The 144179-nt window shown below is 41.5% G+C and overlaps 3 protein-coding genes across 8 annotated transcripts in view; 2 read left to right on the forward strand and 1 right to left on the reverse strand.

Annotated features, from left to right (window-relative positions):
- Positions 1-5690: 5690 nt before the first annotated feature.
- On the forward strand, positions 5691-93153 carry LOC116045006 (protein TANC2-like). Of its 3 annotated transcripts, XM_031292500.2 has the most exons (29): positions 5691-6006; positions 23571-23676; positions 27740-27847; positions 39622-39761; positions 41581-41749; positions 43407-43727; positions 46861-46986; positions 49766-50032; positions 52833-52969; positions 53959-54190; positions 55309-55481; positions 59698-59778; positions 59864-60064; positions 62810-62944; positions 63872-64068; positions 64157-64265; positions 65531-65653; positions 68514-68651; positions 68798-68896; positions 72539-72730; positions 73153-73246; positions 74365-74498; positions 76783-76906; positions 77450-77625; positions 79913-80045; positions 82052-82143; positions 82590-82724; positions 83434-83534; positions 88932-93153. In XM_031292500.2, exons 2-29 carry the CDS (start codon positions 23616-23618, stop codon positions 90787-90789), a joined length of 5856 nt encoding a protein of 1951 aa, XP_031148360.1. In that variant the 5' UTR covers positions 5691-6006; positions 23571-23615; the 3' UTR covers positions 90790-93153. The 3 variants fall into 3 exon arrangements, with proteins under 3 accessions (XP_031148360.1, XP_035850591.1, XP_035850600.1); XM_035994698.1 differs by lacking the exons at positions 5691-6006; positions 23571-23676; positions 27740-27847 and adding an exon at positions 33158-34328; XM_035994707.1 differs by lacking the exons at positions 5691-6006; positions 23571-23676; positions 27740-27847; ... (1 more) ...; positions 41581-41749; positions 43407-43727 and adding an exon at positions 45017-45111.
- Positions 93154-98711: 5558 nt separating this feature from the next.
- Positions 98712-111986, reverse strand: LOC116045012 (cytochrome b561). 4 transcript variants are annotated; one of them, XR_004103831.2, is made up of 7 exons: positions 111793-111986; positions 107945-108152; positions 101593-101691; positions 101355-101458; positions 100673-100830; positions 99094-99340; positions 98712-98995 (listed from the first exon to the last, which is right to left on the reverse strand). XR_004103831.2 is itself a non-coding variant. In XM_031292514.2 (6 exons), exons 1-6 carry the CDS (start codon positions 111841-111843, stop codon positions 99148-99150), a joined length of 813 nt encoding a protein of 270 aa, XP_031148374.1. In that variant the 5' UTR covers positions 111844-111986; the 3' UTR covers positions 99002-99147. The 4 variants fall into 4 exon arrangements, 3 of the variants coding, with proteins under 3 accessions (XP_031148374.1, XP_031148375.1, XP_035850606.1); XM_031292514.2 differs by lacking the exon at positions 98712-98995 and having other exon boundaries at positions 99002-99340; XM_031292515.2 differs by lacking the exons at positions 98712-98995; positions 111793-111986 and adding an exon at positions 111265-111379 and having other exon boundaries at positions 99002-99340.
- An 11124-nt stretch (positions 111987-123110) lies between these two features.
- Positions 123111-144179, forward strand: part of hdac5 (histone deacetylase 5) — a 73152-nt gene continuing 52083 nt past the window's right edge. Inside the window, exons 1-2 of the mRNA XM_035994719.1 lie at positions 123111-123426; positions 136008-136190. Of these exons, the coding sequence (XP_035850612.1) occupies positions 136169-136190 (22 nt within the window). The 5' untranslated portion in view covers positions 123111-123426; positions 136008-136168. The remainder of the gene's footprint in view (positions 123427-136007; positions 136191-144179) is intronic.

Below are 144179 nucleotides of genomic sequence, written 5' to 3' on the forward strand. Positions count from 1 at the left end.
GATACACCGTATCATTTACCTTTTTGTGGATCTACTGATCGCTGTGGATTACTTTTTTTTCGTGTCATTGGATTACGACAAAATGCGGATATCATCCGATCATTTGTTTTTGTTTTCACATATGAAAACGAAAAAACGAAATTATGACTTGATTTTTGGTTTTCCCGTTCTTGCACAGAAATCAGAAAAACCACTTGATATTCTGATTTCCCCTGTGGGTGGTGCTAAATCTGATTGGCAGGATATGCATTCATTGTTTTTCAAATTAAGAGTTTACCCACACTGTATTTGTTAGCCTGTAAAATTAATAGTCTATATGTAAAATGAATAGTCTATATGCATGCTTTTTGTCACCCAATTATTTGGCTTAACTCACTGAAAAAATCTATTGAAATAGCCTAAATGTAAACATGTTCACGCATTGACAGACAAACGGCACGATCTGTTTTTGTAGGAGAGGGGAAGACCCATCTCATCGTTTAATCCTGTTGTGTTCAAAGTCATGTTAAACCATTTTTTGTTCCCAGTCAAAAATAGATAGTACTTTGGTCCTGCTATATACATACATATATAGCTATATACTCCGCTATGTCGCGTTAGCATACAGCTACATAATAATTATACTAGAGTATGCTAACGTTAGATTGTAGTGGAACGAAGCAGCACTTTCTAAGGTCAAAAAACGCAGATAAAGGCTTCTGAACCAAACACTACACAATCGGATATGTTTCAGCAGGAATGTGACCCGGAATTGGGGAGAATTTAACTACAGTGGCAGCTAAGATGACATGTTTACTGCCGTTAGCATGTAGCTACTATAGTGTTTACTGCCGTTAGCATGTAGCTACTATAGTGGTATACAGCAGTGGTGGCTGGAAGAGCTGTCATCCCGTCTTCGAAAGGACACTTATGTACGTTTACACTTCATCGCATTAATAATATACAGTCTATGGTTATTAGTCTTGATTGTTTGTATGACTATTGTATAATAAAGATTTAATACAAAAAAAAAAGTTGTGATGTTTGGTCGCTGTTGGTCGTCAAGTGTTTCAACGCATGCGTGGTACAAATCGCACAGGGACTGAGCCCTGTTCCACGCGAGCCCAACACAGTCCAACTTTTTCCTGAATGCAGATACTTTATCATGTACCAAAAAGACATGGCACTCCTTTCCATAGATCATTTTATTATTTTTTAAATATTTCCCTGCTTTTTTCACGCCTACTACTCTAACCTTTTCTCAGAGTCTCTCTCTTTTTCCAAAGTGACAGATAAAATCTCTTACTTTTGACCCAAACAGGTGTTACTTTATGTGAATGTATACATTTTTAAATGGTTTCTTAAAAATGTCCATGGTAACTTTGGCCCAAAGTAATCTATGATAAACAGTATACTATGTTTCATCTGATTATTTATTATCGTCAAAATAATCCAGCATTTATGTTTTTTAGTACTCGATCGAATTCAAGATGTATAAGCTCAGATCAATGAGGCATACAGGCCATAAATAACAAATATACAAAAAAATGGTATTATTCATAAGAATTTAAGTTAATAAAAACACCTAAAACAAAGAATTAATGTATTATTTAAATTTGTATGATGAGTATTAATGGAACGGTCATTTTGTCAGTCATGACAGACTGAGAAAGTAATTTGTCCCCAGGGCCATACAACTCTACAATGCTTCATTAAAGAGAAGAGGAGAGAGAGACTTCTTTGCATAGTCTGTCTGCCTCTCCTCCCTCTCCACCACTTCCACTACCTCCTATAATAACAGTTATGTACTGACTGTCCACTGGCCCACTGTATACTGTTTACACTGTTTACACTGTTTACTGGCTATATTAGCCCATATATGCACAATCCCTCCCTCCCTCCACCCGCCAGCCTGGACTGAGGTCTAACATAACTTAATACTTGAACAATGGCTGTAACACTATTACTTCAAACCTCTAATATTGACTTCTGATCTCTTATATTGTCCATATTTAATGCTGGTCTCTAGACTTTATCCTTGCACTATTGGACCTATTTGCACTACCACCATGACGCACAATCTCATCCTGAATCACAGGGTCAGTCCCTGTCCTGTCACTGCAAGCGTCTCATACTTATACATCCCTTAGTACATTCATGTGGATTTTTTATTGGAGTATTTTTTCTTTTATTGTCCATGCTATTCATGTGAATTTGCTTTTTTTTATGAGCCTGTTTATGATGTATGTGTATGTTGTGTGTGATGTCTTAAGCTATTGGGACTATTGGGTCTATCTATCTATTTTTGACTGGGAACAAAAAATGGTTTAACATGACTTTGAACACAACAGGATTAAACGATGAGATGGGTCTTCCCCTCTCCTACAAAAACAGATCGTGCCTTTTGTCTGTCAATGCGTGAACATGTTTATATTTAGGCTATTTCAATAGATTTTTTCAGTGAGTTAAGCCAAATAATTGGGTGACAAAAAGCATGCATATAGACTATTAATTTTACAGGCTAACAAATACAGTGTGGGTAAAATCTTAATTTGAAAAACAATGAATGCATATCCTGCCAATCAGATTTAGCACCACCCACAGGGGAACATCGGAATATCAAGTGTTTTTTCTGATTTCAGTGCAAGAACGGGAAAACCAAAAATCAAGTCATAATTAATAATAAAATAATAAAAAGGAGTTGTTTTCTCGTTTTTTCGTTTTCATATGTGAAAACAAAAACAAATGATCGGATGATACACGGACCCTTAACGTTTTATGGTGTGACTGCGCTTGGTTTCTGCATTTGGAGAGGCATCTCAACAGACTGTAGGTCCAACACTGATTATTCACCGTTACATTTTAGTTGAATTTAAGCGTCTGTCTATTGCGTTCCAAGACAGCCGTGCCGCGATTGGATTTCATAAGGGCAAATTGTTAAATTGTTACAATGTATGTTATAATGTTAAAATCTGCTTTAAAAATAAACATATGTGTTTTGGAATATAATGTTCAGCTTCGGCAGCTTTACCTATGTGCTAAAATATACAATGACGATAGTGACAAGTCCATAGTAACCAGTGTTGAATTGGTTATATCTCAGCGTCCTTTGCTGAATGGTCTCAATGTTTTATTGTTTTATTTCATATGAATACTAGTTTACTAGAGGAGTAACTTAGTATTTGAAGTAATGCAGTAATGCATGAAGTGTGCATTTAGTTTCCATGCTTATTGTGTTTCCACAACAATGTTAGTGAGTAAATCTACTGAAATGGCCACCACACCATAACAGAGGAGTGGGATGTGTAAGATGAGAATGCAGAGATTAACTCTTGTACATCATGGCTGTAAAAATCAAATGGTATCTGTACTTCTTTGCTAAGTGCAAACTTGCACGTGAGGGGAGGGTCATGCCTCTTTTTCAAATCATTTTGGAGAGTCATAGGAAAATTATTACTGATGAGGGGAGGGTCACGTTTTTTTAGGTTAGAGGCCACAAAACTCCTCCGGTGGCCCCTTAATTAAATAACGAACAGTCCCTTAGTATAAATATTTTTTTCCAACAGGTCCCTTTGTATGCTTACGTAATAGTCAAATACAATATGAATTTTGCTTGTTCAGAAATGCAGTAAATAGTGGCAGGGTTGGATCAGTGGGTAGAGCAGGTGCACATAAACATATAGGTTTATGCCTCGACGCAGAGGTCCAGGGTTCGAATCTGACCTGTGATGATTTCCTGCATGTCTTCCCCCTCTCTCTCCCCTTTCTCACCTAGCTGTCCTATCCATTAAAGGTGGAAAAGCCCAAAAAAAATAATCTTAAAAAAAAGAAATGCAGTAAATGAGCTCCATTAAAAGAAAAGATTCTGGGCCTCCCTCATGTCTAAACCCCAGCTATACGGCGGTGGGTCTTTAGCTTTATAATAAAGTAAATAAATAATAATCAGCATTGTCTCAGGTCTAAGCTCTTCTGGCAATTTGTTCCACAGTTTATTAACCATACTATTAACCTTGTAACAGTGCTTGTATAGGCCATTTCTAAATGAATGTCACAGTTTGAACTAGCAACATACTGAACATACTGAACATATACTAAACTCAAGGCATTCAGAAATGGCTCTGAACATCATTGCGGCATGAATGGTGATGCGTTCTGTTAATGATGTATAGTACTGAAGTTCATTTGAATGATGATGCGATCATTTATCTTGGAAAAAAGCAACCAAACTACATAGTCAGTGACGAGAAATCTTTAAACTGAACTAAACAAAACTATTTTAATCAGCAAAGTAAGTTCCACCTCTAATTGCTCAATTTTAAATAAATATTAGGTGCCTCACTGAGTATATTGCACCAAAGTGCTTCACAAAGACAAAAACATATGCATACAAGCATTGACACACATACAGTAAATATAATGTACATGTATACATAGATGAGGTTGAAATATAACAAGATTAACCCTTGTGTGTTGTTCGGGTCTGTGGGACTCGTTTTCAATGTTTGCTAAAAGAAAAATTATGCTATTTATTATTTCTTCTAACTCAAACTCATTGGCCTTGGTTCATTTTCTGTGAAGAACATAAAAAATAACTTATTTTCAATGACTGCACACGACCCCCCCCTTACACGTAACTATTACATATGAGGTGTTTGGGTCTACTGAACCTACTTTACCTTTTTTATAATTGAATTTCCTTGTTTTCTCACAAAAACCGAAATTGATCATATGATCAAAAATGTGATCGCACAGGGGTAAATGGCAAATATGAACCATAAATGATAGCATTGATAATCGAGCTAAAGTAAACATCTAGTAAGTATTTTTACATACATTGTTATGGCTGTATTGATTAAAAAGGCTAATAATGTGGTGGGTCCACCAGACCCGGGAACATTGGCTGTGTAACAAAAATATGAACACCACACAAGGGTTAAAGTAGAAACAGTTGAACCACAAATGAAATCAGACAAAAACAGAACATTTGTGTTTATGTTTTCCTACATAGGCTAATACAGTATACTTATACTGTACAGCAGGGGTCACCAACACGGTGCCCACGGGCACCAGGTAGCCCCCAAGGACCACATGAGTAGCCCTCAGGCCTGTTCTAAAAATGAAAATTGAAAATTGACATTATCTGTTTCCCACCTTGTTAAGTCATTGTTGATAATTATTGATAATGAGAAATCATTAACGTGATCAGTGTCTTCACATAGATGACATCATTAATCATCATTAATCATATATAACTAAAGGCAGACTGAGCAAATTTGTTATTTCAGAATTTTTTATTCAAACTGGTAGCCCTTCATATGACTCAGTACCCATGAAGTAGCTCTCAGTTTCAGAAAGGTTGGTGACCCCTGCATGGATGTATTAAGAGAATGGACCCCTGCTGTACAGTATATTCTTGCTGTGATTGTGATGTTTCTAGGTTAGGTTCTCATTTGACCACTAGATGTCCTCCTTCATTTAATGACCGCTTCATCGCGACAGCTGCTGGTTCAACTGTAGACTGGGATTGTTGTCTGTTGCACACACACACACACACACACACACACACACACACACACACACACACACACACACACACACACACACACACACACACACACACACACACACACACACACACACACACTCTCTCTCTATCAGACAGCACATTGAGCTTAATGGCCACGCCCCTCTCGTGAATAACGCATCACCTCCCGCCGACCAGAGGAGACTCGTGCAACCGGAGCTCTTCAGACGTCAGCTCGTGCTCACCGGAGGAAGCAGAATAATGCTCGTAATATCACCAGTCGTGTATTGATACGCTGATACTACTAACCGGTAATGAATGGGGAATTAGAAAGGGTGGGAATCCGCCTCACGCACAACACCTCGTTTGGTTTCTACCGGGGATTTTACGGAGGAGTACACACACCGAGGGGTTTGATATTAACCCGGCCGTGACCGACCTATTATCTGCGGGGCTGGCATTCTTCTTATCGCCGGTGATTTAAGGGAAAACAAACAGCCAAGGTAGGTGTATTGTATTTCGCGTGCTTTTGTGTGTATACGTGTGTGTGTGTGTGTGTGTGTGTGTGTGCGCGCGCGCGTGTGTGTGTGTCAGCGAGGGAAGGAGAGATAATGTAGTAAGATTGTGTTGTGTGTGTGTGTGTGTGTGTGTGTGTGTGTGGCTCACATCATACCAGCACAGCAATAATAAAGAAATCAATAACTATATATAGGCCCATATATATATATATATATGTGTGTAATATAATATGAATATTAATACTAATAGCCTAATAATCTTCAGACCTATTATAAATATAACTGTCTATTGTTGTTTTATATTCATAATGTGCCTATGCTGCCACCTCTTAGTCGATTAGTCGACTAATCGGTCGTTTTGGTCTTAGTTGACTAAGATTTCTTTAGTTGATGACGCATTTTTTATGCTTATTCATGCTTAATTACTCATTTCCAAGAAACTTATGAGCACATTTCTGGTAAACACAAGATTTAAAGTGGTGCTTTTGCAGGATTAATTGTGGAGAAAGTCAGTTTTACAGATGGTTCATTAACTACATTTATATTGTGCTTTTCTAGTCTTAACCACCTCTCAAAGAGCACAGCTGTCGATTACATCAACTAATCGATTAATCCACAAAATCATATAAGTGTTAGTCGACTAAGAATTTCTTTAGTCGAGGACAGCCTTACTATACTGGATGTGATCTTATATTGACTTTAGTTATTGTGGTGAGAGTATAAAACATCACTTTAAAATCCTCCTTACACACCACAGAAACACATTTCCCTCTTGTCTTGATGGCGTTACAGGCACCCCTGTGTAATGGCCTACAACCTGCAGCTGATCCTGTTTCTGATGATTTCACTAGTGCTTGTAAGCCAGACACCAGCACAACATTGTGGTTGTAGCTACTGAAGAGTGGAAAAAGTAGCACATACATAACAATACAGGCTAAAATTAGTGTGGTTGTAGACTGGAACAGATAACCCTCAGGAGGATGTGTGTGTGTGTGTGTGTGTGTGAGAGAGAGAGAGAGAGAGAGAGAGAGACTTTTCCCGCTCTTCTCTACCTGTCTCCCCTTTTCATTTCTGTCCCTGTTTTTCTCCCACATTTACGTCATATTTAACAATGCCCATTGCTTGTTCTGGGCTGGACGTCTGTTTGAGCCAGCTGGTGGTTAACAGTTGTTTTGGCACAAAACTGACATTTATTGTGTGTAAATGACAGGATTATCTCTCACAGTACTATGTCCATTATTAATGTACATCATTCTGCTGGCTCTGAGTGTGTGTGTGTCGTGGCTGCACAGGAAGAGTTCATTCTATCTATCTATCTAGCTATCTAGCTATCTAGCTATGTATCTGCATCTGTGTTTTACTGTCTTGTCTTTTCAGGACATAATTACACTAGCTGTAAATAAAAATATCAACTGAAAAACTGCGCTGGAAATTGTACAAGCAAGAAGCAGCCCTAAAATATTTTTTATAACGCACCATGTTAATGTTTATATGAAGAATTGACCCCCAAAAAGTGTGTGGTGGGTTATACATCCATGGTAAAAAAAAAAAAAAAAAAAGGCATATACTAAATGGTCGTGTTCAGGATTTTATTAATCTATATCAGATCACTCAAACAAATAACGATTTTAATTGGAGAATTGATTAGTTGAACCCAGCCCTGGTTAGCAGTATCTATCTATCTATCTATCTATCTATCTATCTATCTATTGTTTCTTCTGAAAACTTTGAACATGTTCATACAGAAGTGGATCACTCTGACCAAGTTGTGTCTTTGTCATATTTTGACAAAGACCCCCCTACCCCGTGGCTTCTTTTCCTAGACAGTGGCGGTGCAGATGGGTGTAATCCCATGTTAATCTGCCTAACCCTGTACTCATAGTAGGTCATAGTCTGGGTTTAACTCTGCTCTGATTAAAAGCCCCCCCCCCCCCCACCCACCCACCATGTCAGTCATTAGTTTAATGCGATCACTCACACAGCGTCACTAGTGCTAATTAAAGGAAGATATAAAAACCTGAGGACTTGGTTGTCAAGTGCCACCTTTTGCTCAAAACCCTCCTCAAATTCTTAAACCTTAATTCTGACACTTAATACATTCAGTTTCCAAAATAAATATATTCTTACCTGCTTTCACAGATGTAGTTTGGTTCATACATTGTAGCATTTTTCAGCTGTTTGAGTTCCTTTTCACACTACACTGTTTGCTCTGGTCCGAATCAGTTGATGAGTTGGTGAAACAAAGTGCAGCAACGCAAGTCACGTGACAACATTCACATCATTGGCCAGATGTGTCTTTGAACGCATTTCCTAAACTGCTCTTCGATTGTTCAGAATTAATATGCAGGAATATTCCAACGGAAAGATAGTTATGTATTGTAACTCCAGATTCTATGAGTGTAGGCGTAACCCTCTAAGGGCTGGAATGGGGGTGGAATATTGCACCGATCAGCTGCGACAGTGCGTCCCCTTTCCACGGCAGATGCCATGGGGACCCCGCCAGTAGTTGAACCAGGGTAGGGAACCAGGATGCGCTCGCGCGTTCCGGTGCCACCATAATGACCGATAGGCTCTCCTCCTGGACACGTGCCAGGAGGCGAGGAATCAGAGGGACCGGGGGAAAAGCATATAGGAGAGCCCTGGGCCATGGTCGGTGAGAAAAGGCGTCGACCCCGAGAGGTGGGTTGTCCCGTGTGTTCATAGAAAAACCACAGTGTGCACTGTGTATTTTCTTGTGAGGCGAACAGATCCACCTTTGCTCTCCTGAACCTGCTCCACAGCCGTGTGTTGTATGTTGCCATAGCAACAAATGGCTGAGCCTTACCGCGCTGTGAGAAGCGAGTGCCCGGTCATCACAGCCTATGGTAGAGCGTGACCGAGAAAGCAGCACGCGCATGCCTGTGTGTCGGCTGTTTACACAGCAGTGAGTATCGCCCCCCCCTTCCCCCGGACCTGGTTTCGGGAAGACAGCGGTGTGGGCTTCCGTCGGCCGAAAAAAGGGGCCATCGGAAGCGGGATGGAGGCCAAGCTCTGCCGCCGTGGTGGGACTGCTGTCCATCTCCCGGGTTAGGGGAATGCTACTCGGCATTCACGCAGGTTGAGAACAAGAACCTTAGCGGTGGGTAGGGAGCCCGCCCACTGCGGAGGAGAAAGCCGCTGGTGTGGTGCCCCTCTCCTGGAACGGAGACAGTTACCGAAGCTCCAGTCCTCCCAACGGGGAGGAGGGAGAGCCGGCAAGGGAACCGTCATCGGGGGATTGAGTCAGCGGACTCGTGCCCGCCAAAGAGGTCCCCTTCCCGGCTGTGTGGGTGTCCCAGCTGGTGGTATCCTTACCTTACTCGACTGTCCGCTCGGCTGCCATCGTCTGCCGCTTCACTTCCTCCTGCGGTAAACAACCGCAGAACTGCCGGTGGCCGGTGGCGGTGAACGAGGTTGAAGGCACACCTCGCGGCTCGAGTGGAGGGCCAGCGGGAGGATGTAGCTGGTCGGTGGTCGGTACACGACGGACACCGCTGTTCTTCAAACAGCTCGTCGCTGAAGAAAAAATGGGGGAGCAGATCTCTGGTCGCGCCACTGTAATATACAGTATCTGCGGCCGTAAGAGAGGCCCGTGCGGAGCACAGGGCGCAAACGAAATATTCACGACTGCGCATGCGCGAAGGGATTAACCCAATAGCGACAGCCCTTAGATGGCGAAGCCTATACGAAATAGAACTCCCGGTCGTAAACAAATAGAGTAGGAAAAGCCAGCAGACAACACGCCGCTTTTGCAAGTCCTACTATGGAGAGACAACTGCATGGGTTGACTGTAGACCTGATCATCACAGCACAGCGCAGCTGACTACAGCAGCTGGTTTAGGCTAAAAGTGCACAGCTCTTCCAGCAGTTGGGGTGGTTTGAAGTCAGATCACACAACAAATGAACCGCTCCAGAGTTCGTTTGAAAGCATACCGCTTGTTTAGTCGCTTTTGGTGCGCATCCGAGTGCGTTTGATTTTTTTTTTTTACACTTTTTTTGACGTTTCTTTTTGAAGTTTGACTTTTTTTTTCATTTTTCCAAGCCTTTTTGATGCTTTTCCTGATGTCTGAAAATCATTTTAATGAAATGAGCTGGTTTGACCATGGAGATGTGAAAAATATGCACTAGTCCAGAACGCAATTTTTTTTTTTTTTTTTTTTTTTTGCAGGATGGTAGGGGAAGACTCATGAATATTCATTAGGGAACTCATCCCTGATTGGCTAACCCTGACATTCTTACCCTAACCATAACCAATCCCACTCCTCTTGCCTAAACATAACCAATCCCACCAGAGCAGGCAACGAGTACTAGCCATTCAGAGGGAGAGTAGGGTGGGTTTTTCCCCTACCATCCTGCAAAAAACAATTTCGCGTCCAGAACACAGGACCTTCTTCCTGTATTTACTTTCTTGCTCCCGCCCCCAGACACATCTGACCAATAAGAGGAGTGAACGTTCTTGTGTGGTTTGTAGTGATGCATTTTGATTCGCTTGGATTTTTCTCTGTGTGAAACGAAACCGAACCAAGGGGAAAACGCTCCAAGTTTACAAATCATCAACTGATTCGGACCAGAGCAAATTACCCATAGATGTGAAAACGCCCTAAGTAAGGCAGGTGTGAAAGCCCTCCTTAAATACATTTTTCCAAACCTGATTCACCCCCATCTTGGCCCCAGTGCGTTTAAAAATAGGTGATAGGATCTTTATCACAAAATAGTGTGATAAATACTAGAAATTATTCCATAGTGTTAATGTGCAGTGCCTGTGTGAGTGCAGTTCATCATTCTGACTTCCTGTGGGAATAAAAGTGCCTCAGAAATGGGCAGTGCATGATTTAATGCGGTGGTATCATTTTCCATAGGGCGAGAGTGAGAACAGAGATTGTGGACCACCTGACTGGTGTCCTTGATGATCTTTAGAGCTTTCCATATTGCACAGGCTAATGTACCTATCATGGGGTCTTGTGTGCCACATGGTTTTGGAAGCTGGCCTTCAGCAGTTTGCAGTCCTGCCTTAAGCAGTCCAGTGGCCATGCACTAGTGTAATGCACGCTGCGAGAACGCTCCCAGTGTGGCAGTGCTAAAGGTTACAGGCACAACTGGAAATAGTATACTGCTTCACAACATCGCATTACATTGAGGTTTTATATCTTATTTGCTTTTTTGTAATAAATCCTTCTTTTTTTGTGTCTCAATTCATATAGTTCCGTGAGTGCACTTACATGTATTTCACTGTCCACCATTGTGTAGTGCGTACTAGGGCTGAACGATTTAAGGAAAGAATCTAGTTGCAATTTTTCTGCCAGATATTGCGATTAAGATTTGATTATTATTTTTTAAAGTTTGGCTAAAGTTCAATATTGTCTGTCTAATAGATCAAACATGTCATGAAACGCTATAACATGAGACACCATCAAAACCACTCTATGTCTTTATGCGAGGAACATAGATATGAATTTCCAGCGCGATATCACCACCGTTCCAAGTGATATGTAACATTTTTCCAGCATTTAGCTCATGAAAAACAGATAATAATAATAATAATAATAATAATAATAATAAAAAGAGGAACAGATAATGTTATTCAATCCTGGCTGAAACACAGTGGTGATTTCCACTCGCAGCCATTAGGTGCCGCCAGTGTGAGGTGGCCCTTATGAGGCTTTGAATGAAGAGTGTAAAAGTGAAAACAAGTTTACAGCACGAAGAAAGGGGTAAAAGGGGAGCATATCAGCTGGCCCTTTGTTTGTAAAAGTTTTTTTGATACACACACACACACACACACACACACACTCTCTCCCTTCCTGTATATGGGCAAACTGGGGTAGTCCTGAGCGATTACAGGAAGTCAGCAATTGCTTGGGGAAGAGAGATAAGAGTCTGATTGTGCATGTGTGCACACATAAAAGCAAGGCCATCTGCACTCAGCTATTGCTAATAACAAACACACCTACCGTCACACAACCAAGCCCAGTCACACAAACCAGTGACAGTCCTGTGTGTGTGTGTGTGTGTGTGTGTTCTTTCTACGTTGTGTGTATGATACTGGCCATTTCCTTTGGTCATAGTAAGCAGCAACTCTGTGTGTGGTTTGTTAAAAGGGGAAATCCCTCTGAGGTATTGAGGGAGAGGGGGCAATCAGTGTGCAGGGTGGACAGTATCTCCCAGCAAGCCTTGGATTTTCTGGGAATTTCAATGAGGAACTAGTGAAGTTGCTGGAGAAAAAGAAGTCTGCTCTGCTTCACAAACACACACAGATGATACATTTTATGTGGGAGCAGGTAGAACAGGTAGAATCATTTGAATGAAATTTGTATGTTTGGTAATATCTAAGGTAGTACTGCAGATTATAGTCTTTACAGTTACACATTCACTTCCTTTTACAGCCATACTTGGGGGGGGGGGTTCTGTGAGGCTGCACTTAGGCACAGTGGTGCTTTGAGCTAAATGTTACATCAGCATTTAGCGTAAACATCAGTAACATCAACATGCTAACATGCTCACAATACCAATGTTAAAGGTCTCATATGCTCATTTTCAGACAATTCTACAATAACATGTTTACATGCTTTATTGTTCAAAAACATAATTTTTCTCATACTCTCTGTCTGAAGATAACTGTATTTATATTTTTATTTACGTACCTCTGTGCCTGTCTCTTTAAGCCCGCCTCCCTAAAAGCCCAGTCTGCTCTGATTGGCCAGCCTTTCCGGCTCTTCCTCGGAGTCTCTGCACCGTCATTGAGCTCAACAGTGTGGTTCCGGAAGTAAAATCCCATTCATTTTCTCCATAACGATTCTGATTATCAGTTACAATGTCTAAACCATCTGAGGTAGACTGACCATGATCTCCGAGGTTGTGAAAGGAAGGTTTCTGCTCCTGTAGAAGCTAGAAGTCCGTATAAAATCAACCTTGTTTTAAAGAAAAACACGTTTTATTCGCGGGCAGTCGGACTCAATGGCCAATCTAATTGGTGGAGTGCTAATCTGGAAATGACGAGTGGGATGAGCCTGACTGACGCCTCTCAAAATCTGACAAAAATCTTTTAAATTGACCTTGAAGTCAAGTCTGAAATGAAGACAGATTCAGCATGGCTATTTCTCGCTTAAAAAGTTTTCAGAAACACATTTCGGTGAACTATCTTCGTAAAATATGAGATCGTATTCCGAACGAGCCGCCATTATGCTCGGTTGTAAAATCCGTGAGCAGCCAGACCCATGTGACGCGTTCGTCATTTTTTGGGCGACAATACAGATTAGCGCCCCCGCTGTTATGGAGACGTATTACGTCTCGCGCACGGGCAGAACGTACGCTCAAGTCGGCGTCGTTCGGTGTGATCAGAGGCACTTTTTTGACCAACTCGGGGAGGCAGTCAGTCCGACTGCCTTTTCTGCTGAAGGTCGGCCGTCGGGTTGGTGTGTCAGAGCCTTGAGACCTGTTTCTGTCTCAGGACCGAACTCTCGCGAGATCTGGCAACACAGAGAAGCTAACGTCAGCTAACGTTCGTTTACGCCCTAGCAAAACTAATCTCTGTAATGCTAAATGTCTTTTAGCTTTGTAAATATCTAATGTTAGCAATTTAACATTAATAATATAAATTCAAATATAACTCTTCATCCATCCACACGACGTTCACTACACGTTCAAACAAGGTTAATTTACTGTTTATCAGACCCCAGATGAGACAAGAAGCTAACATTATAGAGATGCTGTATTCCACCGACACGCTGTATTAACGTTACTGTTTTAAAGGAACACGCCGACTTATTGGGAATTTAGCTTATTCACCGTAACCCCAAGAGTTAGAGAAGTCCATACATACCCTTCTCATCTCCGTGCGTTCTGTAAGGCTGTCTGACAGCTCCAGAGGCAGCAGCCCATCACAGTACATGCAGGTAAATGGTTCCAGTAATCCTACTGCTCCCACTAAGTGACAAAAACGTCACCATGTTCCTATTTACATGTTGTGATTTGTATAGTCACAGCGTGTACAAAAAACAACGTAACATGAGACACAGCCATCTTATAACCGTAAACAAACTGGGAACTATATTCTCAGACAGGTTTGCTGCAAAGCAAATCATTCCGCCCAAGTACTATATTCTTCCGCCTGAGAATATAGTTCCCGGTTTGTTTAAAATATGTGTCAAACCATTCTGGATGAAGTATTGTGATGCTGCAGAGACGTCCCGGCCTACACATCCTATCGTACAGACTAAAGAAATGAGAGCCTCGCCAAAAATCGCACTGTAATCATTTTAATTTCTTTTAATTTTAATAATTTTCAATGAAAATGAGAATAATAATCGCAATCGCAATATCAGTCAAACTAATCGCAATTAGATATTTTCCTCGTATCGTGCAGCTCTAGACAAGAGACTCAGCTCACGACACGATACACGATATTGGTTTCACAAGAACGAGACGAGATTTTAACACGAAATATGAATGGAAAAATAGCATTTTAGTCAATCGAAAGTCACAAAATGAAAAATGAGCACTGTGAAAGGTTCTTGCCTCAAACTGAAAGGACTGGCTTCTGTCCTGTATAACGAACCTCTTCAGACCCAATAACTGCGGCGTGAGTGAAGCTGTGTATGACCTTCTAATAGGGTTGTACGATATTGACAAAATGCGATATTGCGATATCGATTATTAATATTGCGATATCGATATTAATTTCGATATTTTTAAACATATGTAAAATTACAAACGTTACGGGAAAACGCATCAAAATAGATTCATAACAAATTAAACAAGTTTTCTTAGAACACAAGGTTTATTTCATATTGGAGTGGTACAACATGAATAAATAAATAAGGACCATGTCTACAGAACAGGACATGTTTTACTGGCTGGACAGTATAAAATAAATAAATAAAAAGAACAGGACACAACTTTTCTTTCGCTTCTCTGATTCGTTCCGTTTTGTTGTCTCTATCTATTTCTTCACTTACACTGTCACTCTGTCGAAATATGCACACGTGGTACGCTCCATAGGGTTTGTCACGTAGTGGACCCGTGCGCTGACGTGCACTAACGTGCAAGTGGCACGGTAACTGGCCAATGAAACATGATCATTATAGCCTTTCAAGCTCTAAATCAAACACACACGACTAAGCCACACAGCCAACGGACGGGACGGAGCACTCCACAAAATAGACTAAATATTGCATACTTATTGCAACAATTTTGATATATTGCGATAACGATATTGAGTCGATATATCTTGCACCCCTAGATATAATATTGCACACAGTGATATTGCGATCACGATATTGTGTCGATATATCTTGCACCCCTACCTTCTACCTGAACTACTTTAGTTTACTCAAAAAAACAAAACCAAAAAACCCGAATGACTACGTTTCTTTAGTCTTATTTTAAGTGTAAACCATAATCAAAGTAGTACTCTCTCAATAATCAAAGTGCAAACAGAGACTGACCAATTTCTCCAAGCATGATACACTGCTCAGCCTAAAGCCGCCTACACACAATAAGCGATTTGCCCTCCGTGCACCGCTAGGTAGGGCGCAGAGCAAAGCGCAGAGAGCAAAGCGCAGCTCAGGTATTCGTCATCAAGGGAGGCAAGGAAGCTATTTCCCGTTGCTAGGTAATGACAGCTGTTATCTGTAGGTCATCATTGGTTGCGCTTTCGAAAGGTCAGCGGCAACTAGGTCAAAGTTGAAATAATTTGAACTTTGAGTGCAGCACAAAGCGGCAAATCCGAGCGGCGCACAACGCCAGGGGTAGCGCATAGCTCTCCCCACAGGAAATCAATGGAGCGGCCAGCACAAAGCGGTTTGCCGCCTGTCATGTGTAGGCGGCTTAATGTATGGTCATGTTTCACAGTGATTAAGTTCTAAATGCACAAACAAATAACCATCAAAAACTCAACAGATGATTTTGTGTAGACAGGAGACAGATTTCTCTGTTTAATGTCAATACCATATCAAGTTACAAACAAAAAGTTAGAGGATGGAGCAGTAATTGGTGACAGATTGTGTGTGTGTGTGTGTGTGTGTGTGTGTGTGTGTGTGTGTGTGTGTGTGTGTGAGAAGTGAACAGCACACTTACTGTATCTCTCTCTCTCTCTTTCACACACAGACAAACAGTCACATGAATGAGGTTCTCATGTCAGCGCTGAGTCACATTTACCGGCTGCAGACTGCCATGAGTCAGATTCTTCATTTCACACATCTCTACTTCATTTTGTATGTTTGACGATTTGTTATGTCCTGTGTTCGGGTCATACATTTATGCTTTTTTCCCCTTTTGTTTCATACGTTAGTGTGAAAGAAAGTTATACATACACAAGTTAAAATTCCAGTTGCTTATAATGCATACTTTTGACATACAATCAGTGGGGGGGGTCAAAGACACAAACACAAAAACACGTGGACAAAAACACACGTCTGCTGTCTATGAATGGGCAGTTGTTTGCTAACTTGCCATAAAACGTTACTATATGGTGATACAGGGCTTGACATGAACGTTTTGTGGCACTACAAGTGCATTTACGTTTCATTTGTCCATGCACAAAAGTCACTTTTATAATTCTTTTTTTGTGTTTTGCTAATACAGAATTCAAACAAACCGTTGAAAGCATCCAAACACTATCAACATTAATAAAATGCAGTAGAAACAAATGTGTCCCAACAATAGATTTCCCCTTCAACAAGAAAAAAGGATCTCCAGACTCCTTAATACAAAGTAGTACGTTGCACGCCAGTGTGCAGTGTATCACCAGAGGTAGTGGTGACTTGAACTTGAACTTAAACTATATCTAAAATCATTTTGTAGACATGGATTTTGCCTCTAAATGTTGGTGTTAACTTTTTTTTTTCCTTTCTACAATTTCACTTTCTACCCGGCAGAGGCTGATTACCAAGGGATCCTTTAAAAGGTGTAGCTACTTTACAGTTGATTATTAGCTGATATTGAATCCACTCTGATGGATATGGCTCACCCAGGAGGCATCGGAGGCTAGTCTACTCCTCTTCTCCCTCAGAGAGAAAAGGCCAGCTGGGCTCAGCTGTAGGTTAACCATCTTCTGTCTTTCTACTTGTCCTCTCTTCTGCCTCTCATGGGTCTACCTCAGTATATCTAGCTATCCATCTCCGGGCAAGCAATTATTTATTTAGAAAATATGTTTCGGTCTTAGACCTTCATCAGGTAAAATTACAACAATAACTGACAGATAAACGAGCAGTGGAGTAGTAACGCTACAAGGCAGAGAGCCAGTCGTTAAAGAGTCAGATTTACTTAAAGCTTCATCCACACAAGCACATTGCTATCGCTGTTGTGGAGATAATAGGTAGACGCTCAGTCTAGGTGCTGGTTAAATCAAACATGTATACTCATTCCTCCTTAAACAGTAATATACATTACCAAACATAATATAAACAATAGTCAGAATATGGCTATATATCATTTAAACTCCCAATAATGCAAGCAGAGAAAAAGGATTCAAACACTTATTATATGGGATTCTCAGACATTTTCTCCCATCCGTAGACAGCACTTCCTGTTATCTATGATATGCTTTAAAGCCTCCAACTAACTAAACGGCTGGATGCTTTTATTGTGAAAACGCCGGACCGGATGCTATGTTCCGTTCGAACTAGCAAAGCCTCGCAAGAGAAGCCTTGACAGCGGTACAGAAAACAATATTTAACACCACTTAGTTCTTATTTAACTCAACCACAACGTACTTAACAATCCTAACAACAAGTAGTAAAAGTATAAACACGAGTGACAACTGTATTCGGCTCGTTGTCTGTGAACGATGTGGCGACGGGGTAACGTTAAGGCGGAGTTAGCAAGCTAACTAACACCGGCTGGCTTGCTGGTTCCGCCGTGCTTTCATGCTGCATCGCTTACAGAGAATGAGCTGAACAGCGGGCTGGGTCTAACGTTAGTTAATGTATTCGTTTCAAATCGGTAAAATAAAATCGGTAACATAGACGTAATGAGTGGCACATAACGTGAAGTAACATGATATTTTATTTTGTTTGAGTTTTAACTTGTCCAGTGGGTCAAGTAAATTTCTCTTTCACTTGCCCTACAAAAAAATACACTTGTCCCGGACAAGCCTTAATGTCAAACCCTGGTGATATGTCAGCGTTGTGTTTGACATTTGACTTATTCTGATGCGCCAAAGTAGCAAGAAAATAAATGACTTCAACTTTAATTAATAACTTTATATTCTTTAGTTTTGATTTTATTGTTTGGTTTTATTAATTAAGGGTATTAATATACCCTCTCTCTCTCTCTCTCTCTCTCTCTCTCTCTCTCTCTCTCTCTCTCTCCTCTATTGTCCCAGCCTCTATCTAATTCGTCTTCAGTCCATTTACATAAAAAGCAAACATTTGTCTTTTCCGGACATGTGCTGTCAAATCAATGTATGTGTTGCTGTTCAGTTGTGTGTGTGTGTGTGTGTGTGTGTGTGTGTGTGTGTGTGTGTGTGTGTGTGTGTGTGTGTGTGTCTGTGTGTGTGGGTGTGTGTGTCTGTGTGTGTGGGTGTGTGTGTCTGTGTGTGTCTGGATGCAGCCTTGGTTTTTAGACTTAGTCAATCCCATCATTCCTGCTCACTTGTCAACAAGGATTAGCACACTGACACACATTATGCACATTATACACACACACAGCAGTGGCTGTGTGTGTGTGTGTGTGTGTGTGTGTGTGTGTGTGTGTGTGTGTGTGTGTGTGTGTGTGTGTGTGTGTGTGTGTGTGTGTGTGGGTGTGGTGTTTTAACTACATGCAACAAAGACTTCATATATGGCTTGTGTGTGTGTGTCACATCTAAAGAACGAGGTGACATCTAACTGCTGCAACTAGAAGCTTTCTCGGACAGAAATTAGACTTGTTCTGACATTAGTTAGATAGTATTGAGATATCTTCTGCAGAGACAGGATGTCCTGGGAATAAATATCTGTTCTGTTAAATGAGTTTTGATACTATTTTCTTCGGGAATAAGTTTAAACACAGATATGAAGTCATGTTTACTGACAGCTATGTCTTATCTGACCCGTAAGTGTGTGTGTGTGTGTGTGTGTGTGTGTGTGTGTGTGACTCAAACCAGCAGCACAAGGTTGCAGTAGAAGTGGATTTTGCTCATATATGACACAGCATTTCATTTAAGTCCAAGGCACAACAGAGTGTTGTTGTCATGATTTGGGGCATGCCAAGACCACTATAAAAAGACCTTATGTTAACTCTTAGACCATGGCGCCACCAGCTGGAGGGAGCACCAATGAGCAGAAGGAATTTCTTGTAATTCATTTCAAACACCTACAGTGGCACGCATACGTTTATGAACCCATGCTAAAGTTGACTAAAAATTGGATTTAAAAAATCATCTTTTGGAAATTGATCTTAATGCCTTAATTAAAAAAGGAGGAAAAATCCAACCTTTAAGGACACCAATTTTCTTTGTGAATGAATAAAGTATCGTAAATAAATAAAATAAATGTTCTTCCTTAAAGTGCCCATATTATGAAAAAAATCACTTTTTCTGGGATTTGGGGTGTTATGTTGTGTCTCTGGTGCTTCCACACACATACAAACTTTGAAAAAAATCCATCCATGCTGTTTAGAGTGAGATACGGTTTCTGAATGTGTCCTGTCTTCAGTCTCTGGGTGAGCTGTTCAAAATCGGCACGGCTTTCTACGTCACAAGCCGAAACGAGCAGGCTAACCGCAACCATTAGCTCGTAGTTAGCATGCTAACGCTAATGCTAACACTAGCATGCTACCTCGTTCTCAATAGCAAAGCACTGCTACAACACACACAAGTTCACCATAATCTACAAAAGAACTACTTCCATGTGCGCCCTCATTTAGAAGTCTCCCAGCTAATCCTGCCTTACCGAAGTTGTAGAAACAGCCTTTCTTTTACTGTCTATGGAGCTAGCTAGCTGACATGATCTACATCTCAGCTACTGCGTATGCGCAAGTGCAATCAAAGATAGTACAGAAGAAGAAAAGAGGTCTCACTCTGTAGCTAAAACAGAGACCAGCTGAAAAGAGGAGCTGCAGCAGTGAGAGAGAGCGGTGCAGTACAACAAAAATATGGTGTTTTTTGAAAAGTAAACCATGTAAACCTATTCTGGTACAACCTTAAAATACAATTATGAACCTGAAAATGAACATAATATGGCTGCTTTAAAATACAGGGGGCATAAGTAAGTACACCCCTATGTTAAATTCCCATAGAGATATTTTTCAAATCATCTCTCAATGCAAATCAAACCAGCTATTAGGCTAACTGAAATAAAACCATGCCAATCTCTAGTTTGTCTGTCTGTTTGTTAAGGGGTTTCGCCAATTTCACTGATTGGGTTATTTTTTCCGGCTGCAGCTTTTCTATAAAATTTCAATCTTAGGCACATTTTATTTTGAATCATTATATTTGAGTTATGAATTTTATCACACCTTTTATTTGCCTTTGATCCATTGTGTTGATGATTTCATCCGATTCCGATACCAGTTGCGTAGGAACCGCTTCCATAGTGGAAGCGGGATTCTGTGTTTTTATGCCCATTTGTGCCCCAGTCCTGGGAATGAACGTGCGCGCGTGCATGCTGTGTGTGTGTGTGCGTGCGTGTGGGGTGACATCTCCCTGTGTGAATCAGAAACAATGCCGTGTCTGTAGTCCTTTTAATCTGCCATCTGCTCCCTACTCAAACTGATCGTTTCAACATTTTAATATCAGCCTATGTAACAGACGAGTAGGTAGACAGTAGGGGTGTCTGGATCGATATTAGAGGTCGACCGATTCATCGGTTTTGCAGATTAATCGGCACCGATAGTTGATTGGTGGAACTATCGTTATCGGCAAAAATCCATACCGATAGTTTTTCCTGGTTGCGTCCGTTGCTGGAGCGCCTGAGAAGCGCGCGCTGTCATTCATTACACAGTACGCGAGAGCTGAGAAGGGTCTGCTGGCATCATGCATTACAGAGGCAAAATAAAAACTATCACTGATGCCTCGTGTTGTTTATTTTCGACACGTGTTACTGCACGCTGCACGGAGAGCACATGCTGTGCGGAGAAGGCTGACATCAGATGCGCGTTTAAAGCATCGACAGCAAAAAGGTATGTATACAGTACATTTTGTCATATCATTATAAAGTTATTAATTTGTTGAATAGATTCTGCATTAGTAGAGAAAGAACAGCACAACAGTATGTTTGTTTGCTTTCGAGGCGGAGATGACACTAAACATTAGTAGTAGGCTAACTTACCTCAAGCGGTTAAAACACTGACAAAAATAAACGCAAGTCCGACCCAAATGTCAGAATCAGAACCCTAAAGGATCGCCCACGATCCCAAACGGCACCTCTGATTCATATTTAGATCATTTAATAACAGTTAAACGTAGAGACTTACTGATTGCTGCAGCTAAAAGCTAACGAGTTAGCCGTCACGGGGGTGTCTTTGGTGTCTTTCTAGCCTCTACAGGTGATTTTCTATCCAGCCTGGAACTTGTGCCTTTTTTTGGGGTTGTTGAGCATTAAATCCAAACTGTTACATCCAAGATTTATCCACTTGATGTCCATAATTCATCACGTTTTCGGTCATTTCTGCTGCTAACTCCGTGCTACCCATAGACAGTAGGTGCTACCGACAAGGGGATCTCCCATGATGCCTTTGTTTATGTTTTCAACCAATGGGAAGGCAGGTCCGTCACACATTACGCCTTATATGGGCATCCAAGCGAGAACAAAGAGTACCGGTATAAAGTGGGAAAGATAGATCCTTCCAGGTCAGAGATCGTCTGTTACCGTTCTACAGAGAAGAACGGCGTCAGTGTTTTGAGATTTGGCATACATTTCGGCCTTTGTCCTTTATATGAATTATAATGCTCATTATGTTTATTTTTGCACTGGATGACTCCAGATATGTAGGAGAACTGTTTTAGACAACACACATGCTTGTGTAGCATTGCTGTGCAGTTAAACAGTTACATGTTGAGGTTTTTATTTATTTATTACTTTTTGTTTCAGTTTGAATGAATGTCTTTTATTGACTTCAATATTTATATTTATATATTTATTTCATTTAGCATGTTTTCATGGTTCAATACAGTTTTTTTTATTTTTTATAATAAAGTTCAGTACTGTTTTACTTGGAGTGTCATGTTTGTTTTTATCCAGTATCAATTCTAAATACTATCGATCGATTAATCGGTTATCGGCAAATACGGCCCAACCTAGCTATCGGTATCGGTAAAATCCACTATCGGTCGACCTCTAATCGATATGTCTATTAAATCCTCAACAATCCAATATTATCGATGCAAAGTGAAAATATCGATATATATTGTGAAGATGCCCACTTTATATTTATTCTTTAGCATTAGAAAGAGCAGTTTGTCTTTGATTGAAATGTCTGGAAGAGCTTAGTGATGAAATTGTGAAATCATATTTTGGTTGTTTTTTGCAAATAAATATGACTCTCACTAATGGTGTTAAATGATCCTGTGTATCGTCTCGTATCGGTCGAAATCTAAATGGGTATCATTGCAGACTTTGTGATATCAGTAAATGTTGTATTGTTGTCCAAAGCATAAATATAATATATTGCGATCAAACGTGTGATTTACCCCCCTAGTAGACAGAGCAGCATAGAATATCAGTTACAGACACATACATAATAATATCACTCTGTGTGTGTGTGTGTGTGTGTGTGTGTGTGTGTGTGTGTTAGATATACCGTCTAACTGAAATGTTTTTTTGACAGCTCATTGTTTCTCCAATCAAATCACATTTTGGTCAGCTGTTGTTACACCAAGCCATATATGAAGTCTTTGTTGCGTGTAGTTAAAACACCACACACACACACACACACACACACAGCAGCATACACCAGCAGGCAAACGGGTTTATATTCTAATACGCATACTCATTAATGGATCGCTAAGCAACAGCAGACGGTTGCCTAGCAACAACATTACCAGCCAGCAAGATGGGTGTGTTCAAAAGTCACCCGTGTGTGTGTGTGTGTGTGTGTGTGTGTGTGTGTGTGTGTGTGTGTGTGTGTGCGCGCGCGTGTGTGCGCGCGTGCGTGCGCGTCGAAATACGAGACTAGATATTGTCTTAAATTTTGGATATAGTAATATTGTGATATGACCCAAGTGTTGTCTTTTCCTGGTTTTAACGGCTGCATTACAGTAAAGTGATGTCACTTTCTGAACTTACCAGACTGTTCTAACTGTTCTATGTTTTGCCTTTCACCATTTAGATATTGCATCCATGGTACTGATGATTATTTATCAGAACTCTCATTGTGTTAATAATTTGTGAAAGCACCACGAGTCAGTCCTACAATATCGCCGCAATATCGACTATCGCGGTGAATTTGGTCAAAAATATTGTAATATTTGATTTTCTCCATACCGCCCTGCTCTAACCTGAATGGATATGATTGGACGTTACTAGTCAGCTGGAATGAAAGTAATCAATTCTAATAGCTCTCTCTCTCTCTCTCTCTCTCTCTCTCTCTCTCTCTCTCTCTCTCTCCATCCCCAGGAAGTGTTGACAGTGTGTGTGGGACCTCTGTCGTCGTGAGCTATCATGTTCCGAAACAGCCTGAAGATGTTGCTGGGAGGCAAACCCCGCAAGAACAACAACAGTGGTCAGTACCTCTCCGTGTTATAACATTAGTGTTATTATATTATCTTGTGGACCCTATCATCTTGTGCGTTTATATATAATAAGGATTAGTCTTTGATCCAGACTAATCGAAAAAAGTACTGTACATTTCCAGGATAAAGCCTGACATCCTCACGCACCTTGTCAGGCTTTGCCCCTCGCCTTCCACTCTCCCTCAAAATCCCCTCGCTTCAGGAAACAACAACAAACTCGGAACTAGCAAGCTACACGCTGAAAATGGCAAGTTTAGAAGAAAATTTGGATGGTGCAACAAGGCAGGCCTGATTCATTCTTTCGGGGAATGATTGTAAAGATTTACAGAGAATATGTTTACAGCATTTCCTCTCTAACTGAGACGTTTTGGGACCGATTGGTGGGATTTGCTGTGGACGAATGTATAGCCAGCTAATTTAAATGACTCACGTTACTGTATTGTGTGCAGTGTTGGGCAAACTACTTCCAAAATGTAATACATTATAGATTACTAGTTACTGTCATTTGACAGTAATTAGTTATATTACAATATTACTGTCTCTGAATTGTAATGCTTTACACCACTTTTGCATTACTTTTAAGTTACTTAAACCAAAATAACAGCGGAAGTTTGACTTGACAGGTAGTTTGTGAATTTCACCACCGGATCAATAAAGTCTCATCTTTATCCACTTTAATACATCATTGATTATTTATAATATTTTGTATAATTAATATGAATATGCAAATTAACTAAAGTTATTAAAATAGTAAAAAAAAAAGTAAAACGTACAATATGCAAGTAGGAGAAACTGAAAATACTCAAATAAAAGTACCTTACAGTTGTATTGAAGTACGGCCTAGTTAATTTCCACGGCTGATAAAATGCAATGGTTTTTACGTGCAGCAAGCCTAAACATTAATTCAACATGTTTATAGCTGTTCTTACGAGAGCACAGTTTGAATTTGCTCAGCGAGTCACACTGGCATTGAGTAATGATGCTCAGTAACTATGCCCTTGTAGCCGAGTTGCACCAATCACATCGGTGTATCTGATATAGGTGGGCCAGAGGCGAGCTAAACAGATGACGACAGCGCTGCGACGTCAAAGTCATTAATAAACATTGCAAGATGGCTACGGATGAACACCAGTGGTTTGAAATGGCTTTGGCCGCTACAATGAACAAGATAGACTTGGCTTTTTATCTAAAAGAGGAACAGAAGACAACCCTCGAATCGTTCCTTTGCAAGAAGGACGTTTTTGCTGTTTTGCTGACCGGATACGGCAAGAGTTTAATCTAGCGTATGGGTACATTCTGGATATGTCACCTTGTGTATAATAATGTAAAATAATGTCCATCTCGCAAATGTATCTGTCTCTGCAGTCATATCAACCATCGAAAACAGCAACAGGAAATAATACTCACGGCTTTTTATTTTCCTGTGAAGAAATGTTTCGTGGTGTTGGTGAATTCTTAGAAAAACAAAACGCTAAATGTTGCGTTGTAACGGGTATAATATTACCGAAATGTAATTAGTAATGCGTTATATTACTGCGTTACAGCAAAAAGGAATACATTACTGTAAGTGTGTTACTTTTGTAACGCATTACTCCCAACACTGATTGTGTGTAACAGTTAACTTCAGGGACAAGCGGGGTCTTAAAAAGTAAAAAAAAAGTCTGAAATTTCAAGATTACAATTTTAGGCCTAAAAGTCTGAAATATCTGTTGTGTTCTAGGTCTTAAATAATTTTAAACAGGTCTTAATTTTTCTGCGTCCATGTAACGCTACCTCTAATGCTTAGAATGTTGTTGTTTTTTATTCCATGGTGTTGTAGTTCTTTCTCTTGTAGTCCAAATATAATTCTCTGTATTACGACTACAAGTGAGACAAACATGCAACTTATATTGCAGCCAATCAGCTTTCGTATTATTGGCACGAGTCTATTTCGGATGGCTTTGGGAAAGTGCAAGTTTAGGGATACTTGGCTTGGAAAAGACTAAACTAGGGATTGAGTTTAAGTCAGTTACTAACAGTGTATTTGAAGGCTACTGCTTTTATGCAAGAAAGCAATTCATTTTGTGACTGCATGTTCTTTTCTTTTTATGGTGTTGTGATATACGTCCTAAATTTAATTCATAATGGTCTTGAAAAGTCTTGAATTTGACTTGGTGAAACCTGCAGAAACCCTGATAAAGATCGCCTCTAGTCTGATTGTACAAACACAGTCACGTCAGAAGCTCCGTATGTGTTTATTTTACAGAGAAAATGTATCCCCTATTCTGACGTCTAGTTGTCAGTTTGCAGATACTAGTGATGTGGTGGTTCAGAATGTGCCAATATTAGTTTATTTCAATAAATCTGAGAACATGACATGGCAGAAATAAAAGCCAAATTAGTAAGTAAAATAATTAGGGCTGTCAAATGATTAAATTTTCTTAATCGAGATTAATCGTTGAATTTCTGTAGTTAATCGCGATTAATCGTATGTTTTATCACATGATTAAAATTCTATTATTTTGCATTTCAGAACTGTTTTTAAGTACATATTAACAATGGAAAGCAATTCTTACCAGTGTATCTTGATTGGGAATCAAATGAATGCAAAGAAAGTTACTCTATGAACTTGATTTTAAGATTTGTATTTGTTTATGATATATTTAATCTAGTCACACATTTGAATCTAGAGTCAATATTAGGGTTGGGTATTGTTTGGTCTGGATACCGGTGCTAAAGCGGTACTTTTAAAACAGTACCGGTGCCTTAACGGTGCCTGAACCAATACTTTTTAAGAAAGTAAAAAAAAAAGAAGGGTACTAAACAGTTGGCGACATTAAAGAACGGCTTGTTTATTGCTAAGGCCATATCATCAAAATTAAATGTTTAATAATAATGTAATCACTATTACAATAACTTATTTCACCAGTAAATAGCTGTTGAATGACAAAAACAACCACCAGATGGGAAAAGGGCATTTAACAACAACTTTGAATGCACCACGAAGCTGTAAATTACCAGTTTCATTGAACGCATCTCAGCAGCTGCAGATTGTTACATCCCGGTGTCGGAATCCTCTACAGTGAAATACAGTCAAACTTTACACCGTTTAGCGTTAGCTCTCAGCATTTTAACAGTGTTTAATCCAGCTACTAGCTAGCGGTAGGCTAACGTTGTTGTTGTAGCTGCTGTTGAGTATAGTGTTAACTAGCGTCACGTGCAGCGATGTTTCTGCTGCCTGTAACGTCTGTTTCAGAGCATCAGAGAGAAGTGCAGGCATATCAGTGGCACCAGAATGAGGCACCGAAATCCGCGTTGCTATTCCTGCAGCAGCAGGATGTGTTACGAGGAAGTACTGCAAAATAGTAGCCTGTTAGGCACGACGCAAAGCCGAGTGAAGTGAAAATAAATTAATAATGCGATTAATACGATTAAAAAAAAATTAACGCATTATGCTCTGCCCTTAATCGCATTGCGATTAACGCGTTAATGCTGACAGCCCTAAAAATAATCCAAATAACTTAAAAAAATTAATATTAAAAAGAATATATATGAAGAAAGGATAGGCTGTCTTATAAAAGTGTCTTACGTATGTAAACAACACTAGATCTGTTCTGGGTTTCCACCGCAGACACTTCTACTAAATGTAGGCAGGGGATGTTACCGGATGGTAAGAGCTAAAAAAAAAGGGGGGTTTAAACCTTTTTATTCCTCACTGCTCTATCCAGCTCTCGCTGTATTTCCTCTTCACCGACGATGCAGAGGAACGTCTGCACCAATCACGGACTGCAGTGTTTCTAGCTCCACCTTTTAGTATCGGACCAGCGTGCTAGGTACCTCAACAGAGCGGTAACGGAAAAAACGGGGACGAAATGGAGCAGTTCTGTTGGTACCATCCACAACTTTTGACGATGGAAACGCAAAAACTAACCGCTCTAGTTTGTGACAAACTGAACTGAACCGGACTGCTCGGTGGAAACGAGGATTTAGATGTTCTTCTGGTGGTTTCCTTTTCATACAGCAGCCTCTTTCGGTCTCCAAACTCTCTCTGATTCTCCGTCTCCTGTTCACCAGGTGGCAGTGGCCTAGAGTCAGAGGGGTCAGAGGGCAGGATGATGGAGGGATTCACTCGTTCGCTTCCCTCGTCTCCCCTCCTCAACCTTCGCCTGGTAAAAAGAACTGGTAGGTCTGTGTGTCTGTCTGTCTGTTAGGGCTGCACGATATGAGGAAGATATGAGATAACGTTGTTGAATATTGCGATAACGATGTTACTTGCGATACATCAACAGATATTGAAGTGTACCCAGTTCTGCTGCTTTCAGTATTCTGCTAAAATACAACTTGCTAGGAAATCATTTCCAACATTCTTTTATTGAACAAATTGAACATTGAATTCAATATAAAAGGGGCACCACTAAAAAAATAGTGTCAGTTACATTTTAAAGTGCAGTTTTCTACTCCTTTCACAATGTGTCGCAGCCCTTCACGATGTGTTTATTGTGCCAGTTGAATTCGCAATGACGATTTAAAAAAAACAAAAAAAAACGATATACAGTATTGTACAGCCATTCTGTCTGTCTATCTATCTATCTATCTATCTATCTATAGATCTCTATGTATATGAACATATTCCCGGTCAAATTCACAAAGAATGGATTGCGGCTGCTGATGGCTCAATGAATTGTGCATCACGTGCAACTGCTATCTGCCCAGTCTCGAGGTCCAATTCACAAAAGATACTGATGATGATATTTGATGATATAAAAGCACAACCACGGTCATAAGTTGTTTGTTTTTTTTGCTGCTGAGTGCAATGTGTCCCTTTTTGCGCCTGATTGCAATTGTCCACGTGGCAATGTATAAATGTTCAGACCGACGAGGTGCAGTGGCGTTCCTCAAGACTTCAGGAACAGAACAGATTGAAAAGATGGTGGGGTGTGTTTTGGTAATTGACTGGATGCTTTCACTGTTTGACTTCCTGCCCGGCTGTCTAAACGCCCCGCGGCTCGCGTGAAAATAGACCTGGCGCGCTTCTGGGACGCACAGTGACGCGGGTGGTGGAATATCAAGCATTGACTTGAATCACTGCGATTGCACGCCTAGGGTCACAGCGCCTCTAAAACGCAGCGCAGACGTGCCAGTGGAAAATAGGGGTAACCGTGTGTGGCTATTAGCGCTGATCTAGGCTCATTTGCATAAAAAAGGAGCTTTGGCAACAAATGTATTCATATTACCTCATTTAAATACGTGCAAATTGCACAGGAGCACCGAGACGCTATTTGCGTGGTCGTGCACTTACGGCTGCACTTCACACTTTGGGAAAACTTTGAGAATGAAGCGGTTCCTTTTTGTCTTATTTTTGCAGGTTTAGCGGCCGCAAATGCCGCAAAATCCTTTTGTGAATGTGCCTGTCTGTCAGTGCGGTGCACATACATTATACAGCATAATAACAATCTGTCATACAGTAAGTCAAATACAGGAATACACATTCACACATTCTAGACGACACACACACAGTCATCACACAGAGGGAGAAACAGATGGCAATCCCCCGCGGAACTGTTGGTAGCTACGACGCTAACGTTAGCAAAACAAACATGGCTGCGTGCCAGTGTCACACTGTGTTCTGTGAAAAAGGTGATGTCACACATTTCTGTGCACCAATCAGGATTTAGATACATTTGAAATTCAGATTTTTTTGATTGTTAAACTCATTCATATCAGATCAAAGATGTCAGCTTATGAAACATATTTTGAACCAGATAGTGTACACAGAAAGGTTATATGTTAGGAGTTTTGGGCAATAGACTACATTGTGATGCAATCATTTTATGTGCTAGTCAAGCCATAACCCATACAGGAATTACACCCCTATGGAGTCTAGCCACTGTTTCTAAGTACAGACAGAATCAAGGAGAAACCACAACCAGGGCTAGAATAGTTTCTTTGTTTTTCCTCTCTCTCTCGCTGTGTCTCCTATTTGGTCATAAACACACACACAGCTGTGACCTGTTACTCTGTGTCTGGCAGCTGAATTGGGGGGGGGGGGTGTTGACCTTTGACCCTGCATTTGATCGTCTCTCTGTGCCTTTTGTGAGAGACAAAACAGAGAAATGTAACCCAAGCTGCTGCCAACCTCTCTCCTCTAGTCTCCTCTTTTTTTCCTCACCTCTTCTTGTCTCCTCTTCTCTAGTCTCCTTTACTTTCCTCACCTCCTCTAGTCCCCTTTCTCCTCTCCTCTGGTCTCCTTTACTTTCCTCACCTCCTCTTGTCTCCTCTCTCCTCCTCTCCTCTAGTCTCCTTTACATTCCTCACCTCCTCTATTCTCCTCCTCTCCTCTAGTCTCCTTTACTTTCCTCACCTCCTCTAGTCTCCTCTCTCCGCCTCTCCTCTCCTCCCCTCTCAGGGATTTTTGTCTGCGTTAGCAAAGTTGGCCATCTGGCTAACATGCAGGAACCGGGCTCAGGGTACCGACTGTGTAGAGCCGGTGCTGGTTCTGGAAGGACTGGTCAATGTTTGATTGAGGGTGGAGCATTCCTATTACTGGATGATGGATGGTGTTATGCTCTGTGGGGGAGGGTGGTGAGTTGGTGGTTAATTTTTCATTAAGAAAGCACATTTAATATGTTTGACAGGTTTTATTTTTTTTAATTTTAATTAGGGTTTCCTTCTCCTGACTTGATTTAGATTTTTGTGATTGCAATTCTTCCCTGAAAATGGTCCCATAAAGGGACTTTGAAAAGCTCTCCTCCTCTCCTCTCCTCTGATTTGACATTTTTCCTAATCATTACCATGTGGAGTCTCGCTCCGACTCTCTTTCTGTGTCTCTGCCACTCGCTCTCTGTCAAAACAGACACAATATGAGCCAAGACAACTTCTTAAAGTCAGAACACCATGCCCACATACACACACAGCAGTAACTACAAACGAGAACTAAAAACCAAACCACAGTAACTGCACTCTGGTTACCGCATAGTTACTGCATTCTTGTTTTATAATGCTACATGCTGAAGTAACTGCACTCTGGTTTGGTCATATGTGAGGACGTTTTCACACCTATAGTTTGTTTGCTCTGGTCCGAATCACTTAATGAGTTTGTAAACTTGGCGTTTTCCTCTTGGTTCAGTTTCGTTTCACACAGACAAAAATCAAGTGAACCAAAATGCAAACCACGCAAGAACGTTCACTCGTCTTATTAATCAGATGTGAGCAAGAAAGTAAATACAGGAAGAAGGTCCTGTGTTCTGGACTAGTGCACATTTCTCTCATCAAAAAAAAAAATCCAGACATTGTTTCACAAGCGTCGTTACCACGTCCCAACTTTAACTGACTGTAGATGAGATGGGATCAGCAGGTGAAACAAACAGAATAGGCTATTTGCATGTTTTCCATTTTACCGTTTTACATTTAGCTTTACTGTTCATTTAACAATTAGATTTCACATTTAGATTTTGATTTAACCGTTACAGAGCAACATTAGCATTCATTTGGGGTCATGTTTTTGGCCACCTGGTGAATCTAAGGCCATTATTAACTCACTTTTAGCTCTGTTTTTGGTCTCCACCAACTCCTGAGAAGGATGGGCACAGTTTTTTTAACAGTTCTGATTCCAATTCAGATTCTTTCCTTTCTATTCCGTTTGTTATCGATTCTCGGTTCGGATTTTTTCAGGGGTGGAGTTGAAACGGGTCACATGCTTATTTCACAGACAATAGGAACATTTTATTTCGATTCAATGGTGATAAACAGTTTTACCGGGCTTTTTCAATGTAAAATAAAGCCACACTTCAGAGCGCCGCTTACTGTGCTCCATGGCTGCAACACAACAAGCACCTTGAAGTACGGTTGCCGCTACGGTAACCCAGACTTGCACGTGTTAAATTTGGAACCGATGATCGGATTAAAAACCAAATTATCCAAACGATTCCATTTAAAAAAAAAAACAGTTCCATTGGAATCGTAATTTTTGAAACGATTCCAAGTTGGAACCGGTTCTCGATAGCCAATCCAACTCCTGAGAGAAATATCTGTCTCTTAGCTGCGAAATGCTCCACTGTGTTCACCAGCTAGTAGCTAACTGTGTCTGTCTGCGGTTTGGTGCTGAGTACAGTGGTTTCTTAGAGCTTTGCATCTGAAAACATCACTTGAGAGCGGTGAGAGTAAACCAAAACAGTAAAGTTGTGGGTCAGACAGCCAAACAATAAAACTGTTGAAAGTGACTATAAAGCTCCGTAAGGCCAAGGGGAGCTGCAGATTCAGGTGATACTTTATTGTAGGTTCATCAATCAACCTCTTTCATATTGTCACATTGTTTTCACGGTGTCATTTGATACATTATGATTGCAAAAATAGGGTTTAAAGTTGCTTTATGTATTAAAAATGCAAATGGATTTATTATATTGGTTCCGATTTGAATATTAACAGTTGGCAGACTAGTCTCGCATTTAGTCGTGCAACAGAAAACTCCGATTGGACAGATAGTCTAGCTAGCTGTCTGGATTTACCCTGCAGAGATCTGAGGAGAAGTTAACCATAGTCCAGAAATCCACCGGAGTTTAGAATGCCAACACAAAGAAAGAGGAAGGTGACGGACATCCGGCCGAAAGGAGGGACATCTGGGGGAATTTTCGGCGGCACTGGAACAATACTGGAAGTGGAACATCGTGGATATAGACTAAAGGCAGACAGACACCTAGCACAACTGAGATACAAGAAAGCTGAAAGACCACATTTTGATATTGCATGTTCCACTTCCTTTTCTGAATATTATCCAAAGGCAGAGTGCATTTCTCATAGTCCATGGTAATATGAAGGTTCTATGGCTTGATGATGATTTTTTTGGTAAAATAATGAAGTGAAATGAAGGCATTACAACCTTTCTATTTAGCCTGAAAACTTTTTTTCCTCACCTCTTTTGTTACTGCTCTCCTTATTGTTTTTTTTTTTTTTTATGTTCAACAGGAAGACCCTGTAAATCTCAGCTCAACTATTTCTTTAAGTCTTCATCCTAACCCTATTTTTCTCCCTTTCCGCTTTTCATTGAAAAGATCTTTGTTGATTGAAAACAACTCCAGAGTTCAAAAAAAAAAAGCAGTTTTAGAGAGATCAGAGAGGCAAACATTGAAGCATCATACTGATGTTTCATTCAATCCAACTCTTTATTTATTACTTTTCTGTCTACATCTTTCACATTTTCCGGACTAAAGTGGATTACAGCCTTCCATCTTCACTTTGCTTTGTGGTCAGACGCTCCTCTGTTCTTGGAAAAGGAGTTCCACTGTAATTTCAGCATTTCTTTGGTCTGCCGACCTACATGCAAGTCTCCCTTCCAGATTCTCTCTCTGGCTGTGTTTTCCTTCTGTTAGAAGAAAGAAGTATGGACTGTCTTTCCAGACTTTCCTTGCACTTCTCGACCTATATCTCTTCACTCAGCTCCTCCTGCAGTCCTTCCCTTTCTCTCCTGTGTGTGTGGGTTTGTGGGTGTGTGTGTGTGTATGTGGGTGTGCGTGTGTGCGTGCATGCGTGTGTGTGTGTGTGTGTGTGGTTTCTTTTGGGTTGGAGGAGGGGAGGTTTTGATTTGCTGTGCAGTCAGACGAGGGAGGTCGTCTTTCAGACCAGATATGGGGGCTGAAAGAAAAACTCTTAAACACTTGGAAACTTTTACTTCTTGTGCTTCCGAGGATATCATCTGGAGAGATTTACTCTTTCCACCTCATGCTTTAGTTGTTTGTTTGCTCTTTCTGTATGGTTTTGAGAAAGGCTCTACCTGTGAATGAGAAGGATTGCATTTTTTTTGGGCTACAAAGGACAATACCCAGTGGGATTACATCGTCCAGGTCTGCTGGGAGTTGTGGCCAAGTTTTCAAAGCGCATGTGGATTCCGGTTTCCCCTCTGAAAGTAGCAACGTACCTATACTGAACCTATGAGGAGTTTGGCTATTATGTTTGCATGTTTGACTATCCTGCTTATTAACCGCAGTCATTCTGCTTTAGAAGTTGGAGTACCTCTAGGGTTTTTTATTTTTAATTTTCCTGGAGAGTCTCGTCCTCCTCTTATCTTTTCTTCCCTACCTCCTTCATCTTTCTCTCCCTCTCTCCTTTGTGTGCTCTGGAGAAGGAGGAGCTCAGGACCAAAAAGAAGAGGACTGGATAGTGATGTCATGTGTATTCACATTTTCACCAAGAAAGCTTAATGGAGAGGACGCACGGCACAACAGCAGTTCAACAAACTACGCTAACTGCTGAGATAAAGAACCTCGCTTTCATTCGTCTTGGTAACTGTTGTTTTTTGGGGGCAATAACAGCCCCTCTGAATTGCTGACTCCGCCCCCTCTCCATGGAACCACTCTGAACCCATCAGAACCCCACTGCCAGCTAGTTATGGACTGCACGGCGGCTATTTTGAAAGCATGCGCCCGCTCGAGAACCAAGTGGTGTCGCCATGAGCGGTCCTCTGTGCATCGCCCGTGGAGACCGGCGGACGGCTGCAGTTGTGGAGCGGACGTCACAGCCGTCACTGGCCATGCCTCTTCCCTCCTGCGGCGCTTGCTGTTTTACGCCTGCTGTTGTCAGTCCCATGAGGACAGCTCTGAGCTGTGTCGGGAATGGGTGGATCATCCCGGCGAAGCACAGAGAGGAGGAAGAGGAAGGAGTGAGGAAGAAGGTGAGAGTGAAGGACTCTCGCTGTACCGATGTTCTTGTTTCAGGTAGACAGGTTTCTAACCAGGGTCAAAACCTGTAATAATAGTGTCAGTCTTTGGGGCTTTTTCATATTTACTAATGAGAATGAATGCTATTTTGTGTTTTTATATTTTATAGAAGAAGAAGAGATACTTGATTGATCCCCAGGGGGGAAATTACATTTTTACACTCTGTTGATAGCCTATATATTACACATTACACACAGGCCCGAAATACACACACATGGACAAACAGGACCTTTAACATGCACTAATGGAGAGATTATTAAAGGCCTGAGCAGTTGGGGGGTTTGGTGCCTTGCACAATGGCACCTCAGCAGTGCCCATGAGGTGAACTGGGACCTCTCCAGCTACCAGTCCACAGTCCGTACGGGGACTTGAACTGGCGACCCTCCAGTTTCCAAGCCAAGTCCCTATGGAATGAGCTACTGCTAATTGTATTGATATTGTGTTTTATGTTTCAGGGAAAATGTGTGTTGAGAGTATGGACAGAAAGAATCCAGAGAAAGCTGAAGTCCTCTGTTAGCCTCTGTTTCATTAGCCTTTCTTGCTCCAATTCATAGCGGACCTCTTAGTTCATCAGTCTCTTTGAATAGCTGAAACATATTCCTCATGGGAGGGCCAAATTCTCTGGGTGGGCAAAGCAGAGAAAGGGTAACCTTGCTCCTTATGACCTCATAAGGAGAAGATTCCAGATTGGCCCATCTGAGCTTTCATTTTCTCAAAGGCAGAGCAGGATACCCAGGGCTCGGTTTACACCTATCACCATTTCTAGCCACTGGGGGACCATAGGCAGGCTGGGGGAACGCATATTAATGTTAAAAAACCTCATAAATTGTATGTGGCCTTTTCTTTTACTGGGTGCAAATATTCCACCAAAACAAGTTCCTTTCCAAGACTATATTGCAGAGCCACTGTCTTTCTGCGTCCCAAGACAGTTGTGATTGGTTTAAATAAATGCAAACCACCCAGAGAGTTTTTTTTCTCCTATCCCAGAATGTGTGTGTGGTGTAGCCAGACCTTACTCCACAGCGCTGTGGAAATGCGAGACTAGTCAAAAATGAATGTAGATGATTGCTGGCAGCATGAGTTGACTTGAGACGACAGTAGGGCTGGACGATTTTGGCTAAAATCATAATCACGATTAATCGAACAAGTTACCTCGATTACGATTATTAAACGATTATTTAAAAAAAAAAAATCTTTTCCTATACTGTAAATATGTTCACGGTTATTTTTTCTAATGAAAGAGTGCATAATCCTATCTTTGTGATTCTAAAATAAGGAAACAGCACACAGATAGCAATTAAGGCTTATTTATTAAATATTTCAAACAACTGAACTGAAATCTACAACAGTAGATTTTACAATGAAATAAAAACGTCTTATAAAAAAAGTAATTTAAGTTTTAATGTAAAAAAAAAAAAGTTTCCTAAAAATGTAGAAAATAAATAATAAATGTCCATCATAAGATTAACGGGAACCTGTGGTTAACTGTCTTTTCGGAGTTAAACTCCACAAGCGTGTCCTGCGGCTCGCCAGCCGTCTCACACACACACGCACGCACGCACACGCACACAGCGCTGCAGGCAGAGGCGGGGTCTGTTCCGAGTATAATAAAGCCCCGTCCGTGTTGAGCAAAACATTACGTGAATTACTACAAGAATGGACGTGCATTTAATATAGGAAAAGTCATGGGAAAAGTGCACAAGTATTAGCATCATTTGTTGTTGTTGTACGTGACGCTAAGGTCTAGTGACGATGCTATAAAGACCGTTGCCGTGCTTGCGTCACTCCCTTACCCCTCCTACCAGTCCTTATGGCCACTCGGTCAGTGGGAATGCAAACAGGAAAAAAGATTTTGGGGGAGAGTAGTTCTTAGAACTGCTTAGAAGTGTACTTTTCCTCTAAAAAGTAAAAGTACTATCCGATCGGAAAGCACCTATGGTCGCAGACTGGACGGGGCGGCGTCACGTGACTACACACGTGGCGGCAGTAATATGTTTTAAGGGGAAAGTACATTAACACACAGTGGGCGGCCGCGGAATTTTAATAGGATTAAAAGACCGAAATAACCGACTTGGTAAAATTACGTCGGTTATAGGCTCTGAATTCGGTTACGGTTATTTTTCGATTAATCATCCAGCCCTAGACGACAGTCCCCTAAACTATGATCTGAATAGTTAAACTAGATGCACACCCGCCGCAGTGGACTCTTGCTAATTCGTAGCGAATCTAACATTCTCGTTTATGAGAGGAATTGAGTGATGTCTCCTTCTCTGCTTTTGTCTCTTGAAGGGGTATCATCTCTGGTTACGAGAGGTGAAGCCATGGGAGTTGAGTAAACAATGTGTGGATTCTACTTTGTTCACTCTGTCCTTATTAAGCTTTAACCTTTCAGTTTCTGTCTGCCAATGCTCAAACTGATGTCGGATAAGTTAAGGAATCTAAATGAATTCTGTTTTTCCTGTAGTCTTGTATAGCAGAGGCGAGCCGCCTCATCTGTACAACACTACAGAAAAATATTTCCTGAACCTATCCAAAAATCTCTACAAAGCTCGACGTCTTTAACTCTAATTAGAACTGAGCAAATACTTACTGGCAGCCCAATAGGATGAACTCAACACAAGCAGAACAGAAGAAAGCAACTGACACTGTGCTGTTGCTAGCTCTTCCACTGCAGTACACAGTGGAGAAATCATGTGTTTCTTACAGTAATGGCTACTTCAAAATTCCGGCCAATCACTCTGGTAAAAATCTGCAAGGGAGTGTAGTCACGGTATCTTTGTAAATCAGTGACAACATTTTTTAAATAAATCATCTCTGTTTAAAGTTACAATTAGACGTGAGGTTTCCTGTAGGGTGAATCATGGGGTTAAGGCAAAGATTTGATTAATAGACAATTGGAGACAACTGAGCATCTTTGTTACTGTACATGTCTTTTAGCTAGAAAGTAGGACACAACAATATTCATTTGCGCATCCTCATGAAATATGGTGCTGAAGGTTTGGTGACTTACTGATTACTTAAGAAACTACTATGGTTAGCAGGCTAAACAGTATCTTACTTTTGGCAGCCTGTCACAAAGGGTTAGGGTTAGGTGAACCTAGCAGCGTTTAGGTCTGGCAAGCCCATCTAGCTTGACTCACCTGCCAAAGCCAGCTGGCTTACCAGACCTAAACGCTGCTAGGTTCACTCACCTTTCCTCCCTTCTCTCTAAGGTCAGCAGTGCACTTCAGCTTAGCAAGAAGGCTTTGCGAACAAATTGATGAGCACATTTACTAAATCTGGCGATTTCAGAGTTTTTTTAGCGTGGCCTATGTGTGTGTTATAATTGTTTGTTTTTTTTTTGCTTTTTTTGTTTAGCTGGTTTTAGAGTTTAGAGTCCACCACATCTGTTATTTTTCTTATTTAAAACCCATACCTTCGTCCCAGCCGTGGTTTGATTCCACATTTTTTATGTTTTCACTCTGTGTTACTCTGCGGTGCTCTTTCCCGCTCAACTTGTATATTCAGAGCTGAAAACATCCAGAGAGAAAGAGGATCAAGGCAGATATGCTTGAAACAAAGAAGTTTGTCCAACCATGTCTATGGCCAAACTCGATGCAGGGTGCTTTAAGAGAGAAGAACGGGATGTAATAATAGTTCAGATATAGGTATAAATGGCACACATTCTTTCCTCTAAGTCTAAGGCACTGAAAAGAGAGCTCTACAGAGAAGTTTAAACCCTGCTTACTTTGTCTCTGCACACCTAGCCAATCGCCATGTGAGGTGGGGAAGGAAGCGAAAAATGGAAGGAAGAAAGGAAAGCGAGATGACAGAAGGAATCAGAAGCTACAGTAGATAATGCGACAGGAATGGAAAAGGCTGTGCTCCCTGTAGCTGATCTTTCCATTTTATTTTTCTTCTTCTAAAAATGACTCGCACACCCTGTCATTGACTGACCACACACACACGCATGAATGTGCGTGTATATGCACACAGTCTTCCCAGTGTGTTTTGTGTTTGTTTGGTTTTATTTCTGTGTGTGTATATGTGTGCGCGTGTGCTTGCTTGTGTGCGTGTGTGTCTGCGATGCTTAAATAGTATATAATCCAACAGTCAGCAATTTATAGCCTGTAATTATAGACTGTCAGAGAAAGAGACACAGTATGAGCTTTCATGCTGTGGCTTGTGTGTGTGTGTGTGTGTGTGTGTGTGTACTCTTGGCATATTTATGTCATGATAGTGAATATATTAATATTGAGATCAATTACTGTTCCGCACACAGTATTCTCAGTGGGCTTTGCGTTGGAGTTCATGCTTTTATGTGTTTTGTCTGTTTTAAGTTCTTTTACAATTTGTTCTATTTTTATAATCTCCTCTGATTGGACAGTGCATACCAATTTCTCATCCTGATTGGACAGATCCAATTTCATAGTATGAAGAGGTGTGCTTCCAGGGCAACAGAATAGATGGGTAGAGCTTATATCCCACTGAGGTCTCTACTTTCTGGCTTGTTCCAGTGCTCAGTCTGTGTTTCTGTCAGTGTGTTTCCATAACTGCAAATTCAATATGTGTGACTTCATTTGTATTTGACAATGCTGTTACTTGGCAGCAAGGCTTTCTTGAACATTAATACATTGGCAAAATTTATATTAAAGGGATAGTTCGCTTGAAGAGGTATTTTGCTGATTTAATCCAGCTCTGTGTCATGTCAGTGTGGTCAATGTTGAGCTCAGATTCCCTCCGTGGCGCCAGTGCACGGAGCTCCATGTGGAGCAGGGCAACGGAGGTCTGCCAATATCAGCAACCATCCGCTGCCCTGCTCCTTCGTGCACTGGGGTCACGGAGGAAAGCCAAACATTGTTCATTCCAACACTTCCCACACAAAGATGACAAAGAGCTGCTTTAAAATCGGCAAAGTATTCCTTTTAAGAGTTACAGTAAATGAGAAGACTGATACCACTCTCATGCCTGTGCAATAAATATGAAGCTGCTGCAACCAACCAACTGGTTAGCTTAGCTGAGCTTAACATAAAGACTGGAACCAGCTAGCCTGGCTTTGTCCAAAGGTAACAAAATATTTTTCTTTTAAATTAGTTATTACACAAAACTGATTTGGTGCGTGGTCCGTTTTTAAAGCTGCTCTCTCAATTTCCTCTAGCTGTCGTGGTAGAGTGCTTGAGATGTTTTTTTGCCGGTCAATTTGTTAGGACAAATAAAAAAACCTAATGAAAAACCATTTCCCCTTTTCTTCACTCTCTCACTCTCCAGGCGAGGATGAGGAGTTAGGACCCCCACCCTCAGTAGACGAGGCGGCTGATGCTCTGATGACCAGGCTGGGCTTCCTGCTTGGGGAAAAGATAATCGGTGGAGAGCCGGGGTCCCCTTACCATGCCCAGCATGATAGACAGGTAATCAACCCACACACAGATGCACACTTCCACACTTTGTTTTAGGGCTCCATAACTAACTAACTAAAACATTTTAAACAGAAAAGGTTGGGGTACCCTTACTTGGGTGCCTAAATTCAGATTTCAGAAGTATATTCCAATCATGTTGTAATTTTTCAGTAATTGGGGGTGTTGTTTTATTATATATAGGTAAAGTGTTACTGTTATTTTATCTCTGTCCTTCACATATTGTATATTTATTCCCAAAATCTGAATTCAGCATTTGGCAATGCGCAAATAATAATAATTAAGCGTATTTTTTGATTTGTATTATTTGTATTTTGGAAACCTATGAAAACACAAAATAGTCTGAGACTCTGAACTGAGAATCACAATTTTTGGACTTACAATACCAAAGTGTACAATAGTACAGTAGTTTTAGAATGTTCAGATTATTTTTGTCACCTCTAAGGCTGCCATAGGTTTCCATTCATTTCAATATACTTATACTCACGTACAAGTAGGCTCTTCTGTACAGTACTTAAATGACGTAAATGCACGTAGTTTGGATGGCAGTTCTGACCCAGAGCACAGAGATTAACCACAAGACAGAGGGTTTAACAAAGAGTTTTAATGGAATCGGTACTTAGGAACAACAGCCTGGAGGGAACAGGGCTGAGGCTGGATGCCGGCCAGGCAGAGGTGGATCCCAAAAATCCCTCTTAGATCCAAGCGTGGAGGAGACGCAGTAGAGCACAGAGGAGCAGTCTTGAGGTGGGGTGTGGACAAAAAGCAGGAATTAGCTGAAGCACAAAAAAAAAACACAAACAGGACTAGGAATTATCTTGGAAAGATCAAACGGAGCCAAGTTACCACACTGGTGGACGTAACAATCTGGCAACGATTGAACAGTGAGAACAACCGGGGCTTAAGTACTGGTGAGGTGAGTAGGTGATTGGCAGAAGCTGCGCAGGATGAATGGCAGCGCCCTGGAGAGAGAAGGGCCCCGTCCCGTGACCTACATACATACTGGGAGAAGACAGGGGAAATGGGAAAACACACACTAGGACAGGGAAAGCCAGCAGACCCAATAATACTAAGAGTAAAGGCCAATTTATGCTTCTGCGTTAAATCGACGCCATGGGTACGTATGTACGTACGTACGTGGAGTTACGGACCCTACGCCGTAGCCTGACGTGCACCTCTCAAAAAATGTAACCACACATTGCGGCGACGCAGACAGCAACAACTGTGATTGGTCCGCTCGGCCGTGGCTTGGTAGCGTTGCATTTCCCCACGACTCGTTTCCTGGTTCTCCTTCTCCATAAACAACATGAAATCAAGGAGAGGGTTAACTTTTCCTGCTACAGATTTCCCACCGTGGTCAGAAAGAACAGGGGAGACACTTTGGTTTTTTTTCCACTTTTTTTCACTCACTCTCTCACTCGCTCTTCCACACACTCCCCACGCACACACATGCCGGCCCTGCTATGCTCTTAAAGACATCGACGCACACACCAACGCACGAGTATAAACTTCAGGCCACTTACATAGGCTACAGCTAAAGCTCTGCGTGGAGCCTCCGCCGAACCATAAATCACGCTTAAGTCTACAAATGGCAAAAAAAACTTTCAAAAACCTTATGTGTCTCTGTATATAAGATACTGTTTATAGGATACTCGTAACACTGTGTAAATACATAGTTTTTACATTTTGTATCACATAACTTGGATATTAAGTGGAACGTTTTTTTTGTTTGCGACATTTCATATATATTCCTGCTGTTTCTGTCTCCATTCAAATCTAAACATGCTTTATCTCTCTCTCCTCTTTTCCGCAGAGGATCTCTCCTTCCTCCAGTCTGGCCAGTAGCTGCACCTCCCCCTGCTCCACACTGCAACCTCCTGCTGGAGGGGAGGGCGACGACGACAACAAGCACGCCTCGTCCAACCACGCCTCCGTCACCTCCCCCACCTCCACCCTGGAGAGCAGAGACAGCGGCATCATAGGTGACATACTGCACTGTCCATTAGGGCTGAACGATTCATCGTTTTCGAATTGAAATCGCGATTAATCGAATGTGAACATTTAGTTGGATGTTTGCAAAATGTTAAACATTTTGTTTAACATTTTTTATTCCTCTTTTTATTGTTGAATTTCAGTTTACACGAAAGTACTGATATTTTTTTATTGGAATTGTTTATTATTATAACTTTAGCTTTTGTGATAAATGTTCTGTTTGTTCCACGCTTATTAAAAGAGAAACACTTATTGCTGGGAGTTCATATCTATGCTCTCATCCTTGCATAAGAATATGGAGCAGTTTTGATAGTGTTTAATGGTATGTATGCTCCATGACATGTTGTATCTGTTACTCAGTGAATATTGAACTTTTGCTATACTTAAAAAAAAAAATCGCGAATCGTAATCGCAATATCTGGCTGAAAAATCGCAATACGATTTTTTTCCCCCAAATCGTTCAGCCTTACTGTCCATACAGCTTTTTCAAAAAGAAACCCTTAAACTGCTAAAGTCAGGGTTTCCACGGGCTCTTAAAAAGTCTTACATTTCAAAATCAAAATGAAAAGGCCTTTAAAAGTCTTAAATCAGCTGAAGTATTGTGTCTAGGTCTTAAATACTTTTAAACACAGGTCTTAATTTTTCTGCGGCCATGTAACGCTACCTCTAATGCTCAGTCTAACACTCCCGCAGCGCTTTAGAATATTTGTTTTTTTTATTCTGTGGTGTTGTAGTTCTTTCTTTCGCTAGTGCAAATACAATATGTATTACGACTACAAATGTGACCAACATGCAACTTAAATTGCAGCCAATCAGCTTTCGTTGACTGGTATAAGTACTTGTTATTACATTTTAAACAAATCATTTTAATTTGACCACATGGCCTTAGCAATACACAAGCCGTGCTCTTCTTTATTTCAATGTATCGATTCAGGCACCGCTTAGGCACCGACACCATTTTAAAAGTATTGTTTTTAGGACCGGTATCGGAAAAAACCCTAACCCTAACCTAACCCTACTCTGGGTCCTCCACAGGGTGACTAGACACCAGTCCTATAATGTAAATGAGGAAATCGGAGAATTGTTTCAGATGATGTTTCCCGACTCTGACATCTGACGTTTTTTGTTTTGTTTTTAATGTCGTGATATAGGTCTTAAATTTAATTCATGGTGGTCTTAAAAAGGTCTTAAACGGTCTTAAAGGTGCTGTTGGTAGGATTGGGAAGATCTAGGACTTAGCCAAAAAATTTGAACATCAACAAACTTCTCAGTCCCTCCCCTCCTTTCTGCTAAAGCCCAAAACGTTCTCCTAATCCCCTCCCCCCACAAGGGAGAATGAATGTGTGTGCATGAGCAGTGATTGACACGCAGTTAGACACCCCCCCGGCCCTGATTGGTGCATCTGAACAGGGAGCTGTGGATTTTTGCAAATCGCACTACAGGCTGTAGGTGGTGCCAGAGGAGCCAGATTTTTTTTAAATGACCTGCTTCATGTAGTTCTACTGGAACATAGGGTCAGTTTCAGCAAATATGACAGAAAGTTAGTTTTATAAGTCTTACCTACTGCACCTTTAAGGTTGACTTGGTGAAATCTGCAGAAACCCTGAAAGCAATAACTTTTTCTCTTTCCCTTGCTCTCTCTTTCAGCCACATTGACCAGCTATTCTGCTGAGTCAGCAGCAGAACGGGACGACAGCAGCAAGGATCCCGGTGACGGTTACCGTGGCAGCAGCCTGAATCTGTGGCAGCAGGGGGGCCGGCCGGTGGTGGCCTCCAGCTCCTCCTCCTGTATGGCAGCGGTAGGAAGCGCCAACGACGGCTCCCTCTACAGGGTGGAGGACATCATGGCCGCCTCCACCTACAGCCTCAACAAACTCCACCCAGACCGAGGCCCTGGCTCCGCCCTCTCATCAGGCTCCACCCACTCCATCCCTCTCTACCTCATGCCCCGGCCCAATTCGGTTGCCGGTAAGATAGTCTATCTCGACGACGGTCCATTTACGGGATAGTTCCGGTGCCGCAGGAAATTCCTCCGGATGACCCACACTTTCCGCTTTCTTTGAGTTAACTTTAAACTCCAGTCGCATCGAGCAACATTAACCGGAACCTCTGAGCAACAGAACAGACTGAAAATGGCAAATTTGGATCATGCAAAAAGGCAGGCCTGCTTGTCCCGTTGCCTATTGATTCTGCATTCACATGCAGATATCTGTAAATAGAGATTAACAAATGGATAATCTCGCATTGCCAGACCCACAGTAGCTCCAACGTGCTGCGGAGTAAGGTCTGGCTCCTCCACACATACATTCCAGGGTAGCAGATAAAAACGCTCTGGGTCGTTTGCATTTCTTTAGTGGGAGGCACTAAGCTCTGGACACAAAACGTCTCAGTTAGAGAGTAAATGCTGTAAACATATTCTTTGTAAATCTTTACAATCATTCCCCTTCAAAACTCAGCGTGTAGCTTGCTAGCTCGAAGTTTGTTGTTGTTTCCCGAAGCGAACAGAGTTTGAGAACGGCAACACACAGAGATTGGAAGGTGAGGGACATCAGGCAATTATCCTGGAAATGTGCTTCCATAGATCCAGACTAACAAATGGATGATGTGTGTGTATGTGTGACTCTAGTGGTTTTCAGGCCTGCAGGACACTCCCACACACTCTTTTCCTGTTAGGAAGGAAATACATCACTCTTTCTCTACTATAGTGACTTCACTGGTAATGGTGAACAAACAAAGACTTGCTTCCATGATTATAATGTATGTGTCCACTCTGGGTTTAAACAGGGCTTCCTAACAGGCAGAGGCATATGTAGTTTGCCACAGTAACTATATGGATGACAGTTATACACAAGTTGCATACTTCAACATTTAAAAAAATACACTTTCTTTCCAAGAAGGAGATAAGAAGATTGATAGCAATCCCACGTCTGTTTAAGTGCGGTGCTGGAGACACGAGGTGGTTAGCCTAGCTAGCTAGCATTAAGACTGAAAGCAGGGGGAAAACATTAAGCTTGGCTTTGTCCAAATGTTAGGGAATGCATACCAACACCTCTAAAAACGAGGTGATAATGAGCTCCATGTTTGTAGTTTGTTATGTGTGGATACAAAAACAAACAGACTGAAAAACAGAGACAACGCCTGGGCAACACGTTCCCATCGCATCCTCCCTTTCCTCTTTTCCTCTCTCTCTGTGTCTCCATAAAAACTAAAAAGGAAGGAAGTGACATGTATGACTTTTCTCAAAACACGAAACACACACACAGACATACACACAGGATACGCGGCACAGCCAGTGCTGGCATTCTCTGTGGCGTTAAAGGATTGTATATGGATTGATTGGATCACACTTTGGGTAGGTTTCTGTCCGTTTTTGTCTAGACAAGTTACATTTGTCCATGCTTTGTTAGCTTTCTAATCAGCTTTATAGTGGCTGCAGTAGAAGTCTCGACACTGTACTCTTCGGACAATATCCTACTAATGCCTGTTCTTCTCATCTGCATGACCACTGTGGGTCTTCACACAGTTTTGAAACAGACTTTTTAGTTTTTTAAACTCTGGATTTAGTTTGTGTTTTAGATAGTGGCATGCAGGTTGTGGATTTATTTGTTGTGGGCGACCCCTGGACACTGAAGCAATAGGATCAGCAAATTGCCAAGATATGCGTCATTTAGAAACATTAGTCGACAACGTGATGTTGCCAGGCAACCAGCAGAGAATCCTGGAGTTCACCGCTCAAGGCTTAACAACTAGTCTGGCACATAACCCCTCGTAAAATCACATTTTTTGTTCCTTTCCTTACCTTTTTGTTACCGTTACCTAACATTTGGACAGAACCAAGCTAGCTGTTTTCCCCTGTTTCCAGTCTTTGTGCTAAGCTAACTACTAGCAAATGAGTCACACTCAAATACCAGTGTAGGGACTTTGAGAGAGAGAGAGAGAGAGAGAGAGAGAGAGACTGTAACCATAGGTTTACAAAAACGTACAAAGAGAACAGTTACACTAATGGATAGTCAAAAGGCAACCAGATGAACTAGTTACTGCGTCACACATCAGGTCAGGTGTGTGTGTGTGTGTGTGTGGGGGGGGGTGTTTAAGAGGTGCTGGATTATTTAAACAATATTATCAAATTTGATTATTAACACAATATCAATATTTTACTTTTTAAATATCAGTGTTATTGTCAGTGATGGAGTACTCGCTACTCTCTGGACTCGTGACTCGAATTGGACTCAAACGCTGATGACTTGGACTCGTGCTTGGACTCATGGATTTATAATATCGAACTCGGAAGTTGGATGAGGTTTCTGACTATTATGTGTAATAGGCAGTGCGTACTCAAGTCCTGGACTCGAGTCCAACTCATCTATGCTGTGGTCTGACGAGTCCACATTTCAAATTGTTTTTGGAAATTATGGACGTCAAGTCCTCCGGGCCAAAAAGGAAAAGGAACGTCCAGATTGTTATCAGCGCAAAGTTCAAAAGCCAGCATCTGTGATGGTATGGGGGTGTGTTAGTGCCCATGGCGTGGGTAACTTGCACATCTGTGAAGGCACCATTAATGCTGAAAGGTACATATAGGTTTTGGAGCAACATATGCTGCCATCCCAGCAATGTCTTTTTCAGGGACGTACCTGCTTGTTTCAGCAAGACAATGCCAAGCCACATTCTGCGTGTGTCACAACAGCGTGGCTTTGTAGTAAAAGAGTGCGGGTACTAGACTGGCCTGCCTGCAGTCCACACCTGTCTCCCATTGAAAATGTGGGGCGCATTAGGAAGCGCATAGCTTCAACAATAAGTGTCCTCATAAGTGTGAGGGTTGTTAAAAGGAAAGGTGATGTAACAGTGTTCAACATGCCCCTGACCCAGCTTTTTTGGAATGTGAACAAAAACAATAACATTAATCAGTTTGAACATTAATCAGTTTTAACATTAAATATCTTGTGTTTGTAGTGTATTCAATTGAACATAGGTTGCAAATCATTGTATTCTGTTTTTATTTATGTTTCACATAACGTCCCAACTTCATTGAATTCATCATTCTCTCTCTCTCTCTCTCTCTCTCTCTCTCTCTCTCTCTCTCTCTCTCTCTCTCTCTCTCTAGCCACTAGTTCTGCCCACCTTGAGGATCTAGCCTATCTGGATGATCAGCAGAGACACATCCCTTCAAGGACGTCCCTCAGAATGCCCAGACAGAATTCTGGGAGTCGTAGTCAACAGGACCAAAGAGGTAAAGGAATACAAAAACACACATGAATGTTCTTTCAAACATACCATACTATTTGTTATACCATGGTATGGGTGAATACTCGATTCTGATTGGCTGCAGGGTGTCCATAAAAAAGTGTTATAGGACACCTACTAAAGGAGTTTCGGTGAAACTGACTCTTTACCGTTCAAAATGATTGCGCTACAATAAAATTAAAAGAAAGAGAAAATGTGAATCTGTTATTTCCAACACTGTAGCTAGTTCTTCAGTGCCTAGTCCTCTGAACACCATAGGATGGCGCTAACACATAGGTTTCAGGTGTTAAGTAGGTTACACTGCCCCTCTAAACTAACTTTGCTTCACAGCAAATTACGTTATCTCACATCCCGTTCATTGTTTAGGTTGCTACTTTAGGCTGCGGCCGATGGTAACGTGGCGGAAAATTTGTTCGTGAAAATCTTTGGTTGCGTCCATACTCTGCACTACATACTCAATATGTATACTATCGTTCAACATACTTTTGTGTAAATAGACAGTAGTGTGTATCTTTTTCGGACGCACTATGAGCCTCCTTGCCGTTGGAGGCACGTAACCATGGTAACCCCTGTCGACTTTAGCTTTAGCGGCATCACCAGATAATGTTTAAATTACTGAAACAGGTAAATAACCACAACAACAGTCGCAGGTGACAAAATCACAGATTTAAATATGTTGAAATGTCAATTAGACAGAGCTCCTTGGTTGCTCTCCGTTTGTCTGTTATGAAAGTTGTTGTTACTACCGCATTGCATTGTGGGATACGTATGCCGGCGTAGTGTCCAGTATTGCATGCTGTAATAATTTTTTCCCAGAAATACAAAGTAGTATGCAATTCACATACTATTGGTTTCATACAAAGGTTTCAGACATACAAAAAAATCTCACACACTGTTTTAGTGTACTAAATAGCATGTTAATATGGAATTTTGGACACAATACAAATATTGTTTTGGGGACAATGACGTGGCTGGATAGCTAGCTTGTCTTGTTATTAAACATACTGTCACATTATATTTATTGATTGCCAACCGTACACATTGTTATTGACTTTGAATCTTGCTAGCATAGCGTTAGCTTTCTGGCTCGTAGCTGTCTGAGCTGAAGGGTTCTCTGAGCTGAGTGGACTATATAGGCCTACATATCTCCCGCTGCTAAAATATAAAGTAATGGTTTAAAAAAAAAAATTTGGCAAGTAGCCTGGCATTGCCAGACCTTCCTCCACAGCGCTGCAGAGGAGGTTCTGGCTAGTCCACACAGCATTCCAGGATGGGAGAAAAACGTGCTCTGGTTTATTAGCATTTCTTTAAAGTGCCCATATTATGAACAAAACACTTTTTCTGGGATTTGGGGTGTTATTTTGTGTCTCTGGTGCTTCCACACTCATACAAACTTGGAAAAAAAAAAACCATCCATGCTGTTTTGAGTGAGATACTGGTTTCTGAATGTGTCCTGCCTTCAGTCTCCGGGTGAGCTGTTCAAAATCTGCACAGCTTTCTACGTCACTAGCCGAAACGAGCTGGCTAACCACAACCGTTAGCATGCTAGCGCTAGCATGCTACCTCGTTCTCAATGGCAAAGCACTGCTACAACACCCACAAGTTCACCATAATCTACAAAAGAACTACTTACATGTGCAACCTCGTTTAGAAGAAGTCTCCCAGCTAATCCTGCCTTATAACTGACCAAAGTTGGAGAAACAGCCTTTCTTTTACTGTCTATGGAGCTAGCTAGCTGACATGATCTATAATCTGAGCTACTGCGCATGTGCGAGTGCAAACAAAGATAGTACAGAAGAAAAGATGTCTCACTCTGTAGCTAAAACAGAGACCTGAACACAAGGTGAAAAGAAGAGCTGCAGCAGTGAGAGAGAGCTGTGCAGTACAACAAAAATATGGTGTTTTTTGAAAATTAAACCATGTAAACCTATTCTTGTACAACATTAAAATACAATTATGAACCTGAAAATGAGCATAATATGGGAGCTTTAAACCAATCACAATTAGGGTTGGGTACCAGAACCTGGTTCCACTACCGGTTCCTACGCAAACTGTAGTATTCTGACTGGATTAGAAGGCAAATTTCGGTTGCTCATTTCGGTTCTGACTGAAATATTTTCCCTCTGTTGATCCGGACAGTGGCAGAATCTTTTTTTCTTTCTCCCTTTTCCGCCGAGTGGTGCACGTGCCCGCGCACGGTGTGAAGCCCGTGTCCGTGCTATTCTCCGACATGCACTCTATTATCACTGCTGCTAGACGGCTTTTTGTACACGCTCCGAAACTGACGTAAAAATATCACACTTTCTTTGTAGTCTACCATTAGCTAGCTATCATAAATGTAGGCTACTTTTAAAATGCCGTATTTTCCCTCTGGGCTCACCAAAACGGACATAAAAGCATATTAACCATTCACTGCACGTGATCGCTACTAAACATATTACACTTGCTCTGCTAGTCTATCATTCAGGAAAAGTAGATAGTCTAGCTAGCTGTCTGGATTTACCCTGCAGAGATCTGAGGAGCAGTTAACCATAGTCCTCAGAAATCCACCAGAGTTTAGAACGCCAACACAAAGAAAGTGGAAAATGACGGACATCTGGGCGAAAATGAGGGACATCCGGAGGATCTTCCATCGCACCTGAACAATCCGCTAAAAGAATCGTCGTCAATATAGACTATTTGGACACCTCGTCAGGCATTAACCCTTACACAAACAATATTCTAATACTCCTCTCCTCCTCCCTCCCTCCTCTCTTCTCCAGCAGTTCGTTTCACTCCCTCTCTCAACCTGAAGCCCCTCCACTTTGAGGTCCCAGGTCTCTCGTCTGATTGGCTGTTCACTGGCAGGGAGTGGCTCTTCCAGGAAGTGGACGCTTGTCTTCGCAGTGGCGACCCATCAACCAGTCAGGGCGTGGTGATCATCGGCAACATGGGCTTCGGCAAAACGGCCATCATCGCCCGCCTGGTGGCGCTCAGTTGTCATGGAAACCGCATGTCGCCAACTGCTACCAGCAACCAGACCATGCCTAAACGTAAGCAGAGAGAGACGTTTTATATAGTGTTATACCAATCAAGTTACCTGTGTTATTAGTAAAAAGGAATCCAATACTCTTATCCACACCAGGGATATTCCTGCATAGAGGAACTTTTGGGGTGCGGCCCTGCCTCTTCAGAGCGTACAGTACATCCATGGCGGTCAACACTAACACCAACTTAATACCACTAGTTTTACACTTTTCTTTTGGAACTAATGGTCAATACACTTCAGTTATATGGAATTATATATAACTTTTTAAAGTTAAGAAGCTGAAATTATGAATTATTTTGACTGATAGAGGAACGTATGTTGGAAGTTAAGTCAGGAAACTGTTTTAAAACCATTTCAATAGTTTTTTTCAAAAGCTATAGAATTGAATAAAACACCCAAAATTCAATAAAAGTAGTGAACTGATCCTTCAATTTACCTGTGAAGTGCGTTGTATGGAACCATCCATGTTATTTTTGGGAAATTAGGTTGAAAGAAACCCAAATTTCTAATATAGAAACTTTGAAAACAGGTCAAATTTGAGCTGAGGACAACAGGAGGGTTACATGAAAATCTTTGAGATTATAACATTAAGGTTCAATATTCAGGCATACAGCAGGCTTCATCCTTAAGGAGCTTTTCACCAGTCTTAATCGTATTTGCTTAGCCGTGCAGAATATAGCTTGACTGGTGTTATTTTTACATCATGATCCAATGAAGCCTGGCACCTTGTGCGACTTGACAGTAGAAAATCCCGAGCTGAAGTTAGGGACCGCCTCTAAAGTGACAGGGTTACTGCGGGGTCTTAAAAAGTCTAAAAAAGTCTAAAATTTAAAAATCAAAATTTTAGGCCTTAAAAAGTCTTTAATTCGCAAAAGTATTGTGTTCTACGTCTTAAATAATTTCAAACAGGTCTTACATTTTCCTACGTTCATGTAACGCTACCTCTAATGCTCATTGAAATGTTTTTTTTTTTTTTTATTCTGTGGTGTTGTAGGTCTTCCTTTCGCTAGTCCAAATATAAATTGCTGTATATGTACAGGTCATTATGACTGTGTTGCGTTTATTCAATTTGAATAATTTTATTAACTTTGCAAGTACTTTTGTGACTCTGCATTCCATTGCACTTTTATGTCCTGATATAGGTCTTAAATTTGATTCATAAAGGTCTTAAAAAGGTCTTTAAAAGTCTTAAATTTGACTTGTTGAAACCGGCAGAAACCCTGAGTGAATGCAAAATGAGTAAAAGTAAAAAAGCAATTTCAGATTTTTGTCAATAGCTTTAAAATTAAAATAAAAAAATAAGAAAATAGAATAAAAAGGCTCATTATAGAAATGTCTAATTGATAACCTAATCTTTTACAGCAGGGACCGCTTAACTGAGAGGGACGGATCAGGGGACCCCCTACTACATATATTGTATAAAATTAAGTTGCATATTTAACTTAACCTACAATACATATGGGCTGCCTAAAGCCTTTCATACCTAACTTTTTAGTGCATATCATTCTAAGCTATTACAATAATAATTGTTGGCACGATTTTATAAATCATGTTTTAATGTGTCAGTGGCATACTGAATACTGATTAACTATCTGTGTGACTACCTTACCAATAGGCCAGTAAGTCTATCATCAATGTTTTTTTTCACAAATAGGCTAATTTATATTTGCTAATAATATTTTGGATTCATGTTAAGACATTTTAATTTTTGAAAAAAAAAAAGAATTAACAATAATTTGGTGGCCCCCCCTGCAGTAACTCTAAGGACCCACTAGGGGTCCTGGACCCCCTGTTGAAGATCTCTGTTTTACAGTATACCCAGCACTTGGTAGGCGCTCGAAAGGGAACATAGTAAATTGTTGGCAGGAGCCAATATCACGTGCTTGCCAAAGGACCCCCAGTGAGTTATTCCAGTCATGAAGACAACCTTAATCATTCTGTAAGAAACTGCTGAGTCATCATGAAGAACCCAATAAAATCAGCCAGGCTAGCAACCAGACTCACAGTCGAGCCAACCACCAGAAAAAAGGTAAAAAAAAAAAAAACATTAAATCATGCAGTTGAAAATAAAAAAAAAAGCAAAGTCATAGAAATAAGTTGAGAGTAAAGAAGGCAGCAGCCACAGAGAAACAAAGACATGGTTTGTGTCTTTACATCTTTACGGAGATTTGAAATGTAGAAAGAATGTGATATTCCAGTGTTTTTCCTGATTTAGAATGGGTCTTTGGAGGGTAACTACTAGAGGCCTCACGATACTTATGTCACGACACAATATTATTGCGATTTTAAACATATTGCAAAATTCTGCGATATATTGCAGTTTATTACCTTTTTTCCACAAATTTGAAATGATGTCCCCAAAAGGAAACTTCTGTTTCATCTAAAAAAGTTCTCTGTTTGTTTAGCTCACTTCAGTTTTATTGCTGCAAAATGGGATTGTCAAGCAGACAAACTGACCAGCACATATATAATAATAGATCGATACTTGGCGTCTGTGTATCGATACAGTATTGCCACGGAAAATATTATATTATACTGTATTGATTTTTTTCCCCCACCCCTAGGGACTATGCCTTCAGTAAGACTCCTATTCAAGTTAATGTTTTGCTTGTTCAATGGTTGTTTGGTAAATTCCTATTAAATACATTCAGAGAGGATTTGGAGTGCTATTTTTATTCTCAATTCTTATCATTTTGGCACTAGTGACTTTCCTTTGGTGCTGGCTAAAACCTCTTTGAGGGGGTGCGCCAAAAATTCCTCCATGCAAGAAAAACCCTGTATTCATGGATGGGCTTTCACTCCAGATGTAGAGGCTGTTTCTTTCTCCCACGACTCCCTGGGAAGAGGAGGAGGGGGAGACGAAGGAGGGGGAGGAAGCTGTCCCGGGACTCCAGAGATGAGGAGAAGACAGGAGGAGGCGCTGAGGAGGCTGGCGGGACAGGTAGGATCTACTGGATCACACAATACAGCTCAACAGTGGCTATGTTTCCATCCACTTGTCAACCCAATAATCTGAAGTTCGCTAAAGACATTCATGCGAATACAAATTTTTCATGTGAAAGTGTGTTTCCATTTAACGGCTTTAAAGTGAATAAAAACCTGTGCGAAATGACGTCACATGCCGTTTCCGTTCGTTTTCGCACTGAATCGCACAACATTCAAGCTGACATTTGCGGAAAAAAAGTTTGCAAGCCAAAATGGATTGCGCTGTCTACCTACAAGTGATTAATATTGCACAAGCTGTAAATGTGCCAGCTGATAACCACGTATTGCGCTATATTGAGAAAACGACGCTGTCAAAAATCGCTATGATGATGCAGATGCACGTAAATGCCAGACGACAACTATCTAAAATAGCCGTTATATTTTATTATATTTAAAAAGTTTCTCATCTCCTCATTCGTCCCCTTATATCTGTCTTTATTGACATCCGCTGTGTCTGCAAAGAAAGCAGAAACGTAAAACTTCTTTTTCTTCGTTTCATGGCTGGTTAAGACCATAAAATGACCTAAAATGTAATCGCAAATTCATAATTTATTCGGCAAATAACTTTTCCATCAGCATTTGTCGCAAAAGCAGTTTATTGATCTAGCTGTCTGGATTTACCCTGCAGAGATCTGAGGAGCAGTTAACCATAGTCCTCAGAAATCCACCAGAGTTTAAAATGTCAACACAAAGAAAACCCAAGTCAACGGATATCCGGCCCAAATGAGTGAAATCCAAAATTTCCGTTGGCAATGGAGGTGGAACGTTGAGGATATAGACTAACCTGCTATTAATATGGATGTTACACAAAATGCCTCTCCACTGATTTGTAATGCCAAAACAGACACATTTCATCACATTTCTCTCCAAATCCACAACAACCAACTCAACGTCTTGCTAAAATCCACAACTCATGCTAATATGTCTCCCTGTCTGCCTTTGCAGGTAGTCTCATATCACTTCTGTCAGGCTGATAACTGTCACACCTGTCTGGTTCCCGAGTTCGTCCACAACATGGCGGCGATGCTCAGCGACGCCCCTCAGCTGTCGGCCTATCGGGAGCTGCTGCACAGGTCGCCACAGCTACAGAGCATGCTCAGTCTGCGCTCCTGCATCCAGGATCCAAGCTCCGCCCTCCAGAGAGGGATACTACAACCATTGGACGCTCTCTACACAGGTACACTCAGAGTGTACTGTATTCTGATAGCTTCACTATTGTAAACAGAAGAGACAGTACTTTATCTGTTCAAGTTTTTTTTCCAGTGTTGTTATGTAACAAAGTACAAATATTTCGTCACTGTACTTAAATAGAATTGTCACATAATTGTACTTTACTTACGTTATTTATATTTCTACATATTACATACATATACATATATTCTATTTATATATTCTTTCGACATATTACATACATATACATATATTCTATTTACATATTCTTTCTATACATTTCCCCTAAGCATCTTTGTTACTCATTACTACAAAATAAAATCAGAAGAAATTTGTTAGACTGCACAAAAAAAGAAGCAGGTTTGGCGAATCATTGCTCCTAGATTGCAAGTTGATGTACTCTCCATTCCAGTTGGTCATGTAATTCTGTTTTTCTCTTTTTTAATGTCCAACTTTGAAGAATTCAGAATTTGATGTTTAAGAAGGTGTGGAAAACCTGAATAATATGCTTTACTATAAGGAAGCCACAATAAAGTGCACCATCACATTTATTTTTTTACTTTTATTTCTAATAATTAAGTACATTTAGAAAATTACTTTTCAAACTTAAAGCTCTAGTGCGTAACTTTTTTATATTAATGAACGTCCGTTACATTCAAGCTATTGCCAAATGAGTTGCTACAAAGCTAATTAAGACTATCAGCTCCACACAACTCTCTCTGTATTTCTCAATATGGCTGTGTTCAGAAGATTGTGTCGTCCGGCGAGTGAAGATAATGACCTCTTCTGAAGAGTCCATCATGTAATTTTAATCCTCCATGTCCTCCTTGGCTACTAGCAACTGCGTGGAGGAGGGGTGTGGGCGGTGCACGATTATGGAAGGCTTGTGTCATGTGGACGCGTCGACAGTTTTGTTGTCTTACTTAGAATTCCTCATTGGGGAGACAAACTACGCACTATAGCTTTAAGTACAGTAGATATCAGATACTTTAAGACTATTACTCAAGTTCTAAAAGGTGACTTTAACTTCTACCAATGTCATTTATCTGGTAAATTACTTGTACTTTTACTCAAGTATCGATTTCAAGTACTTTACACAAGACTGTTTTTTTTTTTTTTTCTCAGAGAGGAAGTTGCACGTGGAAGGGGCAGGGCTTATCATACTGATTGATGGGCTGAACGAGGCAGAGTTCCACCGGCCGGACTACGGCGACACACTGACTTCCTTCCTGTCCCGAAACATCCAGAAGTTTCCTTCCTGGTTGAAAGTCATTACCACTGTCAGGACCAGTCAGCAGGTACACACTGCATTTAAACATACTCAATGACAATGCTAATATGTTTAGCAGGTGTAATGTTTCCCACTTGTTCACCATCTTAGTTTAGCATTTAGCTTATAAGCACTAAACATGAAGTACATCTGAGGCTGATGGGAATGTTTTGCAGGTATTTGGTCACAAACAAATGGAAGAAAAGTTAGTTGTTGCAATGTACATACAACGCACACACACACACACACACACACACACACACACACACACACACAGTGATGGTGTGTACCTGCTGGTCAGTGGGTGCAGCGACGTTACAGTAACAATAAGCAGTGGCAGAACTCTCTGGAAAGATGACTGGATGGGAAACCGCATGTTGAGCTGCAGCAAGTAGACTTCTGCTAGACTCACAGGGACCACCTATACACACACACTCACACACACACACATGTACAATGCAAAACAAAAATTCAGAAAACTGTTGGATGTTCTGCTAAATTCTACATTAATCAAAGCTGAATATAAGCTAAGTCAGGTGATGGTTTTAGTGGAGTCGTTCCTCGAACTGGCTTTCTTTAAACACATTTAACATTGACTAAAACCCACTTCACAATTTTTTTAAATGGCTTCCAAGATCTCGAAAACTACTTCCTATGACATGGCTGAAACCGTAAAACCAAGAGTTTGATTTATATCAGATAAAAAGTAAGTATTCTGATGCTGGAGATAAAGCAGGCCATCCTTTAGCCTAACGACCGCAGAAAGCTTGAGCTTCACATATCAACCCTGCTATTCCACGCAAAAGTGGAAAAACTCAGAAAAGTCACACAAAAAAATAACGATCAATTCAAGGACTTCTACTAAACACTATACATCTGAAGTTGAGCCAGCGATTTCAGACTTTGACCTGTTCTTTAGCAAACTGAATCTCTCCCCGACTCATTTCTCAGTCTGAGATAAAACAGGCAATCAAGGCATTAGCGGGCGGCGAGGCTGGAGGAGATGACGGATTTAGCATAAACTTTTACAAAACCTTATCAGATATATTGAGTGACAAACTCCAGAATTTTTATAGAGGCAAAACAAAGTGGTGTACTTCCTGTTTCTCTAAATGTCCTCACTCATAATGGTATTATTTATTTATAGTATCAAATTATAACAAGAGTTATCTCAAGACACTTTACAGATAGAGTAGGTCTAGACCACACTATAATTTACAAAGACCCAACAATTCCAGTAATTCCAGTAATTATTGCCAAGCCCAATAATAACCTTATGCAGTGTTCTCGCTCACTAACTGTGAGGTAAAACATTATGCAAAGATCCTAGCATGGAGGCTTGATCAGGTGCTTCCTCAGCTTTTCCACATAATCCAGACTGGTTTGTCAGATATAGAGAAATAGCGGCCAGTATGAGAACGTTAGTGCATATAATGCATTATGCATAAGTCATCACTGTCTCATTAGTTTGGTACAGTGCGGGTATAAAGCCTGACATCACAATACAAACGACCCAGAGTGTTTTTTCCCCCAGTACCAGAATGTTAAATTATGCAGCCTAACCTCTTCCAGTGCTGACACCGCACTATGGGGATAGGTCTGCCAATACGAGACTTTTGGCATCTCATTAGATGGAGAAAAGGCCTTTGACCGCTTGAATGGCCTTTCCTATTGAAATCCCTCAGGCACTTTGGGTTTGGAGCCAATTATATACCACTGGTATCACTATTATATACTTCTCCAAAGGCACGAATGTCCACTAATGGAACCGTATAGCTTGCCCTGCAGAGCGGCTGCTGTTAAGGATATCCACTGAGACCACTGCTTTTTGTTTTTGCGACGTAAAGAGCACCTTTTTTTTTTAGGGGTGGGGATCGAAAATTGTATGTATATTGATTTCCTTTGGGGTGATTTTCAAAATCGATAATTTTCCCTAGAATTGATATTTATTTATTCATTTATTTTACCAATGATTGACCATAGTATCTTCTGTTTATACGGTGCCGCCGTTGGCGACTACATCATCTCCATTTCCAGCAAAACAGACTGAAAGCAGAAAATGCGGAAAATCCATCTTATGTTCTTCTTTACAAATAAAATACTGTAAATGTCGGACTGACTGACTGACATGTGATGTGCATTATTCTTAGAAAACAATTAGTTTTTAGAAATGTCTCATGATCTATTGTCTCTAGAGGTGTATTATTCAACTTTTGTTTTTGTTAAAGAAGAAAAATTCGCAATTCTCAATACTATCCAATCGCAATACTGTTCGAGTCACGTGAAAGAATCGAATCGGGACAAAGGCGTATCGTCCCAGCCCTAGTTTTGATGTAAATCACATTAAAATAGAGGCGTTTAACTTTCCATAGGGTGCTGCTATTGGCTGGGGGTTGCACACCCACGTGTGTTGTAAATGGCAATTTACTGTTGTTAAGTCTCACTCGTCTCATAAAGCTCTGGAACGACATTGCCTTAGTCCTCCATCAAGTCCACATCATGGACACCTGCTGTCCAGAAACGGTTTAGACAGGAATACGTAATCTATTTGCATAACGGCATCGCTTAAGGTGATTAAACAGGAAGGGAAGCCTTAACAAAAGATTAAGAAGACAGTCTCGCAAAATCTTTTGCCCTGTTGCTGCTTCTTTGGCGTGCGTGTGTGTGTGTGTGTGTGTGTGTGTGTGTGTGTGTGTGTGTGTGTGTGTGTGTGTGTGTGTGTGTGTGTGTGTGTGTGTGTGTGTGTTAAGTTTCGGCTGAGCTAAAGCCCCAGGTATTATTGTTTAACTCCCTTATTCTGTACAATGTGTAATGTCATATTTTATTATTTTTTGTCTTAATGTATTTATTTGTCACGTGATGGGGAAAGTTCATTTTGGCGTCACTTTGACAGTGAATAACTTTACATCTGAAGCGTTTAAAGACGCCATTGTTTATTTCTAAAGAAACACGACAGTGTATAAAAGGCTCCATTACCTTGTACCTCACATTATGGCCCCGTAGCAGGCGTTTTTGTAAAAATAGGCTAACGATTGTGACATAACCACGCAACTTTCTGTCGCATAGTAGAGAAATTACCGTACAGTACAGGAGAAGCTCGCAGGCAGTTTAATTTAGCTGTTTAAGTTTAATTACTAATGTAAACTAGCATTTTAGTTAGCAGTAATTAGCCTGTGCCTATGTTATCTCCTTACATATACCTACGCTCTCCGTCTCTGCAAGATTGGGAATGATTGAGATTTCTCTTGGCACAGCTACCAGAAGACTTAGAACTTTCAGACAGGTTGCTCACGTCACATCTACGTCATCAAGCTAGTAACGCTCAGCCATTACCGGAAAAGTGCTTCTAATATCCTACACTGCTCACCCGTGGAAGTCTACAGCGTCGATTTGTCCATTAATTTTACACTCTATGGTTGAAGCTGGTTCTCGATCCTTTCTAAGCTAACATTAGGGGCTCTGTCCTGTTCTTTGTAGAATTTGGGAAAGGTAACACAAAAGCAACCCCAGCCAACCTTATCCCTGAGATAGCGTTGCATTTGCCAAACACATCGGTTAGCATCCTCAATCCCCTTTTTTTCCCCCGTAAGATTTGAAGTGAAAACATACTGTTTGAAAATTCTAAGTATGTAAGCTAAACAGCCAGCAGCCAGGGCTGTGTAAGAACGAAATAAGAGTCTGATCTTATACTTTTCCTTATCATATTTAGTAGGGGTGGGAATCACCAGAGGCCTCACGATACGATATCATCACGATACTTATGTCACGATACGATATTATTGCGATTTTAAACATATTGCAATATTCTGCAATATATTGCAATTATTACCTTTCTCCAACTTCAATTTTTTCTCAATTTCAAATTATGTCCCCAAAAGGAAACTTTGTCAACATCTGTTTTATCTAAAAAGATACATTTCTCTGTTTGTTCATCTCACTTCAGTTTTATTGCTGCAAAATGGGATTGTCAAGCAGACAACCTGACCAACACACATATCATAAAAGATCAATACTTGGCGTCTGTGTATCGATACAGTATTGCCACGAAAAGTATCGCGATACTATGCTGTATCAATTTTTTTCCCCCACCCCTAATATTTAGAATACTAACACTCTCTATCAAGTGCATATTTAAGACTCCTTTCCTAGGGTTCTTGTTTCAACACAAGTCGGCAAGAAACTACATTTCCAACTCAGGAAGCTAACGCAGCTAAACCATATCTGTTTCTCTGTGTTTTTGTCAGGACATCACTCGTTCTCTACCTTTTCACTGCATCTCTCTGGACAGGATGGAAGAGAACAGCGCCATAGACCAGGACCTGCAGGTAACGTGCACACAGTCGGCCTGGTTGTCTGTCTCTCTGTCCATCTATCTGTACACTCATACGTCTGTCTCTTTCTTTTCCTCAGGGTTACCTGATGCAGCGTATCCACAGCAGTGCGGAGATCCAGAGCAATGTATCGCTGAGCAACGGTCGCCTCGACAACACGGCACTGGCCAAGCTGATCGGCCACCTGAAGAGCCTGAGCAGGGGCTCGTACCTCTACCTGAAACTGACCCTGGACCTGATAGAGGGAGGATACCTCGTCCTGAAGAGTTCCAGCTTCAAGGTGAGGAAGGGTTGGGGAAGGAGGGAAGAAAGAACAGGTGGCGGTAAAATGAAAGAATGACGTTTGAAGTTTGTCAGGTTAGTCAAATATAAAAGATAATTACCTACTTGGACAATTGCTTGTTTGGGGTTATGTTACTGATTTAGAGGGCTTTCACACCTTCCTCGTTATGTCCGGACTTTCGGACTTTTCAGTTTGATCCGAACCAAAATTACAGGCGTGAAACCTCCTCTGGGCCACGGCCCGGACCAAACAGCAGGAATTTGATCCAACTAAGGGCGCTTTAACATCTGCCCCTTAGTTCGGTTGAATCGCACTAGAGCTGGTTTTCCCCCTAGGTGCGGTTCGTTTGGGCAGGTGAGAAAGCGGGAATCGCACTCGGGTGCGCACCAAAAGCGGACCAAACAAACGTACCGAGACCTGCTTGATGAGGTGGACCGTGAGCTAAATGTCTCCTGTAGTCAGGTGTGTTTAGCACTCTGCAACTGTAGCAGCTTGCAGTGTTTATCTTACAGAAATAGACAGCAGTCAAGCGCGCCGTCCGTCACTCGCATCTCCGTGGTCCAACCAGCCGCCGCTAAAGTTGGAGACAGACGCCGGCAGAGCGGAGCAACGTCTCGGTGAGCAGAGCAGACGTAGTCATGTCGCTCGTGAAAACAACGTGTGATCATTTAAATAAATGAGCTGGTTTGACCATGGAGATGAAAAAAATATGCACTAGTCCAGAACACAGGACGTTCTTCCTGTATTTACTTTCTTGCAACCGCCCCCAGACGCATACCAATAAGAACTTTTTTGCGTGATTTGTAATGGCGCATTTTGGTACGCTTAGATTTTTCCAGGTGTGAAACGAAACCCAACCAAGGGGAAATCCTCCAAGTTTACAAACTCATCAACTGATTCGGGCCAGAGAGAAACAAACTAAAGATGTGAAAATACCCTAAAAGAGGTGGTCTCGGTCCAGATCAAACTGAACCAAGGTTTGGTTCGTTTCTAGCATAAAAGCATTTTTTTGGACGGTTCAAACTTTTAGACCAAATACAGGAACTTCTGGCAGGATATCGTTGTGTTATTAGTCCGGGGAAGCTCCTTTAAGGAACCAGCTCAGTGCTAAGTGTGTACGTGAGAGAGGGACGGTGGATGTGCTCAGAGAAGACAGCCGTCGGCTATCAGATCCGAGAATAAATCAGCAGTTTACCTGTCAAGTGGTAGTAAATGTACAGTGTAGGTTTCAGTTTGTCTCTGAATAAATGCTTTAGCTCCTCAAAACCCCATGTAAAGTTGCTGTGTCTTGCTTCTCAACTTCTCAACGCAATAAAACAAAAAAGAGCCGCTGTAGCACGGTAAGAGCAGCAGCCAGTTGGAAAAACTCCGACGCAGAAAGAGGATACGAGAGGACGGGGAAGCCCGTCTACAAACCCAATCAATTACAACTGTCAGAAGACGCAGCTCTCGTATATGACGACGACAGGACGTAGTTCTGTCATGTATAGTTCTTTAGCCCGCTTGCATAACTGCAGTGTGCAACCAAAACTAACCGCATCAAATTTATACAATGTAACAAAAACACAAGCCTCGGTCCGGACATTAGTTCGGACTTTCATGTGTGAAAAGACCCTTAGTTCTTTGTTTTGTCATTAATAAGCTAGAAATCAAAGGAACGAGACTGTGTACATAAACGATCATAGACTTCAATGGTAGCAGCTCGCTATAGCTGTTCGCGGGTTCCGGTAAACATTTCCATGGTAACTGCGAGCTCCACCATTCAGAGAGATGTCGCTGTTACGCTTAGGATTGTGGGTAGTGTAGTATTTCTCCATAAGATCGGGAGTAAAACATGTTTTTCCTAAATCAAGGTTGATTTTATACGTCTGGCTTCTACAGAAGCATAAATCTTTGTTTCACAAACTCTACCTTGGATGGTTTAGACATCATGGCTGATAATCAAAGTCCTTATGGAAAAAATAAATGGGATTTTTAATTTCCCGAACCACACTTTTGAGCTCTTTAGACAGCTGACATAGAGGTGAAAGCAAATTCAAAAGTCAATGTCAAAGCAATTAAGTAGGCTTTTGATATAATTTGACAAGTGAGCACAGAAAGCAGTTGAAGTGCAAGAGATGTAAGTAGTTGAACTGTTATTAATAGAGATGAAAGAAATTGAAACATCAGTTTAGTCGTAAACAATAAAAGTTATTATAATTTCCGCTCATGTTGAAAGTGCCGCAGAGTTAAAATTGTATGCGCTGGAAATAGTCATAGGGAGTGTCAGCAATGACAGCTAATGACAGTTGAAGAGTAAAAAGTGAGAGTTAATGTGTCAAGCTTAAAGAGGGAGAAATGTTATCTGACGAGTAAGACTTGAAAGCAGTTGCGTTACCAGATGAAATATAGAGATGAAAACGGAACAAAGAAAAAAAGAAATTTCTGTTACAGTGGAAGCGCCGGAGTAGCTGAAAGTGATTGTAATGTCATTTGACGACAAAGTGCTGAAAGCAATTGAACTGTCAGTTGAGTGTTTCACTTATGTGACTTAATTAGTTATTTGTTCATTTTCAACATAACTTCATAAATGACTGGCTCAGTTAGATGTGAATGTGTGTCATTTAGTTACAGTATGTACCACTATAGTCACTTTATTATTGCCTTGTTTCCTAGGTAGACATAGCCAGTATTCATTTTGAAATACAGTATACAGGAAGACTGAACGTGTTTGTGTGTGTGTGTGTGTGTGTGTGTGTGTAGGTGGTCCCTGTGAGTCTAGCAGAAGTCTACTTGCTGCAGCTCAACATGCGGTTTCCCACCCAGTCATCGTTCCAGAGAGTTCTGCCACTGCTCAACGTTACTGTGGCGTCGCTGCACCCACTGACCGACCAGCAGGTACACACTGTCACTCTGTGTGTGTGTGTGTGTGTGTACATTCCAACTACCTTAACTTTTCCTCCATTTGTTTGTGACCAAATTTTTTGTGTGTTTAGTATGTATGTTATAATGTTTATTGCTAATTAGCCAAATGCACTAAGGTGAACATATGATAAACATGTTAGCATTGTCATTGAGTATGTTTACATGCACACTAATATTCCACTATTCTTCCGAATATGACATGTCATACATGTCATGTAAACAGAATATTCTGTTTGGATATTCCGAATAAGGTATTTTTCCGAATTTAGCATTTTCTGATTAAGACGTGGGATTCGGGATTATTCTGGTTTTAGAAGCATTCTTTGGACATATATACAGCACGTTCAGAATTTGCATCTCAATCTGGATTCTACCACCTGTTTACGGCTTATGGGCAGCTCTGTGCGTTGCTATGGTTGTTGTACGACGAGGACCTGTCAAAAAATGAAACTACACGTTGCGTCACTGCAACAACTGTGATTGGTCCGCTTAGCCGTGGCTTGGTAGCATTGCATTTCCCCCTACTCATTTCCGGGTTCTCCTTCTCCATAAACAACATGATATCAAGGAGAGCGTTAACTTTTCCTACAGGGGAGACACTTGGTTTCTCTCACTATGCCTCTAGAGACGGTACTTGCTCCGAAGTCACTCTCTTACTCACTCTACAACACACTCCCCACCCATACACGCATGCCAGCCCTGCTGTTTTCTTAAAAAGATACGCTAGAATGCTGCAGACCTCAGCACACAAGTGTAAACCCTAGGCCACTTACGTAGGCTACAGCTAAAGCTCTGCGTAAAGCCCCCGCAGAAGCATACATCCCACATAAGTCTTGTTAGCATATCTTTGACATAATGAAAATGGAATATGAATACACTTGAAATTTTTTCCTCCTCCAGCTGTTTGAGGTGGTGAATGCGGGCACTCTGACTGGAGGAATGCTACACTGGGGGGAGTTTGTGCACCGTCTGGAGCAGCTCTCCTCTTTCTTAGTGCGGCGGAGCGACGGCAACAGGATGCTGAATCATGCCTCCTTCAGGGAGTGGCTGATGTGGAGAGAGGAGGGTCAGGACGACAGGTTCCTCTGCGACCCCAGGTACACTAACAGACAGTGAGAGAGTGAGAGTGAAAAAGACAGAGGAAGAAAGAGAGAAGTTCTTACTAAGCTGTCTGTTTGTCTCCAGGAGCGGTCACACTCTCCTGGCCTTCTGGCTCTGCAGACAGGAAGGAAAGTTGAACCGACAGGAGACGCTGGAGCTGGGACATCACATCCTGAAGGCTCATATCTACAAGGTTAGCGCACACACACACACACACACACACACACACATGCACACAGTCTTCAAGTGGCACAGTACAGACAGGTTAAGACCAGGTGCCAACATGAGTAGTTGTTTTAGTGCTATAAACTGCAGTAATTAGCTATTAGCATCTAACAATCTGGTCAGAGCCCTGGATTTTAAAGGTGCCATATCATGCTCATTTTCATGTGTATACTTGTGTTTTGGGTTTCTACTAGAACATGTTTTTATGCTTTAATGTTCAAAAAACACTTTATTTTTCTTATACTGTCTGTCTGAATATACCTGTATTCACCATCTGTCTGAAACGCTCCGTTTTAGCAACTGTCTCTTTAAGTCACTCACCCGAAAAAAGCCAGTCTGCTCTGATTGATTGCATCTGCACTTTCAGCATCTCTAAACCATCATAGCAGCCGGGGAATTACTGTTACGGCACTTTCTACCTATATATAGTATAGTTGTGACCTCACAACCATACGGAAGTCCTGACGGCTCGTTTAAAGGAACACGCCGACTTATTGGGACTTCAGCTTATTCACCGTATCCCCCAGAGTTAGATAAGTCCATACATACCCTTCTCATCTCCATGCGTGTCATAACTCTGTCTGATGCCCCCACCGCTAGCCTTGCTTAGCACAGATGCTGGAGGTAACCGGCTCCATTTAGTCTACTGATCCCAATAAGTGACAAAATAACGCCAGCATTTTCCTATTTACATGTTGTGATTTGTATAGTCACAGCGTGTACAAATAACAACGTCATATGAGACACAGCCATCTTCTAACCGTATACAAACTGGGAACTAATTCTCAGAAGGCAAAGCACTGCTACTTGGGCGGAGTGATATTACTCCAACTCTGAGCGAACTCCAGGCGAACTCTCTGCTCCTCACCACGGGGCTTCTCAGGTGCTGCGAGCAAATCACTCCGCCCAAGTAGCAGAAGTAGCAGTGCTTCGCCTTCTCAGATAATGTTACTTAATTTTAATGCTAACGCTACTCTTTTTTAAGATAGAGTTTCTTACTTTTTTAATGCTAATGCTACTTCTGTCATGTTAGCTAACTAGAGCCGACAAATGACTTTCAAGGTGTAGTAAAAAGGTTGTGAGGGTGAGTGCCTGTAAACAAGTATTCCAGCTGTAAGGTTTTCCAGCTGTTGTTGCTCGCAAGTTGTTGGTTTATTGTTATAGAAAATGTCCAAATATATCTCTATTATCCGTCTAACTGTTTGTTTCTGTTGTTTCTATTCTCGTCTCCAGGGTCTGAGTAAAAAGCTTGGGGTTTCCTCCTCAGTTCTGCAGGGGCTGTGGCTGTCCTACAGCACGGAGAACCTGAGCCCTGCTCTGTCATCGCTGCGTAACCTCTACACGCCCAACATCAAGGTAACATTTTGCACACTCACATCCACTCATACACGTGCCAATACAGGCGGACTGTAACTAGGGCTGGGGGAAAAAATCGATTCACATATGTATCGTGATTTATTTTTTGAACGATTTTTAATATTGATTCTTTTCCCAAGGATCAATATTTAGTATTTGTTTTTTTTACCAATGATTCACCTAAATCTTTAACCCAGGGGTCTTCAAAGTTTTAAGCAAAGGACCCTTTAACTGAAAGAGACGGATCAGGGACCCCCTACTACATATATTCTATCAAATTAAGTTGCATAATACAGAATCAATATTTTTTATTTAATTTTTTTACCAACTATTCACGTAAATAGTTTATTTTTATACGGTACCGCTGATGGCGAATACATCATATCCGTTTCCAGAAAAACTGACCAAATGCAGAAAATCCATGTTATGTACTTCTTTACATGAATGAATGAATGAATGAATGAATGAATGAATGAATAATTTTATTATTGTGTCATGCACACAAAAAAGTGCCCAGCCCAAACGGGCTTACAAGACACCATTATTTATAGCAAGGGACCAGATATCAGAATAGCAACTTAAACTAGAAAATTCCGCAAGAAATTTTGACAGTGTGCCTTACTACTTGGTGCACATGCCAATAACATTCAGGGTAGTATTCAACTTTCAAATCACATAAATACTTTTTAAAATATTCAACCTTTGAGGCTTTGAAAAAAAGCCCTTCTGACATTTTTACATTAGTGTGTTTTGGATAGTTGATAGTTGGGATAGATGTTTGACAGGTCAAGAATGTCCATTTGATGATGATTATAACTCTGTTCGTTTTAGGTCGTTTTACTACCTTTAATTCAAAAACCATGAGTCCAAACGACAAAATATTATCATATTATCAGTAGTCTGGCAAACGCATTAATGTGGGTTTTATGTTTGTGGTGCGACACAGAGCAGGTAACAAAAAGGGAATTGTCTGCATCATTTCAGATATTCTTTTTCATTGTTTCTATCGGCAGTTGGTACGAACAGAGCCACAAGTTTACATCCGGTGAATTCCATGGTTACATGTCTGCGACAGGCACAAATTTCCCAACATTTTGGTCATATGTTCTGCCCTTTCTAACAGTGTACTTAGGGAGGCAAACAGACTTTCACACAAGGCACAGTGACCTTCCAAGTGAAGCACTGTCCAACTGCCGCACTGCCTCCTTAAATCATACCAGAAATACCAGGAGGAGAACAGAAACAGGCCCTTTTCAGACAGCTACTGTACTCACATTTCTTACACAACACACCATTCTTGCACAGGATGATCAGCAGGGTGTCATGATATCTCTCACAGGATTAAACATTAAGCGATAGCAGTTTTTGAGCTAGATGCAGGACTATCTAAGGTGCGCCAGAGCCTCGTCTCTGTGAAAACACCTGTTGGTGTTGAGGCCTGAAGTCAGTTAGGAGTCAGTCAGTTAGTTCATCATGACATCATGCTAGCTGACAAATAACACCTCTTCTCCTTTCTTCACATTCTCTCCTCCTTTCTTCCTCTCCTCTTCTCGTCCTCTCCTTCTCTTCTCTTCTCTTCTCAGACAGTATGTCCCATATGGTCAAAATTGTTTTTTGTGAGATTTTGTGTGTCACTTAAGCTCGGGGGTGTAAAATAAAGCCCAGTTCAAACCAAAGATTCGCGACGAGACAAAACCATTTTAGAACGTTGCAGGGAAAAGTTGCAGCGGTCTGAACCGGCCCGTCTCAGCTCGACTCAAGCCACCTGATGGTTTCGCTGCGACTCAGTTGTTGAAGTTGCAGAGGCTGGTTTTAGAACGTAAGAGACGTCACCTGTTTCATCAGCCAAAAGAGAAGTCAGCTAGTAAAGTCAGCTACAAACTATAGAAATAAAATGATCCTTAATCCATTTTATTTCTACCAGCTGGTCAAAATGGCAGCGTTTTAGACGGATATGTCGTTATATGGTCAAGCGAGATAGAGAGTGACTGAAGAGAGGGAGCATTAGAACAGAAGTACAACAAGGCGTTGTCATGGAGATGATACACCGTCTTGTCTCGTCGCATTGGTGTGAACAGTTTTAGAACACAGCAGACCGGCTCGTTGCAAGAAGTTGCAAGTTTCAACTCGTCTCGTCCCAAATCTTTGGTCTGAACTGGACTTAAAAGCTGTGATGTGAAATCGCTCACTGTCGCAATCCCCCCCCCCTCCCCCCCGCCGCAACAAAAGGACTAGTTAGAATTTTATGTATTTGCTACGTAGAAACTGGGTAACCAATGGGCGTCGTGTTCCAAAATCGACATAGCCCCACCCCCTTTCCAACATTCGCTTCATCACCAGAGCCGAGAGGAGTACAAAGCAGGAGAGTCATGTCGTTGCTAAAAACCGGCCATGAGAAATGCATCATTCCAGGGTGCAGAGCATCAAATAATCACTGCACGCCCTTCCAAAAGAAAAAATGTCGTAGACAAGTGGGTGGATTTTGTTTTTGGAGACTTTCCTCTACCTGTCCCTAGTCAGGCGTTTCAGATATTTAACAACTGCATATTATCACCACAGTGCCTAACGTTACATGATGCTGGAGTATTAACGTTATCCAAACTAAGAAAAGGGTGGGAAAATCAACTCAAATCTTTTTAATTACATACATTTGTACATTTAATCGATACAAATATAAGTTTATGTGACACCATATGGGACCTTATAAAGAAGGAAAAGAAAATCACAATACGCAATACTATTGAATCGCAACACTTCTAGAATCGCAATTCAAATCGAACTGGCACCCAATAAAGAATCGAATCGGGACAAAAGCATATTGTCCAGCCCTAACTTGTAACTTGGCTCCCTACCTGTCCAGGTGAGCAGGTTGCTGATTATGGGCGGGGCGGACGTGGATTACCGTAGCGACGTCCTCAACAACGCGCCCCTGCTGTGTGTCCACGCTCACCTGGGCCACAGTGATGCTGTGGCACTGCTGCTCGACCTCGGAGCTCAGGTAAGGTTTTCAAATGTTTGTGGAATCATTGCCATTTCGTTTTTTTCAGTCCCTGGCTTTATGAAAATATTGTTGAAGGTTGTAATTGGAGGATTGTGCCAATTTACCGCAACCAAGCTTGTGTCTTCTGTGTTGTTTTTTTCTAGGTGGATGCTCGGTCACATGACGGCTTGACTGCATTGGGATTCGCTGCCGCAGCTGGACAGCTGGACATCGTCACCATGCTGAGTCAGCACTCCGCTAAGGTAGCCATCCATCTGTCTGCCTGCAAGATTGTGTGGTTCTCAAGATTTAAAGCCACTGTGCAGAATTGAAAAAAAAAAATCTATACTTTGGTGCCATCCAGTGGTCGTATGAAGTATGACGCTGTCTCCAAAAGTTTTTTACTTTTCTTTATTCTTTATTTATATCAGGAGATCAGTGACAGCAGAGATATGAACATTTCTCAGGACACATTTTGAACACCTATTCAGTGTGCGAACTAAAGGGGAGCTAGAGGGAGCTCGGCTCCCCTTAATTAGACATGGGCTCCCCTGAAGAGGTGATTTGTGAAATTTTGGGAGGGTCTCTAAAAATATTAACAGTGTGTCATTTTGACGTGCAATTTCAGTTTTGTGTAATGTGATCATTGTGGATTATTACATGTAAAATTGTAAAAATATCATTCATTAATGCATGCTGGCGATTTAAACCTAATTCACTTCAATAAAGATAACTATACATGCTATTCTTGTCATGAGCATCAAGGCGTGGTGGCGCTGCGGTGCAAATTCAACTCATGTTTAGTACATGTTAACTCAAAGATTCGTAGAAAGAATATACCCGTTGGAGGCCATTAATCGGCCTTGAAATCCATTCTGCAGTTAGCATCATATAGCCATGGCAAAAAGAAAACAAGTCAGTTTAATTCATTTTGGTTTTACTAAGAAATTCTGTAGGGATGACGTTAATAGCACGACCAATTCATCTGCTGCAAGCCCTGTTAGCACACCTACCACCAGGGTGACAAGACAAGAAGAAGCTGAAGAAATAATGTCCTCTCTGGCTGAAGATGGTGGTGGTAACAGCTCGTCAGAGGCCGGTCACCATCCTAACTAGGGATGTCCAGATCCGATCACGTGATCGGAAATCGGGCCCGATCACGTGGTTTCAGATTTGATCGGAATCGGACATTACCTCCCGATCAGGACTCGGATATATATGTATATATATTCTCATTATTTTTTAACACATCTATAGTTATGCGGTGGCACAGAGTTAGACCCTTTTGACTCCACACAGAAACAGCAACGCGTGCGGCATGACATCACTTTGTTGCAGAGACGCTATTGGTTAAATGCCGGCAAAGTAGAACACGGAAGCAGCAGCTTGAAGCGGAAAGCGCGAGTATGTCTGCGGTCTGGAGGTATTATAAAGTTGAATTATTATAGAAGTATCGGATCGGGACTCGGTATCGGTAGATACTCAAAATCAAATGACTCGGACTCGAAAGCAAAAAAACCTGATCGGGACATCCCTAATCCTAACCCCTCTTGCTCCTCTCTCCCGTTAAATTGGAACAGCCAGCAGTAGAGAGACTGGAAGAGCCGATATACATGGCTGTTTGTTAACCCTTGTGTAACCCTTGAGAGAGATTATCTATTGATAGATGGATAACTGACAGTATCTCCTTGCATCTTGAGCAAAGTCACACTTGGCCATTGGCTGCATCCTTTGGTTTTATTCAGAATAGATGCAAGTAACAGCTGCCTGTTTTTCATTTCACCTTTTCACATTTTAACGGCAAAGTTCTTGTTGTTTATTTTCAGGCTGGAGGCAATTCCAGGTGCAACTCCCAATACACTTTTGTTTGCAGAGTAAAGTTAAAGCTCAAACAACATGGAACATGTTAGAGGCCATTTCCCCTGCAGGGAGATCACAAACTAAAACCTAAGTGTTGCTCCTCCAAAAGGCCTCAGGCAATACTGTAACTACAGTCTGCACACACTGTGGAGCACTTTGTTCAAATGCTAACACGCTGCTGGCAAAACGGTTAAGGATGGAAGCTTGGGAAGCTTGGGATGCATCGCTTAGGCTTAATTGAACGGAGGAATTATGGCATTCTTCGGTAGCCTAAGTAACTTTAACCGTTGTTGATGTGGAATCTCAAAGACAGCCTGATGAATACCTTTAGTAGACTTTAACAAAATTCAGAATAATAATGAATGGGCTCTATGTCTTCAACAACAGGTCTTGGTGTTCTGAGAGTCTAAATACGACTCGTTCATAGCTTGCTATGTTGGACATGAATTCAATCCAAACGATGAAGGTGTGACTGATTTCCGTTGTCTCTCAATAATTCTGCATCCTGTTAGCATGGCCAACATCTATCTAACCCTGTAGATGTTTAGGTAGAATACCCAACATACACAGAGCTGGGTTCTTAGTCAGAAACACATTGAACAACTCATTTACAGAATATATTTTTTTTTACCCATAAATCATTAACCTTGTCACAGTCATATCACAACATGTGTGCCATTGTTTCCTTATGACAGAGTCAATATTTACGCCTTTTGGTACCAACACTGTACCATACAGCTTCTTTCCATTGTTATTCTTCAATATTTTCCCCAATGTTTTTTCCCCATGTCAATTGAAGACCATCAAGTTTAGGTGCGTTGGCGTCTCTGATAAGGTCATAGAAAATTGATGCAGCAGCTTGTTGCAGAAGAATTGGAATTTCAGTGATTGGGTTTGGGCCAGTTCTAAACACTGAACAGATGCCTTGCCCTTAGCTGGAGATACAAATGATAATTTGCTTACACATAATCCAAATAAACTAAAATGTAATATTCCTGCATCAAACAAACATGTTTTAAAACCTATAAATAAAAGATAAATAAGAACATGCATATTTCAGTACAGGCAGAAAACCAACAAAAACTAAATCATACCGTTCAACATTATTGTAAATGATTCAAATAAGGATTCCCATGTTCAAAAATATAGTATATATCAGGGCTGTCAAACTCAACTTCACTGAGGGCCACACTGAAAAAAAGAATCACGTGAAGGGCGAGACATGTGAAGTTTATTGACAAGTTTTTATTTCAACGAAAAAGTCAAATATCTTTGACCTTATTATTGCATGTCTCATAAAAGTCAGCTCAAGAAGTTTGGTAGCCATCATAGAAAAAAGTGACAAGAACGTTGATAAAAGCGACAAAAAAGATCAGAAAAAGTGACAAAAACTAGGTGCCTGTGGGCCTTAAGTTTGACACCCCTGGTTTATATAGTATAGCTCAAGTATTGGATGTGTGCGTGGTTGTGTAATGTTGAGTGGTGGAATGTGGAACTAAGTACTTTTACTCAAGTACTGTACTTCAGTACAAATGCTGAGGTACTTGTACTTTATTTGAGTCTTTTTCTTTTCATGCCACTTTCTGCTTCTACTCCGCTACATTTCAGAGAGAAATGCACTTTTTACTCCACTACATTCATCTGACCGCTTTAGTTACTAGTTACTTTACAAATTAAGATTTTTGCACATAAAACACATGTAGTTTATCAAATCTGATGTTTCGTTATATATGAAACTACCCAACAATATAACGGCCTACAAGTCCAGCGGAAATGATTAGCAGATTAAACACACAACTGTTTGGATCGTTTCCAGTTTCTAAAATGGGAGGATTTTTCTGCATTGAATACTTTTATTTTTAATACTTTAAGTACATTTTCCTGATGATACTTACGTACTTTTACTTAAGTAGCATTTTCAATGCAGGACTTTTACTGTAACATTATTTTTAGTATTTTTACCTAAGTAAAAGATCTGAATACTTCTTCCACCACTGGTAATGTTCATTCTGTTTTCCATTGGCTCTGTCTCCCCGTGTACTCAGGTGGGTCATGTGGACAGCTCAGGCCGGTGTGTGTTGGTGCACGCGGCCCAGCGAGGCCACCTCGAGGTGCTGCGCTTCCTGCTGAAGCGTGCGGACTGGAGCTGCACTTCCTGCTGCGGCCAGAGGGGGGCAAGCAGGATCCAGGCGGTGCAGCAAGCACTGATTGCAGCTGCCAGCATGGGCCACACAGAGGTCAACTGCACACACACACACACACACACACACACTCACTCACTCACACACACACACACACACACACACACACTCACGCTCACTCACACACACTTTCTCTCTCACACACTCACTCTCTCTCTCACATTTCAAATACACACACAGACTCACACACAAGGATCTTTAATTTTTAATTTTACTTGAACTCAAGTTAAAGTTCATCAAAGTAATTGTACTTTTACTTAAGTAGAATATTTTTGTACTCTTTCCACCTCTGCACACCAACACACACAAACACACACTTTTACAATATTGTGTGTTAGTAAGTCATGACACGCTATTTCTTCTGATGTGTTTGTAATATTTGGTGTGTGTGTGTGTGTGTGTGTGTGTGTGTGTGTGTGTGTGTGTGTGTGTGTGTGTGTGTGTGTGTGTGTGTGTAGGTGGTGTCATACCTCCTGGATCTTCCAGAGGAGGACGAGAAAGAGGAGGAGAGACCAGAGATCAACACAGCTGACAGTCTGTGGGGGGAGACAGGTCTGTTTACAACAACTACACCACAGATGTTAATACATGTTCATACATACTGTAGGAAAACTACTCTAGTCAAGTTGCTAAGAACTCAAGCAACCCACTCAACTTAATTGCACCCCATCGGCTCCCTTTATTTCTAGACCCTCAGTTTCTCACAATATATGAAATAAGTGTTTTCTAAATATGTAGATCATTGCATGTAGGGCTGAACGATTAATTGTTTTTAAATTGAGATTTGAAAGAATGCAATTAGCTAATCGTGTAGACCACGATTAATCGAATGTGAATTATTTAGTTGAATGTTTGGTGTAACATTTGGTTTAACATATTTTAGTCCTCTTTTTATTATTATATTTACTGTTTTTTTCACAAGGTAAATGCTGGAATAATGTTACATATCACAGATTGTTTACAGAAACGTCCTATTTTCAGTGGATCTTTTATTTATTTTTTATTACTTTATTCAACGTGATGGTAGAAGGTGCAATATGTAGATGCTGCTGTTGAACTGAGGCACATCAGACATTTCAGTTTACAGGAAAGTACAGATTTTATTATTATAACTTTAGCTTTTGTGATAAATGTTCTGTGTTTGACTGTTCAATCTTCCCCGCTTATTGAAAGAAAAACCCTGATTGCTGGCAGGACATATCTGTTCTCATCCCTGCATAAGAATATAGAGCAGTTTTGAAGGTGTCTCATGTTATACTGCTCAATGACATGATTTGTCTGTTACACACTGAATAATGAACTTTAGCTCAACTTTTAAGAAAAAATCGCAAATTGAATCGCACTCACAATATCTGGCAGAAAAATCGCAATTAGATTTTTCTCTAAATCGTTCAGCCCTAGTTGCATGTGTTATTTTCAAAACTAAGCTACAGATTCACTCCTAGTCAACCAAAAAGTAATTTGAGCTTCATCATCCCAAACATCTTGCAAGCAGAGGTCAATATTCAATGAGATACAGATACAGGGGCAATTTTTATTAATTCATTAATAAAGACCCTGTTTTATAATACGTTTTTCATGCTGTTTTTTTGTCAGAAACGTACATGTTCACATTTAGGAAACCTGTTTCCCTCTGCCTCCCTCTCTGTCTGTCTGTATCTCTGTGTCAGCTCTGACAGCCGCAGCAGGAAGCGGCAGGCTGGCTGTCTGCAGGCTGCTGCTGGATCAGGGCGCTGCCGTTGAGCAAGGCAACAGGCGGGGCGTGGCTCCCCTCTTCAGTGCTGTGAGACGTGGCCACTTGCAGGTATGGTGGAACACACAGAAAACACACACACAGGGTGCGAACTACGGGGAGCTAGGGGGAGCTCGGCTCCCCTTAATAAGACATGGGCTCCCCTGAAAAGGTGATTTGTGAAATTTTTTGGGGGGGGGTCTCTAAAAATATTATCAGTGTGTCATTTTGACGTGAAATTTCAGTTTTGTGTAATGTGATCATCGTGGATTATTACGTGTGAAATTGCAAAAATATCATTCATTAATGCATGCTGGCGATTTAAACCTAATTCACTTCAATAAAGATAACATGTATATACATGCTATTCTTGTCATGAGCATCAAGGCGTGGAGGCGCTGCGGTGTAAATTCAACTCATGTTTAGTACATGTTAACTCAAAGATTCGTAGAAAAATTATACCCGTTGGAGGCCATTAATCGGCGCACAAAGTCCTTGAAATCCATTCTTGTGTTAGCATCATATAGCCATGGCAAAAAGAAAACAAGGCACAAGGCAATTCACCTGCTGCAAGCCCTGTTGGCACACCTCCCACTGGGGTGACAACGCAAGAAGAAGCTGAAGAAATAATGTCCTCTCTGGCTGAGGATGGTGGTGGTAACAGCTCGTCAGAGGCCGGTCACCATCCTAACCCCTCTTGCTCCTCTCTCCCGTTAATTGGAACAGCCAGCAGTAGAGAGACTGGAAGAGCCGATATACATGGCTGTTTGTTAACCCTTGTGTCGTTTTTAACTCTTGAGAGAGATTATCTATTGATAGATGGAATAGCTGACAGGATAACGCCTTTGCATCTTGAGCAAAGTCACACTTGGCCATTGGCTGCATCTTTTGTTTTTTTTCAGAATAGATGCAAGTAACAGCTGCATGTTTTTTATTTCACCTTTTCACATTTTAATGGCAAAGTTCTTGTTGTTTATTTTCAGGCTGGAGGCAGTTCCAGGTGCAACTCCCAATACACTTTTGTTTGCAGAGTAACATTGAAGCTCAAATGGAACATGTTAGAGGCCATTTTCCCTGCAGGGAGATCACAAACTAAAACCTAAGTGTTGCTCCTCCAAAAGGCCTCAGGCAATACTGTAACTACAGTCTGCACACACTGTGGAGCACTTTGTTCAAATGCTAACACGCTGCTGGAAAAACGGTTAAGGATAGAAGCTTGGGGTGCGTCGCTTAGGCCTAATTGAACGGAGGAATTATGGCATTCTTCGGTAGCCTGAGTGACTTTGTTGACTTTGTTCATGTGACATCTCAAAGACAGCCGTTTGCTGTTTGACCTATCAATTCATGTCGATAAAGTATAATAGGGTAAATCCTGTACAGTGCATACACTTGTAGCTGTTATCTATCTTTGTAAGTCTGGCTCCTGCTCCAGAAATTCAGATTCGGAAAACTTTTATTGTCTGTCATAACAGAAAATTGTCTTAGACGTGGCCTCAACATACAGTGCAAAAAGAAAACTCAAGATTCAAGATGTTTATTTGCCATTCATGCGTACACCAAACAGTCCAGGCACATAGTGATTCTTGTGCAGGCTCTTTGAGTCAAGTAAAAAGACCTAAGAGCAAAGACAAGCACACCGACTAAAACAGAAAAGGGTTATACAAGGTAAATAAAATAAAATAAGACAAAAAAAACGTATATACTATACAAAAGAGTGCAAACAATATAATAAATTATGAATACTGTAACTGGAGTATGAGAACTACTATGTATGAGTTTGTAAAACATAGAGTAGAAGTAATAAATATATATACAGGTTATATACACTATCTTAAGGGTAATAGGTCTGCGACAACTATAAGAGATATTACAAAACTCGGACAGTAAACACACAATAGTTTATAAAAAAAATTTTTGAACAGGATAAAAAATTCAGTGTATGTTTGCAAAGTGACATAAACTGTGTTTGTGTGTGTGTGTGTGTGTGTGTGTGTGTGTGTGTGTGTGTGTGTGTGTGTGTGTGTAGGTCATTACTTTTTATTTAGGATGTTTATGGCAGTGGGAATGAAGGAGTGTTTGTAAGTGTTTGTCTTGGCTAGAGGGACTTTATAGTGACGGCCTCAGGGGTGCCTGGGTAGCTCACCTTGTAGAGCTTATATATAGAGGTGTACTCCTCCCTTTGCTGCATGTCGTTCCCCCTCTCTCTCCCCTTTCATGTCTTCGGCTGCCCTATACAAATAAAGGCCTAAAATGCCCCAAAAAAATAATCTTAAAAAAATCCTTCCTCACATCAAAGTTTGTGAGTTTCCTCCGCAGAATTGTTGAGCGCCTGTCTCCGTTTGCGTCTGTCGCTCAGGTGGCGGAGCTCTTACTGAGTCACGGGGTGGAGGTGAACATGGTCGACCAGCAGGGTCGAACTGCTCTGATGACGGCAGCCTCAGAGGGACACATGACCACCGCCCAGCTGCTACTGGATCATGGTAACCTCCAGAATTCGACTTACGCACCCAGAAAAAAAAACACACCCCTAAACTGGAAATTTTGTTAAGGCGAGACACTCAGGCAAAAAACATCATTGTTCAATTTTGAGTTTTTGGGCTATTTTGCTTCCGTAGCATGTCTTCTTTCAGGCTATTGGGAAAAAGACATCCAAAATACACATTTAGATGTTTATTTTACCCCAGTTTGTCTATTTGCACCTGTCAATTTCTCCTAAACCAAAAGTTGACGTAAGATAATGCCTCATTTGCATATTTAGACATACAATTTCAGAAAACTTGTAATACAAAAATATATTTCTCAATGTAAGTAATCAACTGGGGAAGATTCATGGTGAGATCTTTTAGTTAATTATTTTTTTCCTATTCACCTGGGGTGTCTCCCCTTCATGGATCGATGTGTTAAGTCAACCACAAGTTAACTTTGACGCTAGTTAAAGTTATTCATAGATGTAAAAGACATAGAAGAGATTTTAGTATACTGTTATGAAAAATGTCTCGGCCTCTGCCTCTCTCTTTCCCCAGGAGCCTCTCTGGACCAGGCTGACAGGGAGGGGTTAACGCCGCTGAGCTGGGCGTGTCTGAAAGGCCAGCTCCCCTTGGTCAGAGAGCTGGTGGAGCGAGGCGCAGCCACGAGTCACGCTGACCGCAGTGGACGGACCCCTCTGGATCTGGCTGCCTTCTGCGGAGACCCAGAAGTGGTGTGTAAAACAGATGCAGTTGTCATAATTGGCATATTTAAGAAATAGTGTATATGTCCCTGTCACAGTCTAGCACTGCCAGACCTTGGGTCTGGCTAGTCCACACAGCATTCCGGGATGGGAGAAAAACATGCTCTGGTTTAGTGGCTTTTTTTTTTTTTTAAACCAATCACAATCCAGTCCTTCCAGAAAAATTAGTTTTTTTGTGATTGTTGCGGGCAAAAATCCTTGATTATGCAGCAAGTTTTCTTAAAAGATGTGATGGAATATGCGGGATATTTATGCAATTTTATGCGATGAAATTGCAGGAACTTGTAAAAACTGCGGTTTCATCATGGCTTCATCGCGGGGTTTGCAGCTTTTCGATGATGTTCACGTTGCGTAATTACTTCACGTTCCCATGGCAACAGGGGAAAATGGCTGCTCTTCTTTGAAGTAAACGCAACTTTTTTCAACTTTCTGCTAAGATATATGTCACTTTTTGCAACGAAAATGCAGGGATTATGAAATCATGCAAGCCCCGCATATTTTGCGCAGAAATTGGCAATTTATGCGGCGAAAGTGCGGCGTATTTGAAAAAATGCGGCCCCCGCATAAATATGCAGACTTTGGCTGATTATGCATACAATTATGCGATCGCATAATCGCGTTTTTTTGGAGGGACTGACAATCGTCTCGGGCGGTGCTAAGCACCGGACGGAACCACAGTGCTGCTGCAAAATAGCCTCGGGAAGGAACTTGTTTTGGTGAAACGTGTACGTTCAAAAGTTGTTTTAGTCGTGCAACAGAAAACTCAGATTGGACAGATAGTCTAGCTAGCTAACAGGATTTACCCTGCAGAGATCTGAGGAGCAGTTAACCATAGTCCTCATAAATCCACCGGAGTTTAGAATGTCAACACAAAGAAAGCGGAAGGTGACAAACATTCGGCCGAAAAGAGTGAAATCCGGCGGAATTTTCCGGCGGCACCGGAGCAATCCTGGAAGTGGAACGTCGTGGATATAGACTAGTCCCTGCCTTACCGGTCCTGCAGACTCTGCGGAGGACTGCTGGAGGCCAGGGCAATGCCATCTACAGTGACTGTTTGATTGTAATTGTAGGTCATCTAGGTTTTTATGTCCTCATTGCATGCATAAAGTTTAGCTTACTGATTAGTTTGATCTGGCTTGATCAATGGATAGAATTGGGTATAATCTGCATAACCATTAGTGTTTCCTCGTAACATTGCCTAAACTAAAGGAAGCACCATGTGGTCGGCCCGCACCGGCTACCTGGGGCTGGCTAACTACAGCAGGCAACTAGAATAGAATACGTTTTATTGTCATTGGACAGCAGCTGTCCAACGAAATGTTTCCGCAACTCACCCTCAGTGGTACACAAATAAAATGACAGTACCCTTATGAAGTCAAAAGACACAGAATAAAAACAATAAATATAATAAATACAATAATAATAATAAAAAACTCAGATATTGCACATTTGTATTTGCAGAAAGACTACTAATGCACCATTATTTGTTAGTGTCAGTTGATAGTGATAGTGATAGTTTTATGGCACATGGGTAAAAACTGTTCATAAGTCTGGATGTGCAGGCCTTCATGGACATGTATCGCTTCAGGGTGAAAAGGTGATTGGCTGGCTGGGAGGAGTCGAGTTTCCATGGTGCGGAGCCACGCTCCCAATTCATTAGCCTTGCCCCCATACATTTATTACATGCACCTTTATCGGCAGGCAGTATCGGAAAAGCCTCCGATACTGCCTAAAATGCTGGTATCGGTATTGGCAAGTACTGGAGTTTATGCACCTATTTGATATCACGTTATTTAGCCCCGAAGAAAATCTACTTTAAAGTACTTTATTTGTATTCTTTTTCCATCATGACTCACTGTCAAACTGGATAATAAGATAAAGTTCTATGGCGTTCATTGTTTGTGTTTGTTCATGTTTCACAAAAAGTTTATCCCTGAGCCAGACAGTACAACAAAGATAGAAATCATATCATATCCATACAGGGATAGCAGTATACAGCTGTTAAAACATAATAAAATACATGACACACTGGTATCGGATCGGTACTCTGTATCGGCCGATAGGCAAGTTCATCGGAATCGGTATCAGGAAGCAAAAAATGGTTTCGGACCATCTCTAAACATAAGTATTAGTATTTATTGATGACAATAGCGAAGAAAGCTGGACATGAGACTCCTTTCCCTTTTTAGAAAGAAGCCTTTTTATATCAATAAAACATGCTAAACGTTGCCCTGGTTTGTGTCTGTTTCTGTGTTAGGTGCAGCACCTGGTGGATCACGGTGCGTCGGTGGAGCACGTGGACTGCAGCGGGATGCGTCCTCTGGACAGGGCGGTTGGTTGCAGAAACACATCGGCAGTCATCGCTCTGCTCAAAAAGGGTGCTAAGATAGGTAGGAACATGACTCGCCGATGCTATTCCCATGATTCAGATTCTTTTTTTAATTAGCCATTCAGACAGGAGATGACAGCAAGAGAGGGTTTTGACATGCAAGAAATGTCCCCATCTGGAATCAAAAGCAGGGATGTTGCAGTTATTTTATAAACTATTGCTATAGCACCACCTATGAGGGGAAATACCTTATATTGTATTATGTTTGCTAGAAGTTTAAATATTCCCATCAACTCAAGAGTTAAGGCACTTAATGTGAATGAATGTAATGAAATGTCTGCAAGACTTTTTAGTTAGGGCTGTCAAACGATACATTTTTTTTTAATCGCGATTAATCGCTGAATTTCTACAGTTAATCGCGATTAATCGCATATTTTAACACATGATTAAAATTCTATTATTTTGCATTTCAGAACAGTTTTTAAGTACATATTAACAATCGAAAGCAATTTTTACCAGTGTGTCTTGATTGGGAATCAAATGAATGCAAAGAAAGTTACTTTATGAATTGATTTTAAGATTTGTAATTATTTATTTACTGTAAACAAAAGAAAAATGTGTGAATCTGTCATTATTGCACAATTCCTATAAGTACCTAACTAAAAAACAAAAAATTCCTATCCTTACTAGAGTCAATATAGTGTGCAGTAACTCCTAAATAATGTTGATTACTCACTGACGTCCAGTGATCACCTGTTAATGAGACAGCGTTTGCAGCACTTTGCAGCTGTTCCAGTTGGGCTGCTTTCTCCGTGTCGTACAGGCTGTGTATCTGTGAAAGCTACTGTCCCCCTCGACTGCAACGAGACGGGTCAGAACATGCCAACCGTAGTACGTCTTTAAGACCCGAGTCTTCTACGATGCTGACAGGTCTGCAGTTAGTTGCCACCCGTTTCGCAAGAGCTGTAGTAATTTTTTAGGATTTGGTTTCATCCACAGGTCGGCAAGTAGCATGCCGGTCAATGCTACAATTAACTGACAACATAAGTTATACGAGTTACAGTTCTCAAGGACGCACGCACACACGGACGTGACAGCACAGTCTCTTTTTCCTTTCTCTCAACTTTTCCACCGTGTGTCGCGCGTACCCACTCACGGTGTGAACTGTACTACTATGCTTAGCTCGTAGGTGGTAGCTCAAGCTTGACGTGCTTCGGTGATATTTTAATTCGGCTTTACACAATGTGCATATGGCTTTCGACTTGTCTACAAGCCGTCCGGGAGTTTTGGAAAATAAAAAGCGCCATTCAGGATTTCATTGCTGCTGTCTTTCTCCATCATGCCTGCAGCCTGCAGCAGCAGGATGTGTTACGAGGAAGTGGCAGCTTGATGATAAGTAACGGTGCTGCAAAGGGTCAAAATAGTAGCCTGTTAGGCACCACGCCAAGCCCAGTGAAGTGTAAAATAAATTAATAAATGCTGGCATGCGATTAATGCGATTAAAAAAAAAAAATGAATCGCATCGCGTCAGCCCTTAATCGCATCACGATTAACGCGTTAACGCTGACAGCCCTACTTTTAATGTAATATATAATATAATGTGTTTATTCATATTTTTCCCCTTTGGACACAGCCAGGCTGGCTGTTTCCCCTTTTTTTTTATTTGTTATGCTAAGCTAACCGTCTGCTGGTGGTAGCTTCATATTTACCATACAAACAGGAGAGTGGAATCATCTCATTCTCAGAGAGAAAGCAAATAAGTGTTTTTTTTCTTCTCAAAATGTCAAACTGTTCCTTTTAAGGATCGGATTTGAAAAAGTCAAGATGGTGAAAAATGTGTAAAGAGAAAAGGGCTCATGCTGATTTTGTGGAAGCAAGGAATCCATCTTTGCTTTTGTGCCTCAGTAGTTATGAGCCAGGTGTTAGGTGTCACATAAAGCAATCACGTGTTTTCCAATGAAAGTGTGAGAACACTGCCATTTCTCACAGAAAAATAGGAGTGAGCACATACAGTAATCTCCTTTGCAGAGGTAAAATAATGCGTGTGTGTGTGTGGTGTGTGTGTAGGACCAGCGACCTGGGCCATGGCTACGTCTAAACCTGACATCTTGATGGTTCTGCTCAGTAAATTGATCCAAGAGGGAGACCGACTGTACAAGGTAACACTCGCCAGCGCAGGCAAACTTAATCACGCACACACATTTAACTAGGGCTGTGCAGTCAATCAAATTTTCTTTTGAACTTCTTACAATCACAAAAACTATACTTTTTTTTTTTTTTGCACATTACGTTTTTTAAGTAAACTCTTATTTTGTCTTGTTTTCTGAATGAAAAACAAAGGTTCAATGGGAAAAGTATAAAAAAAAAATTCAAAGTGTTTGTTTGTTTGTTAACTTCGATAAATGCAACAGCTTTCCAAAAGTCAATGAGTAATCGGTTAAATAATCATGATTGTAATATTGACCAAAATATAGTGATTTTTCTTTTTTTCATAATTGAGCAGCCCTACATTTAACCAGTATTTTGTGTGTGTGTGTGTGTGTGTGTGTGTGTGTGTGTGTGTGTGTGTGTGTGTGTGTGTGTGTGTGTGTGTGTGTGTGTGTAGCAAGGTAATGTGAGGGAAGCTGCTCACTCCTATCAGTCAGCTCTCCAGAAGTTTCCAGGGGACGAGCTGAAGATGTTCAGACAGCTGATAGTGTGTGTGCTGCTCAACCTGTCTCGCTGCCACCGCAAGATGAACGTGAGTCTCTCTCTCTCTCTCTCTCTCTCTCTCTCTCTCTCTCTCTCTCTCTCTCTCTCTCTCTCTCTCTCTCTCTCTTCCCTACACATGCACAGACACTCATTGGACAATACATGAAAAAAACACTGACAACTTCTAATTTAAATGTAAGCCGTGATATGTTTTTCGTTTTATTTTAAAATGAATCTCATCTTTCACAATCTTCTGTCTGGGAAATATGCGATATGCGGTAACGTTGTTGAATATCGCAATAACGATATTAGAAAACCTGTTTAATAAACGGATATTAAAGTGTACTCAGTTCTGCATTTCTGCTGATTTCAGTATCTGCTAAAATGCAATACATTGCTTGTTGAATTTAAAACAAATGAAGGGAAATCATTTCCAACATTCTTTCATTTAATTGATCATTGAATTGAACATATGGTATGGTTTACATTTTGTACTACTTTGTAATCTGCAAGTGCCTTATCATTCCAAGTCTTAATTGTAAAAAAAAAAAAAAAAAAAGTTGCTGAAAGGCAGCACTTAAAAAGGAATGACAGTTACATTTTAAAGTGCAGTTTACTACTGATATTTTCTTTTTTAAATTAACAGAACTTTTTTTTTTTTTTTTTTACTTTGAGTGTAAAAAAAAACCGATTTAGTAGCCCTACTTCTGTCTTTCATCTTGCTGTACCATCATTTCATTTTTTTCATTTGCTTGCAGGATTTTGGCCTCGCCGAGGAGTTTGCCACCAAGGCATTAGAGCTGAAAGCTAAATCCTACGAAGCCTTTTATGCCCGAGCCCGCGCCAAACGTGGACGCAGGTAACCATAGCAACATATGGACACGTGGTTGAATTGAACAAACTATACCTAACCAAATCATGAACTGCTTCCTTTCAATGATTTATGATTTAATCTAATAGGCATGTCTTTTAATGTCCAGCTGAAAGTTATGTATTCTTCGATAGTTGTCCTTTCTGTGAGTTTAGCTGCAAAGTAAAGAAAACGGCTAATGCTCAGCATTCTCTGTATTGTGACCATTGGAATTGTTAAGTAAGAAGACTTTTTTTTTTTTTTTTTTACGAAAACTTGAAGATAACTTATCGTGTCAAAGACGTAAAAACAGCCACCCAAGTAAAGGGTCTATCATCTTTTGGGACGTTGGGAGCTCCGTAGACTCCACAGTTTGTAAAATTCTGTAAAAAAGTCTGTTAAAAAACATAATGGACGTAGCTTGCGGGTCTGAAAAGTGAAGCAATGCAGAAGTGCTTTTAACCTGCATTCTATCTCATCTCCAGCAGGGGTGACTCCACTGGTTGCAAAAAAAAAAGTCCATTTCTATAGAAGTCTATAGGTCAATGACCATACTTCTCACCCAAATGAATTACCTCAGTAAACATTTTCATGATAAGTTTATGGTCTCAGTCGCTAGTTTCAAGTCTTCTTCAATACAGCATGATGTTCATTTTGAAAATGATGGCCCATTTATTTTAAATAATCGATGAAGCAGGGCATGCTTTAGGGCGCCGACCTGTCAATCAGGACAGAGGCCTAGCAATGCTAACCATGGCACTGTGTACACTAAAATACTGTACACTGTTGACTTTGTTTTTGTCGTAAAGTGCTCATATTATGCTAATTTTCAGGTTCATAATTGTATTTAGAGGTTATATCAGAATAGGTTTACATGGTTTAATTTTCAAAAAACACCATATTTTTGTTGTACTGCACATTGCTGCAGCTCCTCTTTGGAGGCCTTGACCAACTGCCACTTTGCTCGTTTGAAAGCCATGATGTCTCTCTCTTTCTCATGGGCGGACCCAATTCTCTGGGTGGGCAAAGCAGAGAAAGGGGAGGTAACCAATTTGGAATCTGCTCCTTATGAGGTCATAAGGAGCAGATTCCAAATTGGCCCATCTGAGCTTTCATTTTCTCAAAGGCAGAGCAGGATACCCAGGGCTCGGTTTACACCTTTCGCCATTTCTAGCCACTGGGGGACCATAGGCAGGCTGGGGGAACTCATATTAATAAAAAACCTCATAAAGTGAAATTTGCATGCCATGAGGCCTTTAAGGAAAGGGAAAATGTCAAAAAGCATAATATGATCACTTTAATATGTATAAACCCCCCAACTGTGTGATGATTGGAACATTTTGGTCACCTATAATGTCTTGTTTAGCCTTCAGTAGCCCCTTGCCAACCAGGTTATCCAGCTAGCGCTAGCCCTAGCTGGTAACTTAAGGGAAAGTTTTCAGATTTTCTGTGTACTGCCGTACATGCAGAGGGCCATCTGTGCACATATACTGAGAGGTTTATGCCTCGACGCAGAGATCCAGGGTTCGAATGCGACCTGGGACTATTTCCTGCATGTCTTCCCCCTCTCTCTCCCCTTTCTCACCTAGCTGTGAAGAAGGAAAAGCCCAAAAAAAAAAAAAAAAAAAAAACATAAACGGCATTGGCTTAGCCGCATCATCATCTCCAGCTCCACCCTCTCGTCCAAACATCGTCACATCCATTTTTAAAAAACCAAGATGGTGACGGCCAGACATCACTGCTGCTACGTCTATTATTTGGTCAAGCGGGGTCTGTTGTAACAAAGAATTTCTAATAAGGGAAGAAGTTCCACTCTCTCGTTACTTCCGGCTTCTGAACTGGTTGCAGTTCCACACTTGATCCATATAGGGGGCGCTCACAGGCGACTGCAGAATAAATGGGACTCTATGGAGCTATACCCCTCAAAATCCACTTTTCTGAGGATATAATTTTTTGTCTAGTAATTTGAATGTTGCATTCGAAAGGGGAGGCTAAGAAAATACACACTGCTGGGTGTTAGATTTTTTTAAAGTGGCTTTTTTGTTCTAAAAAGCCTTTTAAAATGTCAATGACGTCATACACATATACGGCCAGAGATTCTGCTTTACAGCAAGCTCTGAGTCACTTCCTTTTTTCTCTCGAGGCATCGACAACACAGCTGACAGGTTAGGCTCTCCCTGTCAATACATTCAATTCAATTCAATTTTATTTATAGTATCAAATCATAACAAGAGTTATCTCGAGACACTTTACAGATAGAGTAGGTCTAGACCACACTCTGTAGTTTACGAAGCCCCAACTATTACAGTGGTTGCCTCAAGAGCAAGCATTAGCAGTAGCTATTGCAACAGTGGCAAGGAAAAACTCCCTTTTTTTTTTTTTTGTTAGGAAGAAACCTCGGACAGACCCAGGCTCTTGGTAGGCGGTGTCTGACGGGACCGGTTGGGGATGTGATGAGTGGTGGCAATAATTGTAGTAGTAGTAGTTCATGTCATAGTAGGGCACAGCAGGGCGTTATGGGGTGTAGTGTGGCACGGCAGCCTGGGTGGGCGCGGTTGGACGCAGCAGGACGCAGTCGGACACTGCGGGGAATCGCAGGGTGTAGTAAGTCCATAGCGTCAGCTGCACCCAAGACCCCGGTCTAGGTGCCATCCTATTCCAAGGCGATATTCTGGGTGAAGAAGAAACATAGGGACTCCGGGGAGAAAACTCCCCAGAGCTAGGTTAGTAACAAGCATTTCTGGGACTAAGATGCACACAAAAGGAGACAAGTGAAAAGAGAGAAGAGGGAGCAGCTCATTGTGTCCTTGGAAGGAAGGAACTTCCCCAACAGCAGTCTAGAGTTATAATAGCATAACTAAGAGAGGCAGGCTAAAGAGAGGGGCCGGACCGGGCTCGTACTCTCCACTGCCGCAACGGGCTGTACTTCCTGCCTCCCTCTACTCTACTCTACTACGCTGCAACTCCTCACTCCCTAACTATAAGCTTTATCAAAGATGATGGTTTTCAGTTTATTCTTAAATGTGGTGACGGTGTCGGCCCCCCGAACCCAAGTTGGGAGCTGGTTCCACAGGAGAGGAGCCTGGTAGCTGAAGGCTCTGGCTCCCATTCTAATTTTAGAGACTCTAGGAACCACCAGTAGCTCTGAGTTCTGGGAGCGCAGTGCTCTAGTGGGACAATAAGGTACTAAGAGCTCTTCTATGTATGATGGTGCTTGACCATTTAGTGCTTTGTAGGTCAGAAGAAGGATTTTAAATTCAATCCTGGATTTTACAGGAAGCCAATGCAGAGAAGCTAATACAGGAGAAATATGATCTCTTTTCTTAGTTCTTGTCAGAACACGTGCTGCAGCATTCTGGATCAGCTGGAGGGTCTTGAGGGACTTATTTGAGCAGCCTGATAGTAAAGAATTACAGTAGTCCAGCCGGGAAGTAACGAATGCATGGACTAGTTTTTCAGCATCGTTTTGAGAGAGGATGTTCCTGATTTTGGCAATGTTACGAAGATGGAAAAAGGCTGTTCTTGGGGTTTGTTTTAAGTGGGAGTTAAAGGATAGATCCTGGTCAAAAATGACTCCTAGATTTCTGACAGTAGTGCTGGAGGCCAGGGCAATACCATCTAGGGTAGCTATATCTTTAGATAATTAAGTTCGGTGGTGCTTGGGTCCCAGCACAATAATTTCCGTTTTGTTTGAGTTTAACATCAGGAAATTGATGGTCATCCAGGATTTTATATCTTTAATGCACGCTTGAAGTTTAGCTAACTGACCGCTTTCGTCTGGCTTAACTGACAGATATAATTGGATGTCGTCTGCGTAACAGTGAAAGTTAATTGAGTGTTTCCTAATAATATTGCCTAGGGGAAGCATATATAAAGAATAGAGTATTTAGCGTATTTGGATGGTTTATCGTTAATATTAACAAATTGGGATCGCTCAGAAAAATAGGACTTAAACCAGCTTAGTGCGATTCCTTTAATGCCAACTAAATGTTCCAGTCTCTGTAACAGGATGGTATGGTCAATAGTGTCGAATGCAGCACTAAGGTCTAATAAGACAAGTATGGAAACAAGTCCTTTGTCAGCAGCAGTTAGAAGGTCGTTAGTGATTTTCACCAGTGCCGTCTCTGTGCTATGATGCATTCTAAGTCCTGACTGAAAGTCTTCAAATAGACTATTTCTATGCAGAAAGTCACACAATTGATTAGCGACTACCTTCTCAAGGATTTTGGAGAGAAAGGGGAGGTTAGATATAGGTCTATAGTTGGCTAAGACCTCAGGATCGAGGGTGTTTTTTTTCAGAATAGGTTTTATCACAGCTACTTTACAATACATGTGCTAGAAAGAGGTTTGCTAATGTTTTAAAGACCACGCCGAAATATTCACTCTGACATTCTGGGTCTGCTTCGTATGCCGTCAAGTGGGATCTCCGATCGTAATCAGTCCTTCACTGACCAATCAGCATTCATTAGCAGAATGCTAGCGTGTTATGGGCAACAACGACTCAACCTGTAAGAAATCAAAATGACATAAGTACTCGTTCATTCAACTTTCGACCTATAATCCATGTTGAACTTGCAAAAACTACAGTCAAATCTGAGATCTCTCAACGACAATCAGGCGAAAGAGACAAATTTAGCCATCTAGCTCCATAGAGTCCCATTCATTTTGCACTCGCCTGCGTGTTCCCAGTGGAATTCTGGTGGAACTGCAACCAAATTCAGTACAATGGGGCTGAATAGGGAGTGGAAAGGCTTTCCGTAGACAGGCTTTGGTTGTAACTACCCCCAACTGTGACTTACCATTGTGCTAGTCACAGACAAAACGTGCAGAAGCAGCTACATGGCAGAGCAAGGATTTACAGCCTGGGTAAAGTTACTCTTTTGAGTCACCACCTTTTAAGGGTACCTGCAGGGTCTTAAAAGTCTTAAAAGAAATTCTTAAATATAATGTTCAAAAAACAAGGCCTTAAAAGTTCCAAATTTCATTGACAAAGGTCTAACATTTGTATTGTCCCTTCATAAGAATAAATAACTCCTTCATTGTTTCGTCACAAAGCATGTTTTTATTGAGTACTACAATAAAATGTTGTATTAAGTTCAAGTATTTGGTAAAAAAATATTTTTATAGCCTAAAATCCTTACTGATATTGCATTATATCCTACATACTTTTGCCAGTATGTTCATGAAGTTGGTATTAAAATTCATTCTAAATGGTCTTAAAAAGTCTTAAATTTCACTTGCTTTTGAAAATATATAAATTCAGCAAACCAGCTCCAAGTCTGGGACTAAAGACTGAGTTGGAAACACTGACAGGATGAGAGAAACAATGACAAATGTGTGCTTCTCTGCATCCATTATTGCAGCACTTATGTCTCTCTTTGCTTTTGGCTCTCTCTCAACATTCAGACAGTTCCATGCCGCCCTGGAGGACCTGATCGAGGCCAGCTGCCTGTGCCCATCCAACCGGGAGATCCAGCGCCTACTGTCCCGGGTCAAGGAAGAGTGTCGGCAGGTGGCACAACAGCAAGACTCTCCCCCTCCTTCGTCACATCCTGTTTATCAACCAAACGCGGCCATGTCCATCATCGAGGCCAGGTTCAGAGATTCCGGTTGTCTGCAGGTGCAGGACAGGGAGGGGCTTACTGAGGAAGAGGAGGAGGAAGAAGAAGAGGAGGAGGAGGAGGAGGAGGGGAGTCACTCCTCCCCCTCGTTCCACCCTCAACCTGTGGCTCAAAGTTTTGACACCCACTGTAGCCCTGGGGTGCCATCCCCCTCTTCCCTCTCCCCCACTCACCTGTATCGACACCTCCCCAGTCCCACCCAGTCCCGCTCCTGCTCTTCCCCCGCTCACTCTGCGCCTCCTCCTCCCCCGTCGTCCTCCTCCTACCACCATTTTAGCGCTCTGCAGCGACCCAGCCCGATGTCGGAAAGTATGCTTGCATTGTGCGGAAATGGAGGTCTGCGCCAGCATCCGCAGTCTAGCGCAGCCCTCCACCACTCGGAGCAGAACCCGGGAGTGCAGCAGCTCCACCACCTGTCCCATCAGAGGTCCTTCCAAAAGCAGAACCCTGTTCAGGGCCAGTGGCACCAACCGGCCAAAGTCCAGGTTGTCAGAACCAGTCAGCCCAGTTCCTCGGCCCACTCCAGCGTGATTTTGGGAAGTTCCGTTTACTCCCAGTTTGGCCAACTGCCACAAGAACTGGCCGAGCTGGGGGAAGGCATTTGCCAGAGCCCTCCAGATATCCGGCCTAGCCTGCAGGTCCAGGCTGGTCTGACCTCTGGGCCTTCTTATCCACTAGATGACGTAGACGTTGACTTTGTTTGCCAGGCAAGAGCTGTGTCTGCCTATGGGAGAGAAGCAGGAGTGGAGAGGGCAGGGGTAAATCGATTTGGCCAGGCCCGTCAGTTTAGTCGCAACCAATCCAAAGCAGCCTACTATCCCATTGAAGTTACTGAGGCGACAATGGGACCTCCTGATAGCCTTCCACCAATGCACGATTACCAATACCACCATCACGGGGGGGTACAGCGCCCGCTCAGTGCCCACCCAACCTCCTTCCCCACTCCTCCCCCCAGGCCTCTCGTCCACTCCCAGAGCATCAGCGTCCGTTTCTCCAGCAGCAGCGGCAGCCTTGCTGGAGGGCAGCTCGCCAATCACGGCCAAGGCTTCAGGACGTCTGCCTCCGCCCAGCACATGGATTTGCCTTCCGATCTGACCTCCGCAGGCGGGGTTACTGGTTATCATGACGACCTCTTCCTAATCTCCTCTCCCCAGTCAGAAATACGCATGGTAGGAGGCGGGACTTATCCCGGAGAGGCAGGCCGTTCGTCCCGGGACACTCCTTTTATGGGCGTTATCGACAGGACGGCGAGGGTGCACCAGCAGTATCAACAACAAGCTCCTTCCAGTTCTGCGTCCTGTCTTAGCCCGTCTCGCTCCTGGGCCGTGTCTTCAGTGGACACGGTTGTCACCTCGCCTAGCAAAACCCCCGCCAACCAAGGAGGCTTCGGTCAACCCCAGCCATCCTCCATCGCCTACCACAACCGCAGCAACAACAACGCCCACAATGACAACCAGCTCGACTACTATCCTCAGGGTGAAGGCTCGGTGCAAGTGGCCAGTCAGAATCCCTCCTACCGGGATGTGAAGCTGGCTCGAACTCTGCCGGTGACCCATAGCTGCTCAGACAGACCTAGTGACAGACAGAGGGGCCCTACCTCTCCTGTCAAACCAAAAAGACCCTTCGTAGAGTCCAATGTATAGAGAAAGCTTTACATGGTAAGTCAGAGACAAGTACGGAGGAGGGTTAAAAAGAAATGTGTGCACTCATACCGTACATTCCTATATTCACTGGGGCTATGGAATTATTAAGGCCGGGCTATGCTTGAAATGAACTTGTTTGTACGACATGTAGTTCGTATGACATTTAGAGGGGCAAGACGCAATAAACGTTCAAATCTGGGTAACAGCACACACTCTCCTTGAAGGTTTTCATGGTGCATGGTTGCACTTGGTTGTATGCACTCATACACAGAAAAAGTGACTGAAGTTGTACTGTGAAGAAAAAGGAGAACTTGAGAGAGAAGTTCGAATCCCACCTACGTTTTTCACTTCCGCACACCCAGCCGATGGCTGCCAGAAGTGTCCGTGCTTGCCGGATTGTCGGTCTCGGAAAGACAAGCACTTTCTTTGAAACTTACCAACTCCGTTATTGTTCAGAAGAGATAGGGAGAAGCAGAAATTATACATATACATTTGATATGGAACATTTTGCCTGTTACAGGTCAGGTCTATCCATTAACCAGCCAGAGACAAGGAAAGGAAGTAAGGAATAAGGGAAGGACGAGAATGCTTAGACATGAGACATCTCCTGCCATTACAAAGCACAATGAGGAAGAGGAAGATTCAAGGAAAATGAGGGGAAAAAAAGACATCAGGTAGCACTAAAAAAAACTCCTTCCTTCCTGGCCCTGTTCATCTCTGGCTTACAGTACATTGAACTGATGTCTCAGAATGCCCACAATGCACTGCTCTAGAGATTCTGCCAAGTTCACATCTACGACTCTAGACGGCAACATTTAGTCAGACAAGAGAGACACAAAACCACCACTATCACCTTTGTCTGCTGCTTACGCTTTAATGAAGATTTTCATTTCAAGTTTGAAGCGCTTACCTGATACGACGGGAAACCTGGATACAGTCACTGCGGGATCCAGCCTCTAAAACCTGTGCCAGTCCGATGCTGGTCAGTGACCCGGTCCCAAGCCATAGTTTGAGAAACTAGGATGATGCTATCATTGAATAAGCACTGGCTTGCTGTATATAAAACAAACAAAAAAAAATAAGTGATATTTATCTTTTTTAAGTTATATCTGTATTAAACTGTATAAATATTGTTTCTCTTAAAACTGTATATTCTTTTTGGATTTGCCTTTATACGTTCATTTTGAGTTTCTTTTTTACGCAGAACATAGAAATGGAATCCTTTTCAAAGAAACAAAAAAGAAGAGCAAATCTATTTTAGCTTTGCTCAGTTTTGGGTTAACATCTCTTCCTGCTTATGTATGATGGCATTGCTCTACAATGAACACTCTGTAAAAATGCCTTTTAAGGTTGTTGGATTTTTTGCTTCAGGTAGAGTTATTTTTGTTTTTCTATGGAAGGTCTTTTGTATTATGTAGTCCTAGAAGTCCTAATTTATGCAAATCACAAAGATCCCAACTGATCATTCCAGGGCTCTTTACACTTGTTGCCAGGGAAACATAGTGCTTACAGTACGTGCCCTATGAGCTGGCGATTGGCTCCTTCTATTGTTGTAACCATAGAAATAAAATGGATAGAAAGGCCATTTCCATTCAAATCAACGTAGCAGAATGGTCAGAACGTATAGACTTCAGTATAAGCCGACTTGCGGCAAGTCGCGGGGGCTGCGGTTTTGCAGCAACGGACAAACGAGCCGTGGAGTAGTAACGTTACGAGGCAGAGAGCCAGCCGCTAAATGAGTCAAATTGACTCAATACTTCATCCACACAAAGCACATTGCTATCGCCACGAGTGACAACTTAATTCGGCTTGTTTTCTGTTAACGATGTGGCAAGGGGGTAAGGTGAAGTTAACAAGCTAACGTTAGCCAACCAACAAGTTGTTCTGGCTGGTTCCGCCGTGCTGTCATGCTGCATCGGTTACAGAGAATGAGCGGAACAGCGGGTTGGGTCAAACGTTAGCGGCCCGCTGGCCCACTGCCGCTGGGTCGAACTGTTCCTCCTCACTCCCTGCAACTCCAAGAACATCTCTTGAGCTGCGTCGGGCAGCTCTCTTCCCAGCGAACTTCGACACAGTTTACAGCCCCACTGACACGTATTGTCACCGTGACAACTAACAACAATCGCCATTTTGTTGTGTACCAATCAAATGACCACGGTAAACAGTCCAATGGCCTTTCTATCCTTTTTATTTCTATGGTTATAACATAACAAAAGCCAACTCACCGTTGGTTAAACCCCTCCCCTCAGAACAGTGATTGTCCAATCAGAGCTTAGCTAACGTAACTAGGCACAGCATAGCATGTCAAGTTCTGGATTTTTCCATAATGTTGAAGTGGTGCTGGAAAATCAATACTTGACATTTCAAAAATTTGGAGGGTGGGTATTGTTTTCTAGCCTTTCGAAAATCACAAGATCAAATTTAAGGAAATGATTTAACTGTGCGTTTATCAGCTCTAACGTGAGCAGCGTGCCTGGCTAACTACAGTAGTAATCAAGCATTACTTCCCAGGCCAAGGAGCATTTTATTAACTAACTACATTAGTTTGTAGGGTTAAAACTAAACCAAATGTTTGCCTTGTTTCTTTAGCACCATATCGTGTATGTAGCCATCAAGTGCGTATTTAAGATCGCTTTTACAAGATTCTAGTTTTAAAAAGATTTTGCTGATAACTTAAAGTCAGAGGGAGTTGGCAGAGTCATGGAGCTAATGTTAGCTTGATTAGCTAGCTACAGCTCATAAAATCAGCCAGCAAAAGTTCTCATTTCAGATACCAATAACAACGGTTCTCACCCTAATCATGTAAACTGTATAGAGAGGCAAAGTCCCTCCTCTTCTGGTCGACCCCATAGGAACTTATTTCGGAAAAAATATGTACGGTAGTTAGAGACAAAATAATTATTAGATCCCGTTTGAATTGAGCCATGAATTACACATGATGTTTGTCAGTGAAAAAGATAATTTTGCAAGTGAAGAAAGTCTGTTGTCAATTAGTCTGTTTGTTGTAGGTTTGTCGTAGTACCACTTAGTTTTCTGTGAAACCGCTCAGTGAACTACATATCCCTTCTCGCACAAGGTTGCTGCCCGGCTTGCCCGCTAGCTAGCTAGCTAGCTTTGCTGTGTTCCACAAACATGTTGCGTTATCTTACCTAATGTGTTTTCCAATGTCTTTTTATCAGCTGAGAAGCAAAAGAACGAACAAGATTGGCTGCTAGTGTGGGTAACTTTACACCCTGGCATCATAACTTCACTAGACTTCACTTATGCGCTTGGACTGTGTAGTATTTCTAATTATGTATTTTCAGTCTTCAACAGTTTTACGACAAACAGACTTTCTTGACTTGCTAAATTTTCTCTTAAATTGACAAACACGTGTAATTCATGGCTTAATTCCAACAGGATCAAAACATTATTTGTCTCTCCCCATTCACAACCATACATTTTTTTTTTCCGATATAAGGTCCCATAGGGTCCACTGGAAGGTAAAAGAGACTTTGCCTCTCTTTCTGCGCCATGTGAGACTGGAAAGATTGACAGGTGTAGCAACCATAACAAGGGGAGGGGGTTAGCTACCAATCAATCCCAGGGCTAATTTTCCAGAGGGGGTGTGACTAACGGATGGGATTCAGGAAGCGGGACTTAGCTTTCATTTTTTTTAAATGTATTTTATGCACATGAATGCCTGTTTGTTTTTTGTACATTTCTTTTTATGTTTCTAATGAATCAGCATCTTGGTTTCAGAGTTGCTGATGAAACCTCTGACCTCTCTGTCATGGTACAGTCCTGGGACCACTGCCCTTATTTCTTACTACTCAGGAGTTTCCAGCTGGGAGAAGATATGGTAATACTAAATTACTCTGGTTCACAAGCCATTTTTATAGTCGGACAGCTGGTTATGGTATCTAAATTCTGGCCAGTTAGAATGATGAACACGGCCGCACGGAATCTGCGGATATAAATAAACTAAGATTAAAAGAATGTTAAAACATCTCCACCACAAGCAGAAAAACAATCAGCTAAATTCCGCAGATTTTCATTCTAGACCACCGCTGTAAACTGTAAAATAATCACCAGACTCCGTTTAGGCCTGGTGATGAAGTACGTTGATTGGATGTTCAAGGATAGTTTAAAATTTAAAGTTATAATGTGTGGAAACAGTTGTCATAGTGCATCAGTGTTACTTTAAATCCTTGATGAGCCCGATGACAACTGTGTTGTCTGTCAATAACAATGTGTCGTGCTGTACATGTAGGATGTAACCCCCCCACCCCCACCCACCCAACCTACTCAGGGGTCCCGAGCCCCGGAACACTACAGGTAATGGAGCAGTAATCGAGCATTATACTAACAGGGAACACACACTGTTCCCTGTTAGTGTGATGATCTAGTGGGTTTACTGTGAGCTTTTTCACTGTGTGTAAAATAAGTTAATATTTAAAACCCCAGGACGGTTACAACAATTAGAAGAATATGATTATTAAACATTTAAAACGACATGAATGTGTCAGCTCATGTGAACATTACAAAGAGGAATAAAGCTGAATGAAAGACAGATGTGTAAGTGTCTCTCTCTCCTTCTGGGTGTGTTTCTATACAGAACCTCCAGAAATACCAATAAACCAGAGCACAGTTTTCTCCCATCCCGGAACGTTGTGTGGACTATCCAGACCCTCCTCTGCAGCGCTGTGGAGGAAGGTCTAGCAATGCGAGACTAGTGCCCATGTGACTTGCATATATTCAGGACAACATCTCTGAACGCAGTGACGTTCACCCTTGAATATGATGTCATTCATCTGTGAAAGTTCATCTCGATGGTTTCAGTATTCTGCGATGCTCTAAGGCAGAGATCTTCAACAGGTGGTCCGGGGTCATTAGGGGGTCCTTAGAGTTACTGCAGGTGGGGCCACAAGTTATTGTTGAATCATTTAAAAAAAAAAATGTTTTTTCCAAAAGTTAAAATATGTCTTAAAATATAAACACAGGTCCAACATTCATGTATTATTAGCAAAGACAAATCAGCCTATTTGTGATTTGTTTTGAAATTTACACACATTGATGACATTTCCAGATACAATTAAGCTTCAAGGATATACTGCTACATGTAGACTTTGTAAAACTATGTGTAAAAGCTTTAGGCCGCCCTACACGTCATTGTAGGCCCAGTTTAATCTCTCTCTCTCTCTCTCTCTCTCAGCAGCCCAGGTCCGAATCCGACCCGCGGCCCTTTGCTGCATGTCGCCTCCCCCCTCTCCATCTCCAAGCTAGCCTGTCAAATAAAGGCCATAAAAGCCCCCCAAAAAAAATCAAAAACCCAGAAAGGCCTGTAGGCAAACTTCTCCCAACAGCAGCTAATTTGAGTTTAAAAAATCATCTCATTTTATTTGTTGATCATTTGTTTTGTATGTAAAATCCTGCTAATTAACCAGTAATATAGCTGTCTGATAAATGTAGGGAAGAAGCAAAAGTACAATATTCCCCAATGGAATGTAGTGTAGCAGAATATAATGAAAAGAAAATGAAAATACTCTTATTATATACATATTTTTTTAATTGTGATTAAATACAGTATTTGTTAGATACTGGGTGCAATTGCAGCCCATTTCTGAAAGTTCCTCTGGGGCATTCAAATGTAAGGATTTTAAATGTGTTACCATTGCTTTTAAATAGTTACCCACACACATGATGCAGCTTTAACATCTAAGATTATATCAGAAGTTTAAGTCAGGTGTTAAAAACACAACTGGACCAAAAGCGTCACACATTATCATTTACTTCAGGTTGTCCCACTAAGATTTAAACTTCTCTTTCAAAGATGACACTGTCAAGAAATTGCGGAAGACGATTAGGGCCACATGTGAAAAATGTATTCAAGTTCTGAGTTTAAAGTCAGAATTCTGAGATGTTTCTTAGAATTCCGACTTTGAACACAGAATTTTGAAGAAAAAAAATCTGAGGATAGAGTCAGAATTCTGACTTTTTTTTTTTTAAGAATTCTGACTTTAAACTCAAACCTCAAATACATTTTTCACGTGGCCCTAATCCTCTTCAATAAGAAATACATAAGGCAAACAACGTCCACTTCATTTTCAGTAAAGGCTTTGTATTAGGCACTGGTGCGGCGTCCTGAAGTCAAGCCAAAAAAACAAAACAAAAAAACTGTAGCGACATGTAATATATAAATTGGTTAAACACACACAAAGACATGAATTTAACATATTTAGGTAAAAGTGCATCAAGTTACCAAGCTCTAACCACATACAGTACATGTGAATACACACTGAACAGATATGTTAAACATGACAGGCCATTTAAATACAAACAGCTAACTAATGGACTAATGGAACATGTTATGTTGTGGACAAACTGTACTGCCTGGTTGATCTGGGACAGACATAGATACTGTGGGACATCAAAGGAAAGTGTGACCAGGGCTTTAAATTGACACCTGCCGAATGCCAGTAAAAAATACTTTTGGCAGGTAACATTGTAAAGTTACTAGCCAATTTGGCCGGAGATGAATGAAGCAAATGACAGATGATAGATAATTTTCCCAAAAGCTTGATTTACGAAAATCAGTACTGACAGCATTATCTGTCAGTTAATGAAGACCCAAGGGTGTAACATTGGGTTCAACATATTTTTTTTGGGGGGGGTTTGAGACTTTTAGCAAACACTTCATTTCCTGCGTTGTGGTGAATGTTTATGCAAGAATTTGTGCAAAGTTATGGTGCAAACGTCTTTATTTATGTAAAGGAAATTATTATTAGATATTTGAGGGGGTTGCACTGGCCAGTTTTGATTATTGGGGTGGTTGTAACCCCCCCATCCCCCCTTTAGATTATGCCTATCTTGGATGATCGCTTGGCCAGTTGCAGCATAGGTGCACTCAGCTTTTGTGCAAAGGGCTGGATTTTTTTTAGACATTACGACTTAGTGAAAATTAAGATGTCATCTGCATATGGGTGGAGATTCTCAAATGTGAGCATCAGTTTGACTTTTGGTGTGTAACAGACAATAGTGCCAACTAGGGATGTCTGCATCAAGTTATTTTGTATTCAGTATGTGCCGATATAGAGTCCGATCAAATACATATATTTACCTAAATGACACAGCCAATCAGTGCACACTAAAGCACCAACTTATTTCAACTGAAAAAGAAATGTTTTTGCCAAGGATGCTAAGTATACATAACTATATAACAGAAAATATGAAATGTTGATTAGATACATATCCAGCATATTGAACAGGTGTGGACTATTAAACTTGGCACACTTTATTTTTCATGAGCTACTTGATCCAAATACTGACGCCCCTAGATTAAAACTATAAAGTTGATCATCATAAATCATTGATATGATACAAATTAAAGTTTAACTGGGAGAATGTGGCCCCGGACATATCACTTGATTTAGATTTTGGTTGATTTAGTTTGGACTACAAAAACGTTCAGTCTACTCTGATTGGACAGTGGTGTTACAGAAGGGAGCTTCTTCCCTCACAGATGACCTGTAACTGAGTACAGACCATAAACTTAAAAAAATGGTCCAAAGAAACTGGTCCAAACAAACCGGGCAACAACCAAGTTTAAATGCGGCCTGCCATCAAGTTACTTACGGAGTTAACATTAATTAATGACAGCTGAAGAGGATTAGGGCCACATGAAAAAAATGTATGAGTTTTGAGTTTATTCTCAAAATTCTGACTTTTTACGCAAAAAAACCCCTCAAAATTCTCAGAAAAAAGTCAGAAACCTGATAACAGACTAATGTTACCATAGCAACTACCAGCAACGGGTGGACTATACTGTACATGTTGCCTCCTGTTTACCCCGGCACGCGCATGCCCAGTATAGGAGAATGTTGATGAGATATGCGGTTTGGGAGTGTTAGTTTAAACGGAGATTAGTTCTTCTACTGGAGCTAAAAACACTTGTGGAGACATAAAGAACTGTGATTTGTCAGTTCAGGCTGCTTGTGTTCCTGCTTGAAGCCGTATGAAATGAAGGAGCAATATATTTCTCTATTAAACCTATTCATTTATAAATCTGATTTGTCGAAATACTGTTGTCTTTTTACTGCACTGAGCCTCTACATTTACTAGGCTTCTTCTATTAATTATTACATAAAATAAAGTATAAATAAATAATTTCGGGTGAAGGTCGACCGGTCTGTTCAGTAATCTGAGATCAAATGGGTCAGATAGGTAGCTGAAGCTCCCTGTTTTTGATTTTAGTGACTTTTGAAAAACTGTCATGTTCATAGCCATTTGTGTTGTGTGTTGCATGTGTGCACAGCCAGTCTGTTTGCGGGACACTGTTGGTATCCAGGCGACAGGGATGTGTCAGACGTCCCGCTGGGGTCACGGCGAGGTGGGGGACCCCCCCTCCGTCAGGGTCTTGAAGTGGACAGACAGAGCCTCTTCCTCTGGGTTCGGCGGACGCCTGAACTCCTCCTTGGTGATCAGGTAGCCCAGTAGCACCCCGAAACCCACCAGCAGGATCCCCAAGGTGTTGGCCAGCACCCCCTCTGGGGCGAACTGAGAGTAGGTTGGCCTGGGGAGGGAGGGGAAGAGAGCGAGAGAGAGCGAGAGAGAGCGAGAGCGAGAGAGAGAGGCATAATCATAATGAGGAAGTTCCATTCAGCTGGATTACATTGGTGTGCTGGCAGAATTGTCAGAGACAAATCTCAAACAAATAAAACTAAAATGACTAGCATTGTTGGATACTAGGGCTGTCCCAAATACAATTTTTGTGCTTTGAAGCTTCAATACTGATCAACATATTTGACAGCTTCAGTGGTGGGGGGGGCATGGTTGCTGGACAGATCAGGACCCAGGGCACATTCAGAACAACAAAAGCAGTCACGGCACGGTTGCGTGGCGGTGGGAGTGCCACTTAAATTGCTATTTTGTATGAAGTCCTGTTGTGTTATTTAACCCCCCAATGTAGCACTAGCAGACTTGCGACCGCACTTGAAGAGACGGGGCAGACTGTGCTTTGTTGTTGCAGGAAACGGTCGGCTGTGACACAAACAATTTTAGGGCAGTTCAGTTCTTGTGTTTGGTGTTTTAAAAACCTTCTCGAGGCAGTGATGTTTCCTGTTTCCTGAACGGGACTCTCACACCGCCTTAAAGTGCTCATATTATGCTCATTTTCAGGTTCATACTTGTATTTAGAGGTTGTACCATAATAGGTTTATGTGGTTTAATTTTCAAAAAACACCATATATTTGTTGTACTGCTCATTGCTGCAGCTCCTCTTTTCACCCTGTGTGTTGAGCTCTCTGTTTTAGCTACAGAGTGAGGCATCTCACTTCTGTACTATCTTTGTTGGGAGTCGCACATGCTCAGTAGCTAGGTAAGGACTACTAGCCAGTCAGAAGCAGAGTATGAGGGCATGCCATGCTAGCAGCTAGGTGAGCATTATAACGTGTGTTACAAAGTGACGCCCGTTCGTCATGGAAGTAAAGGCTGGACTACAATAGAGCTGTTTGGAGCAGTTTGTGAACAGTGTTTTCTGTTGGAGATGGTAAGTCCCTTTGGGGTGGACTTTGGGCTTTTTCACTTTGTAAACCTATAACATGCACAAAAAGATATATAACACAATAAAGGAAAGGGGAAAAGCCAAAAAGCATAATATGAGCACTTTAAAACACACCGACAAGTCTGATTGACAGTTCCATGACTGGCCACCGCGCAGCGTGATGTCGGGTTGCGTTTCTCCAAAAGTTAAATCCGTCTTGAATTTATTACAGTATATTTGAATCCCAAAATTGAAAATCAAATACCTACCCAACGAACAAACGAATGAATATCCGAATAGTGGAATAATCAGATCCCGTGGTTTTTACAATGATGAGAAAGTAGATGATACTGTCAGACATACATGATGCTGAAGAGGAGTTTCTCCGTGATGCCGAGCAGGCTGCTCCCTATGGCCATAACCAGCAGAACCAGACCGCAGAACACATGGATGGGCAGGTATGAGGCTCGTAACCATGACGACGCAACAGGAAAGAGGAAGAACAGCAAACCCATCACCCACTGGGAGAAATAGGGGTAAGAAAAGTTAGTGTTACTGTTTGAATCCACATTAGAGTACAGCTATATAGTTAATAATACACAGCTATTGGGTGCTCGGCTGGCCTATAGAGGCTTAGTCCTCCACGAAGAGGTCACAGGTTCGATACCGAACTGCAGCGCTTTCCTGCATGTCATTCCCCCTCTCTCTCCTCTTTCAGCGTCTGTGCTGTCAAAATAAAGGTCTAAATGCCAAAAAAATTAGTTTAGCATAATTTAGCAGAACATCCAACTGTTGTTTTTTATTTCTTTTAGATTATTTTTTGGGGCTTTTCTGCCTTTAATGGACAGGTGAGAAAGGGGAGAGAGGGGGAAGACATGCAGGAAATCGCCACAGGTCGCAGTCGAACCCTAGACCTCTGCGTCGAGGCATAAACCTCTAAACATATGTGCACCTGCTCTACCCACTGAGCCAACCCGGCCACCAACTGTTTTTTAAATATTGTGTGTGTGTGTGTGTGTGTGTGTGTGTGTGTGTGTGTGTGTACCTGTATGATGAATAAGAGTAAGGTAGCCATGCCGCACCAGCTGTGTAGAGTGTACATGTCTGGGGTCTTTGATGCTCTGTGGAAGTCAAACACAGCTACAATACCTACACACACACACAAAAAAACAAACACACATTTTTTACCTCTGAAAAGGAGATTACTGTACACACTATAACTTAAGTATCTTTTTCTTTACATCAGTATTTCTCTCTCACGCAGACGTGCACACTGGTCTCACCTACGATGCTGATGATGAGGGCCAGCAGGTGGATGATGCCGTGAAGCACCTTTACGTTCCTCTTCGCCTCATGGCGGAAAACTCTGTAGACCAGGATGGCTAGAGAGAGAGAGAGAGAGAGAGAGAGAGAGAGAGAGAGAGAGAGAGAGAGAGAGAGAGAGAGAGAGAGAGAGAGAGAGAGAGAGAGAGAGAGAGAGAGAGAGAGAGATGAATTTAACAATAATTCAATTAACGCCCACTTTCAACACTGTGTTTATCAGACACACAGCGTTTCAGTCCTGGTCCTTTGTCAGGCGTCAAACTCACAATGTAAAGCAACATATCTTTATACAGATATCCAGTATCTAAATGCACTACTATTAAAAGACAATCAATAATACAATAATGGAAACAAAATGCCCAACAAGAATACATGGTTTTATCTTTAAATGAGTAAAAACATCATCATTGAAAATAGGAAAACGATACATACACATACATACATACATATATACACACACACACACACACACACACACACACACACACACACACACACACACACACAGTATCAATGTGTGAGACATCAACATATAAGAACATATGTGATTACAACACATAAAAGGTGTAAAGATGTGCTGACAGGCCTACAGAGAGCATACATGCATAGTGTGGAGAAGCCAAGCCTTTTGATGGATTTTCTTTTATTAGAGCAAAAGTTTAAACTAAACACAGTTAGCATTTGTGTTCAGTGGTTCAGCATTGTGATCTAATCCTTTTTAGCCACCTGTGCCAGCAGCTTTATGCCATTTCCACTAAGCAGCTTCACATTTCTTTCAGTGTTTTTTTTACACTTCCATTTGTTGCTTTCAGAGCTAGCATAAACACCACAGTGTGTCTGACTCCAAAAAAATGCATCACATGAGAATCACATGTGAGGCTTTTAGAAATGTTCTGTTCACCATGTCCACTCTTAACAATTCAGGAGTGAAAATATCCTTAAAGTGGCCAAATATGCTGATTAAGTGTGGATACAGATTGTAGGGAAAGAGACAAATGTATCGACATTGATGTGGATGGGATCTGAGGCAAGAGAAAACAGACCTGTGTGTGTGTGTGTGTGTGTGTGTGTGTGTCTGTCTGTCTGTCTGTCTGCGTGAGGACCCCCCTCAGGGTGTTTCCATCTCATCCTAACCCCCTCTCGTCCCCGTCTAATGTCCAGCTGACCTTTTCTTTTATCGCTCTAATGCAATCTGGATCTGTGACAGACAGTTGTGAACCAGTTAAATTAATCCGGTTACTCTCATTAGCAAACGTCTCCAGGGCTGCAGGCGCGAAAGCAGAGAGGAGAAAAAAACACATCTCCCTTTGTCTTTATTTACTGGGACCAGGACCGCAGATATCGCCAGGATATGCTGCAGTGTAAGCAGGCAGCTTTACATCATGGAAAAGCTTGCCAAAGTTTACCATTTTAAATGCATTCTTCTTTGAGGGACATCAGGGACAGATCAGCTGTGGAGACCTTATCAAGACAGATAATAACTTAATGACTTTTGAGAATGGGAGTTTAACTTCCCAAGTTTCCCAATGCTCTTTGTTTTGCTGCTGTTATGTAGGGCTGAACGATTTTTGAAAATGTAATTGCGATTTTTTTTCCCAAATATTGCGATTGCGATTCAATTATTTTTTTAAGCTCTTTGTCTTCTGTATTATTCAACAAATAATAATATAATAATTTATAGTATGAACACACAATTACACACTAGACAGTTAAATAAGTAAAAATATAGTATAGCATCCACACACACACACACACACACACACACACACGTGTATTTTTTTACAGTGCACAGAGAGGAGCTGCCTCCAGCCCCTCCCCCTCGTGAAGTTGCGTGCTGCCGTGTGTACTTGTTCAGAGAGGCTATCGTTACGTTAGCATGTTTCTGGTGTTCTTGCCGTGGGATTAACTGTACTAATAAAACTGTTGAAACACCGCAGCCACGCTACTGTGAAAGCTCCCCAAACGTCATTTATCAGTCTGATTGTTACCCCTCTCAGTGGCAGCTCCTCCACTCATATCTTTATAACGGAGCTAACCGGAGCTAACCGCTAATCAGAGCTAATCGTTGCCAACCAAGCCTTGAGTTCTGTGTGCCTGTATCCATTAACTGCATGTATAGACTCAAGCCTGAATAAAACCCTTCATTTTATTAAAATGTCTGTAAAGGTTTTAAACTACAACTCAGAGTTGTTTGAATGACAGAAATCAGCTCAAGGTACGGCGTAGCGTTAGCGTGCTAGTTGATGCTTTCTCTGCGGAGTGCAGACTGATTTGCTCTCGCGAGTCATGTGACCAAATCGCAGCCTTTGCGATTAGGAAATCGCGTTTTAACATATCGCGATATTATCGCAAATGCAATTAATCGTTCAGCCCTACTGTTATGTGAATTTCTCACATGTTCCAAACTCCCAAACATTTTCAGCAACTAAGAAAAAAATATCAGGTGGAGGATACACAACAGAAACTTCTTTGGCCTGTGTTCACTTTAGATAAAACCAAGCCCACTTTTGAGAACGAAAACCTATGCAACCAGTAGGAATCGGACCGGATAAAACGCAAATTTCGGTTCCTCATTTCGGTTCCACTTAATGTGTCGACTGAAATATTTGCCCTCTGTCGCTCCGAAATGGACGTAAAAATATCACACTTCCACTGTAGTCTACCGTTAGCTAGCTACCGTAAATGTAGGCTACTCTTAAAATGCCATATTTTCCCTCTGGGCTCACCAAAACGGATGTAAAAGCATATTACGGCTACCACATCTATAAAATGATATAAAAAAAAAGAATCGGTTTAGGAATCGGAATCGTTTTAAAAGTACCAGTACGGCATCGGAATCATAAAAATCCAACGATACCCAACCCTACTCATTTTCTATAACCGGTGTAGCATGATATAATTAGCAAGCTAGCTAACAATTTCCGGACGGCTGGCTAATTAGCTAGGTTGCTAATTCATCCATGCTTTCTTGCTACACTGGTTACAGAAAAAGAGCCGAACAAAGTTGTCACTCATCTGGTTTCCTCAGAAGCAAGTGCATTTATATTATGTTTACATAATTTAACTGAAGTGCTTTAAGCATATATGTTATGTTTATGTTATTTAACTGAAGTGCTTAAAACATGTTATGTTTACATGATTTAAAGCTATAGTGCGTAGTTTATTTCTCCCTCATGAGGAATTCTAAGTAATGACAACAACACTCTCAGCGCATCCACATGATACAAGCCTTCTGTGATCACGCACAGCCCCCCCCCCCCCCCTCCACACAGTTGCTAGTAGCCAAGGACGACACGGAGGATTAAAAAAAAACATGGACTCTTCAGTAGAGGTAATTATCTTCACTTGAGTTTCTGCGCGTGAAAGTCGCTGGACAACACAATCTTCTGAACAGTCATACTGACAAATACAGAGATACAGAGTTGTTGAATGTAACGGACGTTCGTTAATATCAAAAAGTTACGGACTAGAGCTTTAACGCATATGTTATGTTAACGTAATTTAACTGAAGTGCTTGATTGTGAATACCAGCGTTAGTTGATCAGCACCCAGTTTGAGGGCCGTCCAGTTTATTACCGAGAGCTTGTGCATTGGCCGAGTGGAAATTCACTAGATACGTCCCAAAAAGACACACAAACTGGCATGTTCAATGATTTGAATGTCCCCTCTCCGTTTAAAATCACACTTACTGGGAGGGGGAGGGGGGTGGGGGGGATTGATGGGCGTCTGGGTAGTGTTAGCGTAATGCAACAGGTCAGCAACAGAGTGCTCGAGGCTAAGACACGCATGCACACACTCATAAGCACAGACACACACCAACAGGGAGACTACAGCATCCACGTTCTGCTTCCAGTTTCACTCAATTTACAAAATATTATCAGAAAAATGACTCAGCATAACCATGACTACAAATTGATGTAAGACCAGCCGGGTTAATCTGAAGAAATCAGTGGTGTCAGCCGATGACATAGGCCTGAGAGGACGGCTCACTTCCTGCAAGGGGCTTTAGAATCTATTTGAATGTTTTTAGTTATTTTAGTGGTGTGATTCTCTGGATGGCAATGTCTGACATGAATTTTTTTTAATGTAGCACCATCAACAGATCAAGACATCTACTTGTCCATGACAGTATTAATGGTGAGGAGCCACTAGAGGCTAACTCCACCACTCCTTTTATTATTATTCAATAGACCGGGATGTGACGCTGCGTTTTTCTTTCAAAAACATTAAAGGAATAGAGGTTATAAGCTCCCTCGTCAATCTGAAAACCTGCACAGATTTCCTTAAAACTTAATGAGCTTGTCTCATTGGTTGCTTTTAAGAGGTTGTTTTGCACATCACTTCTATTGGACTCCCTCCAGATTGTTTGGAATTGGTCTGAAAGACACACCAAAGTGTTGGAAATGTAAGACAGAGGACGGCCAATTACTAAATGTCCTATGGTAAGGTCCAGGAATTTTGTACCGGGTTACATGATAACCTATGTCGGATCACCCCGAGATTATTTGTTCTGGGAGATGGGTCAATCCTAAGCGGGATGGATAAGCACATAAGAAGCTGGGTCCAGACTAGTTTAATGATAGCCAGTTTTTTTAAGAGGATGGAGGAATGAAGGGATGCTGGCTTATGGTGTTATTTATTCATATGTTTATTTGGTTTATGTTTTATTGTCTATTTTGTTACTATTGTGTTGAATGGTCTTTAATATTGTAGTAACTGTGTCATCTTTTCTTGATTTTTGTCGTTTTGGGTGGGTGGTGATGACAGGGGGGGGGGGGGGGGGGGTGTTCATGTTGCGTGTTCTATGTTTTGTATGTTAAAATGCCCATATTATGAAAAAAAAAAAATCACTTTTTCTGGGATTTGGGGTGTTATTTTGTGTCTCTGGTGCTTCCACACACATACAAACTTGGGAAAAAAACCCATCCATGCTGTTTTGAGTGAGATACGGGTTTTTGAATGTATCCTGCCTTCAGTCTCCGGGTGAGCTGTTTAAAATCTGCAGGGCTATCTACGTCATTGGCCGAAACATTTCATGTGTGCTAACCACTTTAGCTAATACCACATCAGCTAGCTGTTTCTCCAACTTCGGTCAGTACGAGGCAGGAATAGCCGGGAGACTTCTTCTAAACGAGGGCGCGCTTCCAACTTTGCGTTGAATACCTGCAGAACAGGGACATGTAAGTAGTTCTATACAATTTCTTTTGTAGATTAGGGTGAACTCGTGTGTGTTGTAGCAGTGTTTTGCCATTGAGAACGAGGTGGCTAACCGCTAGCAGCGTTAGCGTCTAGCTAGTAGCTCAGTACCTAGCTATTGTGCATGTGTGACTTTCAACAAAGATGGGATAGAAGTGTGATGCCTCACTCTGTAGCTAAGAGAGCTCAACGCACAGGGTGAAATGAGGAGCTGCAGCAATGTGCAGTACAACAAAAATATGGTGTTTTTTGAAAATTAAACCATGTAAAACTATTCTGGTACAACCTCAAAATACAATTATGAACCTGAAAATGAGCATAATATGGGCGCTTTAAAAAAAAGAAGGAAAAAAAGAGGATGTTAATTGGCTTGGAGGCAGACATCTGGCTGGACATGTTTTGCCTGATGTACAGTATTTATGATGGTGGCTGACCTTGAAATATTTGCTGATTCAGTTTTATGTTTTGAATATTTTTGTGTACTTTGGTATTTGTTTATTTTTTTGTATTATTGATATTTACTGTAGATTCTTAATCTTTTTCTCCCGTAATTTCTCTGCACCTCCCTTGCGCTTTGGTGGTCGTTTGTCCATTTTAACATGGATGCTAAACTTCCAGCATAAGCATAACTATTACAGCTCGTGTCTCAGGGCCGGGAGTGGGGTAGGGGGTTCCTGGATTTGGTTGGGTCAGGCCAGTGCCATAAAAGAAAATTAACCAATGGACCGCTGTCAGGTCTTTATAAAAAATATCGGCGTTTCGGCCCAAAAGTGCGTGGGCCCACTGGAAAAATGCCCGTTATGCCAGATGGCCAGTACAGCCCTGGTTCAAAAGTTGTTTTAGTCATGCAACAGAAAACTCAGATTGGACAGATAGTCTAGCTAGCTGTCTGGATTTACCCTGCAGAGATCTGAGGAGCAGAGTTAACAGAGTTTAAAATGCCGTACAAAGGTGACGGACATCCGGCGGAATTTCCAGCGGCACTTGAATAATCCCGGAAATTAAACGTCGTCGATATAGACTATTTTTGACACATCCAGCAGATCTAGTTAACCTGATGAGATTCTAGCTCTAATTTAGAATCAGTTCAGAGCAACCGTGTCAGTGTGGACTCACCGTCACCCTGCAGGAAGACCAGTCCCAGCACCATGCACAGAGGGTGCACGTTAAACTCCCGCCCTGAGCCGTCCCAGGCGAAGCCCCCGCGGTAGTGACCCATCCACACGCCGGTCAGCACCACGGACGCCACACCCAGCAACTGTGACGCTCCCACCAGCCACGCAAACATGGAGCGGCCAGGACGTGGAGCAGTTTCGTCCATGATCTGAGAAAGACAAACAGAAAGGTAAATGAACACAACGGATGCCTAGGGCTGCAGCCTACTGTGTACCAAACTAAATTAGGAGATAGCCTAGAGCATCACATGGCGAAGTAAACTGGTTTCTTTAGCAGAAATGTAAATATGACAAGCCCCTGTACCCCCCTCCTCTAATTTTGTGGTTGTGGTGTTTGAGTCATTTCAGCTTTTTTTAGTGGTGCCTTTTATAATCAATTCAATGTTCAATTTGTTCTTTCACTTGTTTTAAATTCAACAAGCAATTTGTTGCATTTTAGCAGAATACTGAAAGCGACAGAAAGGCAGAACTGAGCACATTTTAGTACATGTTCCTTTAACGCCAGTAATATCGTTATTCTGACATTCAACTACGTTATAGCATATTTTCCTCATATCTGGCAGCCTTACTAAAAAGATTCAACTAAACAAAGAGGCCCACAGGTGGAACAAGCTCATAAGGTCGCTCCTCCAGTGGAACTAGATTATCTGGTGGAGGGGTCAGAGAGGAAGATGCTACTCTTATGAGAATCATGAGCAATTAGGCCTGCCTCTCACCCCGTCCATGCCTGTCTGAATGAACACAGGAGCATCTCTAACAGACAGTTCTCACCCTGGCCACCATCTCTTTGATCTTCTGCCCTAAGGGAGACGCTACAGGTCCATCAGAACACAAAACCACCAGACTAATGTTACTAGCTGAAGGCTGATTTATGGTTCTGCGGAGGCTCCACGCAGAGCTTTCGCCGTAGCCTACGTAAGCGGCCTGAAGTTTATACTTGTGCGTTGGTGTGTGCGTCGATCTCTTTAACAGAATAGCGGGGCTGACGTGTGTGTGCGTGGGGAGTGTGTGGTAGAGCGAGTGAGAGAGTGACGGGGTTTAGCTTCGGAGCGAGTAGCGACTCTAGAGGCGTAGGTAGAGAATCAAAATGTTGCTGCCGTGGTCCTGCTCAACGCCCTGCTACGCCCTGCACTGCTACTATTACTTCTAGTCATAGTTCTATTATCTTTATTGCTACTACAAATTTCTACAAATTTCTCCTAAATTAACCAAAAGTTCACAATAGATAATGCATCATTTGCATATTTAAACATAACAAAATTCTGGAAACTTGTAATACAAAATATAATTGTCTTATTGTAAGTAATCAACTGGGGAGGTTTCATGGTGATATCTATCAGTTCAAATATTTTCCCTATTCACCTGCAGCATCTCCCTCTGGTTTAGTGGCCTCTCTCTAATGGCGTTTTTCCATTACATGGTACCTCCTGACTCGCCTCGACTCTACTCGCCTTTTTTGGTTTTTCATTATGAAAAAAAGTCGCTGGTACCTGCCAACAGGTAAGTTTTTTTGTATCACCTCCGTCAAGCTGAGGCGATACCAAAAGGTGACGCTATGACGACCAGCCACTCTCGCCGCACACATGAGGCGGTACTAAATCTGCAATGGAAAATGAAGGACGGGGCACCGCGGCTGAGCCGAGCCGAGCTGAGCTGGTACTAGCAGTGGGTAAGCGCCATAAAGTAGGTAGCTTCCTCAAAATTTGACTTGCATTAGGCTACTTGAGTAGCCTAAATACCTGGGCTGTCATCAATCGATTAGTTGATTTTCATCCACAGGAACGATTTGCGTGAAAAAAAAAAAAAATCAAATTGTGATTTTTCTGCCAGGTATTGCGATTAGGATTCGATTTTGCTACATAATGGCACCTTCTACGATCATGTTAAATAAAGTCATAAAAAAATAGATGAAAGATCCACTGAAAATAGGACATTTCTGGAAACAATCTGTAATATGTAACATTATTCCAGCATTTATCTTCTGAAAAAAAACAGTAAATATAATAATTAGTGCTGTCAGTTAAACGCGTTATTAACGGCGTTAACGCAAACCGATTTTAACGGCGTACATTTTTTTATCGCGAGATTAACGTTCTTTTTGGTCTAGCAAACTTGGGAGTTTTTTTCACATGCTGTTGCAACAACTAGTAACGTTAGAAAAACTACAACCGGAAACTAAACAACAGGCACGCCGCACACCCTTGCTTGCGAGCCGGCCAAAGAGTAGTAGGCTAACGTTACGTTTTGAGTGGATGGCGAGCGCGAGACGCCGAAATGGATGGCAATAAGATTCTGAATGGAAAGTTTACTTTTAAAAAGTTGCCAAATGGTTCCATTGACAAGACCAGAGTAATCTGTGTGTTTTGTCGTTGTGAACTGAGCTATCATCGCAGCACGTCCAGTCTGAAATACCACTTGATGGCCAAGCACACAGCTGATGGCCAAGCACACAGCTGTGCGAATTAACCGCCCCCCTCATCAAAGCCAGGCGACAAAAGCCGATCCACTTTTCCATGTTGATGAGAGCATTAAAATGAGAAAAGAATAATGGGACAAAAAGAAATGGGGACATTTAGAATAGATAAAAATGTGCGATTAATTGCGATTAAATTGTGAGTTAACTATGACATTAATTAATTAAATATTTTAATCGTTTGACAGCACAAATAATAATGAAAAGAGGAAAAAAAAGGTTAAACCAAATGTTACACCAAATAATCAACTAAATAATTCACATTCGATTAACCGTCTTCACGATTAGCTAGCTAATTGCATTCTTTCAAATCGATTTTTGAAAAGGATTCATCGTTCAGCAAATAATCATGCAAAAGTAAGCAATTAAATATTGTGGTCACCAGAGATGTGCTCAGGAGTTTCTGTGATAAGTCATTCAGCATGAAAAAGCATTTCTTTTTAAAGACTTCTGACTAAATAAATCTTTGGTCGACCAAAACGACCGAGAGGGCGCAGCCCTATTCTTACTGTAGTTGCCTACTCACTTTGAGCTCTACTCACTTGCTGGCTGATTGAAAAGTAACATAACTGAATAGAATCTGTGCAAAATGTAAAGGCCTACCTAGCCTACATTGTAGCCTACCTAAAGGCTACGCAGCTGGAGCAAATCTTTTTTTTTGTTCTAAAGACCTTATCAACTCTTTAGGTCCTTGCCAAATGACTAGGCTGCATGATTAGCGGTGAAAAACACAGCACAGAGCTCCTTCACAATAAAACTGCGGGGGAATAAGAAAAGACAGAACCTACATGTGCTGCTTTTATCGTGTTTTTCTTAAGCCGAAGAGTCGTAGGCTGGTCTACGATACAGACGACGGTGGGGCAGGAATTGTCGCACCGAGCTGACAGGAGTTACATGAGGACATGAGCAGAAATGAACCGTAATCAAACGGCTTTCTGCCTGCCCGCTCACCGCCCCCCTCATCACCGCAGCTTCTGCAAACCCGCTGAAAGTCATCATATCATTACAACCTGACCAGAGTAAGTCATTACTCCCGCCCGGGTCCACACTCATCACAATGCTATCAGCACACTAACACAACCACAGCTACAGCGATAGGCTAAATATATAGGCCTATTACCGAAAATGATAGGCTGCTCCTGTAATGTTTTCGCTCCGACAGCCAGCTGTCACCTGTTACCTGGCCATGTTAGGTGTCTGTATTTCACTCTAAAGGTGACGTTATTTAACTTGTGCAATGGTGGCGATAATAGCATTTAAAAAGGCAGTTTTCAAACGGTGAAATGAATAGGAATAATAAAGTCTATAATACTTACTGCGCTGTAGCCTAGAGTCTGCTCTGCTGAGGAAGTCCTGGAGTCTAACATTTACTGATCCGCCTTCCTCCTCCCTGTGACCGGGCAGAATGTGCGTGTGTGGGCGTGTGTTTGTTTGTGTGTGTGCGTGTGTGTGTGTGTGTGTGTGTGTGTGTGTGTGTGTGTGTGTGTGTGGGTGGGTGTGTCTGTATGTGTGGGGTGGGTGTTTGGTAGTGTATCATGTGTGTGTGTGTGTGTGTGTGTGTGTGTGTGTGTGTGCTTGGAGGGGGTGGGGGTGGGGGGTACCTGTATGAAGAGTAAGACTAAGGTAGACATGCCAGCTGTGTAGAGAGTGTGTGTGTGTGTGTTTTGGATGCCCTTATGAACAAGCCCAACCTATGTGACAGCGGGACTGTGAGGAGGAAACTAAATGCAGTGTAATTTCGGATTTACAGCCTAGTAAATAAATACATACATGACTATTTTAAACCATTGATAAATCTACAGGAGCCATTGAATTTGACTCGTGTTAAAACGTCACAATAACATCAAGAGAGAGGGGTGGAGGGGACTGATGACTAACAGCTCCCATGTAAAGGTTTGTTGCCTTGACAACACTGGAAAAGGGGAGGGGAGGGGAGGGAGGGTGTGATAAGGGAGGGAGGAAGGAGCTGAGATGGTGGAGAGGAAAAGGAGGATGAGAATGTCTGTCAGTGAATCCTGACTGCTCATTACCGGCAAATCAGAACAATCAACAGCCAAATTAATGTACCAACTCTACCTACTTCTACACCTATAGTCTACCATTATAGCTATAGTAGATATTCCCCTCAGTCTTTCTGATTGGACCTGCAGTTTAATGGAGCAAGAGTTCTATTACTGGGGGGGAAAATCGCCATTCATTCTCTACTCAAGCATCTAACTATAAATCAAGGAACCTCTTGTCTGTGTGTGTGTTGCCTGCATGCGCTGTACAGCAGCAGGGACGGGGAGTTGCTACACCCCTAAATGGCAGTTTAGGCCTCCTTCACACTGGCTGCGTGGCGTGAGCGTGGCGTTTCTGTTGCGTGTCAGTTGCATGGCGACTGCGTGGCATTTTCTACGTCTTTGCACACCAGAAACGTGTCTGACGCGGCGCTGCTGCTGCTAGCCTTGTCTGTACACATGTATGTTTCCCACTGATGAAATAAAATACCATTTTAAATATAAATATATACTGATTTGATTACAGCAAAGACAACGTCGGCAGTATTGACGGCAAAATAGGCTCCAGAATATTTTGTTCTGTATTGACAATTATTTATTATTATTTTTTAAAATTACATTTATATCTGCATTTATGTCAAAACCTAGAGACTTTCAAACATCAAAATGCCATTTATTAAATGTATTTGTGTCAAAATGACATATAAACATCTTTTCCTATTCTATTTTGCCTGGAAACGCTTCCAACACGATTGCGTGTCGCGTGAAAAATAGGCCTCGGTCCTATTTCTAGCATGCACGCGTTTTCGGCGCGAGTCGAGCTGCGCCTGAGACGTGCGTGTCACGCAGGCAGTGTGCAAGCTCTAACCTGTTAACATGGGAGCTGAAATAAAAACGGACACGCCACACATCCCCTTCACCATACATAGAGATTGGCATGGGGTACTTTCCATAAAATCATCTCTCAATGCAAATCAAACCAGCAATTAGGCTAACCGACATAAAACCATGCCAATCTCTAGGTATGGTGAAGGGGATGTGATGATGTGGGGGGGGGGGGGTATTTTAATTCCAAAGGCCAAGGGAACTTTATCAGGATGCATAGTATCCTGGATCCATGAAATAACTGGCCTTTAAAAATAAAAATCTGCCTGCCTCTATGGGAATTTAACATAGGGGTGTACTCACTTTTGTTGTCAGCGGTTTAGACATTAATGGCTGTGTGTTGAGTTATTTTGAGGGGACAGCACATTTACACCGTTATACAAGCTGTACACGTAATACTTTACATTGTAGAAAAGTGTAATGTCTTCAGTGTTGTCCCATTAAAAGATATAATGAAATATTTACTAAAATGTGAGGGGTGTACTCACTTTTGTGAGATACTGTATATATAATTTGAGGAGATGGCATATTATAAATTATATATTATAAAATGAAGTTGCATATTAAACTGGGCCTACAAATGGGTAGCCTAAAGCCTTTATACATACCTTTTTAGAGCATAGAATACTAAGCTATTAAATAATTGTTGGCATAATTTTATAAATCATGTTTTAATGTTAAACATACATGTGGCAAAGTGAATCCTTAGGATGAACTGTATCTGTGTATGGCTACCTTAGTGACTACCTTACCCATAGGCCAGTAAGTCCATCATCAATGTGTTTTTTTTTCACAAATAGGCTGATTTATATTTGCTAACAATATGTTGGATTCATGTTAAGACATTTACATTTTTTTTCAAAAGTTGCAAAAGTTGTCATTCATTTTGCCTGACACTGGTCTAGTAACAAAATGTTGCCTACTATTTAATTTTTGTTTATATTTCATTTTTTCCAAGTTAGGCAGTGTGCAGGAGTTTCTCTGCAACTTTTGACTTACATATCCCCCTCCGACGCACCTGTCTCACGTTACAGATGTGCAAAGAAGTTTTCTGTAATGGAATAAACTTTGAAAAATTAACAATTATTTGGTGCCCCCCCCTGCAGTAACTCTCAGGGGCCCCGGAACCCCTGTTGAAGATCTCTGGACTAAACTGTATAATATTGTATTGTATTGTATTGTATTGTACCTACATTTGAATCTTTGTAAATGTAATCTTTGTAAGGGCAGTTGAAGTAATACAGCAATGACTGTCACTTAACATGCATCCTCCCGTCCTCTCCTCTTGAGGGCGCTGCAGTCTTGGATAATTCAGTTTATGGTCAGGATAAAGTGCAGCAGCGGCACCTGTGGTGTTCAACCTGTGGTGTTGTGCGGGGACCCCTCGAGGGACTTCAAGGGTCTCAGAGGACAACACAGGAAGATACAGACTTAGAGAGGAGCTTCCTGTTATAGTCAGATCTATTGTCTAAAGTTTATTAGATTTCTGAAAATGCGCTGCTGCAGTGTGATCTTAAATAGGAGGAAGCATGTTTGGAAAATGGATTTATTAGCAGGTTTGAGAATCTGGGGGACGGGGAGCTCACGTCTTTTTTTTTTAGGTTTCTGTGTGTGTGTGTGTGTGTGTGTGTGTGTGCGTGCGTGTGCGTGCATGTGTGTGCGTGTGTGTGTGTGTGTGTGTGTGTGTGTGTAAGTCTTCCACTCTTACTGTAACTCGGAAGGTGTGGAGAGAACAGTTGTCAAGGCTATCTTCATTAATGTCAGAAACTGGTGGCTACAGCCATGGTGTGTGTGTGTGTGTGTGTGTGTGTGTGTGTGTGTGTGTGTGTGTGTGTGTGTGTGTGTGTGTGTGTGTGTGTGTGTGTGTGTGTGTGTGCGTGTGTGTGTGTGTGCGTGCGTACGCTTTTTTCTGCCTGACATTTCTGTTTTCTCCTGTGACTCACAGGAGGCTGACTCACCACTGCTCCTTTTGCTGTGTGTGTGTGTTTGTGTGTATGTTGACATTTTGTTTGTTCGTCTTATCTAATCATTCTCTCTCTCTGTCTCCATCTTTGATTGTCTTCAAACTTATTATGACACGAGTGGCTCCATTTTTCGCCAGCTCCTTTCAAGTATAACAATGATGTCCTTGGCCCTCCTGCAGCATGACTGGACACATTTCTACCTGTGTGGGTTTGAATCGGTGACGCTTCTATTAGTCTGAGATTTCATATCCACCCACTGGTGCAGCATGAGGTCACAATTAAAGAAACATTGATTTCAGGATGGAAGATATAATAAAATATGCTTTAACCCTCTGAGCTCTAAGGGCATTTTTAAATACCTTCTTGAATTCACCTTTTAAGGGTATTTGCATATAACTGATATGTGTTTCATATCAAAATGTTGAGAATAAACTCCGCTTTCTGTACAATGACGCCAAAAATTTGTTCCAGAGCAAAATATAAAGTGATAATTTGGCCCTAAAGCAGAAATATTTCTCAAATTGGTGCTTGAAATGAGTTTACGAAAGTCACGGGTTCACAAAGCAATTCAATTCAATACTACAATTGTATTTATAGTATCAAATCTTAACAAGAGTTATCTCAAGATACTTTACAGATAGAGTAGGTCTAGACCACACTATAATTTGCCCCCAAGAGCAGGCATTTAGTGTGACAGTGGCGAGGAAAAACTTCCTTTTAGGGAGAAACCTCGGACAGACCCAGGCTCTTGGTAGGCGGTGTCTGACGGTGCCGGTTGGGGGTGTGATGAACAGTGGCAATAATAGTCACAATAAAGATAATGGAACTATGACTAGAAATAGTAGTTGTAGTAGTTCATGGCGTAACAGGGCACTGCAGGGTGTTACAGGGTGTAGCAGAGCGTAGCAGGGCACTGCGGGGTGTAGCAGGACGTAGCAGGGCACTGCAGGGCATAGCAGGACATAGCAGAACGTAGCAGAGCACTGCAGAGCGTAGCAGGGTGTAGCAGGGCATAGCATGGCACAGAGCAGGACCACGGCGACAACTGTAACCATGATTTAGGTGCCACCCTAATCCAAGGAAATGGGCAAAAAAAACATAAGGAATCCCCAGAGCTAAGTTAGTAGCAAGCATTTCTGGGACATGGATGCACACAAACAGAAAGAGAGAGGAGAGAGGAGCTCAGTGTGTCAAAGGAAGTCCCCCAGCAGTCTAAAACTATAACAGCATAATTAAGAGCTGGTGCAAGGCAAACCTGAGCCAGTTCTATAAGGGTTGGTAGATGAATTTGAAGACTCTGAATAGAAGCAGAGAAGAGAAGGGGTGCCGTGTCTGTAGCTATACACCCTCCCCCACCAGTCTAGGCGAACACTGCAACTCTTCACTCCCTAACTATAAGCTTTATCAAAGAGGAGAGTTTTAAGTTTACTCTTAAATGTGGTGATGGTGTCTGCCCCCCGAACCCAGACTGGGAGCTGGTTCCACAGGAGAGGAGCCTGATAGCTGAAGGCTCTGGCTCCCATTCTACTTTTAGAGACTCTAGGAACCACAAGTAACTCTGCATTTTGGGAGCGCAGTGCTCTAGTGGGACAATAAGGTACTATGAGCTCTTTAAGATATGATGGTGCTTGACCATTTAGAGCTTTGTAGGTCAGGAGAAGGATTTTAAATTCAATCTTGGATTTTACAGAAAGCCAATGCAGAGAAGCTAATACAGGATAAATATGATCTCTTTTATTAGTTCTTGTCAGAACACGTGCTGCAGCATTCTGCAAAAGCTGGAGAGTCTTAAGGGACTTATTTGAGCATCCTGATAGTAAGGAATTACAATAGTCCAGCCTGGAAGTAACGAATGCATGGACTAGTTTTTCAGCATTGTTTTGAGACAGGATGTGCCTAATTTCGGCAATGTTATGAAGGTAAAAAAAAAAGGCTGTTCTTGAGGTTTGTTTTGTTCAACATAAACCTTGCCATGGATTTTGAAAAAATGTATTTGAGTTCTGCGTGAAAGTCAGAAGTCTGAGTTTAAATTCTGACTTTAAAAGCTGTGTTCGAAACCGTTCCCTCATTCACTTAGTCACTGCTAGGATGGCCGCATAGTGGCTGGATAATTACAGCAGGAGACTTGAGGCAGAGGTATGGTACAGATCAACAGGTGTTTATTTCCCCAACAATTAACAAAACATGGCCACCATGATGGCAACCAACAAACTGAGCACCACAGGCAGCATGTGGTCCAGACAGGCGCTAGCTGGAAACTGGCAGCCTTTTATAGCCTGCCACTGACCTTATCTCGACCCTACCATAATATGAGGATAAATCTGAAATGTACTCAATTCAACAATTATACAAAATACAACAACCACATCAAATACATTTCTACTTCTCTACTGTTATCTCAATTTACTTGTATTATGTTACCCAATACAATCAAACATCTTTAGTTTAGCAAGTACAGTCGATTAAAGTACTCAAACACCCCTTCTCTCCATGAAACGTGGTATCTCCCGGAACCTTTAAAATGGGGCTTGATACACTGGGGACTCTTTTAGCCTGAACACTCTGGAGAGGAGACACAACAGAGGTGAGTTACTTGAACACAAACTTTACTATTACACAAGCAGCAACTGTTAACCTGCATTCAATTATTTAGGCAAAGACTATACCATATTACACATGTTTAGGTAACTAAACTAGCAAACTGAGCACATGTGTTTCTCTTGACAGGGATGGCTTCCAATCAACACCAGCTGCAACCTTCACCAAACAGATTAATATTTTCCAATAAACATTCAAAACTTTTGTGCCTCATTTTATTTACCCGTAACATAATGAGCTACAGTGTACTAATGCTGCAAAATATTAGTGATGAAGAGGACCTTCATTACAGTCACTATTCCCTATATAGTGTTTATTAAATAGTGAACTATATAGGGAACGACCAAACGAGATATCGGACACTCACTGAAAATATCGTTGCGTCGAGATGCGCCAGTTATTTGTGTGACGGAGGCGTGCGGCGCCCAGCATCATGTAAACAAACCGATACAAAAATACTTCTAATATGTCTCTAAAACAAATTGAGAACTCAGGAGACTAGTAACAGGTTGTATATATGTTGCATGTTACATTTCCACTGTTTAGAAACTAAATTCCGCTCCATTTTTCCTTTTCAGTTTTCGCAGGTCCTTCTGCTTCTTCTCCTCCTCTGGGAAAAAACGTGTTTCATTGTGGTATACAGGAATAAAATGTAGGGTGCATTGTGGGTATTTTATATTGGATTATACAGTATAGTGAATGAAATTAACCGCAGAAAATTCAAACACCACTACAAAATGCCAAACAGTATACAGTGCGTTATTTCCATAATAGGGAACGGGTTCAAACACAGCTAAAGTTTCAAAAAAGAACTGAATTCTTACTTTATTCTCAGAATTCTGACTTTAAACCCAGAACTCAAATTCAATTTTTCACGTGTCCCTATTTCTGTATTTTAAATTTAAATTTCCATTATGTTCCCCAGATAGTTGCCTGTCTGCTGTTTGGTGTTGGGTAGGCAGCCTACAGTGGGTTTTTAGAACGCTGATGAGAGGGTACCAAAACAGCAAAGTTGTGGGCCGGAAAACCAAAACAATGAGCTGAAAGATGCTAAAATGGTAAAATGGAAACTCTTTACGGCCGGATGTCTGTTAACGCGCACCTTCTGTGCATGGTACTGGGCGACAACGAGTCCACGCTGACATTGTCGCTCTGAACTGATTCTAAATTAGACCTAGAATCTCAACAGGTTAACTAGATCTGCTGGATGTGTCAAAAATAGGTTATATCGACGACGTTTCGTTTCCAGGATTGTTTAGGTGCTGCTGAAAATTCCGCCAGATGTCCCTCATTTCGGCCGGATGTCTGTTTCCTTCCACTTTCTTTGTGTTGGCGTTCTAAACTCCAGTGCATTTCTGAGGACTATGGTTAACTCAAACTGCTCCTCAGATCTCTGCAGGGTAAATCCAGACAGCTAGCTAGACTATCTGTCCAATCTGAGTTTTCTGTCGCACGACTGAAACAACCTTTGAACGTGCACGTTGCACCAAATGGTGCCGCTCATGACGATCGTGATTGGTTTAAAGAAATGCCAATAAACCAGAGCACGTTTTTCTCCCATCCCTGAATGCTGTGTGGACTAGCCAGACCCTCCTCCACAGCGTTGTGAAGGAAGGTCTAGCAAAGCGAGACTACCCTTTAAGTAAAAGCGTTTGCGTCCGAACAGCAGCGGATCTACAGGCAGCTAGGCGTGGTTTAGGTGTGTGTGATGGCCGCGACTGTTTACATTCAAAACAACAATGGCGGACGTGATGGCTGCCAGGTATTTTTTGAAAGAGCCTGCCCTTTTCCAAACGGTTTCCAATGACGGCTTCTCACATGGTTCTGTGTAACAAACCATGTGCCATTGTGTGTATTTTGTATTTATGCTTGTATTTTAAATACTTTTGTCCTGTGATTTAAATTCCTGCTCAGTTATGTTGTTGTAAAGCACTTTTTTTACAAGTTTTTTTCTTTTTCTTTTTAGTCCCTTGTTCCCTCTCTACAATTAGGTTACCAGTAAAGAACTGGTAAGTATTTCACTGATTCATACGACATGGTAAATGTTGCGAATTACACTATAAATTGTGGGCTGAATTATAAAGTGTTACCAAAATATCGATCATAGCCACTTTTAGTTAAACAAAGGTCTCTTGCTGTGGAAGGTAAAAAAAATGGGATTTCTTTAAACAAAGAAAAGTGTGGGTGTAACATTAAGACATGTATTTTGTATTAGGCAGGATATGGTATATTATTTTTAGCTTATTTGAATTTATTCCATGACTATTCAGACATTAACAAGCAATGGAAGAAGGAAGTAGAAAAGGAGGGGATGAGAAAGCATTTTCAGACTAATGGGATGCAATGGGATGACCTTTGACCCTCACCTATGTCATCCAATCAATAGTCCTCTGTTCCAAAGACCTTCTCCAATCAGTGACGTCTTTTAAAAAATACCCACGAGGCACCTGTGGAGTAGTCTGACTGAGGACAGCATCTCCATGGCAACAACATCATTACCAGAATAGCTCTTTCGTTCTCTCGCTCTCTCCGTCATTTCATTCCACCTCCTGCTCTCCATCTTTTCTACCTTTTTCTTTCCTTTTTATTTCCCCTCTCTTTTTAATGTTTGTCATCCTCATCCCTAACCTTCCCTTCCTCCCTCCCTCCATCTCTCTCCCCCGCTTCCCTCCTTCCTTTCTCCAACCTCTCTGCTGTCGCGTTCTCTTTCCTTCTTTTCTCCCTCGTTTTCACCAATCTCCATCTTTTCTATCCCCTCCACCTCCTCCTCATCTATCCGTTTTGCAGTCACATTGTGCTAAGAGTCAGAGATATTTATAGCCGTAACTATGATTCCTCCTCTCCTCTCCTTACATTGTAAGCAATGATGAATAGAAGTGAGGTTTTGTCCACATCTTAAATCTTGCCATTCTTTTGTGATTAACAATTTTTAAAAAAAATTTTTTTAACAACATACATAACATGCAACTTGCGACATGAACCCCCCCCCCCCCCCCCCTTCATCATCACCACCCACCCAGACAAAACTCAAGAAAAGATGACACAGTAACCACAATATTCAAGACCATACAACGAAATAGACAATAAACCATAAACCAAATAAACATATGAATAAATAACACCATAAGCCCATCACAAAGCTTCTTAGGAGCCGTCCAGAAAGCTTTCACCATGTTCTAGAACAGACATCCAATCTGGCGGTTTATATGACATTTTATCAAGCGCTGCCACCCTAGCCATCTCACAAACCCACTCCTGGATTGACGGCGGCACCCCTTCATTCTTCCATCCTCTTAAAATAATCTGTCTGGCTATCATTAAACTAGTCTGGACCCAGCTTCTTATGTGCTTATCCATCCCGTTTAGGATTGACCCATCTCCCAGAACAAATAATCTCGGGGTGAATGGAACTGGGTCCCTGCAATCAGACATAGGTTATCATGTATCCCTGGACATTCTGGAACATTCCTGGACCTTATCACAGCACTCATTTCCAACAATTTGACCATGCATCATAATTCCAGATATTTATGTATCAGTATTGATAAACTTCACAGGCTTATACCCAAATGAAGCCCAAGTACCACCCCAGTCCTGTTATGCTTATTCTATATAAACTGATATTTGCATATGAATGTAGAATCTTCTGGCAACGGGACAAGACTTTGGTATAAGAAGAGTTCCGGTTGTCAAGGTTGAAAGGAGAAATAACCATAGAGGTAATAATGACGTTTGCCGTCTATACAGTCTGTGGTTCGGACAGCAGCCTCTGTGTTGTTGTATTGTAATATACTCGTAAGTAAATAACATGATTGGTTGATGTCTTTATTCGCGTTTAAAAATCGACCTCGAAAAAATAATTGTTGCTTTATCGCCGCTTAATATTCGCGTTCTGCGTGAAAGTACTCATGACAAAAACAACAGTTCGAAAACATATATTGACATGCAAATTAATCGCACGAACAAAAATGTCAAAAAGATTTTTCAATTTATTTTTATATATATATTTTTTGGGGCTTTTTCCCTTCATTAGATAGTGACGGTGGATAGATAGGAAAGGGGGAGAGAGATGGGGGATGACACGCAGCAAAGGGCAGCAGGTCAGATTCAAACCTGCGCCGCTGCAAAGGACTCGGCCTACATGGGGCGCACGCTCTTACTGGGTGAGCTAGAGGCCGCCCCAAGTCAAAAAGATTTTTGACCTGATGGTGGCGTTAGGTGAAAAATATGAGGACAACCAAAGTGATTACAATTCATCCCAAGGGGACCATGACTGTGTCTACCAAATGTCATGGCAATCCACCCAATAGATGTTAAGACATTTCACAAAAACAAACACAATGTATTTGTGTGTGTATGTACAGATGTATGTATGTATGTATGTAACTGTTGCTGGAACAGTGACGATTGTGGCCACAAGTGACAGTTATAGCATAATGGTTAATGCTAGCATATGGGGTAACAGTGGCACAAATAGAGAAGTCATAAAATCAATTAACTTTGTTAACATTAGCTAATATTAGCAACCATACTGGTCATACCAGCCCAAGTAAGGCTGTAGCAGCAAAACTCCTGAGTGTGTTGAACTGATCAAGAGTGTGTTTTATTTCTTCTTTTCAAGTTACATTGCTTTAAGTATTCAGTTTTGTGCCCATTTTGCTTAATAAATCATTCCAAAAAAGAGAATTGTTGTTCTTTTTTACATGATTTTTGATTTAAAATATTTTATTACAGAAAGTTTATAAAAAAAACATGATGAAAATAGTCATTCATTATGTGTGTCTTATGGATAGAATTAAAGTGAAAATAACATATTCCACTTATTGCTGGGGACCCCCTAGAACGCCCCTCCAGGACTGCTGGGGGTCCGCGGACCCCACTATAGGAACCATTGGATAATCAAATTGTTTCAGCAGTAGGCTACTTGTATCGCTCAAGTGATTGTGAAGTCTTGAATGTCTTTGAGTGTTGCAGTCCTTGCTTGTGTTTTGTTCAGGTCGGACTGTAAGCAGTTGTCCAACTCCATTTGTGTCACGTTACTGAGGCACCATATGGGTAGTAAACATGGAAAAGTAAGATGAAGTAGGCAAGCAAGACAAACTACTGTGTGTATGTCTGTCTGCTCGTCTATCGCTGCCCTGTCTGTCTGCCTCCATTGGTTTCTATTGGGTCTATTTTTAGCCCCAGCAGACTGGTCACGTGGCAAAAGGAGGACGTCAATAATGTTGTTGTTGGTGGTGGGAGAGAGAAAGAGAGAGAGATAAAGAAAGAGAGTAAAGGAGGGAGAGAGAGAAAGAGAGAGAGAGAGACAGACTGTAAATATGGAGGAGGTAAAACGATAGGAGGTGGAACTCGTCCTGCTTGGTAAATTAAACGTTTTCATGTAAATACAAGCGCAGAGGAGCTCTACGGAAGGACACACCGAGCCTCGGCGGAAACCAAAGCCGGGAAGAAGCGACATCTGCGCTAATACGCGTTCCAAGAGGACCCGCCGACATCCACGGTACAGTACCGTGGGCTTTACTAGAGAGTGTGCGTGCGTGTGTACGTGTGTGCGCGACCGTTCAAGAAGGATACCAACAGGCAGTTCAAGGTTTCTTAAAGAATGGTTGCAGAGTGAGAGGTGACATTTTGTGCTTGCTGAGCCATTGCCTGCACTTCTACGATACAGTTAACACAGAAGCTAACTTAGAAACAGTTATCAAAATGCTATAGCTAGCTAAAGGACATAACGTTACGCTGACACCTGACAGATACAACAGCTAACTAGCTAAGTTACCGAACAGGTAACACTGTACAGCATGCCATTGTTTGCTTTGACAAAACAGTTACCTGTGTGCTTGCAGTTATTAACCAGGAGTTAACTTAATAGCTGAGTTAGCAGCTAACTAGGGCACAACTAACAGCTGACAATCAAAAGTTAAGCAGCGGATAGAAATAAAACCTCCTCAGGATTGTTAGTGGATGGCTAGCAGCTAGTAGTGTCAAGCCAAGTTACCAGTGTAGAACATCCAACCAAATAACCTAGTAACACAACAGCGACTGCCAGTAGCAAATGCGTACTATCTCTCCATCTCATCCTCTGTAAGCTTAAAGGGTGGCTATAGTATAGTATAAACCAACAGTGTAGTATTTTGGTATACATTAGCTTGTCCAGTCTACACTTACATTTATGAATGAGGTCCCTTATTAGAAACGACATATGGGTACATTGCTCACACTTTGCTAATCTTAAAGTTGTCTGGCATTTTGCTGAGTCTTCTTGTAATTGCATTGGCAGTTAGGACAGCATCATTTTCCAAATGTTGAAGTTAATGCTTAGCATGAAATATGGCAAACTTTATGGCATTATTCCCCATGTCATCTCCCAGCTAAGAAATATCTTAGCACAGTGTTGTATATTTTGCTGTCAAACTTCATATCAACTGCCATGTTGTCTTGGCACATGACACCTACCAGGGTTGCCAGGGGCCAGTATGGCCCTGGAGAATATGCTTTTGTAGAGCCAATTGGAGAGCAACAGGGCATAGCTGACAGGTAATATTTTCTCTGTGATGTTTTTGTGCATTGGCTATAATAAAGCCCGATACAAATGGGCCAAAATAGTTGCAAAACCATCATTTTGTAAGTCCCTGTGATTTTGATGAGGTTGAGCAATCTTGCTTTTAAAATAGGTCCAGGTATCTGGTAGAGGTAGGAAATAAAATTGAAAATCGTATGTATCGTGATTTTTTTTTTTTTGCGACAATTTTTAAAATTGGCGACTACATCATATCCGTTTCCAGCAAAACAGACCGAAAGGCAGAAAAAGCAGAAAATACAAGTTATCTACTTCTTTACAAAATAAATAAATGTCAGACTGACTGACTGACATGTAATGTGCATTCTTTTTAGAAAACAATTAGTTTTTGAAATTTGTCATGATATATTGTCTCTAGAAGTGTATTATTGAACTTTTGTTTTTGTCAAAGAAGGAGAAAAAAGAAATCGTAATACTATCGAATCGCAATAAATGAAAATCGCAATACAAACTGAATCGGCACCCATGTAGGTAAAAGAATCGAATCAGGGCAAAAGCATATCGTCCCAGCCCTAGTATCTGGTATCTATAGGTATCTACATGGCTCATCCCTACATCTCTTTTTGAGATTTTGTGGTTACTATCTGACAATTTCTGACAAATTGTCAGATTTCCAAATGGAAAATGTACCCGCATTGGGTGAGTGGCGAGTGTTAATTTCAGACCCTGCTTAGAACATTACGTGGAACAGGTTATATAACCTCACCGCATAAAACAAAATGCTGAGGGGATATTAATACATTTTTCATGTTGGTTTTGAGCGGTAAGTTATGCACCTAGCCTGGTGAACACCAGACCCTTCTCAGTTTTACTTGACGCCGCTCAAATGCCTCTGGGCGCAATTGGAAAGTCCTTCAACCAATCAGACCAACGATCCGGGTGACGTAGCAGCTGCGGCGGCATCAACGGGTTGCTGCGCTTCGGTGGCCGCCGAGCTGCTTTCCGTCGCTGCGCTATCGTCATCGTGTAAAGCCCGCCTCAACGGTTGTGATTGGTGCCTCGATTTGGAAAAATTGGAAATGGGCTTGAATGGGCTCTTGGCCAGACTGACTTGCAGCGTTCGCTAACATTAGCTTCTTGTCTCACCTTGGTTCTGACTAACGGTAAATTCATCAAGTTCAGTGCCCATAACGCTATTTTCCAATCTACTGTAGCTGCTATATTTCACAGGACCCACGGGAGCGCAGTTTTCATTGTTAATCAGATGTCGGGGCTTTCGTCGCTGTCTGTCACTTTGCCTGAGGAGAAACTGCGGTGCAATATGTGAAACTCATCTGCAATTTAACAATAGGGTTGGGTACCGAAACCCGGTTCACTATGGAACCGGTTCCTACGCAACCGGTAGGAATCGGACCGGATTAAAACGCAAATTTCGGTTCCATTTAATGTGTCGACTGAAATATTTTCCCTCTGTCGCTCCAAAACGGACGTAAAAATATCACATTTCCTCTGTAGTCTACCGTTAGCTAGCTACCGTAAATGTAGGCTACTCTTAAAATGCCATATTTTCCCTCTGGGCTCACCAAAACGGATGTAAAAGCATATTACGGCTACCACATCTATAAAAGAGGCTTTCTTTGATGTCATTTTTCAGTTTTTTTAAGAATCGGTTTAGGAATCGGAATCATAAAAATCCAAACGATATCCAACCCTATTTAACAATAGCAGTTAGTGCTGCTAACCTTGGTGACAAATACTTTTGGGCGACCAGGTGATCCAAACAATAGACATCTTTTGTACTGAAAGCTGGAGTTCATCTCATTGACACATTGGTTGAGCGTGAAGAATCTCAATGATTGGCCCTGCTCTCAAGCAGTAGCACAAATTCCAGAGTCAGCATGTTTGTCTGCTGCTGTAAAAACACCTACAATCACGACTCGGCATGGAGCTGCGAAAGCGTGCCGTACTGGGCCAGTAAAAAGGAGTTTTGCTACTGAGATTTAGAATATCCACAAATGCTTTTAAATGGAATAAGGAGGCTTCCATAAGTTGTAGGCTATATGTTTCTCATCAACAGAAACATTTAAGTGCAGAAGTGTCACCAAGTAATTATTAAACCAATGATTTTGCCCAGGGTAGTAGTTAAGAATGACGCAACATCCTTCCATGAGAGGTGGACTGCCAGACCATGTACTATGTAAGAACAAAAACTGGAACTTGACAGTTTGTCATTTTTGCTTTCAAAGCGAAGAAATGGTGAATTGATTGACAAAAATAGTTATAATGATTTTCTGTCATGCGACTAAAGGGAATTGGGAAATGGCCTAGCAAATCCTGTAACTTTGCCAGCCTCGGGGAAATCTTTAAACTTTTCACTTCCACCAGAAAATGGTAAGTCCACAGTTGTTCAGGATGGCTCAGGAAGCTTTCTCGGTGATGGTTAGCACTGTAGCCGTGGAAGTTTGGTCCTCTGTGTAACATGCGACCCACCCAAACTAGCAGGGTTGCCAAGCCTCAGTGGCCCTACCTATAATGTCAAATTGAATTTGTGCTGGATTGATTAACGATTATTAATGATCATTCCTAGTCCGAGTAACAACTTGTACCAGTCTGAGGCGACACCTTCTCAGTTTCCCATTGTTTAGTCTGGATCGTTTAAATAGCTCACGGTGCTGTATTGTGCGCAAACTGTTAACTTCATTATTCTATTATTTGGCATTTTCGTTAATCATGGTGCAAATTAGGGCTGGGCGATAGGGAGAAAAATCAGATATCACGATGTTCTTGACCAAATACCTCGATATCGATATTGCGGCGATATTCTAGGGTTGACAGTTGGTGCTTTAACAAAATATCTTCATACTTAGATTTTAGATAATAATCATCAGTAATGTGGACATAATGTCTAAGTGGGGAAAAGGCAAATAACAGAACAGCTAGAACAGTCTGGTAAGTTCAGAAAAGTACATCACTTTACTGTAATGCAGCCTTTAAAAGCAGTAAAAGACAACACTTAAGCCATATTACGATATTACGATATCCAAAATCTAAGACGATATCTCGTCTCATATCCTGGTATCGATATAATATCGATATATCGCCCAGCCCTAGTGCAAATGTTCCACCAAAACAAGTTCCTTCCCGAGGCTATTTTGCAGAGCCACCATGCTGCGTCCAGAGCTTAGCTCCGCCCAAGGCGATTGTGATTGGTTTAAAGAAATATTTTTCTCCTATCCCAGAATGTATGTGTGGAGAAGTAAGGTCCGGACCTTTACAGTTACTGGGAAAATGATGTGTAATTAAATTACAGTTGTACCTAATGAAAATGTTCATGATTACATCGGGGGTTACATCTGAACATTTTCTGTAAAAAGCTAGGCTATATGTTGAATAATATTAATGTTGTTGCTTTGCATGTTTTTCATGTGCACAATGTCTTAATTCATGTCATTCATTTCAGCTGTTAAACATTTGAAAATGTTTAACAGTTGAAAACATTCATCAGAAATTTAGAAAAGTAATCAAAAAGTAATCAAATGTAATAAGTTACGCTACTTTGATAAAGTAATTGAAATAGTTGCACTACTATTACATTTTAAATAGGGTAGGGCTGCACAATATATATATATATTTTTTATCATTATCGCAATGTTATTTGGCGCAATAAATGTATCGGAAACTGCACTTTCAAAATTGTCTTTTTTAGTGGTGCCTTTTTATATTCAATTCAATGTTCAATTTGTCCAATAGAAGAATGTTGGGAATAATTTCCTTTCAGTTGTTTTAAACTCATCAATGAAATTATTGTATTTTAGCAGAACACTGAAAGCAGAAATGCACAACTGAGTACACTTTAATATGTCTATTTATTGCAAGTAATAACGCTATCACATATCGCATATTTTCCTCATGTCGTGCAGCCCTAAAATAGCGAAACCTGTAATCGGTAACCCGTTACATTCCCAAAGTAACCTTCCCAACACTTCTGATGAGCAACCTTTTGGCGTACCATCTTCAAACATTGTGTCCATTCCTCTTGACATACTGAACCCCATATCGTTCCAGACGGTGATATTCTGATTGGAAAGTTGGTGGGAAGGTTTTTTACTTAATCCCAAAGGTCAGAACTCAGAGGTCAAGGGTCACTCCATTAGTTACTTAAGAGCTTTAAGGGCCATGCCACTGACTTTCACCTTCAGTGTCCAGATTTGATATGACGCCTAGCATATTCTGTTCTTTTCTGTGCTATTCTAGGTTATATGTCAACGTTGAGTTGCTTGGAAATAGTTTGACAAAAAAATCTTGACAGATTACTTTTTAGATTTTTTACAGTGCTTTCAACAGAGACGGTTTAGAACCGAAACTCAGAGTAGTTTCCTGTATCTGTGTCACGTGGGCTGCGCCGCCGCCACGTTTCTTTAGGAGACTGCCGGCAGGTCCTGAGTGTATTGATTCCAACGGGAGAAGTGAACGTGACCACAGATTATGAGCAATTCTTTCGCCCCATAGTCACCAAAGTAAATATCAATAAGCTAATGTTCGTGAACGCCCTAACAAAACTAATCTAATGTGATGCTAAATATGTATTCCTTGAGTCTTTTTTTTTTTGGCATTGTAGGCCTTTTTATTTGATAGGACAGTTTAGATATGAAATGGGAGAAAGAGGGAGAATGACATTCAGGAAAGGGCCGGAACCGAACCTGCGGCCGCTGCATAAAAGCGCGTGCTCTATCAGGTGAACTACTCAGGGGCCCCTAAATATGTATTTTAGCAGTTTGAATATCTAATGTTAGAAAAAGAAAATATTATTAAATTATACAAATATAACTTTTCATCCATCCACACCACCACGTTCTCTATACTTTCAAATGAGGCCACGCCCTTTTAGGAGACAGGAAGTGTGTACCGTTTCATACCACTGGCGCTGCTTGAAATGCACTTTAGTATAGAGGATCTTTGCTTTCAACCCGGCAAGCAAACACTTCCTAATGTGACTACACTGGAATAACATAAGGGACAAAATAGCAATCTTCAGCAGTCAATTTCAGTGCGCCAACTTTACAGTATTTTTAAGTATTTTGTTATATTTTCCTGGACAGTGTTTTCTAGCAGAGCACAGCACAGGGATACATAAGGGTACCCAGATGTAGGTTGACAATAGGGCTGTTGGAATAAATTCCAAAAGTTGAATATAATTCGACTAGCAAAAAAAAATCAATACTATTCAAATGTGATTTTGTTTTTTATAAATATGTTGGCTAACGTTAGCTAATCTCCCTCTTCCCGCCTTGGCCTGCCCGCGTGTGTCATGTCACGTCTGATGAACAACAAGTTAGCGGGAGTGAGAAACACAAGGCATTGTGAGCTAACGTTACGTACCGAGTAACGTTAGTACAGGGGGGAGTGAGAGACTGCGACTGGAAATCGGAAGGATCTGAAATAGTTTTAGCATGACTTTAAAATCGACATCCACCGAGCCAAAATGCTTATGTTATCATTAGTTAGCTCGTTCTTGTTTCCTAACTGCGTCGCAAGTTATTCTAGCTTAGCTGGGAGCTTCATGGAGACCGCTAAAGTTAATGTTAGCTGCCCTACAGCTTGTCAGAGTTAGCTTCGACTTCATGTATTACCTCAATCTGCAAAAAAAACAGGTTGCTTATAATTCATCAAAATAGTAGTGACAGCACCGTTTGGCTTAGTTATCAATGCCGTTAGCATTGTGGCTAACACTATTGTTACTTAGCTGGCTAGTTTATGACAAATCGTTTTGGCTGTGCTTTCTAACATTATGTTGTTGTGCTAACCGAGCACCGTTAGCCTTTACAACAGAGCCGCTTCATTACACTTGTTAGATAATATTTCATTCCAGAGTTCTCTGTTGATTTGTGTTTGTTCTGTGTGCCTGTGGTGGAAAATGAATGTAAACAGAGAGCAGCGTGCCAGAAATGCAACGCGCAGTGACGTAGGTCCCCTCCAAGGCCAGGCTGATGTTGGAAGTCCCTCTAGTGGACAAAACGTGTAACGACAACCACATGCTTATAGTGGCAATGACAATGCATAAGCTTGAGTAGTGTAGTACATATTAATAACAGGCTGCATTTAAGCATTACATATTCAAAAAATATTAAAATATTTAAAAAAATAAAATAAAATTTGAATGGTATTATAGAGGAAGACTGAGCAATAAATCTTCATGCAACAGCTGGAAGGAAGATACCCAATTAATTCCCAGTTGATTAAAGATTAGGGATTTAAACTTAAAAACTTAAAGGGATTTTAAAAGGGGATAATATGTCAATGTATAGTAAAATGGAAATAAAATGAGTTAGTACTTTACAAAATTAAATTTGGTTTAGCAGAAATATGTCTACTTTCATCCACAGTCTATCATTAGTCGATTATCCAGTTGTGGATACATTCATTGCAGAGAGAGAGAGAGAGAGAGAGAGAGAGAGAGAGAGAGAGAGAGAGAGAGAGAGAGAGAGAGAGAGAGAGAGAGAGAGAGAGAGAGAGAGAGAGGGGATGTTATACATAGTCATGGTTGGATGTGGTTTCGGCACGTAATATAGACTATAGGCTACGGTATAAACAAGACCGACTTGGACTGCGACTCTACATCCCGTTCTCTCACCTTCCCTCGCTCACACTTGCTTCTTGCTCGTTTGTTTAGGTGCATGGTTCTCAGGTGAACTGTTTCTCTGGCAGCCAGCTCCCTGGTTGCCAGGCAGCACTTCCTACTCCTCTCCAGAATGGGAGGGGCCAGGTATTTTAGGAAATATTGGTGTGAAGAGGAGAGAGAGAGAGAGAGAGAGAGAGAGAGAGAGAGAGAGAGATTTGTATTTCTTGATGCTTTAGATACATGACTCAAGTGGTAACTTGTTCTATTCTATTTTTAAATAGGCTTTCTCTTTCTTTTGTGTGTGCGCGTGCGTGCGTGCATGTGATTAGGCTAATGGGGTAGTCGGTTAGTCTGTTACGGCTAGTTAGCTCCATAACCGGAGTACAGACACACACAAACATGCACTCCCCCACAGTATTTCATCCCATAATCTAGGCCCTGACACTGTGGCCCTGACATTGTTACCACGGCACCCAGCCAAATTGCTGTTGTGACACGTGTACTTCCTTGTGTCTTCTTTGGAGAGTTAGCGGGGTTGGAGAAGAGCCACATACTGTAAATGCAGCATTCGCCCAAAATAGACAGACCAGTTGGGACCAGGCTTAGTATAGTTGTAAAGGTTTCAGTCGTAATTATTTTATTAGTTCAGAGCATACATTTCAATCCAAGTTAAGCTTTTGTCAGTCTTCATTGTGCATCAACAATTTCAAATGTTGACAACTTACTGGACTAGGGCTGCAACTACTGTAATGATTGAGTGTTTCCTCCAGGATTAGTTTCAGCAGCAGAGGGAAAGGGTTATGGTTAAAAAGTAGGGTTAGGGGTTAGGGTTAGCAGAAAGATGGATGATCCCATAACAACCCAACTCCCTACTGGATCTACAAACTTTCTGTCGCCGCCATTTCACAGCTTGGACCCGCTGGGCCACCAGCCCGCCGAGACCCCTGGCGCTGGGGTTTGCGCTGGCTGAATTCGACTCGCTCCAGCCGCTAACTGCAGGTCCGTCTCCGGAGCTCTCCTCCCGAGGGACGTAGTGTCTTGACAGCAGGGAGTGAGGCAGAGGGGGGCGCAGAGTGTGCTTACCTAGCTAATTCTTGTCTCACCTGTGGTGTGATAAACAGTAAATTCATCACCCGTGTCGCTATTTTCAAAAGCTACTGTAGCTGTCGTATTTCGCACAGTCTCGCATTGCCAGACCTATCTATCTATCTATCGCAGCGCTGTCTTATTCCATTCTGTTCTATTCTTAGGATTGGGGGGAAAAAAACTCTCTGGCCATCTGTCCAATCTGAGTTTTCTGTCGCACGACTAAAACTACTTTTGAACGTACACACGTTCCACCAAAACAAGTTCCTTCCCGAGGCTATTTTGCAGCGGCACTGTGGCTCCGTCCGACGCTTAGCACCGCCCGAGACGATTGTGATTGGTTTAAAGAAATGCCAATAAACCAGAGCACGTTTTTCTCCCATCCCGGAATGCTGCGTGGACTAGCCAGACCCTCCTCCGCAGCGCTGTGGAGGAGGTCTGGCAATGCGAGACTAGTTCAACTGCAGCAGTTAAAGGCCAGCAAACAGTGGTGACAGGATGATGGTAAAGAATCCACACACAATGAGATGCCCCCCTCCCTCAGTAAGAGCTTTAAATGACTCAGATCTGAGTTTGGGCTCAGAGCCAACGGACCCCAGAGGGACTGCTGTTGCTGTTATGTTACTGTGTGTGTGTGTGTGTGTGTGCTTGTTTTACTATATTCGTGGGGTCCAAAAACCGGGGAATACAGTATGCTTGTGGGGTCTGCACAGCCTTGTGGGGCCCAAAATGCTGGACCCCACAAGGTTAAAGGGCTGTTTGCGGGTTAAGACTTGGTTTTAGGATTAGGGTTAGAATTAGGTTATGGTTAGGGTGAGGGTAAGGGTTAAGGTTAGGCATTTAGTTGTGATGGTTAAGGTTAGGGTAAGGGGCTAGGGAATGCATTATGTCAATGACGGGTCCCCACAAAGACAGTGAAACAAACGTGTGTGTGTGTGAGGGGACTCAGAGCGAAACATGTTCCTTTATATCACACTGAAGCTAAGTAGCCTGAGCCTCACCTGTGACACACAGACCCAGGTCTACACACACAAAGGCCCTCCGACATTCATTCAACGACGATTATTATGGCTGTCGGAGTCTGTGACGTTTGTCTGCGTGGTTTCTCCCGCTCTGTCTCTCTGTCTCTCATACTTGCATACTCACACAGAATACTCTACAAAACCAGTGGGTGGCGCCAGAGGACCAGGGTGCCCCAGTAAGCAACAGGGTGCAGCTTGTTTCCTTAATGTGATGTTATTCCTGTTCGGAGACAATGTTGGTTCAGGGCATTATTTATTTTCCAGAGAGGAAGTAGACCTGCTACGGGTAACAAAACAAATTATAATGAAACAAATAATAATTAGATAAGAAATGAAAGAAATTGCATTCAAAATCTACGCATGATACACATCCCAATACCTTAGACTACAAAAGTGGATTGCGCAAAGGTCCTGTAGTGCAACCCCGACAGCCGTGATGTGTGTGCTATACATAATACAGTGCAGGTATAGGTCAGTACAGGTCACATATCCATAAGGGCTGAAGTTAGCCTGCTCTATCCATAATGTTGTCTATTGTGGCGTTAATTTTGGACCCTCACCCAACCCCTCTCCTTGATTTCATGTTGTTTATCCGTCCGTGTCTCCACGTACCTATGTAGTACGTAGCCACGGCATAGATTTAACGCAGAAGCATAACTCACGCTGTACACTAACTGCTGCTTTGCATCGCAGTTATTGCTGAGTCTTTATTTATGTTTAGTTTTGCCTGTGCTTTTCTGCTGTGGATAAAGAAACAAAGGTGCAGTGACCTAGCTTTTTTTTTTTCAGGCTAGCCAGATTCATCCAAAAAGCAAAAACAACACGTACAGTACAAGTTGGACAGACTGAAAGATGCCAATGTTTGGATATGACCTCATCACCTGAAACCAAAAGCTTTTACCGACTACAAAAAGTTATTGTGCTCAACAAAAGAATGCCGCTCATTCATTAAGCTCATTTCTTCCTCTATCATTTCCTCGGACAATGGCAAAACAACAATAGACACTGAGCAGGAAACACATTTTTTTGTGGAAAACCATTCTGTATAAACAGCAGCACTCACACCGTCTTTAGAAACCGTTCCCTAATAACTGCCCATGTAAGAGTAAAAAAAAAAAAAGAGTTGAGCTAAGCTTTTCCTTCTCACATGGTACAACATAACCCAGTTTGGCTGCTTAGCTTTCATACTTGGACACGCGAGACAGATGTTGGATTTAGGCTCGTATTTCAAACCGTATGTTTCACTTTTAACACTGCAAGAAAAAATAGGCTTTTAGGACTGAGGACTAACCGATGTGATTGGTGAATGTTATGGCTGGGAGAATATGCTTTTTGTTCCAATTGGATTCTTTCACGATATATGGATACATGGATACATGGGTGCTGATTGGATTTGTATTGCGATTCAATAGCATTGGGTATTGCGATTTTCTTTTCCTTCTTTAACAAAAACCAAATTTGAATCATGTCCTTTTAGAGACATTTCATCATGAGACATTTCTAAAAGCGAATTGTTGACTAAAAAGAATACATAACATGTATTTTCTGCATTTTCTGCTCCTTGCTCTGTTTTTGCTGGGAACGGATTTTGATGTAGTCGCTGTCAGTGGTACCGTATTAAAGGTCCAGTGTGTAACGTGTTTAGTTGTTCATTATCAAAATCTGTGTTGCCTGTTTACAAATGTGTCCTTTTTCATGAATATTTACCTCCACCATCAATTCCAAGTATTCCTTTTGGCTTTGAAATTTTACATTTGCATTCGCATGAATTGGGGTAGACGCTCCATATTCATGCTCCATCTTGAACTACGTTAGCCGATAAGGGACATACAGGACATACTGCTCCGCCTTTTGAGTTTTCACTGTCACATGATAAACTCACAGGGTGCTGCTAATGCTGCTAATGTGTACCGTAGCTTCCCGGGCCCCGGCAAGTTTGAAGAAGGAAACATGGAGGACCACACGTATTCAAAATCCAAATTATTCTTATATATTGAAGAGCAAGAGACCAGCTTTTTGAAGCGTGAAGGCTACTGTAGCTGTAATACGTACTTTGAACTAAGTGGTGCGAGAGAGTTGATTGCGATATATGAGCTCAACGCTAGATGGGAGAAATTCCCACACATTGGGCCTTTAATATGAACTATTAAGGTGAAACATTGGAAAAATAAAAAAAATCAATTCTAGTGGAAAGAAGCGAGTTTAAAATCGTCGCAAAACAATCGCAATACATACTATTTTCTATTTTTTTTTCTCCCACCTCTAGAGAATGTAATGCGATCTCAGACAACTACTTTGGTTGGGGGGTGGTGAAGTGTAAACTACCCCATATCCAGGAAAATGCTGCTAACAATTTAGCCTCCACATAGTATGAAAATACTACAAATTGTATGTGCTATCATGAGCGGGCTTTTTTTTTAAAAAACATAACATGCAACCCTACCAAGAATTAAATTTTGTGCGGCCTTGGAAGTACCACTGGGTTAGGTCAGTACTGTAGTTACAAAATGCTAGTTAGCTGCTAACTAACTATCAGAAATGCATGTTGGTGCAGGTAAACACACCAATCCCTTCCTTTCAACTTTGCTCTTTTGTTTTGCTTTGTTTTAAGAAAGGAATACAAATATTAGCAACTATCACCATTTCAACATGGGGACGAATTCCGAAAGCCTGACAGACCTGCCGTGTCTAGTTGCGGTTGCTAAATCATGATTGGACAATTGCTGTTTGGGGGAGGGGTTTAGTGAACAGTCCATTTGTATACAGTACGTGTGAGAAAGGCAGAAAAACAGGTGAATAGCAAGTGCTAAAAAAAAATCTTTTTTTCTCTTTTACAGGAACCCCGACATCGAGAAGAAAGCCTGATACAACTGTCTGCCTGTCCATTGCCATTTCCTTTCGACACATGGCCGACTCCGAGGACCCCCTTTAACACACACACACACACACGCATACACACGGTGGAAGGATCGGGGAGGGAAGTCCAGGTTCAACCTTCATGAATTCATCACACACCTCAGGTAAGACACAAAGAGCTGCTGCGGTCAATGCTGGTGTAACTGGAGTGAGACAGGTTCCTTTGTGGAAACATTGTCTGACTGGTCGGTAGGTGTTGTTTTTAGTGGTGGTGGTAGCTTTTGGGTGACTGGCTTGTGACTGGACAGCGCTAGTTTGAATGCCTGAGCTGTCATATTTTTTTGTTTGTTATTCTATATAACAGGGTTTCTGCGGGGTCTTAAAAAGTCTAACATTTCAAATTAAAAATGCTAGGCCTTTGAAGTATTGTGTTCTGGTCTCAAAATCATTTTCAACAGGTCTTAGTTTTCATAGTTTTCTACATCCATGCAGCGCTTTAGAATGTTTTTAAAAAAAATGTTTTTATTCTGCGGTGTTGTAGTTCTTTCTGTCTCTAGTCCAAATATAATTTGCTGTATTACTGACTACCAATGAAACATGCAACTTATTTTGCAGCCAATCTAGTCGTCGAGTCCTATAATGCCAGTACAGAGATATCGGGGAATTGTTTCAGACAATGTTTCCGGACTCGACTGATGTCGTGATATAGGTCTGAAATTTCATTCATAATGGCCTCAAAACGGTCTTTAAAAAGTCTTAAACTGAAATTGGTGAAACCTGTAGAAACCCTGATATAAGCATGTAAATGACCTGTGTTGGCTGTTAGGTGTATATACTGTACACAATACCAATACAGGAAACCATTAATGGTACCCTACACTCTGTACTTACCGTGTCAGAGTTTTGACCTCCCAGTTGAATCCATATGAGCAATGCAAGCTTTAACCTTTTTTTTCCCTCTGGGTTGGATTATTCACTTGTGTGGTTTGCTGTTGCACTTGTCAGCTCAGCCAATTATATTGTGGGGAACATGATTGAGCCAGCAGCTCAGTTAACTGACCGGGGGCAAATAGTCTGAGTAGGACTGAAATATTTGAAGCTTTTATGGCAGCACTTACCAGCTGATGCACGCCTCCCCCTAACTGAAGTCAATATTAGAATCAGTCATATCATCATCACACTGTATGTTGCTTCTCTTTGCTGCCCTCCAGTGACAAGTGGATACCTGTGTGTGTGTGTGTGTGTGTGTGTGTGTATATATATATGTCTTTATGTCTGTGGCAACCAAACTTTTTCATGTGAGAAGCTCTGAACTAGGGTTGCTACTAGTACCGCTCACATTGAAATCTTTCAGTGCTTTGGAAACTGTGCTCATGCAGGTCCTGCAAAATATGATGGGTACAGTAGCTTGTAAAAACAGTGATATGGGGCACTGGATTTTATGATTTTACTGTTTATCAGACCACAAAGACAATAATTAGCTAGCTAGTGCACCCAGCAGCCCAGAGCTTTTAATATGCGCCAGCTGCCAGCCAAACAACCCAGCTACTTATTTAACTATTATAGTCGCTATGAGGCTCCGAAAAGTCCCCTATTCTAGTGAGAAAGTCGCCAAGTTGGCAGTGCTGTGTGTGTGTGGCTGTGACAATAGCCGGTTACTGTCTGTGCTGCGTTACGCTCGACTCGAACCATCACGCGGCGCATGTGTATAAATTTGGCACAGAGTTGGCTATATCTGACTGATCGGTCATGGCCGATCAAGCTGAAAATCTTCAGTGGGTGCATCTCTAATGCTAATAATGATGATGCTAGCATGCTGATGCTAAGCGGGTAAAATGTTTACCATGGTCACAAGCTTAGTTCAGCATTTTAGCATGCTATTTAGCACTTAGCACAAAATACAGCTGCTGCTAATGGGAATGTCATTATTTTTGCATACTGGTCAGGGTTTCCTCCAGTTTATTGCAACCTCGGCGGCCCACCGGACCTAAATTGCCCCCCCCCCACCAGGCTTAATCCACTGGGAATTATTTTTAAAAACTATTTTTAAGACGTTTTTTAAACTACAGTTAGCCTACAGAGGGGCGGCTCGGTTGAAAACTTAGACGTAGTCATATTTTCAGATCTCCAGTTAGTTTTTAGCACTGACTTAATGTAGGGCCCTATGGAATCTGTCTTATAGCTTTTTTAAAATGGTCAGTTTTGCAATTCCTTCGATGATCCTTGGTCATAAACCAATCAAGTATTTGACATGTTTTGACCTGATTTTGGCACTGGAGGAAATGTGAATGGATCACCAAAGTTATTGCAATTCATCCAAAGGGGGGGGCAAATGTATGTAAAAAGGTTCATGGGAATCCATCCAGTAGTTGATATATTTAACTCAACAGCACATTATGCCAAACCCTTGGTGGCGCTAGAGAAAAAGTCAGGGGATCAAAGTCACAAGGATTCATCCTCTGGGGACCAGAGTACAACATTCTAGCACACATCAAAAATGTTATATTCCTTGCGTTCTTCTTAACCCTCAGTCATAGAGTAGAAGAACAGAGCACAACAGTTGTTATAGATAAACATGGTTTGACATGAACAAATAATTGTTTAGGATGGCTCTCTCATAGAACACAATGCCAATAACCATTGAGCAGCAGCACTGAGCCATGGATGTGTCTTGTGCACTGACTGAGTGCTGTCTGATTGAAATCTGTCATACATAGGGGTTGGTGGATCCATTTAAAATCCATAAACTGCTGTGAGATGTTCTCGGACCATATGCAGACATTGTTCCATACTGTTTTCTGACATATAATGTGCATATGATTATTTACTTTATTAGTGTGTGTGTGTGGACAATCAATGGATGGCAGATTCATTCATTGGTTAGTTGGTATTTCTTGGCACCTTTTGTCTCAGACTGGTTGACTGACTATAATTAGGTTGTCATGGATACAGTTATAGTAACACACGCACGCACGCACACACACACGCACGCACACACACACACACACACACACACACACACACACACACACACACACACACACACACACACACACACACACACACACACAGAGACAGCAGTGTGACTCCAGGGGTTGATGCGCCTCAAATAGAAACGCAGAGATGAGTCATCTGCTGAGCTACTGCTACTGCAGTACACACACACACACACACACACACACACACACACACACACACACACTTTAGCAGATGTGTTTAGTATGTGAGACCATTAAGATGTGAGATGTGTTGCCTGGTCAGGTGCGTCTCTCCCTGTCTCTCTTGCTGCCATAGTGATTTGAAAGGATGCTGTAAGATAACAGAACAAGTCTTTAGCACTGGATGATAGAAAAGCAACGCAGCAGCCCAGGTTAGTGTAAAACAGTGCAAAACATTACAAATTAGTTTTCGCTATTAACATGTTCTCCTCTCTCTATGCATTAAGTCTCTTGTTGTGAGTCACACTGAGGCAACCTTTAATCTTTAAAGAACACACAGAGCCGTTTACACTGAAGGTAAAGGACGAGGAGGAGGTGGGATGAAGGTGATAAAATGATTCTAAGAAATCTTATCATTCCTGGATAGAAAGGAAACTGTCATCACAACAGCAACTACAGAATACAGAGGAGTTCTAATCATCTGCCATGTTGAAATTATTAGTATTGTTCTGAGCCGATCTACTGGATCTGTACTAGGGCCATTCAAAAAAAAAAAAAAAATGAGGTATTAGCTTTGGTTGCATGAAGGCTGATTTGTTGTGATCCTTTTTATTTTGTGTAATGCATGCACTCTCCAGCAGCCAGTGACATCCCACTACACTCCTTTTAAAACACTGGAACCTATTCCTTCAAACCCTGCTTCACTTAGGACTGAGCTGCTGAATGGAACAAACAAATACTATAAATAGCAGCAAGCAGTTTCAATTAATAATATCCACACTGGCAACCAAGTGAGAGAAGTCAGAGTCTGTGACGGAGAGAGAGAAGTCAGCAGTGCAGCTTTTGGTGATACAATGACATTTTGTGTAAAAACAGATTGGGATTTTACTGGGGGTTATGTATTAGAGTTACTTGACCAAGTGCAGTTTTTTCAGTCTCTTCGTTATTTATTTATTTTTTTTTTTTTACATATTTCACGCAGATTAAACCCAAGATAGGGCAGGCTAGTTAGTGATCTTCAGAGGTGATAGCAGGTGGATTGTTGTTACCTTTGGACAGCCAAGATAGCTGTGTTGATTTGCAGTGAGAGATGATTTTATGGAAAGTACCCCATGGGTTCATAAACGTATGAGTGCCACTGTATAGGGCTGGGTATAGAACCTCAATACTTTTTGGTATCAATTAAAATGTGTCCGTAGAACTTAGCAGTGAAAACTGCCATGTACCATGAGCTGACATTGAAGTATAGCCTGACCAACACTTAATTTCTCAGGCTATTCCGATATTTATTTTTGGAAGTTTAAAAAAAATGAGATGAGATATTCCCTTTTTTTTTTTTTTTAACATAAACACAAATCATTCCTTGAATCTGTCTCAAGATTTCACCCTCTGATGTTTGTTTTCTTCCTGGTTTTTCTCACCTTTTGGGCTCAATCGGTAATTACACAGAGTTTGAAACACGCCCCCTGACCTCGGATTTCCGAGCTTGGAACTCGGACAACCTTTGAGCACCCTGAGCTCAAAATCCAACATGGCTGCCTCAACAGTTGCCAAAAAGCTGTTCGGATAGTCCGGTTGGTTTGGGCTGGTGGGAAAGCTCATCTGCACACTGGTCCGCTTACAAAACGGTGGTCTCGGTTCCCTTCCAAGTGAACTAGAGATTGGTTTACTTCAGGTGAAAACGCGATCCGACCCAATCACAGGAAGTGAAAACAAAAACGGAGCATTTACTAGCCTGCAATTTCAACCATGCACACAATTTACGGACTTCTGATAACTTTCAGATCCATAAGCTGTTCTGACCCAACAACGCTGGTCGTCTGTGTGACATCACATCATCTCTCTCTCCTTCCCTCCCTGTCTGTCAGCTGCTCATTGGTCGCCTTCTTCTAAAATATTAGAAACACGAAAGCAGAACCAGAAAACCCAAGACATCATAAATGTGGTGTTGCTCTATTATTTCTGAGACCAGAAGTGTCGGCGAGTTGCGGATATTCTGACCAATAAACAAGCGACCAACTGGACCGTCTTGACCGCGTGACGTATGTCGTAACGTATGTTAGAGTTTGCTAATCACTTCCTAGACAAAGCAGCTAGACAAAGCTTAGATTTTGACATATACAATATTTGTCACACACAAGTTTTAATGAAATGTTTTGTCTACTGAGGTTTTTGTTCTGTAGTCGTTCCATGCTTAAGCCTTAAACGTGCTTGTGAAAGTCCCCTTCTCTCCCAGTGATCTTCCATGTCAGAGGCTCAGTCATGTTTAAAGGTGGAGAATTGGCTTCTTAGAACATGAAACATGAGGTGGTCAGATGTAATGTGATAAAGTAGATGAACAGCCTATATGTGTTTTGCCTAATTATTTTATGTATGTCTTATTAGATCATGTGTGTATATATACAAAAAAATGTTTTTCCTTTTGGCCATTTTTGTGTGTTTTTTTTCTGCCTAAACTCTAAGTTGTTGTCCATTATCCCATCCTCTTTCAGTCACTCTGTTTTCTGATTTGTACTTGTCTGGAGACAGTAACTTTTAAATAAAAATCAATACATAAAAAAAATAAATAAATAATAATATCGATAATCGAATCGTTCTAGAGACAATCGTGATGCATCTAAGAATCGATTATTTTTCCCACCCCTAATATATATATAATTTATCTTATGCACACAAGATAATAAGTTATTATCATGTGCTAAAAGATAAAAACAACTTTTGGGGGAGGGACTTCAGGGGCTCTCCCAGGGATGTAGGCCTTTCAATCTACAGTATAAAAATACATCATATTTAATAAGTTGACCATATGCTTCGTTTGTAAAAATCAAAGTAACTAGTATCTAGGGCTGGGCGATATGGAGAAAATCAAAAATCACGATATTTTTGACCAAATACCTCGATATCGATACCGCAGCAATATTGTAGTGTTGACTATTGGTGATTTCACAAAATATTTACACAATGAGAGTTTTGATTAATAATTATCAGTAATGTGGATATAATGATTAAGTGGGTAAAGGCAAATAATATAACAGTTACAACAGTCTGGTAAGAAAATGACATCACTTTACTGTAATGCAGCCTTTAAAACCAGGAAAAGACACCACTTATGCCTTATTACGATATTACAATATCCAAAATCTAAGACGATATCTAGTCTCATATCACGATATCGATATAATATCAATATATTGCCCAGCTCTACTAGTAACTATAGCTGTAAAACAAATGTAGTACATTCCTTCTGAAATGTAGTGGAGTAGAAGTACAAGGTGTCATAAAACGGAAATAAGTAAAGTACAATTACCTCCAAAATTGTACTTAAGTACTGTACTTGGAGTAAATGTACCCAGTTACTTTCCACCACTGAGTGTGTGGCAAATACAAAGTGGAACAGCGGCATGGCTTGTTGCATCTGGTGGCACACACAGTAGCACACGGACGGGACGAGCTGTAGGAGCGAGAGCAGCTGTGGGCCGCCGCGGTTCAGCCGTGGGCGCTCGCCGCCTACGCAAATTGAAAAAGCATCAAGGCAAATTCAGCGGGAGGAAGAGGTCACAGTCCCGCCCACGCTGCTTGATTGACAGGTGATCTCTGGGCAGTGCAGCGCGGGAACATGACAGCGCTGAACTCCACCCCCTCCACCCCACCCCAGAGCTGTAGGCTTACTGCTCTCTCTCTCTCTCTCTCTCTCTCTCTCTCTCTCTCTCTCTCTCTCTCTCTCTCTCTCTCTTTCTCTCTCTCGCTCTGTCTATTTTTATCTCCAGCTCCTCCTCCCTAGCAGGCTATTTTCAGCTATAGTCCCTCCATCAACCCCCCATCTCCTGTGTTAGTAAATGCTTCTCTTCTCTTCAATTTAAATTCAATTTAAATTTGCTTAATTGGCATGAACCAACAAAACATGTTGTTGCCAAAGCAGTTTACAGAAAATTCATGTACATATCACATATTAAATACATGCAGTAGGTGTCAGTGACACCGTATTACAAAACCTCTTTTTTCTCTTCTCTTTCAGTTTCTCTTCTAGGGTGTAAATCACACATTTTTTCATGATACGATATTCTAGTGATTCTTTAACGGCACAATATTTACTGCTATCACAACAAACAAAAAAAATAACATGGCGTTTGGAATTTGGAGCAGTTTGGACAGAGTTGGATATTAATACACTGTGAATAAAACTAAACGGCCTCAGTATGAAGGTTGTTGGGGGAAAAAAAAGAAGCAATTCCACAGGTCAAGCAATCGGCCCGTTCCAAACAGGCATGTTTTAAACGGGCACTGCACTAGTGCAGCAAAAAAAAAAAAAAAAAATAAAAAGGAATGAATGAAGGTGAATGGATGTCTAAGGAGTGTTTATTTCTCCTCTTGCGTGTTGTGAGGCTTACTGAAATGAAAAAAAAGAGCTGTTGACTTTCTCTTCATCCGTCTAAGTTCCTCTCCACACAGTGATCTACTTTCAGCCTCTCTCTCTCTCTCTCTCTCTCTCTCTCTCTCTCTCTCTCTCTCTCTCTCTCTCTCTCTCTCTCAACGTTCATTCAGCAGCTCAAAGAGCGTCACAGACACACTGCTGTGTACACACACACACACCAAAGCGCGCGCACACACACACACAGCAGTGACTCTCAGACAAACAGTGAATATTAGCCGACTGACCAGCAGCTGTTTCCGCTCGCCGTACAAAGCTTGACTCTGCGGCAGCCCGCTTCCTTTTTTCCCGTGTGTTTTCAAACAAAAAGGGATAAGCGGGACAACGTGCGATCTCTGGCTGCTCATTTGTTTTTCTTTCTTTTTTTCTGCGAGGATTCTAACTCACCGCTCGTCTTCTCCATTTCATCCTTCTTCCCTCTCCTCACATTTCCTCATTTCTTTTTATTACACAGTGTTCCCTCTCTCTCTCTCTCTCTCTCTCTCTCTCTCTCTCTCTCTCTCTCTCTCTCTCTCTCTCTCTCTCTCCCTTCCATTTCCCTCTCTCTGTCATTCTCTCAGCACTTG

The sequence above is a fragment of the Sander lucioperca genome, chromosome 2, assembly GCF_008315115.2.
Source record: "Sander lucioperca isolate FBNREF2018 chromosome 2, SLUC_FBN_1.2, whole genome shotgun sequence".
NCBI lineage: Eukaryota > Metazoa > Chordata > Actinopteri > Perciformes > Percidae > Sander > Sander lucioperca.

Coding starts and splice junctions, on each gene's coding strand:
- LOC116045006 (XM_035994698.1), top strand. CDS start 34,046: ATGGACTGCACGGCGGCTATTTTGAAAGCATGCGCCCGCTCGAGAACC. Junction 62,945..63,871: donor ACCCACTGACCGACCAGCAG/GTACACACTGTC, acceptor TTCCTCCTCCAG/CTGTTTGAGGTGGTGAATGC. Junction 80,046..82,051: donor CAAAAAGGGTGCTAAGATAG/GTAGGAACATGA, acceptor GTGTGTGTGTAG/GACCAGCGACCTGGGCCATG.
- LOC116045012 (XM_031292514.2), bottom strand. CDS start 111,843: ATGTTAGACTCCAGGACTTCCTCAGCAGAGCAGACTCTAGGCTACAGC. Junction 101,459..101,592: donor CCTCATCATCAGCATCGTAG/GTGAGACCAGTG, acceptor GTGTGTGTGTAG/GTATTGTAGCTGTGTTTGAC. Junction 100,831..101,354: donor TACTCTTATTCATCATACAG/GTACACACACAC, acceptor TATTTCTCCCAG/TGGGTGATGGGTTTGCTGTT.